The 144,179-nt window shown below is 47.1% G+C and overlaps 2 protein-coding genes across 9 annotated transcripts in view; both read right to left on the reverse strand.

Annotated features, from left to right (window-relative positions):
• Positions 1-10,582: 10,582 nt before the first annotated feature.
• Bcas1 (brain enriched myelin associated protein 1) lies at positions 10,583-84,156 on the reverse strand. 8 transcript variants are annotated; one of them, XM_050153038.1, is made up of 13 exons: positions 84,034-84,156; positions 77,901-77,977; positions 76,050-76,128; positions 61,933-62,507; positions 47,139-47,294; positions 46,476-46,520; positions 43,568-43,702; positions 39,531-39,743; positions 32,522-32,563; positions 28,628-28,795; positions 18,878-18,943; positions 14,189-14,467; positions 10,583-11,724 (listed from the first exon to the last, which is right to left on the reverse strand). In XM_050153038.1, the coding sequence occupies exons 2-13, from the start codon at positions 77,970-77,972 to the stop codon at positions 11,650-11,652; spliced, it is 1,905 nt and encodes a 634-aa protein (XP_050008995.1). In that variant the 5' UTR covers positions 77,973-77,977; positions 84,034-84,156; the 3' UTR covers positions 10,583-11,649. The 8 variants fall into 8 exon arrangements, with proteins under 8 accessions (XP_050008995.1, XP_050008997.1, XP_050008998.1 ...); XM_050153040.1 differs by lacking the exon at positions 43,568-43,702; XM_050153041.1 differs by lacking the exon at positions 28,628-28,795.
• A 52,905-nt stretch (positions 84,157-137,061) lies between these two features.
• Positions 137,062-144,179, reverse strand: part of Cyp24a1 (cytochrome P450 family 24 subfamily A member 1) — a 16,727-nt gene continuing 9,609 nt past the window's right edge. The window contains exons 7-12 of the mRNA XM_050152861.1: positions 144,175-144,179; positions 141,344-141,510; positions 140,357-140,435; positions 139,560-139,757; positions 139,342-139,461; positions 137,062-138,389 (exon numbers count right to left, since the gene is read on the reverse strand). The exon at positions 144,175-144,179 is cut by the window's right edge and continues 141 nt beyond it. Of these exons, the coding sequence (XP_050008818.1) occupies positions 139,351-139,461; positions 139,560-139,757; positions 140,357-140,435; positions 141,344-141,510; positions 144,175-144,179 (560 nt within the window). The 3' untranslated portion in view covers positions 137,062-138,389; positions 139,342-139,350. The remainder of the gene's footprint in view (positions 138,390-139,341; positions 139,462-139,559; positions 139,758-140,356; positions 140,436-141,343; positions 141,511-144,174) is intronic.

The following is a 144,179-nucleotide window of genomic DNA, read 5'->3' on the forward strand; positions in this document are numbered from 1 at the left end:
CCACCACCACCTGGTTTCTTCTTCTTCCTCCTCCTTCTCCTCCTCCTCCTTCTCCTTCTTCTCCTCTTCCTCCTCCTCCTCCTCCTTCTTCTTCCTTGCCTTATTTTAAAAATAAATGTGTGTGTATGAGGGAGTGGAGTCTGTGCATACAAATGGAGATGTCTTGACCACACCCCCTTTTTGGATACAGAGCCTCCCTATATAGCCTAGGCTGGCCTCCAATGCCAAATCCTCTGTCTTAGCCAAGTGTTTGGGTTGCAAGTGAGGGCTGCTGTACTCAGCACAGTCCCCTTTTGTTCTTCTCTTGCTTCTTAAGTTAAGGAGATCTTTGTTATCTTTTTTTTTTTTGTGTGTGTGTGTATGTGTGTTTTTAGATCACTCCATGTCTTCTTTTATCTTGCTATTGTTACATTCTCTTGTTTTTCTTATTGCCTCATGGACTGTGGTGATTATCCCTGATCATCAGAAATAAATAAAATCAGTGCACTTACTTTCCTAGATCATGCAACGGGAGAGCGCATTTCATTCCTTTCTTGTCTTTCCTATCCTGCAGGCTATGGCTGCCGTGCATTAAAACTGTACGTATTGCCTGGAGGTGGTGGCGCACGCCTTTAATCCCAGCACTCAGGAGGCAGAGGCAGGTTGAGGCCAGCCTGGTCTACAAGAGCTAGTTCCAGGACCGGCTCTGTAGCTACTGAGAAACCCTGTCTTGAAAAACCAAAGCTAAAACAACAACAACAACAACAACAACAAAAAATCTGTAAATATCTTTTGACGTCCATGAGACATTAATTATCTCTAACCCAATTAGTTTAACTTAAATTCAGCAATGCTTTAATCCTGTTGCTCTTTATCTTTCCTGCATTTATAGTCATTTCTCCAAGATCATTTCTTCCTCTGAGAGAACTTACACGCACATGCACACACACACACACACACACATAAACACATACACGAACATACATACACCACACACACACACACATGCACCTTTGTTGGTAGTATGTTAATTTTGTTTTTGTTTTTCTGAAAGCCTAGAAGGCTGCTTTCTTAGGCAACAGCTTCCCAGAACTGTCATGCAAAGCTCTTCCGCTGCAGACAGAGTAAATAAAGCTGCCCCCACACTCTAGATGTCCCGTATTGTGGTTGACTTCAACCACGCCACCGCTGGCTCAGCTCTTTCTCATCAAGTCTCCTGTTTGGCTCAAGAGGCCATACGTTTGCAAAGCACGCCATTAAACAATTCTGAGACCTTGGCACGGGACCTGGTTTTTTTCAAGGCCCTAATTTAGGGAAACTAAAGAAATCTGTCCCTCAGAAGGATTTTGTACTTTAGGTTTTCAGCCCTGACTGGGCTGAGGGCCTAATGTCCTGTTTTGGTCTTCTCAGAATCACTGCATACTTGTGAGGACTGGCCAGCAAAGCTACCTAGGCAGGGTGGCCAAGCAGGTGGGGCGTGTGAAGGTGGACTCCCAGAGCGTGACTGTGGGCCAAGCTGAGGAGCAGAGTGCTCGAGCTCCAGCTCGGGCCTAACTTCTGAAAAGGAGATGTTTTCATAAGAATTTGAAGGAAAGGTCTGGAGGCAGATCCTAGACGAGTAGTAAACAGGAGAAAAGAGACATTTTAGCGGGTTAGTATGTATGTGTGAATTTGGGTGCATGCGTGTGTATGTAGTACACACGCATGTGTGGCGGTCAGAGGTGAACATTGAGTGTCAGCCTCAACTGGGGCAAGGCCTCTCATTGAACCTCAAGTTCACCTCTTTGGTTAGACTGGGTGGCCAGCAAGTCCCAGGGGTGTGTCTCTGCCTGTCCAGCTCTGGGGTTATAGGTGGGTGCCCCTACATCTGAATTTTTATGTGTATGCTGGTCATCAAACTGCGGTCCTGGTCCTTAACGCTTGAACCGCAGGCGCTTTCCCCACTGAGTTTTCCTCCCACCCAGGCAGGGATTTCAGGGCCTGACCCACCCTTTCACTTCCGTTTTCATTCCCCTTCCAGACAGCCGACTTTTGTCGCCAGTGTCTCCATGGGAACGAACACTTAGTAGGCGCCAATCCACACTTAATAGTTCCACAATCACTCATCTCCTGCTAAGCATCGCCAAATCTCCATCACTGTTTGGTGAGGGGACTTTGCCCATCCCCTCCGTGGTGTGAAAGCAAGGCTTGAAGACCTTAAGCAGTTTGCTCAAGATCACATGGCTAGGGAGTAGCAGAACTCAGTTCCGGCAGAGGCTCTGTGCACTCGGGGCCTGGGCTCTGACCGTAACCATCATTCTGTTCTTCGTCTTTATTTTTAATGTGTTTATTTAATCTTTAAAATTAACTTTAAGTTAGTGTACAAAATAACGGGGTTCATCCTGACGCTCTCATACCCTGCCCGCTGCCCTTCCTCCCTCCTCTCCTTATCTCACTCGTTCCCATAATAGACCCCCTTTGGCTTTCACAGCCACCTCTTCCCCTTTCCCTTTAGATCCTCCCCCCACAGTTCGTCTTCCCAAGTCCCACACAATCACTTATTACAATGATCTCCAGTCCCGGCCATTTTCTTGAAAATGTCATAATCCCATTTTTCTTTACCGACGAATATTATGTATATACAGCAATCTTCTTTATACATCCACCTGTCGATGGGCATCTCTGCCGCTTCCGTAGCTTGGCTCTTGTGAATAACGCAGCAAGAAGCATGGGTGCCCAGACGTCTCTGTGGCGTGCTGACGTGGATGGCCGGGGCATGATCTCAACACTAACTTTGTTTGTTCTGAAGATAACACGACGGGCATCCATTGTGACCATTTCACACCGCCATTTACTTAGACCCACATAAGGGCTGGGACCCTCACTCCAGTGGCAACCAGGTCTCCGACCATGCTGTGGTGTCTCTCCAGTCCTCTTTCCAACCTCCTGTTCAAACTGCTTCTCCCAGGTTTTATTCCCGACAGCTTTTGGGTCTGTTGTGTGTGTGTGTGTGTGTGTGTGTGTGTGTGTGTGTGTGTGTGTGCTTTCCAGGGCACCCTGGCTCCAGCTGTCCTCACCAACCTCCAAACACTCTTTCCCATAGGCACCCACACTGATACTTCCTCTACCTTCTTTCTCTGAACCTCTCTGCTGCAGGCTAGCCTTCTCTCAACCCTTCAGCACATCAAAACCACTGCCCATACCCAGTTCTTGCCGCTGAACTATGGGCATGGTCGCAGCCTTCCTGAGACGCCCAATATAGACACAGCCCCTGCCACAGAGTGGAGATGCTAGCGGTTTACTTGCAAAGTGATGGGTGGCAAAGCGGAGCCACGAGCACGCCACTCACTGCTGTGGCTGCCCACTAAGGATTCTGCAGGAATGTGGAGAGGACCCCTCAAAGCTGCTCCACAGAGAGACAGGAGGTTTATATGCCATCTGGGGACAAATTCGCAGAGATTTCCAGAACACTCTGAAGCTAGGTTGACCAAGCTCTGACTGCATCTGCAGAAGACCACCAAGAAGAGGAGCAGAGAATGGGGAACTTCTGAGGTGGGAACCATTGGTACTTCCTGGGAACTCTGAGGTGGGCTGAAGACGGGGCATCTGCAGAATCTGTTGTCATGGAAACCTTATATTGTTGCAACCAAGGAAAGTCAAAGGCAGATGGATTTCTTCTCCCCAGAAAAACGGATGTACTTCAGAATGGGACGTGAACCCAGAGCTCCCCCGCCTTCTCTAATGAGCCAGTAAGGGGACAGGATGGGACAAGGCATCCCAAAGACCAAATGCCTGCACACTAGAGGACACCCGTGCGCTCCCCAGGCTAGATGCTATCTGCGATCAGGAACTCTTGCTGTGCACTGGTACTTGGCCACTGAGCTTGTAAGCCTCGGAGGCTTCTTGCTTGCTCTGCTCTCAACCTCCCAACCATTACCACGCAGGCTCAACAGAACAAATGGTCTCTGCCTTGCTCAAGCTCTCTGAGCCCTGCAATGTGGCTATGGATCACCTGGGTGGATGGCTGGGCCCGAGTCCAGTCAACACTGACACTTAGAAGTGAATGTTTCAGTGGGTGTCTTTCTAACGGCTAAAGCCATTGATAGGTTTTATCTAAGTGGACATTTTTTTTAAATATTTATTTATTTATTATATATATACAATATTCTGTCTGTGATTATGTATACAATATTCTGTCTTTGTGCATGTCTGCAGCCAGAAGAGGGCACCAGACCTCTTTACAGATGGTTGTGAGCCACCATGTGGTTGCCGGGAATTGAACTCAGGACCTTTGGAAGAGCAGGCAATGCTCTTAACCTCTGAGCCATCTCTCCAGCCCTAAGTGGACATTTTTTATATAAAAAGATTTTATTTTTAATTATGTGTATATGTATGTGTTTGTATCTGTGTATGGGAGTGCAGTGTCCCTAGAGAACAGAAGGGGGTGTTCAGTGCCTTGGAGCTGTAGTTACAGGCATTTGTGATCCACCCCGTGTGGGTGCTGAAAACCAAACTCCTGTCCTCTGCAAGAACAGTAGGTTCATTACTCTTAACCGCTGAGCCATCTCTCTAGCTCCTAAGTGGATATTTCTTATAGTCATCACCTAAGCTTAAAAAGAAATGATACATTTTGTAATTAATATCTGACGGATAGTCAGTCACATGGTAAATGCTGGCTGAATTGTTTGTATTAGGCCCTACTGGAAACCAAAATGAAGACATTTTAACTATGTCACCCCTCCAACTCATTTCTCTTGTATGGCTGTTGAGAGAGAGAGAGAGAGAGAGAGAGAGAGAGAGAGAGAGAGAGAGAGAGAGAGAGAGAATATGCATGCCAGGGGGATTAGAGTCCTGTTCACGCTCAGTACATTGTCTTCCACAGGAACTATCCTCCCAGCTTATGGATAGCTTCAGATCCTTATAGCGGGCTCCTACACATTCTGAAAGATCAGTTCTGTGCTGCTTCCTGGCCTCTGGCCTCTCCAAGGCATGATATCCAGCCAGCCGGCCAGCTGTAGTGAACTACTTACGTTCGCTCTGGGGAGTCTACAGTCCGGCACCTCCTCTTCTTCTTGGAACCCTTGGCCAAGCCTTCTTCATTCTTCTTGAATTAGCTCAACTGTCCCCTCTGTAAAAGGCCACACTCCATTTAAGTGTCCTTGTAGCCGTGTTTTCTCTCTGTCTCACAATGTCACATCCTCAGACCATCATCACTATCCTTGTCCTTCCCAAGGCTTCTGCAGGCCTGCAAGAGCTGGTGCTGGCCACGCCGGGGTGGGGGCTCAGTTAGTGGAGGGCTCTCCTGCCACGCACAAAGTCCCATGTTTGATCCTCAGTACCACATGAACTAGGTGCAGTGGTGTACACTTGTCAGTCCAGCATCAGAAGGCAGAGCCCGGAACAGCAGAAGTTTAAACCCATTCTTGGCTACATAATGAGTTCAAGGGCAGCCCAGCACACATGAGAACCTGTCTCTAAAACATACAAATAATACTTTAGGTTGGGTTTCAGCCTTGGGCAACATGGCTTTTACTCTGTGTAGACTCAGAGAGGTTTTTTTGGGGGGAGTAAACAAGACCCTTGGCATGCTGCACACTAGCTGGCATCAAGTGAAGTTCAGAGCTGGCTTTTATAACCTGCATCTTCAGGGCCGGTCTTCAGACCACGTACTCAGAGAGGGGACTTCAGGACGTGGTCCCTCTCTATGGTTTTCAGATTTTCTTTACACTGGAACTGTCTGAAGGCTGCATGAGGGCATGGGTTGGCTGGTCCTCCTCTGGGAAGCTTTGGTCAGAGTGTCTGGATTAGCACGTGAAGACCCTATATCCCCGTTAAGCTCTCAATCAATGCTGCGGCCACTGGTCCAGGGCCGTCCACTGAGAGCCACTGAGCCGGTCATCTGGCAGGTAGATATGATCAGAACAAGCCAACATTTGGAGCTAAGTGAAGCTCACTCTAGAGCATATGGTGAGCTGTTCTCAGGGCTGGTGGCTGTGGAGTAGCTGTCCATCAATCTAGCCATCCAAGTGACATTTACTGAGTATCTGCTATTCCCAGGTATTGTACTAGGCTGCCTGACAGTGTCCATGAGAGACTAAAAAGTCCTGATCTGGGGAAGCCCACAACCCAGTGACTACATTTGGGGCACTAAGCTTCCACCCACACTGGCCCTGTGGCTAGCGGAGACTTTATAGGGGTGGTTGGTTTGAGGATGGCTCTTAACTACTGCAGCCTTTGTAGCCGCCTTCTGAGGCCGAGTTCACTCAAACGCTCAGGTGAAACTGATTATAATGATACCATAATCCCCTTGCCTACAGTAGCCCTATCACCTGTCCCTAGTTTTAGTCCAAAGTTAACCCATAGAACAAGGCAGAGCAAAGCCTCTTGGGACCCAAGCCAAGCTGTGGCACACCTGTTATATGTAAGGGTGTATTTCATTATCGGCCGGAAGTCTCCAAGAACCAAAGCGAAGGCCGTCACATAACACTGTGTGTGCAATGATAAATATCTGTATTGCTAGTATTAGTAGCTGATGTGAGTTGTGGGGGGAGGGAGCTTCTGTTACTTACCACTAACGGGTGCCTATGCTGGAATGGCTGTTGTTTACTGAGTATTAATTGTGGGTTAGCCCCTGCCCTGTTAGCTGTGACCACTGTAATCCTCACCTTTATTGCTGGAGGAAGTAGAGATGGGAATTCATTTGATCTCCAATTGAGTGTGTTCGGGAGGGGAGTCAGGGAGAGGAACGGTCAGGCCGTGGAACATGGTAGAAGCAGCAAGGTTGCTTGGACGCTTGGCAGTCCCATATTTTCCCCAAAAGCTTTCTGCAGGGTGAACAAAAAGGGACAGAAGACCTACCCAGCTCATCTTTGCTCAGAGGGCTGTGGGGATCATAGACAGTAACTGGTCAGTTTGTCTTAATTCTTCCAGTTCTCCTAATGAAATCCGACTGTAGTCTAGAAGTTAACAGCAGACTCTTAAAAAGTCTCTTTCTTGGGTCCGTAGAAGAAAGGCCATAGAAGAAAGCGCCTTGGTCAGTCTGCAGAACTCAGGTCCTGGAGCGCACCCACGTGGTCGGATTAGGCAAAAGGCGTTTTTTTTTTTTTTGCCTAATGACAGACTCTCCAAAGAGCTCGCCTCAAAGGGCAACCGTTGCCAGATGTGCAGCTGGGGCCATTTTGTCAGGAAGCACCCATTTGGAAATCTGAAACAAACCCATACAGGTTCCCGCCGATCGGTTCCTAAGAAAACGTAGTAATGAAACAGTTAAATTTAGTGGGGGGTGGGGGAGCGGGGGTTGGAGTCGGGCGGACACAGCTGTACGTTAGAGACTGCTTTAGGAAGGCTGGGTGTGAGATCCAGTCAAGCAGCAGGGGCCGCTACCCCTGTTTCTGTTAAATCACGTGGTTCGCTTCTGCCACGCAAGTTAGAGGCTCCAGGGTGCAGAGGAGCCAGGGGTAGCTTTATGGATGGCGCTGCTGAGGCCAAAAAAACGTCCAACTTCCTGAGAGGCAATTTCTAGCCCTGGCCCGTGAGTCTGCCGTCACAAAGACCCCAGTGATTAATGTCTGCAAGTTGTTTGTTGTCGTTTTGTTTTCCTCTTCTTGCTAACGGGCAGTCATTTGCTGCTCTGTTTTCAACAGAGCCAACACAGGGAAGAACCCGACTCTGTTCGCTGTGCCAAACTGCTTCCTTAAAGAGCTCTGAAGAAGACATGGAGAGGGTGGGTAGAGTGAGCCCTGACAGTGCCCATCGCTAATCTCAGGGTTTGCACCGTGGGAAAGTGGGTAACTGGTGCCCTTTCCCTTTCCTTATACTTGGTTAATTACCATGTCACTACCCCCTCCCCCCCCAACACGGAGAATGGACCACGAGGCCTCCTTTGCGCTGGACCAGTACTGTACCACTGAGCTGCACCCCAGCCTCTGATTTGATTGCTTCAGGCCCAAGACTAGTTTGGGACTATGGGACAAAGAGACCACGCCTGCAGGTCCTGGAGGAAGAGACCTAGCCTTCCTCTGTATCTTCCAGGAGGGGGCAGAGGGGTCCATTCTGGACTTGGTAAATTTAATGAGATCCCCACTGCCCAGTTTATCTGGACTGTTTGCACAGTGCTGGGGTGGGGGTGGGAAGAGAGAGATCTGTGTTTAAAGAGCAAAGAGCTACCACCCACAATACCCTTTCTCTTCACTCCTATTTTTGGCAGCTCCTTAGGTTTGTGGCTCTTTCGACAAGAGGATGAATCCAAGGGCGGCCTCGGGCTGCTGGGAATCACTTGAGTGGATTCTTTTATCCATATCAGTCAAAAAGTTTCTGTTATCAGGAACTGGAAGGCGTCGTTGAGAGTGTGCGTGCATTGTGTGTACACACGAGTGTGTGTGAGTGTGTGTGTGTGTATTGTGTGGTGTGTGTATATACACTTGCACGCACAGTGGTGGCCATTTCATCTCACTAGCTCCATTCTTGGAAAAGCCACGTCTTCTTGGCAAGGGAGAGGAGACACTTCCCTGTGCACCTACAAACAAATCAGTAAATCGTTAAATGACTCATCGCGACAAACCCGGCACCTTTGTCCCCTCTCCTCCCGAGAACGTCTTAATTTTGTTGTCTTTGGGGGAAGAGTATTCTGGAACATTTGCTGCCTGTCAGGTTTGCCTCCCACTCCACCTGCCCTAGCTTGGCTTGGCTTCGTGGGGTCGAGTTTGCGGCCCCTCAGCCCTCTGACTCCCGTGGGTTTTCTGTGCGCTTTTGTGGGGTGCCTGCTCCTTTGTGGGGTGCCTGCTCTTTTTCACACTCCAGTAGCGCAAGGCGTGGCAGTTAGTGCCGACTGTGAATTCATCAGAAATGGGATTACACCCCAAAACACACAACTTTCACACGGAACACCAAACTTCCTTCTTCAGCTACTGGGGTTTAGGGTCCAGGCAGTAAAATCATTGTTTGAGTTTGTGGCTTAAATTTCTTGACCTTCATAAAAACAAAACAAAAAAACCCCACAATTTCATTTAAGAGTTCCCTCTTCTTTGGCCGAGAAGGGAGGGACCAGGGATAAAAGCCAGGGAGGGGCTCTGCAAGGCTTCGCGACAGAGAGCCCCTCCCCCACCGCAGCTTGGGTTTGGTTTCCAGGAAGTGGGAGGGTGCTGTAGCCGGGTGGCCCGAGTCACTCTTCCCTGCTTCTGAACCTCCCTATCCTGCCTGGAAACCGCTCTCCTTTGAGCCCAAAGCGCTAGTGCCCTGTAAGGTGAAGTGGGCCGGCCGAGAGATGGTCACCTTCCTCTGTGGGCTGCTCTACCCCAGAGGCTGGCCCAAGGTCACAGCAGGCAACGCCCCCAGGGCTTTGCAGACAAAGGAGCAGAGAGCTGGTTGGTTTCATTGATGGCCACTTGGAGGGACTGGGTGGTGTAGCCACTTTCTCCCCTCTTCCAACTTTCCCAAGGTATTGTAGTAGCCCCCACCCCCATCCCCAACCCGTCCAGGAACTGACAGGATTTCTAACCCAGGTCAGGAGGACCCAGGAAGCACTTTAGCTTCCAGAAAACCACTGCTGGACCATATGTGAAACCCAGAATCCAGTCAGTCTGTTAGCAGCCTGCAGGCCATGCTGCCTGGCCTGCCATTACTCTCTACAACTGGGGGCTTACAGATGTGGCTCTTCTTGGGAGCACCTACCAATTTCCTAGTCTGCTTTATTATGGCCCCTGTGCTCTCATCCTTGCCAGGACAGGATATTCTGTGCTGACTTCTGATTCCTGTGGTTTGTGTGAGCCAGTGTGTGGATATGAGTGTGTGTGTGTGTGAAACCTGTGTGGCAGAAATGAATATATCTAGAGGGACACCTGTGGCTTTTTTGAAAAAAATTAAAATTCCCCCCCCCCCAAGTCCCCAGATGGGAAAGGAAAAGGCTGAAGCCCCAGGGCTGCCAGAGGAGGTGTTTGTTTACTGGGGAAAGTGTTACAGCTTGTGGGGCAGATTTGTTGCTGAGATAATGACGGCCTGGGAGGCCCAGGAGGACTGGAAGGCTTGGTTATGCCGTTTATCTTATATTTAAACCTTACCCTCTTGTCAGGACTCTGAAGATGGGCGGCAGGGGTGGGAGAGGCTACTGGATCTCTATCCCTCTTCCCAGTGTGGCCACATGGAACAAATCTCCCTTTTCTGGTTTTCATTACTAATTTGGCTCTTTGTATTGGCGTACGGAGGACTGGTGACAGAACCCGGTTTGCTGGGGCAACGGCTGCAACTTTAGGTCCAGTCACACATGTGCACCAGTCTAGTTCTGGATTTATCAGCTTTTCTAAATAGGTTTATTTATTTCACATGAGTGCTCTACCTGGATGTATGACTTTATGCCAGAAGAGGACGTCAGATCCCGCCAGAGATGGCTGTGAGAGCCATCATCTGGTTGCTGGGAATTGAACTCAGGACCTATGGAAGAACAGTCAGTGCTCTTAACCACTGAGCCATCTCTCCAGCCCTGCATCTATCAGTCTGTGCAAAGGTGTGTGGGAAGGGATCTCTGAATATGTATGTGGGCATTGTTTATCGTCTGCTTAAGAAGACTCGGCTCTTGTAGAGAGCACTAGAGAGCTGCATTTAACATTTAGAATAAGAAGATTTTCTAAAATCCAATAGATTTTTTTTATTAAATCAGAAAAGATTTAAGAGAAAATAAAAAGAAAGGTACAATATACATGAGCATCAGTCAGTCATAGGCTACATAGCATTCCACCTCAATGGAGTCATGCTCCAACTTAGTTCTCTATACAAGAATTAAAAAAAACACCTCGAATATTTAAATAATCTTCTGTAAATTTTTATTAACCAGGTTAGGGGAAGGTTTTTTAATCAGAACATCCTGAACACATTAGGAAATTACAGACAGGCGTGAGATAAGCGTCAGATGGAAAAGATGAAGCAAGCCCCTCCACCATCTGAGAAACATTAATAACGAAATATTGCAGACAGTCTTTGTTAGGGGTACCAGCTGCAAAGGGAAAAGTGGAGGTCTTGGCGCCCATTTGTGTGGCAAAACAACCTGCAACTTAATTTCCTTCTACTCTTGGGTTTTCTTTTGGAGTTGGTAATCCATGCCCTTGTCCCTACACTTCAGAAATAATTGTTCTCCCAAATCATTGCAATCCCTCTCCAGTTAATCACTTCCCTTCACCGATAACTTTCAAGGACCCTATTTGAAAACCAACTCTTACCCATTCCTCTTCACTCCCCACATGGTCTATTCCAGAAAGCTGGCAGATGCCCAAGGCAGAGCCTGCCTAGAGTCCTCCTTCCTCCCAGTGTGAATCGAAACAAAGGGATCTTCCCTTTCCCTTTGAAGCTTAGGGGACGAGTCAGCATTTACTATAATGCAGAATGTTCTTTTTCCTCATTTCTGTATTTTTTCCTCTACTCACTGGTTACTGCTATCTTTTCATCACCTAACACAGATGCCTTTATCTACCTCCTCCATCCCACACCTGGCACCCCCCAGCTCTCCTGAACTACCTAGTTAACCTGCTAACCCATCTTTACAGCTACATTGCCAGGAAAGACCAGACCAGAGACGTAAATAATACACCTCGATCTACAATTTAGGTTGAAGTTGTGGCCAGGAGAAAAACAGATATATACACAGAGTGAGTCTGGACGGGAGGTGGAGTGGGAAGAGGACCCGGTGAGAACGGAGTGATTTGTTTACTTGGATTTTCCAACTGGTCCGATGGATACAGGGTCTGTCTGCACTTGAGCATCCAACATCCGCTTTGGTCCCTGGAGAAAAACATGAAGCAGTCGGTAAAAAACCAACAGCAGCAAGGACCACATACTTATTCTGAGCCAGGTAGCGTGTTAAGTCAATATGTCCTATTCACAAGTAGGTGTCCAGCTTCAACACCTAGTGACACTGCTTTCTGGTTTTGTGAAATCTTAGACACATTATGATTTGATTTCTTTGCCTTTAAGATGAGAATGTTCAAACATCTCAGAGGATTGTTCCCGAGATGAAGTGGGCTTATACTGTTATACACTTGGAGTTGTCCTAGGGTGGGGAACTTCCTCTTCTAGCTCATTCTAGACACCTCATGCCATTGTCAAGCAACTCATCCTTCCACTGCCTCACAAAGTGGTGCTCTGACTTATCCCTCGTCACTAATTGAAGGGACCTCACTACCTTTTATCTGGCATTTTCCTCCTCTGTGGATTCTGTCTGCTGCATCCTCAGGGCCATGCATGTGGCTGGCGTGTGGAGGCTGTACTTTACTGCTGTCCCGGTGTGGCAGGTGGATGTGTGCAGGTGTGCAGGTGGTTATTATTGTACTTTCTGTCAGTATAACTTAGACACGGTCAAACTAGCCCTTTCTGCGTAGTTCTATGAGCTCGGATTAATAGAAACACGGTCATGTTAGAGCGCCACCTAAATCAAAATATATACACCTCCCTTGTCTCTGCCCATCTCCCAACTAACAGGCCCACTTTATAGACCCTTACAACGTCAGGCCTCTCCCCGTTCTACAGTTTTTCTTTTTCTAAGATCCTTCTTTTTGGTTTTATTTTCCAGATAGCACCTCACTGGGTAGCCCAGGCTGATCTATAACTCACTATTTAGCCCAAGCTAGCCCAGCTCTCACAGCAATCCTCCTGAGAGTTAGGATTATAGGCGTGCACCATTATGCTTGTTTTCCAGGATGTCATGCCAAGAAATGATAGAATTCTTAGCCTTTGAGTGTTGTAATGAGGAGTGGTGGGCTGCATCCCCGCCACCCGGCTAGTTTATACCCAAAATAATGATACCAAATTGTATTAATTAAATTACTGCCTGGCCCATTATTTTTAGCCTCTTATCGGCTAACTCTCACATCTTGATTCAACCCATTTCTAATAATCTGTATGTCACCTGGGGTCATGGCTTACTGGGAAAGATTCAGCATGTCTGACATGGCGGCTGGCTCCATGGCGGCTCTCCCTTCCTGCCTTCTTGCTCCCAGAATTCTGTTCTGTCTACTCCACCCACCTATGGGCTGCCCTATCAAATGGCCAAGGCAGCTTCTTTATTCTTTCCTCGTAAGTCACTGCCTCGTGTGATGGGGAACTTCAGCCAATCACATTCCGTTTAGGGTGTGTCCCCCTGGGGCCACACAAAATAAATAAAAACATCCAGGTGTGCTTGCTTCTTCCTCTTTGCCCCCTGCGCTCCTGGATCCCTGGAACCCTGGTTTGTAAGTTTTTTCTTCTGTTTATTAAAGATGAATATTATTTTAAGTTGGTCTGGTTAATTACAACTTCTGATCGACCACGCCCATCAATTGGCACCTGAACAGGGGGGCTGGAGAGATGGCTCAGAGGTTAAAAGCATTGCCTGCTCTTCCAAAGGTCCTGAGTTCAATTCCCAGCAACCACATGAGATCTGGTGCCCTCTCTGAGGAATCAAGATGTGAGAGTTAGCCAATAAGAGGCTAGAAATAATGGGCCATACAGTAATTTAATTAAAACAATTCTGTGTGGTTATTTCGGGTATTAGATAGCCAGGTGGTGGGGATGCAGCCCGCAGCTCCTACTACTACATTTGAGCAGTTTCTTTCCTGGTGCACGTGAGCTGAGATTTATACATGTCACATGGATTGGAGGCGGTTACCAGTGGCTCTTTCTTCAGTGTAAAGTAGAACCTTACAACACAGGATTGTGCACAGAGCACAGTTTAGCACTAAAGTGTAGTAAGTCATGGGAAGAGTGTGATAAACCATACACAACATAGGATGCCCCGATTTCCCTCCATGGTGGAAAAAAACCCTGTCCTCCCATGTTGCTTTAGGTCACAGTGTTTATCACAGCAACAGAAAGCAAACCGAGATAGAACTACAACTGTTACCATGACCTAGATTTTACAAACGGAGAAACTGAGGCACTGAAGGGTTGTCTCAGCCAAGGACACACAGCTAGGAGGCAGGCAGAGCAGGACTGCAGACAAGCAGGGTAGAGAGGCTTGGGAGCGTAGGCTTTCGGTCTCACTCCCGCCTACCATCCCCTATGCTACTTAGATCTTCCCATCCCCACCACCTGGCATCCTCATCCTTCCTGCCCCTAACCTCAAACTTGTCTGTTATTCTCTGTACCTAGTGCAGTGCCTGACACCCAGTAGGTACACAGAATCTTTTTTTTTTTCTTTTTGCCAGCTTTCTAGCCAGCCCCCACTTTGGAGATTAATAAAAAAACGAGAAAGAAGACTTCATCTACTTACTAGCCCCTTCAGAAAGCCCCCGAGGGACTGTCGCCGCTTCTCGGACTTCTTTGGGGTCTTGTCCCCATTCTGCAGTGCGTTGGCCTCCACCACAGGAGGTTGCACGCACTGCGCAGGTTCTCTGGCTTCCTGTTTGCTGTTCTTCTGCTTGTTGGTCTCGGCCACGGGCTTCTTGTCCACTGATTTCTTGTCCTTTGAGGAGTTCTCCTTGCTTTTCTGGGCTGTTCCTGCAGGCTCTGGCTCTGGGGGTGAGGGTGTCTTCTCTGTGGAGTTTGATGTCTACATAATTTCAAACAAAGCCTCTGTTTAGTGTCTGAAAGTCCATTCTTAACAGCAGGGGGTAAATATGTTAAAGCAGTGATGTTCAGATGTTGGAAAAGAGTTTGGATAAAATGGGGAGGGATCATCAAGGTGTGTGTAGCAGGGGGCATTTATTTATGTGTTTATCTTTTTTAAAAGATTTATTTATTATGTATACAGTATTCTGCCTGCATGTACATCTGCACACCAGAAGAGGGCACCAGATTTTATCATAACCATGTATGTGGTTGCTGGGAATTGAACTCAGGGCCTCTGGAAGAGCAGCCAGTGCTCTTAACCTCTGAGCCATCTCTTCAGCCCTGTGTTTATCTTTGTAATAATCCATTACTCACTTATGCTTTCCCTGCAAGTACCCTTTCTCCATTCTTTGTTAAACTACATAAATGACTTTGACCGAGCCACTTAACTCCCCAGGGCCGCAATTTCCCCACCTGTAAACTGGGGTAGCAATAACAGTTACCCCTATGAAATCTAGGCAATTCTAGATTCTACCCCTGGATGTGGCATGTTGCCCAGACCTGGCCAGTTACAGCAGTGTATGTGATGGGGCATATACAGCTCTGATTGGTTCAGGATAATCTAGAGACAACTCTGATTGGTTCAGGATACTCTAAAGACAGCTCTGATTGGTTCACGATAACTGAAGACAGCTCTGATTGGTTTAGGATAGCTGAAGACAGAAGCTGATCTGATATTAAAGCTTTGCTAAAATAATCAAGAGGTCTGATTTTATTCCACTGGATTTGAAGCTATGAAAATATAAGCCTGGACCTTCGGGAGTTCATTTCAGGAGAAAAAATATGACCCGATAGGAAGTCAACACAGTAAAAAAGCAGAGCCGAGAACACTCGAAAGAAACCAGTATGGATGTCAGTATGTGTGACCTCGGATCCAGGTCCTTCCTGGAAGCCCTTGCATGCGTAGGCCAGTGTTGAGAGGGTGTCCCATAATTAGCCTGTGGCTTATTTCTTGAGGGTGCTCATTTTGAAATTCATAATTATAATGCCTTATAGTTTTATGTGAAACTGTCCTTTTATTTTATGACATGGCAGTGAAAAAAAAAACTGATGGTTATTTTTAATTTTGAATGGACATCTTTCAGTACCAAAATGAGACATTCTACATGGCACCTATAATGTAGAGGCTTGTCAAAACTCCAGTCCTATAAGATTCTGGGAAAACTGTAGCTACACATAGCAAAATAAATAAATAAATAAACAAACAAACAAATAAATAAATAAAAAGATAAATAAATAAAAAGATAAAAAATAAAATAAAGTCTGGCAGAAAGTTGAAGTCTTTTTCTTATCATATTTTGACCTAAACTGACTACCAGTACAGACAAAATAAAAGCAGAACAGAGGGAGACCAAATAACCCCAGAGAAATCTTACTCCCCAGCAGTAAGCAACCAGAGGCCCAAGCAAGCTCTTACAGACTTGCATGGGTCTCAGCAACTCTGGCTTTGGTGCAGCAGAGGTAAAATGGGAGTGCCAAGAGAAGTTTGATGAACTCAATGTCACACACACCATCTCATGGACTGGTGACTGCTCAGATCCTAGCTGGGAGACATCATGTTTTTACATGCCAACACGGGCCTCAAACGTGTGATCCTCCTGCCTCTGCCTCCCAAGTGCTGGTGGTCCCATGCCTCCACACGAGGCTTCTGGGACCTTGACAATGAACTCTTGTGAAACGCCATCAGTACTAGCTTTAAAAACAGCAGCTTTGAAAATCACAGCAAACAATATAAGTTTAACTACTATCCCATGGGGCCACATTTGACCCCTTAATTCAGGTCTTCAAACTCTGGTTCATGAAGTCCTGCCATGTACCCAGGAAGGAAGTCTCACGGCAGAATTGCAGTGTTGACGGAGAATAAAAGCTGACATTGTTCATCAGTGAACCCCGCACAGCTCTGAGGAAAAAGCCAGAAGACAAGCGGACCTGCCACTCTGAGCCTGAGCTCCTAAGGACTGCAGCTCTCCAGGAAGTAGATGCCCTTGGGGGATAGCCAACACCCTTCAAATTATCCTGCAGCCCTGTGTTCCTAATCCTGTCCTAGCAACCAAAGCTGTGGCAGGGACTAAGACATGGAGGAGAATCCCTGAGTAGCATAGGAAGCCAGAGCAACTGTCGCCTTGGGATGAAGGGGCCTCCCACCATGGTGGTCCTTGGGAAGGCCAGGACCCTGCAATGCTGTGCAAACCCCTGAACTTCCACAAATTGTGTGGAAGAAGCCAGCATCTGGCAGTGACTCAAAACCTCCCAGTGGGTCAGGGACCTAGCTCGAGGACAGTTCTATCATGTCCTTGCTGCTGTGTGACCAGGCATTGAGAGTCCCTTCATGTCCCCATCTGTGCAATGTCGCCTGAGGGTCAAATGACCACATCCGGCCCATGTGGAATGCCAAATCCACGGCAGAGAGCATCTTGGTTTTCCTTGGAGGAAGGTGGCTCTGGGGCACAGAACTGTCAGCCTGACGTTCAAGGAAGTCCCCAGCTGACAGGCTAACAGAAATGCAGTCCCCCTCTTAATTTTGCCTGCAGTTCCTCTTTTTATGAAACCGCGAGGCTCTGAGTGCACCGTGCAGATGAGGCGCTGGGAAACAGTGATGCGGGGTGACACACTAGTGGCCCACCACTCACACTGCCCAGCTGCAGGGACTCCCCCTTTCTTCTCCGGAGAAACTCCATCTGGGCGCTGGGATTCTCCTTGTTCCTCCTGCCCATATATACAGAAGTTTCCTAATTATTACTAGAAGTAGACACTTTACACTCTATTCTGAACTATGCTGTAGATTCACATGATATGAATATAGGATGGTCATTCCCTACCAGCGGTTTAATGGAAATGATTCCTTTTGGGGCTTGTATTTGGAGTAAAGTAATAATCCAATGTTAAATGAGGCCTTACTGATGGGGCTCTGATTCCCAAGGTCTAGCATCCTTATAGGAAGAGACACTGGGGGACATTCTTCTACCCTCGCCACCCACGCCCCAGCCAAACCAGAAGCAAGGGAGAGAGCCTCACTAGAGATTGAACCATGTCAACACTTTGAGTTTAGCCTTTCCAGCAACAGAAGTGTGGGAGGAGAAACCTCTGTGGTTTAAGCCACTCAGTGTATGGTGTTTTGTTATGGCAGCCTATGCTGATAGTGAATCACATAGTGAGCCTTCCGTGCCAGGAATATTCTCAATGCTTTCTCGGTACTGATTCATCCAGGCAGGACTTCCCCTACATCCTCCCAAGTGTGGAAACTGAGGCACTAGGAGATTGGCGATCTGTCAAAACACTCACAGCAAAAAAAAAAAAAAAAAAAAAAAAAAAAAAATCCACAAAAAAACAAACAAAAGGGCTGGAGAGATGGCTCAGAGGATAAGAGCACTGGCTGCTCTCCCAGAGGTCCTGAGTTCTATTCCCAGCAACCACATGGTGGCTCACAACCATCTGTAATAAGATCTATCACCCTCTTCTGGAGTGCAGGCATACAAAAGGAGGCAGAATGTTGTATAAATAATAAATAAATCTTAAAAAAAAAAAAAAGACCTTGGCTAATCCAGGATCGGATCCAGGCCTTTTGAGTCTAAAATCCAGGCTTTAGAGCACTTCTTCATATTATTAAAATCAATACAAGAATAGCTGATGTTTTTATAGAGGTATCTAGTTATATTAAAAAGAAGTGCCAGATTATAAACTAGGGGGTTATTAGATGGTGTCGAACACCTATTTTTCTTCCGTCTGGCTCCCAAGTGTTGGGACTGCAGGCACGCGCTACCGTGCTTGGTCTTCCGCGGTGCTGGGATGGAATCCAGGAGTTTGAGGGTGTGAGGCAAGCTTTCTGCTAAGCAAATTATATCCCCAGCCCAGTGATCCCATTTTTAGAAGAACGATCCCAGGTGGATATAAAACACTCTGTTTGTTAAGAATAAAGTCACTGAGGAAATGAGTTCTAGGATAGTTCCTACTGTGCGCCGGGCCCCACACGCGGTGAGAGGAAAACGGAAACACCTGCTTGCTCCCCGATGTTCCCGGCATGGGCGAGAAGCGTCAGGAGACAGGCAGGAGAGTCAACACAGCCACAAGTGAGCAAGCAAGATGGCGGAGATGCCCGAAGGGCCTAGGACCTCTTTTGAGGAGGTGACATTTCTGCTAAAGCTTGAAGGCTGGAAAGGAATTTTCCACACGAAGAGAGAAGAGGTGCGACACAGCTGAAGACTATACACCATGTCTGCAGAGCCCAACAGCGTGGGGGTATACAGTGGGTGCTGAATCAGGAAACACAAATGGCTGAGAATTCCACAGGAAATGAGTCGGGTGAGAAGGCACCGGCCAAACCCGCCACCAGACTGAGTTCAAGGTCACTTACTTGGCAACTGGAGTCTTTCCCAGTACTCTCTTCCGAGCGGGTGGTCCCTCCATCCCCTTTCACTGACTACAACAACAAAGAGACAGTGGCCTCTCAGTGACCGCAACACAGCGATGAAGGACAGATGCAACCGCGCTTCCGAAACTGATGACCCCCGCCATCCGTTCTTGAGATTTAGGATCAAGACACTAGAAGAACAACCAGGAAGGGGTACCTCACAGAGATTTGGACCTTTGTGATCATCGCAGTCCGACGGAATTCAAGTGTCAGCTTCCCAAAGGAGCAGCAGAAGTCCCAAGCCCCCTAGGATTGTATAATTCTGGGATGAACAGTCGTGAGCCAAGTGCCAGTGTTGAGGCTGGCTCTGGCGGACACACCTGCTGATGCAGAATGCGGTCCCCTGGGCATAACAGCCGCTGTTAGGGAACAGCAGTGACAGACACAAGAGACCCTCCAAATCAGCCTGCTGACTGTCCCTCACAGAAAGGGGGGGGGGTCGTTGGACTCTCACCTGAGATTCCGGCCACTCTTTCCTGCTCACCTTTCCCAGCTGTATGGAATTCTGCTCTAGCGTTTGTGGTCTCAGGAGTACTAGGACACACAGAAGGCTAATTGGGGGACAAGGGTGTGGCTCCATCTAGCTAGTTATGAGGAAGTCATTGTCCAGGCTGGGGTAAGACCTTCCAGTGCCGCAGCTGCTTTGGGGTCACCCGAGCTTCTATAAGTCACCCATCACTCACGCCCTGGAAGTGAGCCCAATAAACTCATTGGTTTACCATGTATGACCTCGGGGGAGTTGGTACTCTGCTCAGTCACTGGCTCCCTGTCTGGGGTGAATAGATATTTGCTCCTGTCTCCCCAGGAAAATACATGTAATCAGCACTTATGGGCTGAGGCAGCAGGACCACAAGATAGCCTGGGCTCAGTGAGATCCTTTTTTAGAAGGGAAGGAGGAGGTGATTCGATGTGAATGGATGAAAGAACGAACAGCTGGGCTCTGTAGCCTTCACTGGCATCACCTGCCTGCTAACTCTTTTTGCTATTTTCACCCAGTGGAGCATTGAGGGTTAGTGGGTATTCCATTCTTATCCTTTAGCGCCCCCTAGAGCCAGTGGCTTCCTTGACGCGGCTGAATCTGCATCTTTGATTTCTTCAACCAAGTGAGCTGAGCTAGTGGTTCCAATTGTGTGGCCACAGGCACAGAGGCCTCGGACTCACCTGGGGACCTGTTAGAGAGATGCAAATTCTTCACACCTGCTTAGATGCAGAGCCACTGACTCAAAGTCTGGGGGCTAGGGTTTGGCCAACTGTGCTTAACAAGTCCCTCGGGGGTACTGAGCGCATTAATGCTCCAACTGGCCACAGACACACTCAGACTGACCTTGAGCTCGGCAGCTTTAACTGCGCACACAGTAATGCCCCGTGCTTGACGCAATCAAATACTCACTGGATGGGATGAGCGCTCAGGTCTCATCGACGACACCAACTCAGGTCCAATCTCTTGAACAGCTTAGTTATTAGTTCCCATCATCCCTCCCAGCTGTTCAAGGGGCGGGGCAGAAGCAGCGTGAGCTGAAGAGGAGACCCCCACCTGCACTGTGTCAGCTGGGCTATTTTCTTAGCAGGCAGCATGCGCTCATAACGCATAGCCAGGAACAGTTAATCCTAAGAACACTAGGGCAGGCAGGCAGGGAGCTGGCTCCGCACCTTCTGTGAAAGCAGTCAGCAGGTGTGAGGACAGAGTTTAGACCCCAGGAAGCTGGGTGGGCATGAGGACCATTTGTAATCCCAGAGGAAGAAACAGGATTCCTGGAGAATCGAGCTAGCTAAGATTGTCCTGACAGCACCTGGTTCAACCAAGAGACTCTGCCTTAACATAAGACTCCCAATACCAGCCTCAGGCAGGCACACATGCACACATGTGCATGTATACCCCCACACATGTGTACCCATGTACAGCAAACATGCATATAAGCACACATACCATAACCACATGGAAAAGAAAACCGTGCGGGCCATGTATTTTGACCGGTTAGTGATACCTGCTTCAGCTGTCTGAGACACGATGGATGCTCAAGGCACTGGAGATGAGCGCGAGGCTAACTGAGGTGGTTCAGCTGAGTGCAGGCGCTGTGCTAAAGGAGAAACACGTGCACGATTTGTCCGCCACAGCAGAACCTCAGCAGAGGGGAACCGGCATTTTTACCATTTTAAGAGCAAAGGAAATGAAAGCTCAGAGATATGAGGCTGGGCTGTGAACCTAGCTGGTTAGAGACCCACATGGTAACAGCAGGCAGTGAGTCCAGGCTCCATACTCTAAGCCACCTCTGCCTGCCCAACGAGGAGCAGGCACCACTCAGTCAACTAGCGATGGTTGAACGTTTACTTGAAGTTAGATGATCTGATTTAGATAAATTGAAATTAGATTAAGCAAAATAATGTGGGCTCGGAGAAGATAGAGGCTGATGAACCTCAAGTACAGATGTTTGTGGGACACGCCCATTCTCAAGGTGGACCCTGAACTTCTTCAATATTACCTGGTGTTGCTCTCTAAACTACAGAAGCTACAGAAGCACTGACTAGGACCATCAATGGTTTGAACCTTTCCTTTCCTTTTTTTTTTTTTTTTTTTTTTTTTTGAGACAGAATCTGCTACATTGTCCCAGCAGGCCTTGAACCTGTCATCTTTCCGCCCCGGTCTCCTGAGTATTTACCAGCATGCACCACTGTGGTGGTTTGGATGAGAATGACCCCGGTAGGCTCATATTTGAATGCTTACTCCATAGGGAGTGGACCTGTTTGAGAAAGATTAGAAGGTCTGGGGGTGTGGCTTTGTTGGAGGAAGTGTGTGTCACTGGGGATGGCTTTGAGGTGTCAAAACCAAGCTAGGCCCAATGTCTGTCAGTCTGTCTGTCTGTCTCTCTCTCTCTGCTGCCTGTGGATCAGAATGTAACTCTCAGCTCCTTCTCCAGTACCATGCCTGCCAGCGTGCCACCATGCTCCCCACCATGATGAGCTTAGAACCTGACTAAAACAGCCACTGTTCCTGGCTTCCATGCACTTTTCTCAGAGAACTCATTGTTGTGGGATTCACCAAGGATCAGTGTGTCCATGACATGGAATTTAGATGCTGGGTCATGGAGAGGGCTCTTCCTTCCTCCGGGTCTCCTGAACTGTTCAAAGAGGCTAAACCTTGCCTAAGCGTGTTGAGAAAGGGGAATCGACTCCTTTGGTTATTGTGGCCAGTTCTCCTACCACCTGCTGAAGTTTCGACACTTCAGGTTCTCACTCAGACCCCCAGCTTCAGTAGAAAGAGCCCCTTCTGCTGATTTGCACTCCAGGGTGCCCTGCAGAATGTGGCTTCTGGCCACATCGGTTAGCCTCTGCCGGACTGTGTATGATTGTCTGTGTGGGTGAGTGGGGAGGTGTTCTTGTGTGGCCATGTGTGTGCGCATGGGGAGACCACAGGCCAACACTGAATGACATTCCTCTGGAATGGACATTCATCTGTTATTGTTGAAGCCGAGTCTCTCACTAAAGAGGCTGACCAGAGAATCCCAGAGAGCTACCTGCTTCTGTTTCCGTGGTCCTGGGATTACAAGCATGTGCTACCATACGTGGCCTTTGAACTATGGGATCTGGGGGTGAAATTTAGGTTCCCACACATGGAAACCAAACAGTTTATCAAAGGAGCCACCCATTCCCCTTCCAGGGAAAGGTTGAGCTGCAAAATACAAACACATGTGTGGTGGGTTGAATAAGAATGCTCCCTATAGACTCTGGCATTTGAGCACTTGTTCCCAGCTGGTGACACTGAGGAGGCTTGGGAAGTGTGGGCTTGTGGGAGGAAGTGCGTCATTTCAGGCAGGCTTTGAAGGTTTAAAGACTCTCACCATTGCTATTTCCCTGCTTTCTCCTTTCTGTTCAAGACACGAACTCTCAGCTTCCAGCTCCAACCATCATAACCCCTCCCCCGCCGCTTTTGTAAGTTGCCATGGTCATAGTGTTTTATCCCAGCAATAGAAAAGGAACCAATATAACATGCATGTACAAGATAGCTTTCAAACAAAAACAAACAACCAACAACCAAAACAATGGTCCTTCCACAACTTCTTGACAATCAAGTTTTTTTTTTTTTTGTGTTCCAAGAGAGTGCTGTTGAACTTGATTTTCCTTGTTTCAAGTTGGCATTCCATGGATGCCTTTTCAGGTCTAGGGTTGGATTTGCTTTCTTTCTCTCTGTCTCTGGGATAGTCCTGGAGGAGAACTGGGTCAGATCAGTACCATGCTGTGTTGGCAGTGGGAGAGCAGACCTCCAGGACCTCAGGAAGACGGCAGCCAACCCATCCTTTTAAAGGAAAACTGGAAGACAGGCCCTTAACCCTTCCCATGGCTTTTCTCTGTTCACTGTAGGCACAAGCAGCTGTGTGTATGTCAAGCTAACTGACTTCTGGCGTCAGACAACAATGTCATTAAGTTCATCTGAGGCCACTTCCTTAATCATCCCTATCATGTGTGACAACGTCTCCCACCTCCCTCCCTCAGAACCTAACTCCGCAGAGTCCTCTTTCAGCGACAGCTCAGATAATCCATGCTGGGCTTTGCTGTCCAAACAATCCTAACTACTGAGGCTTTATTTTCTCCAGCTGTCAAAGATAACAAAGTTACGGTTTGAGGATACTGAGATTCTTTCAGAAACGATTTAGGAAAGATTAGAGGCTCGGAAGCAATTTTGGAGATTTTCCTACTCTCTGTCGAGTAACTTGTCTCATCCATGGTTTTATTCATAAGATTTAAGGTGAAGCATCTCGGGACTCCAGCCTGCAGTTTAGAGACAGAATCTAGTTGTGGTGTCTGAGCCTTGCCTGTTAACGATGATGGTTTTTACTGCTTGCACGGTGCCATGCATTTTGGTAACTTGATACTCTGAGGAATGTTCCAATGTTGGAGATGCTTCTGACATGGGTTGCTCAGATGGCCAACATTTGAGCAGAAACATTTGGTGGTCAGTTCACATTTTGTTTGGAAAGGAATGCGAATGGATTTTGACTCTTCAGCTAAAACTGGCAGTTAAAAGACATGGGATGGGTATGGTGGCTCAAGGCTTTAATCCCAGCACCGGGGAGACGAGGGAATGGTGGATGTTCTCAGGAGTAACAGAATTTATAGATTGACTCTCTCTCTCTCTCTCTCTCTCTCTCTCTCTCTCTCTCTCTCTCTCTCATCTATCTCTGTTTATCTATCTATCTATCTATCTATCTATCTATCTATCTATCTATCTATCTTCTACAGAATCTATCTATCTAATCTCTCTATCTCTGTCTGTCTGTCTGTCTGTCTATCTATGACTTTATTGGAATCACAGGCTGCAGCTCAACTAATCCAACAATGGCTGGCTGGAAACAGAAAATCCAAGAATCTGGTAGTTTCTTAGTCCACAAGGCTGGATTTCTCAGCTGGTCTTCAGTAAACATTGGAATCCTAAAGAAGTAGGCTCTAATGCCAGTAAAGGCATGAATGTGATGGCAAGGCGAGGGCAGGCAGGCAAAGAGCAAAAGCTTCCTTCTTCCATGTCCTCACACAGACTTCCAGCAGAAGGTGTGGCCCAGATTAAAGCTGTGTCTTCTTCCCCGAACTCTAGATCAAAACCACGCATCTTCCTACCTCAGAGATCTGGACTAGGAGTGGATGCACCCAAGCAAAAATAATCTCCCGCAGGTGTGGTCTCCATTTCTATATCATAGTTCATTCAAGATGTAGCCAAGTTGACAACCAAGAATAGACATCATAGCAGATCTCTGTGAGTTCAAAGCCAGCCTGATCTACATAGTGAGTTCCAGAACAACCTACATGGAGAATACCCTATGTCAAAAAACTAACAAACAAATAAATAAAACACCACCTCCAAGCCAAAAAAGAAGTAGGATGATTATTCATTAATATTTATTTATTTATTTGTTTGTTTGTTTGTTTGTTTGGGGTACAGGGTCTGGTGTAGCCTAGGTTGGGCTTGAACTTAATATGTACCCAAGGGTGGCCTTGAACTTCTGATCCTCCTGCCTCTCTGTCCTGATGTTGCGATTACAGATGTGGGTTACCACTCTCAGTTTGGAGGTAAATTTTAATACAGATTGAGAGAGTATTAGCAATAATGTTTCCTGACTCAGATGGATTAACTTACATCCAAGGAAATGGATCTTCATTAAATGTGCAGGTCCACAGAGGTAATGCATCCCAGAGTTTGCTTCACTGAGATGTTCATTTGAAGTAAGACTGGGCTATCATGTAAATGATCTACCTGAAATGACTTTCATTGTAAGAACAAAGATACTCAAGGACCCTATCCCCAAGCTCAACATAAGCCAAAGACCCTATCCCCAAGCTCAACATAAGCCAAGCATTCATTTTCCTCTTTTGCCTTGTAAGATTAAATAGACAGTAGCCCCACATCTAAAGACAATGTTTGCAGAGAACCCCAGATGGGGCTCAGCATTATACTGTCTCCACAAACTCCAGAAACCAACCGCTGCACAGGAAGCAGCAGTAACAGCCGGGTCAAAGGGCGGCTTCAGAAACAACAAAAACAGCATACACTTGACTTGGAACTCCAAGTCTGCTCCAGGGCTGGAGTGAATTGCTCAGACCCGTTCCAGGCTCCGAATCCCGATGCTCACTTAGAAGAAGGAAGAGCGCATGTGTGCGCGCATGTGTGTAGGTGTGTGTGTGTGTGTGTGTGTGTGCATGTGTGTAGGTATCCACAGAAGCCAGAAGAAGGCATTAGAGCCGCTGGGACATGAGCTGCTTGACATTCGTGCTGGAAATCAACCTGATGTCGTAGTACTCTGAACCACTGAGCCATATCTTCACCACCCCGTTATTAGTATTTTAATACCCGAAGGGAATTTGAGATCCAGAACTTTGGCCTAAAGACCTCTGTATTTTGTTTTATAATTCCCCTTTCAAACCATCTTCCTTTCCTCGGCAAACAGCAATTTTTGAGGTTTCATTAGCCCATTAGATTGAACGTGACTGACAGAGAACTAGATTTCTTGGCTGTCTCCGCATTTGGGCCTTTAGCCGGCCCACTATTAAGCCCCAAAGTCTTTCCCTCAGCCTGAGGATGTCACACGGGCCAGAGAAGGACTAAATGGGATAATACATTTAAAACTAATGTGGAGGAAAAGTGGGGTTTCCAAAAGCAGGGAGTTAACATCCTGACAGATTAGAAACCTGAAATCTCCATATTTCTATCTCCCACCTTCCTACCTGGTGATTAGGTACAGGAACACAGCCTTCTGCCTACTCATGGTATAAAAATACACTAGCATTTCAGTGAGTTTCCTGACACCAGCTATTAGTACAAGAATCTGTTTCTCTTTTCTGACAGGCTAATGTTTTAGGCATGTCTTGCGATTATTTTGGAGTCCTGTTGGAGCCTGTGGGACTTTGGCGGTTTAGTCCAGCTATGTGTGTCGAATGGTGTCTTAGGATTTATATTACTGATTTTATTACTCTGCTTTCTTTGACCTGAAATATAATTACACTAGAAATGAAACTCTTCCAATCTGCGAGAGGTTGATGTCTGGAAAGAAAATGGTTTCTTAAGAAATGAACTTGGCCAAGTGGGGTGCGGAGGCACACATCTGTAATCCCAGCACTTGGTCAGGTGAGACAGGAGGATTGCCGTGAGTTTGAGGCCAGGTTGGGCCACATCGAGAATTTCAAGCATTATAGTAAAAAGTCTGTCTCAAAAAGCCAAAGAAACAAGATTTTTAAAAACAATGAAATAAGCAGATCAGTGCATTCCTTTGAAAAAAAATTTCACAAAGAATTCCTTTGCCACAAACAGTAAGATGTGCCATCAGGAAGGAGACATGAGATGGAGGCTGGCGGTCAACTCACAGGCTGCTGGAGTAGGATACAGACAAGAGGCTTTGCTACTGGGCTTTCCATTAAATCAATTATTTTAAACAACATTATAATTTTCTAATTATATGAATGCGTTTGAGGCATTCAGCTATTTGGCTTTAAAAGGTTGCCCTAAACCTTTAGAGGAGGTTGCATGGTCTATTTTCAATCCCTTAGGGTGGGCTCCCTGCCTTGATCCCATGTGCAAATTCAAAGATTTTAAGTCAACTTAGAGGCCATGAATACACTACCAAAACCAAAAATGTTTCCTGAAAGAAATCATGGGGCCACCTTCCAGGAGTCTCCCCAGCAGGGACGTTAATACGCACACATAAAAATGAGTGTGAAGTCCAGGACATGGCTCAGTGGGTAAGGTGCCTGCTGCTCGGTTTGAAAGCAGGCTCCCTCATGCAATGGCACACATGTGGAGGCTAGAGGACAAATTCAGTCCTCTCCTTCCACCGTGTGGTTTTGGGAGATGAAACTCCGGCTGCCAAGTTTGATAGCTGGTGCCCCGACTTGCTGAGCCATCCTCACTGGCCTATAAATCTCAAATCTTCACCCCAGTTTTAGAGCAAATGGGTGATGAGAGGAGTGGGGTTCAGCTTCAGCCTGCCCACCGCTTCTACACCCTCCATACCAGGAACCAACGAGCAGAGCACGGCCCCTGCGGATCCCGCCTAAGTCTCGGTCCCACCTGCAACAGTTTGGCTGCCTTGTATTTTGTCTGCGCTTTCGTTAACAGGCTTCTGAAATTCAGGAGTTCTTTTCCCAAATGGATTAGACTCCCAGATATGAAAATAGAGCCTCCCAAGGGTGAAATTCTTATTCTTCATTAAAAGAGAGTTAAACCGATGACCTTTCTCTCGGGCTTTGCCACTGTCACCTGGCTGACTTTAGTTTCCTTGTCGTCACAGGGACCCAAAGGTGTCAGCCCTTTCTTTCTGTCCCACACAGATTAGGAGAGTGGCAAATTCACCAACCAAGCTACGCAGCCATACAGATTCACTGTAAGAATATCAGGCAACCATTAGTGCATTTGAATGGCCTAGGCTATTCATATCTCATGTGTTACCTTCAGAACTTATAGACTTCAATCCATAGCTTTGGCCTTTTTTGTTTTGCAGACTGAGTTTCATAGTGTAGCACAGTTTTGAACTTGGAATCCACTCCAGCCTCCTGAGTGTTAGGATTATAGGTGTAAACCTCTATGCCTGGCTATTATTATTTTTAAAATGTGTATGTGCTTGTGTGCTTGTTTTGTATGTGCACCCTATGTGTGCAGTACCGCAAGAGGCCAGAGAGGGCACTGGACCTCTTGGAGCTGGAGTGACAGATAGATCGCTTTGAGTCACTTGATGTGGGCACTGGGAACAGAATCCCAGTCCTCCACAAGAGCAGCATGGGCTCTTAGTCAGCAAGCCACGGCTCCAGCCCCACCTTTACATATTCTTATGCTCATTATGTAAGCAATTCATTTGAATAAAAGGAACGTTCACCCCAAGGCCATAATGAGAAAGCTGTATCATAGACCAACAACTGAAGCAAACATCAAACACACAAGGCAAAGCCAGCAATGAAATTACTTCTGGGTGGACACTGCTGTCAACATTTACAACCAAAAGTCTCTTACTTTACTAAAGGGAATTAGCTGAGGTTAAAGAACAGTAGCAGGAAGCAGGCCTTAGAACCTAAGGAGGGTGAGGGTCCTACTCACTGAGCCCATCCATAGCGCCCATGTCTCACCACAGCTCACACCAGGGTAGGACCCACCCCCAATTGCGAGAAGATGAGCTGCAGGTCTGCCCTGTACAGACGGATGGAGGATGGAAGGTGGCTTACCATCTGTCTGAGAAACGCCATCAGAGGGGTCCTCCGGGGTTTGTTTTCTTCTTTAACCTTTACATCTGTGGGTTCGGGCTGGGCCTCTTCTTCATTGAGATGCACGGTTTGTAAGGTGGACTCTACTTCCTCAAGCCTTACAGTCTCTACCGGTGGCTCACACACTGCCTGGATTGTTTTGCCAGGTAATAAGAAAGTAAAACAAAACAAAACAACCCTCCCCCTCCCCCGCCTAAATATTCCCCCAAGAAATGTTTTAAGAAGGAATCTTGGTTCTCCCAACCACAGAGTAGCTGTGGGTTTGAACCTGTGACTAGTTCCTGTGTAGGCAAGTCTTCAAGGGGCAATATTCAGGATGAATTTAATGAGCTCACAGACAGATGATTGCTGATCACTGGACAGACAGAGACAGGTAGACAGACAGACAGATAGGAGTTGTGTTGGCAAGTTGCTTTCCCATGAAGGTGTGAGTCTCTTCTACCTTTCTATTCTAGTAATTCTCTTTGGTCTGCCCCCAGAAAAATCACACCCAGCCTGTGTAGAGAGCCTGTGTTGGTTTGAATGAGAATGGCCCCAGAGGCTCAGATGTTTGAATGCTTAGCCCCCAGTTGGTAAAATTACTTGAGAAGGATTAGGAGGCATGGCCTTATTGGAGGAGGTGTTTCACTGGGGGTGGGCTTTGAGGCACCCCATTCTAGCTAGCTCTCTCTGTGTTTCTCTGCGAGCTTGTGGATCGGATGTGGGCGCTTAGCTACTGCTCCGCCATCATGCCTGCCTGCCTGCTGCCACGCTTCCCACCATGATGGTCATGTCCTAATCCGCTGAAAGGATAGACTAGCCCACAGTCAACGCTTTCTTTCGTAAGTCGCCTTGGCCATGGTGTTGTGTCACAGCAGTAGAACAGTGACTAAGACAGATCAGTCATAATCAGGCAAGAGATGCAAGTCCTTCAGCCTACCAATGACCCTGAGCATCCAACGGCCTCCGGGTCCATTCAGAGATGGTTATATCAGTTACTACTTCTTTGCACACCTGTTGTACAAGGCTCTTCTTATCTATGACCTTGGGTGCGGTTTTTTGTTTTTCGGGTTTTTTTTTTTTTTTTTTTTGGTATTTTTCTTCCCTTACTGAGAAGTATCTGTAGCACTGATTTTACACATTGTTAGTAGGGAAGATTAGCTTCATCATTTCTAGCAATTTAATCAAGCAAGGCCAAAACATTTTTGTGTTACACCTGAGCTAGTCCGTAACTGCTATAGTCAAGGCAGATTTTTTTTTTCAACTTTCTTTTCTTTTTTGGGCCAGGGTTTAGAGTACTGGGCCCTGCAGCAAGGGTTTGGAGTACTGGGCCCTGCAGCAAGGGTTTGGAGTACTGGGCCCTGCAGCAAGGGTTTGGAGTACTGGGCCCTGCAGCGAGGGTTTGGAGTACTGGGCCCTGCAGCGAGGGTTTGGAGTACTGGGCCCTGCAGCGAGGGTTTGGAGTACTGGGCCCTGCCTCGACTAATGCTGCTGCTTCTCCTGGGACGATGAAAAGAACTGCTCTGCATGCTCCTGCACTCCCCCTGGATGCCCCGTTAGCTGGAAAAGCATAATCTCCCGGGGAACTGCCACACTGAGAGCAGGACCAGCACTCACTATGCCCCCTGCCACTCACCAGCAGTGGCTACTGGGGGCACCCAGCTTTCCCTGCCAAGGGTGTTACCTGTCTTGGTCCACTAGGCAAAGCATCCAGAGACAATGCAAAGAGGGGCATGTGACCGAATTCTAACAAAACTTTGTCAACACTGACATTCAAATTTACACGATTTCCATATGTCACGATATTATTTTTCTTCCATTCTTTTCAGCCATTTAAAAATACAGAAACCACTTTTGACTCGTGGACCAGATCAAAAGTAGATAGGGGGCTGAATTTGGTCTGTGAACCGCAGTTTACTGATGCCTGAATTATCTTATCACTTAATTGTCACCAGAGCCACAAACTGGCTCCGTCGGCACCCCCATGGAACAGACAAGCAAACTGAAGTTGGGGTAAATTGTGACCTGGAGATAATGGTGCCTGGGTCATAGCTGTTTATGCTCACTCTCGCCAAGTGACGGGAAGCTAGATGGCAAATGTGGAGCCTTAAATTGGAAACGTAAGAAAGAAAAAAAAAGCAATATATAAACCGTTTCTTTATTTCATTAAAGATGTCTTACTTTCCTTTACACCCCTGCTAGCTTTGTGTTCTTTTTAAAACTAGGAATGTGTCTATTAATTCAGCCATATTCCTGTTTGAGGCATATGGTCAAAGTGAAATGTACCTGGCCGGTTCAGATCAACTCCAGATTTTGACCCCTGAGCTGCAGGGAATACAGGGATCCTAGGATAAATGGAAACACTGTTTATCCCCCCCCTACAAAAAAAAATTCTTTAGGGAATTCAGAATCTCCAAGCTGATTTAAGCTTTTCAGGTTGACAAGAGAGAAGATTCTTAGAAAACATTGGGTAAATTCACAAGAACTTTCTAGAATCAAGAGAGCCCTGAGCTTTTCTGCGCTATTAACTTTAAGTCAAGAAATAAAAGAAGAAAGGCTAGAGAGAAAGAGTGAAGGAATGGACGGAAGAATGCACGAAGGAACAGAGGGAACAATAAAGAACAAAACCCACAGACTGTCAAGATGTTTCTCCTAATAAGAGTAACAGCACACCTAGAGGAACAATGGGAACTAACGGGACAGGGGATGGGAAGAAAGAGGAGGGACAGGAGTATGGGGGTAGCAATATCAAAGTATGACATATACTTGTATGAAAATGTCCTTATGTAGTTGAATACCATGTAAAATGAATATATGCCGATGAAAATAAAAAAAAAATACACACAAGGACTCATATACAGCCATTCCAGTGTTCACCCCTTATCATGACTAACATTTTATGGAAAAATGGATTTCCAACATCCATTTGTTTCCGTAACTAAAGAAAAATGAAAGCATACACACTGTTCATGGTACAGTTCATGGTGAACGGGAGACCCCAGAGGGTCCAAGCACATTTTGTTTTGGCAAAGTGATCACATCCTTTTGTCATCCTAAGAAGCTACGCATTCACTTATTCCAATCACATAAATGTCCAAAGTCAGTACTGCTTTCAGCATTGAGAGCTGCTGTCTTAGTCCTGAAGCTATCAAACTCCAATTTATTAATCTCTCAGGAGGAGATTTTCACAAGATACATTGTGTGTGTGTGTGTATGGAGAGAGAGAGAGAGAGAGAGAGAGAGAGAGAGAGAGAGAGAGAGAGAGAGATATCTCATATAACACCATCCCTTTGGACATGAGTAAACTGTTTTAAGATTTTTGACTATATCTAGAAGATTAAAGGCCAGAAATGCAGAAATATTTGGCTATCATTCTACCAGGTGCAGACCTCTATGATCAGCTCTCTGTGGAGACACCAGTCTGGATTATTGCCGTAAGACATTCTCATGGCTGATACAAATGGCTGGACCTGAGTACCACTCAAAGTTAGTGAGAATCTGATAACCATGGAAACAAAGGTGAAGGGGCAATCAAGGCAGAATGAAGCAGAAGATGCAGCCCCATCCCTTAAGGATGTGCAAAGCCATTACTATGTGTAGTAGACTCGTTCAGCCCCTAAAGGATGACAAGATAAGGGAATGCTCTGGTTTTGGATCTACTTTTACAGAGATGCAATGGGAATGGTAAAGAATCGATTCAGCGTTGGCCCCCCACCTTGGTCCGTGATCATGGGAAGGGATGAACGAGTCTACAGAGTCTACAGTGGATGCATAACACAGGACATGCAAAACAAGGGATCCCCGAGCTGAACACCCGATGGCCCGATGCCCCGAAGATGACAGTGGAATGATTTAAGAGGGCACCAAGTCACTTACATTCTCCTCTGCACCTGTGGAAAGCGAATCCTCTTTAACTGACTAGAGGAAGATAAAAACAAAAACAAGAGTCAAGATGTTACCAAAATAAGTCACGTGAAATCAAAGGGCTATCTGGTTGACCAGCCCAGAAGGGTAGTCCTCAGATACTAAATTGCTAATGTGGGTGGGCCTTGTTCAAGCAAGAGTTTGAAGGAGGCTTCCACAAAGGCAAACAGTAGAGTAAGATAATTCAAGTTCTGTATTTCAAAATGCAGCGAACCAAGAATAGAAACAGTCACAAGTAGAGTATGTGTGGAATAGGAATGGTTGTCACAGAAAACACAAAGTCAGGGTGCTGGCTGCGGGAAAGAACATTGCCTTTACATTTTCTCGTAGCCAATAAAAACAGAACAGTAATAACAACTATATAATATTATATGACAATAGTAAAATTAGTATATAACAAAAGTTATTATTATTATTATTATTATTATTGCTGAATATCATGAATTTCCAGCTAGCTTTGGATTTACTCTATAGTCATAGATGACTCCTGTGTCCACTTTCTTTTTTATTTATTTATTTTTTTAAATTTTTCCCCCCTGTGTCCACTTTCCCAGGACTGTGATTCCCAGTGTGCACCTGGCACGCGCACTACTCACTCATGTGGCGCCCGGGAGCAGACCCAGGGCTTCCTGCAAGCTGGACAAACACCCTACTAACTAAGCTACGTTCCTAGCCCATGGGGGAAATAGTAGCGCATCAACGCACAGCTGCTGTTAGGCAAACACAGGTATTTTCCCGGAGAAATTCTAGAAGAGAACCAGAGAAATGCACCCCGTGTCTCTACGGAGAAAGCAGGCACCCCCATCTCATAAGAGGATCCCCAGCCTTATCTGATTGCAGTCCTTGGTCAGCACTGGGGGCTGCTCCCTACACTGGCCCTCAGTCTGGGCCGACTCCGTTCTGCTCAAGTTCAACCTGGACGGAAGAGTCCATGGAAGGCCAGGGCCTGGGTTCCACACTAATCCAGACACTGTTTTACCCCCTGGGGTCACCTGGCTCTAGAGTCCGGTCCCAAACAAGAGGGGGTATCCCATGTTTTCCAAAGGCCGATGCTATGCTATCTTGATATCTTTCCTTTAGCGATTCTTAAACCTTGGCGTGTGGGTGTTTATGGACACAGACCACCTTGAGAACTTCCCAGAAACAAAATCCTCTGCAAATGATACCAGGACACACACAGACCTTCTATGTCTTTTTCCCTATACACATTTTAATCCTGCTTAGTAACAGGGAGGAGAAGGGACGTTTGCTTCTGCATCTCTCAGGAGCCTGCCAGGCCTTATCTCCTTTAACATGTCTCAAACAAGCATGTGACTACCATTAATAGTATAGGACATGACACAGAGAGGCCAAGACACTTGCTCAGGTTAAATCCTCGAGAGCAGAGGATACTGTTCTGAAAGTTAAGTCCCTTGTTTGGTGACAGCGAGCTTACTATCTTCCTAGCTAAGATCGGACGGTCTGTTTCTGCTCATCTAATTTTCATATCAGCAGCACCCCAACATTCCTGAAAGCTTCTGTTGATGAGGAAATGATGCCGCCCTCAGAACAGTTTACAAGGGCTGCTGCTTTCCTGGGGTGTGTGCAAGTTGGGGTTCTGTTGCGGCTTTTCATATGCATTTTTAATAAAATTTGCCTGAGGATCAGAAAAGTAAAACAGCCCCACTGGCCAGCCTTCACAGACCAGGCAGCAGTAACACACACCTTTAATCCCAGTACCCACAATGACACACACCTTTAATCCCCGTAGCCACATTAGCTTGCCATAGAAACCAGGTAGTAGTGGTGTACGCCTTTAATCCCAGCACTAGAGAGGATTATAAAACAGAAGGAGACAGCTCTCAGGCACAGTCTCATTCTGAGATTCCTGGAGGCAGGATCGCCATTTCGGACTGAGGCAGAGGTAAGAGAAAGTGACTGGCTGTTTTGCTTTCCTGACCTACAGGCTGAACCCCAATTTCTGTCTCCGGGTGTTTATTAATCATGCTTCAGGGTTCGTCAACTTGACAAAAGCCTAGGCACTGTCTGGGAAGAGGGGATTTTATCTAGGAGAACGCCTCAACTCAGACTAGCTCAGCTGCCCTTAAATCACCTGTGTTCTATGGAGGGCAGAGTCTTCGTGGGTGCTGAGGATAAACCGTATTAAATGATGCACTCAGGAGTCCAAGAAGTGACTTTGAATTTCACCCCTTCCCCCCAGAGCCGAGTCAGGTAGGCAACTTCCTCCCTGGTACACCACAAGTGTCAGATAAACCATGCTGGGGTCCAAGAGCTGGGACAGGCGGAGCGAGTGACCTGGGTCTCCCTCTCAATGACTTTGGTGACAGCTCTCTGGTTCAGGTGATCCTAGAGAGATAGAGAAGCCCGGAACAATTGACAATCACCTGCCTTAGCTTCCTAGAGCCTCACAGACAGGTCAAGTGGGGGCGGGGCATGGCTGCCAATGGGGACTGATGCAGCATACGTAAACCATTTCCATAGTGAGGAGTCAATGATGGACAGGACCGCATCTTGACCAACACAGCCCAGCTATGCATACCTTATGCTCTTTATGTAGCCAGGGTTCCAAAGATAGAGTCGGAGGTCAGTGGGACTCTTATTTGTTCCTTTTCCAAATGTGGCCATATTAAATACCCCTTTTCACTATTGATCGATTGAGGAAGAGTGGCTGAGCCTAGCTTTTAAGAGTCACCAGGGCCCAGGCTCTGACCCTACAAACTCCAGTAACAAAGAGACATTGTAAACACTGCTTCAATTACACTGGCTCCACAGCTGGAACGGGGGTAGGCCGGGTGTGACGTGAAGCTCCCTTAAAATCTTAATGGCTCATTCTCTGTAGCCAAGGGGCACGCTGACTTTTGTCTAACACAGTTCTAGGTCAGATCAACCCTCAGCTTGTTGTGCCAGTTCCTTGAGGTCTTTACTGCCCATTGATCGATTGCATTAATGAACTCCACGCAGCTGGTGAGTTTGATGAGTGTGCTCTGACGTCATCGCACTCCTCTTACTGATAAACAAATAAAGTAAACAAGACTGAGACCAGATTCTAGAGATGGTTTGCATTTCTCCACTGTATTCAAACACACGAGAAGCAGTTACAGAGCTCAAAATAAACAAAACCACTTCTGATGAAGACCAAAACTGTGGTAACAACCCACACCGCTGGGGCTGCCCAGCAGGTTGTTAAGCACTTCCCTTATCTGCATCCATTTGTCAAAGTCTAAGCATTGGTTTCACCATCGCCAACTTCGTTGTTACACAAAAGCCTGTCTTTCTATGGAGGGGTGGAATGTGTCTCTGCTCTTCTCTGGAACATGGCATTGCCCATGACGAACGCAGTCTAGATCTTGTGTTTCATCTGCATTTGCCCCTGGCCTGGTTTCCCAGCTCGGTACACAGGGCAGATGAGAGCCTCAGGCAGCCCTCTCCCCTCTTCTCTATCCTTAGCAGAAGTCTATGGCAGGAGACGGGGAGGACCAGACTGCAGTTTGGTGCCTTCCACAGCCAATGAGCAGATGTGTCAGGTAACATGGGAAGACGGCAGAGAAGGCTTGACTGCTCAGTTTGGCAATGCGTTCCGTGAGCGCATTGCAGAGGCAAGAGGAAACCTGGGCCGAGTGGCGGAGAAAGAGGCTCACTTGGGAGCAAATGAAGAGTGTGCAGTGTTTTGAAGGAGAGGCTCAAGACTGTCCGACTGAAAACGGAATAGACAGGACTGAGACCAGACTCCACAGGCTTCCCAAAAAGGAATAGCCTAGTGATTTAATGCCCCACTAAAACTGAATTTCAGATCAGCAGCTAGTAATCTTACTAGCATAAGTCCGTCCCAAAGATTGCACGGAACACACTTAACCTATAATAAAACGACCTCTTTTTATTAATAATTTGTAATAAAGTGTGGGTGTTTTTCAGTTTTTCAATCTCTTTTTGATAGTCAGGGAATGTCTAGTAGGAGAAAATCATTCAGACCTCAAAAACAGAATCACAGCGTCTCCTCCAGGAGCACTTGGCTCTTAATTGGCTAATCTAAAGAACAGCCTGGCCCTGTTAACCACAGTAAGCACTCTGGTGAAAACACTGGTGGGATCCCATTGAAGATTTGTCTGTTGCTAAGAGCAAGCAGCTACAAGCCAGAGCAAATTCCAGCATGGACAGGAAGTCCCACCCCTAACCAGGTTGCTGTGGGCAACCGACAGATACTGGGAGAGTGAGAGTCGGTTTTCTCTACAAGAGCAGCTCCTGGTAAACCGGCCACACTCTGGTGGAAGGCACCCACGTGAGAATAAATGGGCTGCACAAAAAAAAAAAAAAAAAAAAAAAAGAGAGGAGGACATACTGTTGGGTGGCAAGGGGAGGGAGCGAATCTGGGATGAGCTGGGGCCAGATGACATGACCAAACACATCACACGGGATTCTCAGAGACCTAATAAAAACATAAAGAGCTGCATAGAGTGTAACTTACCCATGTCAGCTCCATCTTCAAAGAATGTGGACAACTCTTGAAAGAGACTTTTCCTTTATTAAGATCAGAGATGGCCCATTTTGACCATGGGATAGCTGGTCTGAGCGCTCAGATGTCACATGTCACGGGACATCACAGATGGCAGACCCTTTCCACAGATCCTGGACTTTTCATTTCATCTCCAGCTCTCTGGAAGGTCCCCACACGGAGAAAGAAAAGCCTGACAGCAAGTCCAAGAGCCCAGATGGCTTCAGCATGAGACGTCTTGGAGGTGCGGCAGGCTTACTGTGGGGACCAGGTCCACCTGTCACCCCTTCAGTACTGTGCTTTCCCTGAGGACTCTGTCGCTGGCAGAACATGGAGGGGTCCTGGGTCATGGTCTCCTGTGCCGTGTGGGCTCTCACCATGAGCAATCTTGTGCTGTAGCAATATCCCTCTGCTTCTGCCAGCACCACCTACAAGCCAACCTCTTCTTGCCTTCCTCCTCCTCCTCCTCCTCTCTCTCTGTCTCCGCCGACACAGCCTACAACAACCTCTCACTGTGGCCTCGGCACTGATTTCCAGCCTTCTGCCATTCACAGGAATCCCCCTGCCCCAAACACTCACACATCACTTCTGTTTGGTGTGTGCTTCTTGGAGAAATCAAATTCGCCATCACACCAGGACCACTTTTTATGGAGCGTGTTCCCTTTTCACTGGATTCCTTTCTAAACTCAGCGCACTTGGCCTCACCTTCAGCAATAAATCTACTTTCAAAAAACTTTTATTTAGCCAGCGGGGGTGGTGGCATGCGCCTTTAATCCCAGGACTCGGGAGGCAGAGGTAGGCGGATCTCTATGAGTTCGAGGCCAGCCTGGTCTATAAGAGCCAGTTCCAGGACAAGCTCCAAAGTTATAGAGAAACCCTGTCTTGAAAAATCAAAACAAAACAAAAAATTTATTTGTGTGTGCGTGTGTGTGTGCGCGCGCGCACGCGCACATGCCCACAGAAGCTAGAGGTATCAGATTCCCTGGAATTGGAGTTTCAGGCAGTTGTGAGCCCCCTAGTGTGGGCACTGCAACTGGACCCAGCTGCTTCACAAGAACAGTTCTTGCCCTGAACCACTGAGCCATCTCCCTAGCCTGCAAAAGTCTGCGTTGACCTCAAGTTGAATGTGTCAATAAGCTTTGAAGATATGTACAGTTCTGGTTTGTTTTTGTTTGTTTGTTTTTGAGACCAGGTCTCTCTATTTATCCTGCTGCCCTGGAAATCGCTGTGTAGACCAGGCTGGCCTCGAAATCATAGAGATCCTCTTGCCTCTGCCTCATGAACGGCTGAATTAAAGACATGTACCACCAAGCCTGCCTGTGATATATATATATATCACATATATACATATGTTATATATGTATAACTATCATGTGTATTTGTTTATATGGTATACAGCTATACAGATTATAAATATGTATACATAATACATGTAAGTCTCATACACATAAGAATATATGGTCATTCTTAAATGTGAATATTCAAATATGGGTCACTGAAGTCTTTTCCTGTGCCACTAATATGTGCACATAAATCATTTGGAAATTGTTCCCTATATTATACTGCTGGCAAAGAGTTCTAAATTAGTATGTAGGCAGGAAGAGGATTAAAATAGTATCAGTTGACAAGTTCCAGTGCGTCCTGAATGATTAGAAACAGTGCCCTGGAAAAAAATCTAGAAGAAAAACTTTCTGTACAACAAGAAATAGACCAGAAAGCGGCTCAGAGGTCCAGCTGGAATCTCAGCAAGAGCGTGTGACTGGCGAGGCGTGTGCCGCTGTTCTGTGCCGCGTGCCACATGGCAGGGGTTTGGAGGAAGCCGCTGAGATCGTACTTCCAGCTGTGTGAATCCAGCTTGTTTTAGAGGAATTTAAACCAGGTCAGCGTGCTGAGCATGCATCCAGTGGGGTTTGCTCTGTCCTGACAAGGGAAGCCTCACTCTCGACCACCTCAGCCCAGCCTCGATTCCTGTGCATGCTGCACCTTGGCCACCTTTGTTGTAGACCACAGGCCACGCCCCACTGCTGGCGATCTGGTGGACACCCTTATTTTCTAAGCTAGGGATGAAGAATCAGCTCACCAGAGCTGCATCTGGACGTGGAGAGGTGAAGACAAAGAGGAGGAGGTCCTCTCCCCAGAGAGGGTGTGTGCAGAGAAAGCTTAGGGTTATCGACCTCTGCAGAGGGACAATACAGTCATACACTCTACAGCCCTCTGTCATTAACCTAGTCATCCAAAGAACAACTCTTACTTGTTCACAGCCTTTTCCCTCCACAGAGCACCCGTGTATAGAGAGCACGGCCAGCATTTCATTCTGCCCAGGCGTGCATTAGGACGTCATCACGCAATGGCAAACTAATCACGAAGCAGGACAATAACCTCAGAATCATCAGCATCCACCGGCCCACTGGAGATCATTCCTGAGTCATCTCTGTCCCCAGGACCCAGCAAAGGCCTCACGACCAGACTCACCTTCTTCCAAAAGAGCTTTCCCAGAGGCAGTGAGGTGGGCCCCGACTTCTCCTTGCCACCTTCTTTTATTGTGTCGCTGGCTGTGGCAGGTGGCACGTGACTTGGTGGGCTGCAGCCTTTTGAACTCTTGGTCGCCCCTTGGGTCTCCTGGGGTGTGAAATTGGCTTTCTCTGACGAGAGACTGGCTGAAGTAGTGGGTGTATTTTCAGTATCCTATAAGGTTTTGTTTGCAAAAAGAAAAGTGAAAAATTCAAAGTAATTTCACCGTTTCAAAAGTAAAAGTTTCTCTGTTAAAATAAGCAAGGGGCTGGGGTCATGCTTGATGTTAATTTTTTTTCCTTTCTAATTTTCTGTTTTATGCAAATATTTACTGTGAATATAGCTTTGTGTTTATATAATTTTCCTTTTGAGAAAGATAAAGGGGGAGACTTGTTAGTAGTGATGTTCATGTAAGTAACTTAGTGTGGGTAGGTTTGGGGTGTGTTATTAGAAGGTGGAGTTCTGGGCTCTCTCTTGGCTCAGCGGGTAAAGGAACTTGCTTCAAGCCTGATGACCTGAGTTCAATCCCTGAAACCCACATAGTGGAAGGAGAGAATTTCTTCCTGCAAGTTGTTCTGTGACCTGCACATGTGTGTTGTGGCTCACGTGTGTCTATACGTACATGTGTGCACACAAACACACACACACAAGCACAACCAATGTAAAAAAGAAGAAAGGAAGGAAGGGAAGAAAAAAGGAAAGAAGACAGAGAAAAAGAGGGATTTTGTTTGTTTGTTTTTTATCAAGGCCCTTTGTTTTCAAGTAGTTTTGGCCAGGCTCCCATCCATGGAACTATCCTGAACATGCACATACAATCGTACACAACGACTCCTGTTTATTTTATGAGCACGATTACTTTACCAAGCCAAACTGGAGATTAAGGAAGGGTGGTGATAAATATGACGGTCATAGGAGTTCTGAAACTTTTCTCCCACATCCCACTTTGGAGAAGGCAGAGCGGAGGCTGTAAAGTGATAGAGATCTACAGACCTCATTCCCATACTTCAGATGCAACCGCCACACTCCACACATAACCTCTTTCTGCTCCCCGCTTCCTTCCTGTTTTTCCCTCCCACCCCTTCTCACCTCCCCCCAACAACAGGCTGTGCTGAAGTCCAGATCCAGGGTATCTGATGTTTCTTACCTCTCCCCCCCACCCGCCACATTCCTTTCTTTCCTCTTTTCTTTCCCCCCTATTTTTTCTCTTTCCCCATCCCCCAAAGGGCCTTATGTAGCCCAGGCTGGCCTCAGCTCCCTTTGCAGCCAAGGTTGTCCTTGAACTCCTGATCATCCTGCTTCTACCCACTCTACCCACGCCCTCTCTTGCACACAGGTGTGCACCAACCCACTTACTTCAGAACATCATTTACTTATTCAGTGAGTTCCTGTTAGCTTCTACTCTCTGCCTTCCCCGAGCCACCGGATAAAGACTTGTGAGCCCCAAATATGTCTAGGCAAGCGTGAATATGGACCTTAAAGTTTAAACATCAGGCTCTTCCAACCTGACTTCATTAGCGTAAGCATCTTCATTTTATGACTTTTCCTCTCTGAACTTAATGACACAATCCCTTTAAACTCCCAGACAATGATTTCTGCCCAAAAGGAAAAAAACAAACAACAACAACAACAAAAAAAAACCAAAAAACTAGACAATAAAAATGGGATTTAGACTAAAATATTAAAAACATGTATTTAGGATTTTAAAATAGTTTTGGTTATGGAGTCTGTATGGTTGCTGGTTTGTTTGAAGAGGCCTCCGACAGTAGTTCTGGCCCAGCCTCCAGAGTCCTGGGATTACAGGTGTACACCATGACACTGTAGATGATCAGAATCTTAAGGCCGTCTTTCCAAAGTTTACCTTTTCAGATAAGGAAATTTGGGCCTGAGAGCTGTCTACCCCTAAACTGAGAGGGGGTGGAGACAGAGCGAGAGAGGAGGAGGGACCAAATCCCACCATGGCTAGTTCCATCCACCCGGACTTCTGGGACAGACTCCAGCAAAGCCTCATTTGCACTTTCCTCCCCTGCCGACTCACCTCAGTTCCCAGAGAAAGTCCCCCCCCCCCCAAATGATATTCTCCTACCACTAGATAACCTAATATCCTTCCTCTGGGCTCTGTAGGAGACAGTAAAGATCCATCCCCACCCAGAGCCGAGCTGCTATCAGACACAGCAATGGCGAAAGGATGGTTCCATGGTTAGGGAAGTGACACGGACCTCGGCCGGGCCATCATGGTGGGCGGAACCGCTACAGAGGTGACACATGAAATGAATATCATAAAGAAGGACAGACACGGTGTGCAGGGAGTCACACCCTTCATTCAAGGACACCCCCTCCTCATGCAATTCCCAAAGTGGGAGTTAAACCCAATTCCTTTGCATAAAGGTCTATGGTATGTCTCCTTAGCTGTTACCAAACTGTGCTTCATAGACCCAAGTGGCCATACACTTATTATTTATGTATTTATTGGTCTTTTTGGAGCCTGGGCCTTGTGAACCCCTGCCTATCCCAGAACTTGATAAATAGTTCAGGATATTTCAAACTTGGGTTAACCCTTCTGACTCTGCTTTTTAGGTTCTGGGGTTATAGGCATACACTGTGTTCACCTGCCTGTACCACTTTTCAAAAAATTATTTTATAAAATGTGTGTGTGTGTGTGCAAGCACATGTGAGTGCAGTGCCTTCCAAGATCAGAAGAGGGTGTTGGATCCCCTGGAGCTGGGGCTGCAGGCACCTGTGAGCTCTCCCACATCAGTGCTGGGAACTGAACTCAGGTCCTCTGCAAGAGCCGCAGGTGCTCACAACCACTGAGCCACCTCTCCAGTCCCCCGAGACCACCTTCCTTCTTCTTCCTTTCCTTTCCTTTCCTTCTTACTGCAGTATCTATAATCCTCTCTTTACAGAGCAAAATGAGCCTTCTTGGAAACTGAAGGTGACCTCATGTGATTTGCAGCTGCTACTTGAGTGTGCTGTGGGAGCTTCCATTTGTACACACAATCCTAGGACTAGAGAATGGAGCTGGGAACTTTCTTTTTTAAACAGGCTCGCTAAATTTGGAGGACAATGGTTAATAACTAAAAAGGACATTCCAAGTATTTGACCCAACTCAGAGATCCCTGGAATTGGTGGTTTCAGGTGTGCACTGGTTTTCCTTCATGCGTGAAGAGTCTGTCTCCAAAGCTGAGCTCATGTTACCCAGTGTGATTGGCTCTGCCAATCCTCACTGCTTTCTTCTGCTTGGCATCTATGTGGGCGCAGGATGAACTCAGTCAACAGAGGGAACCGGGGAGGCAGATGACAGCAAGATAGTATTGTTATTCTGAGGTTAGAAGAGAATTTTCCAAGGAGTAGGTGGCATACTACAACTTTACAATCAGGATACGAAACAAAACTCAAATAGCATTCTTTTCCTTTTCTAACTCTTGAGTCATTTAACAGCATTCTGTGGAAAAGTCCGTCTGTGCTGGGAGGGCTTTATCAGTCTCCGCCACCAGCCAATTCCTTCCTAAGAAAAGGCTGAAGGACACTGGATTCTAAACTCTACAGAAATAAGCAAGGACTTTACTTTTAATTAGCCACATACACGGTCATTTCCCTGTTAGGAAAAATGATTCTGGTTTCCACGTATGATGGAATGTGAAGGCATTTTTGAAAGGCACATTTAAATAGGAACAGTCAATTCTAGTATAAAAATATCAAATGATTAATAGTACATTTAAGTCAAGTGGTAAAGGTGTATGCCAACGACTGACATTTGGGAAAAAGTGGGTGAGGATTTCAGAACCCTGCTCTACACTTGGAAGGAACCAATCTGAGATTTTATAGCTATCAGGACTTAAATGCCTGAAGTTCAGGCCTCAGTGCCTCCAAATCCCCATCAATGACCACAGTCACCCAGGGCTCGGGATTCCCCGACTTGGGGCTGGTAAATACTGGATCCTAAGCATCAGAGGTGAAGAGCAGGGTTCTTTATCCTCCTAGTTGGAGGAGATACAGACCTTATGCCTAAAGAACTTTCTAAAGGCCAGTGCTAGCCTGGGGCTGTCCAGGCGTTTCTTCTTGCTCTTAGCCTGCATCTCCAATGTCTTCTGGCCAGCGTGTCCATCGCAGACACTGTCTGCCTTGGTTGCCTTCTGGACAACAGCGGGCATAGCTTAGATGTTTCCTTTTACACAAACCCACTTGCTCTTCTCTGTTTCAGAGTATACTCAGACACTGTGACAATTAACTACTGGTGTGTCACTCAATCTCCCAACCACAAAGCACCCTGGGAATACTTACCTTCTCAAAGTTCTCAAGAATGAGCCACTAAACAGGATGTTCACACACTGGTTTTTAACAGAGTCACCTATGCAAATGACCCAAATCAACACATCCCAGAATCCCACTCCAATACAACCCAAACAACTCTCCTCGTCCCTATTTTCTTAAGACAGTGACAGGCCATTTAAGCTGTGACTATGTGACCTAAAACATCAAATGAAACACAACCAAATCCAAAAACATAATGCTACAATCTTGACTATCAGCATTAAATATGTAAATGCCGCTGTCACCTGGGAAAGGAAAATGATAAACCACCTGCTGACAAGCGATGTTCTGTGTCTTGATTTTAATCCATGGCTAAATGTTACCACCAAATGACTTCCACCCTCAAACCAATTTCCTTTGACTCTGGAGTGGAACCTTCACGGAAAGACTATCACTCACAGCGGTTCCAGTGACTTCTACCTGGGCAGATTTCCCAGGCAAAGGAAGTGTCTGGGGTGAACCAATTCACTGAGCCAAAATGGGAGGAGACAGGAATCAAAATAACTCAGCTCCAATCGCTACCAACTGTTGGCTCAGGTCACAAATGCTGTGGGGTTGTCATGAGGCACGGAGGGCATGTAGCATGATGCATGTAGCAATCGTCTAGGGGCTAGAGAGGTGGCTCAGCAGTTAAGAGCACTGTCAGCTCTTCTAGAGGGCCAGAGTTCAGTTCCTAGCACTTACTCATGTTCCAGAGGATCAGATGACCTCGTCTGACTTCCATGGGCACTGCACACATATGGTGCTTTTACATACATGTAGACAAAGCACCCATAAACATAAAACAAACACATAAAAGTAAGGAAATGAAGGTATATATAAAAAAAGACTCAGGGTTGGGGACTGGAGAGATGGCTCAGTGGTTAAGAGCATTGGTTGATCTTTCAGAGGTCCTGAGTTCAATTCCCAGCAACCATATGAGGGCTCACAACCATCTGTAATGAGATCTAGTGTTCTCTTCTGGCCGGCAGGCAGGGCAGACATACAGGCAGAACACGATACATTAAAAAAAAAAAGTATTCAGGGTCAAGTGTGACAGAGATGGAGACTTTTCAAAAGCACCTTGGGAACTTCAGAAGAAAAAGACGCCCCAAAGACAAATATAGAAGAAGCCACGTCAGCTCCTGGGCATCCCAAACAGTCTGTATTCATAATCCCTCATCTAAAATACTGGTTCCCAATAGGGACTTCTCAGCCCACTGGATGGAACAATGAGATTTTATCAACAAGGTATGCCCAGTGGGGACCACATCCGCACTGTGGATGGGTTTTGGTACATGGGCCAGCTGAATAGAAAGAGCGAATCGGGTCATTTGGGAAGCCACCCAACACACCCACACTCTCGACTGTTGACAGCCCAGTATGCTGAGACTGAAAAGCACAGAAATGAACATCTCGACCCAACCATTCATTGAATTTGACCTTAGCTGCCTTGTAGCAAACAAGTCATTTTAAGAAATCCGTTTTTCAATGGGAGGAGAAATTTCTAGAGGAATCGATTGGTCCACTACGTGTTTGTAGAAATAAGGGTGACTACATTCAAACAGAGCTTTACAGTTTGCAAGGCACGGCAGCCCCTTCCCTCAACTCTGGGCCAGTTTTACGGATGTGGAGACGAGGTGAGGATCACATGGCCCCTACATCAGTGACCTGGAGCTCAAACACAAGCTCTCTGGGATGAAATAAAGGGGACTCCCCACCGCTGCTACAGCGGCAGATGAATGGGTCTGGGTGAGCCATCTATTGTCCCCCATCCCCGCCGAAACTCTTCCAGCGGACACTTATCTCTCTCCAGCTTAAACTGTCTCACGGGTTCCATGAAATTTAAACCATGTGTTCCATTACAGGCTGTCTGCCCGGTCACATGGAAGGAAAAACATCTGTAAGACGGTGGCTACTTCACCCCAAGTTTACTTGGGGAAGAATTGTCTCCACTTCCAGCCTGTAAACCTCCAGGCTCAGCAGGGTCCACACCCTACCTAGCCTTTCACCGGGCAGGTGTCCCGTGGCAGCTATTTTAATTCAACATTGCTGTGCAGAAGATATCTGCTTTTCAAATGATATGAAAATAGAAAACATATTAACACGCCCAGAGCTGCAGCTTCTGCCTTCTACTTCAGAGGAAGTCTTTAAAAAACAAAACAGAACAAAACGAAACAAAACAATTGCTTCATTTTCTACACACAATGAAAAAAATAGATATTGATGGTGTAGTTATTATTAATTTGTATCCGCTGTATATTTAGCGCCTGGGCACGGTGACATTCTTTAGCCAGAGCTACTCTATCACCTTCCAAGCGTTCCACTGAAATGTTTATTAAAATACCGTTAACCAGGGCAGAGGACTGTAGCTAAGGTAGAGGGATTGCCTTCCAGGCAAGAGGCCCTGGATCTAATGCTGAGCACTGCAGAATCCAAACAAACAGAACCACAATCTTAAGCTAAACCAAATACAGCACCGTTAAGTTTCTATGTAGATTCATATATGCGCATCATAGAATATTCATGATATGTACATCACCCAAGACACATATGCAAATCTTAAACCCAATTCTTTGCATCAAGTCAGACATACGTGCATGTCAGGACACCTACCGTGTCTTCTGGGTCCCTTCTGGTTTCCGTTTTGTTAGGCGAAACCTGGAAAGTGGGAGAAACACAAATGTTAGGACTCCGCTCTAGAGGCTGACAGAGCTCAGAGAGACAACTCTCACCAAAAACTGAGAAACAAAAACACCCTTGACCCAGGGGAGACACGAGCAGCTCTAGGTAATAAACAGTTTACAAAAACCAATATTTCATTCTGAAATGTATTAGATCTTACACATCCACCAAGGGTTCAATCTCATTCAAAAATCATCTCCCCGAAGGCCATCAGGTGTCCCCTCGATTCTCTGATCACTAGTTGAGACACAGTACCTGTGATACATCCTGTTGATTTTTTTTTTCTTCATTTTACCTGGTGAAGTCAGACTGATACTGGCATACAACTCAAACACATTTGGGACCGGCTACTGCTGGATTCTATATAGCACCGCAGCTCATGTCCCACAGTTAAGACACCCCCCCCCATTGTTATTATGACTTCCTGTCCTAAAGCTTTGTCACTGAAGGCCAGGCCAGCACAGTGTCCTGAGAAGGAACATTTACATTGCCCTGATGCTAATTTTGATACTACAACATTCAAGCATCCCTGATTTCTAGAATTAGACACGGGGACAATGACATTAAGGAAGCAAACCAGAGATGTCTACTTACAAGGGTCTTGAAGAAGCTCATAATGGAGTTGATATTCTCTATGGTTTCTGCCTCCTGGGGGTCCTCCTTCTTGGTCCCCAGCGCCTCTGGATCCCCAGGGACAGAGTAACTCAGAGTGTCAACTTCGCGTTCTCTCCCCTCACCGTCAACTATGTCCTGGGAACAAAGCAGAGTTTTCACAGTTGCAGCCCCTTGGATGCGGACTCTCAGAGTCTTCCTTTGATTCCACACCCCTCTCTTCCTCATCCCCTAATTCCTGCCATAGCTCTGCTGCCCACGGCCCTGCAGGACAATCGCTAGTTTATGAGAGTCCTTCTTGCCTCCCCTCCCCCTCCTGCTAACACATGGTAGGAGGGACATTGTTTGGGGCCAGAGGGTAACAAACTGAGCGGTGCATATCACACCCCAAACAAAACCCCTTTTCTCTCAAGTCTGCAAGGAGGTGATCAGAGAAGTTAAGGTTTCCATCTCTGCATCTAATGGTCTGTGTGTTAGGCTAGAGATGTCCCTGTGGGATTTCCCACAATTCCCAGAGCCAAATCATATCAATAGCAAAAACAATAACAACTCTTTCCCCAATAGCTACTTTGGGAGTCTGTTGGTAACCGGGATATGGTTTGGGAACTGATTCCTTTCCTTGTCCTGTTTTTTTTTACCATGATCCTGAGCCAAGACACTGTCACCGCTTCACTCCAAGACAGTCATAACTCTTGCCCTGTTTACTCGTGTCCTGGCAGCCTCCCTCACTCCACAGATTTATGCCTCATATCTTACCAGCTTCCAGTGCCCTCTCACGGCTTTGGAGTCAGGCCCACACTCTGACACTGCTTCCTCAGGGTCATTCTTTCTGAGAGAGAGGTGTGGCTCTCTCCGCAGTCTCTCACCTCTCTCTGATTCCTCTCTCTCTGTTCTTTCTGGTCTGATTTCTTGGAGTTTCTCAAACACTCTATACTACAAATTATTTCTAACTCCATGGCTCTGGAATCTTCTGCCCCTCTGGTGAAGATCCTCCACATCTTCTTTTAGGGTGTTTGAAAAATTAGGGTGGTGGTGGTGTGCGTATGTGTGTGTGTGTGCGCGGGCGCATGTGTGTCTGTGTCTGTTTGTGTGTGTGTGTGTGTGCGCGCGCGCGCGCACGCGTGTGAGTGCAGTTGCCCATGGAGGTCAGAAGAGGGTGTCAGATCACCTGGAGCTGGAGTTACACAGGTGGTTGTGAACGGCCTGATGCTGACTTCTGGCAACCCAGCTGGGGGCTGCTCTAAGCACAGTAAGAGCTGCTAAGGTCCTAGTCCTCACTCCAGCCCCCACCCTACATCTTACATGGTGCCTTTTCCAGGAGGCCATTTCCAAAACTCCAGCTAAAGCTCTCCTCCCACACCTCTGTCTTTCTACCTGTAGTGTCCCAACACCTTCACTAACCTCATCCATCTCAGACTTTGTCCTTACCTGCCCATAGACCAGCATCTCCACAAAGACAGAAGCTGTGTTTATTTTTTCCAAAACTGTTTCTTATGTATCAAGGGTAGTGTCTTAATTATGGTTTCTATTGCTGTGAAGAGACACTATGGCTATGGCAACTCTTATAAACATTTTACTGTGGCGGCTTACAGTTCAGAGGTTCAGTTCATTATCACTACAGTAGGACATGCTGGCATGCAGGCGTATATGGTGGCGGAGAGGTGTCTACATCGTGTGTAGGCAACAGGAAGTAGTCTGAGACACTGGGTGGTACCTTGAGCATATATAAAACTACTAAGCCCACCTCCACAGTGACACATTTCCTCCAACAAGACTATATCTACTATAATAAGGCCACATAACCTAATAGTGCCACTCCCTTTGGGGACCATTTTCTTTCAAGCAACCCCAGGCAGTGAGACCACAAAAGACATCTAATAACTCTTTACTGTTTAAATGCTTAGCAGATGAATAGAGGAATTAAAAGCTTCAAATAGGAGCTGGAGAGAAAGATCAATATCAAAAATGCTTATTGATCTGGCAAAGGACCTTGGTTCAGTTCCCAGCACATACATCAGGTGTCTCACAACAGCCTTTAACTCTAGTTCCAGGGGATCCAACACCCTTTTTCTGTGGGCACCTACATGCATGCAGTATACATAAACACACAGCATCATATACATACATCTAAATAAATCTTTTTTGAAAACTTGATGTAAGTGAGTCAAGGATGTCTGTCTTAACTAGCTTTTCTTACATAAGAAGAGGACAGAGTTGGTTCCCCATACCCAAGCAGCTAGACCCTGCCATCTGTGTGCCTCTCATGATACTTATTCTGTTTCCAATGGATTTATTTATTGTGCACTATCTTTACTTATGGGTAACTATGTTTGTGGTTTTACATTTTGTCCATTATAAGCATCTCATAGCTTTACTTTAGAGTGTGTGTGGTGTGTGGGGATGGTGTATGTTCATGCATGTGCCTCAGTGTGCATGTGGAGGTCAGAGGACAACTCTCAGGGGTTGGTCTTCACATTCCACCTTGTCTTTGAGGCAGAGTCTCTCTCGCTGCTACTGTGGCTGCATACCCCAGGCTAGTTGGCCTAGAACTTCTGTGCCACTCTCTTGTCCACCTTTCTTATTTCACATAGAATGTACGATTACAGATGCATGCTACAAAATTCAGCTTTTACATGGATCCAGGAATCGAGTTCAGGTCGTTAGGAGCCTGTGAAAAGCACTCCCCCCCCCCCCCCCCCCCCCCCCCCCCCCCCCCCCCCCCCCCCCCCCCCCCCCCCCCCCCCCCGAGTTATCTCCTCGGCCCATACTGAATTAAGCCCTCACATGTTGCTCCATTTCCTTTGGCAAATTAACAGGATGAAATTTATAGGTCAAGAGTTAAGCAAATTTTATAAATGGATATTCCTGCCGGACAGCAGGGGTGACAGCAGGTTCCCTGCAGTTCTGACCATACAGGCAGCTCTGTGTTTCTGCCGAGTAGGTTGGTAGAGCAGGCAACACCTGTAACATGCCCTGGACGGGTAGGGGAAGAGGATGTGACCAGGGACTGACAGACAGAAGCTTCAGGTGTGGAAGCAGAAGAGGATAAGTCTGGCTCCACGCTTTCCTGACACTTCGTCACCACACACACACACACACACACACACACACACACACACACAGTCTTTTCCTTCATCTCAAGGGTTAGGGGTCATTCTTGAACTCCCCAGCTGTTCTTCCATTGCTGCCAACTCCCCAGGGGAAGGATGGGAGGGATGGCAGGGAGTCCTTTTCCCTTTCTCACACGGCCCACCCAGGGCGTGAGCTTCCAGGAGCCCACAGAGACTCTGCATTTCTAACTATTTTGATCACTTCCCCCAACAGAGGAGGGTGAAATACAACAACCTTGCTCTTAGGTCAGATTTTTGGCCTTCTTCCCTTGGTAGTTTCTGGAAACCTAGGACAAACTAATCTTGATCTGAATGTCTCAAACTAGAAAAGCATTTCAGTTAGAGGAATGGAATGATTTCTGATTTTTGTGAGCTATTATAACTCAGACAAGATTATTACAGTCATAATATATCACTATTCATTATAGAAATAATAAAATGGCCAGTTTTTTAAAAAGATCTATTTATATGTATGAGTGTTTCTTCTGCATGTATTCATGTGTACTACATGCCTGATGGTAAGGGAGGTCAGAAGAGGGGGTCAGATCCCCTGGGACTGGAGTTACAAACAGCTGTGGGCTGCCATGTGGGTGCTGGGAACTGAACCCTCATCTTCTGGAAAAACAAGGGCTCTTAAGCACTGAGCCCCTCAAGGTTAGTTTTGAACGTCAACTAGACATAACCTAGAGTCACATGGGAAAGAGAGTGTCAGATGAGAGACTGTCTAGATTAGCTTGGCCTGGGGTCATGTCTGTGCGGACTACCTTATTAGTGGAAGGCCTGCCCATGTGGGTGGCACCATTCCCTGGGTATGGGATCCTTGATTGTATAAAGGGGGAGAGTGCAAGCTGGGCCTAAGTATGCATGCACGTTTAATTCATGCTAATTTACTTCACTGCTTTCTTCCCTTAACTGCGGCTATAATTAGACCAGTTCCTGATGATGTCATCTCCACAGTGCTGACGTCATCTCCACAGTGCTGACGTCATCTCCACAGTGACCAGCTGCAACCCGGCTATGTGACCTGTTATAGGAGGCTGCTTGTTTCTTCCCCAGCCACCCGGGAAGCTCAGACTCAAAATAACCACAAAGAAACTGTATTAATTAAATCACTGCTTGGCCCATTAGCTCTAATGGCAACAAACCACGAGTCTCTTGGTAAAATAATAAATACCACAAGTGGATTAATTTAAAATGTATGAGTTAGTTAATAAGAAGTCTGAGCTAAAAGGCCAAAAAGTGTTATAATTTACATAGTTTCTGTATGATTATTTGGGTCTGGGCAGCTGGGAAAATAAAGTGTAGTCTCCTTTTACAATATGGGGGATGAGGTTACCGGTCCAGAGTTATACAGATGTCAGGACTTCACCACCTTTGACATTACAGACCTTCATCACGATCAGCTCAGCTCAACTGAGCAGTAAAATTCAGCACCATGTAAATGAAACTTGGGGTCTGAGAAGCCAATAGCTTCATAAGGCATGTCCATATGCATATACTCAATTCCAAAATCCTCCAACACCTTCTACAGCTTAAATCCTTAAGCCCTGCCCTGGGAATTTGCCTAAGCCACATCACTTTTATTTCTTGGACACGCCTGTGTAATGGTGTATATAGTGTGTCTCAGTTATCAGGACTTTCCCAAACCCTCCATCTCAGTCTCGCAGAAATGGTCGAAAGCATTTTACAGGAGAGGAAACTGAGGCCCAAGAAGCCACTTCGTGTTTGAGGCCACACGGTGTCCAAGTATTCTCAATAGCCCATTTCGTCTGTCCAGGCTTCACGCCTCCTTCTGATGAAGAGTCCCAAATACCCGTCATGCATCCTGTCCTCAGTTCTCTTCTGCCCCTTCTGTGTTTGAATATTTTCCCTTTAAGAGTCTCGATTGCAGCCTTAGCAGTCTTTCTGAAGTTCCTGGAACGCATTGGGCAGGTTCCTGTCCCAGGTTGTTGCATGAGCTCTTGCCAGGGAATACTATTCTGTCTTACTTCCTTCAAGTCTTTGCCAACCGTTACATTTTTCACTGAACTCTTTTCTTACCACCCCACTTTCGATCGCTACAACTCCCCCAGTCCAGCCTGCGTTCTTCTAGGGCATTTCACCCTGACACTGGGCCTCCTCCCCCCACCAGGGACCTGGGGTAGTGATTGCTGAGATAGTCTTGATTTTCACGACGGAGGGTCCCACTGACATCTGGTAGGCAGACTCCGGGAATACTGCCACGCAGATCCTGCAATACACAGGGCGGAGAATTTTCCAGCCTGGGCATCAAGCGAGAGCAAGGAGCTGGAGAAATCCCTCGTTGTATGAAAAAAATCACCCATTCATTCCTTTGTGCCTCTTTTCCCCCTAGAATGGGAAGCTTTGTTCTTCACCAGTGTCCACCACTTACACCTGGACTCGTGCCCATAGCAGATGCTCCGAAAGAAGGGAAGAATGAACAAATGAATGATTCGATCCAAGTGAGACTGGCGTCATTCATTTTTATTAAGGAGTGTGCTGATGAGTTTCCAAAATCACAGCCTATACATTAGCTTCTCCAAATTTAAAAGAGCTCACCTTCGTTTCTTTTCCTGTACCTGTGATAAATGCTCTGACCTGGAGCAACTGAAGGGAACAGGACCCCCTTGGTTCCTGGCCAGAGTTCATCACAGCAGGGCAGTCAAGGCACCAGGAGTCTGCAGAGGCTGATCCCATTAAATATGAAGTCAGAAGAAGGGAGCAACGAATGCATACGTGCTGGAGCTCACCTGGCTCACCAGCTTAGGGAATGGTGTTGCCCACACTGGGCAGGTCTTCCTACATCAGTTAAAATAATGAAGGTTTTTCCTATCAGGCGTGCCCAGAGGCTGATCTCCCAAGTGCTTCTTACTTGTGTTACCTTAACAACGCTTTCTTAGCCATTGTTCTTTTGCTGTGAAGAGACACACAACCACATCAACTCATAAAAGGACACATTTAACTGGGGCTCACTTACAGCTTCAGGGGTTAGTCCATTATCATCACGGTAGGGAGCATGGCAGTGGGCAGGCAGACACAGTATTGGAGACTGAGCTTAGAGTTCTGCATCCAGATCCACAGGCAGCAGAAAGGGAGAGAATGACTGGGCCTGGCATGGGCTTTTGAAACCTCAAAGCCTACCTGTAGCAGGGTTTTTCTTTTGGGCCACCAACCAGCTCCCAAATCCTGACACAGAGACTTATTGTTAGTTATAAATGCTCAGTCTTAGCTTAGGCTTGCCCCACCAGCTCTTATAACTTAGATTAACCTGTTTCTCTTCATCGCTGTTTGGTCTCAGGGCTTTTTTCCCTTTCTGTATGTCCTACTTTCATTACTTCACCTGTGTCTGTCTGTCTGGCAGCAGCTACCTGGCAGACCCCAGGCATTGCCCTCTTTTGCTCCCTTGTTCTCTCCCCCTTTCTCTTCTAGAGTCCTGTGAAGTACCTTGAATATATAATAAACTCAACACCATTAAGATCTATGGCTGCTCTTCCAGGGGACCTGGATTTGATTCCCAGCACCCACATGATGGGTCACAACCATTTTTAACTCCAGTTCCAGAGGATTTGATGTGTTCTTCTGTCCTCTGAGGCAAAACTTTCACTTGCATAGAATAAAAATAATGAGTCAAACAGAGCTGCTTCGGCAGGTGAAAGCACTTACTGCTGAGCCTGATGCCATAAGTTCAAGTTCGATCCCTGGGATCCACACGGTAGAAGGAGAGAAGTGACTCCCACAAGCTGTCCTCCGACCTCCACATACATGTGTGTGAGCACACGCATACTCATATATAAGTGCAGCTTTAAAACAATACCTTTTATTTATTCTTTGACAGCTTCATACATCCATACAGAGTATTTGCAATATACCCAGCCCAGGGCTCCGCTCACCCCACACCCCCAATCCAGGTCCCTTCCACCTTCATGCCCTTTCTTTTTATTTTGGAATCCACGTAGTCCAGCCGCCCACTGGGGTAGTCACCCATCACGTTGGCTTGAAGTCCTGAAGGTCCGCTGCAAGTGATCAGAGCTTCAGCGAGCTTGTGCCGGTGAGAGTCGTGTTGTGTCCAGAGCACAGCCTGCCACAACTCTCCCGCCATCCTCCAGCTCTCTCTTTCTCTCTGTCCCTCTTCTCCAGCGTTCTCCATGACTTGGGGCGGGGGTGATATAAATGCCATGTTAGGGTTAATCTCTCCACAGTCGCTCTCAGCGTTTGGCTCAGTTGTGAGTCTCCACGTTGACCTCTACTGTTCCAGGAGCCACTAACTAAACACACTGGTCTGGCTCTATGCTACTACACTGGTTCTCATGAGGATTGATGAGGGAGAGTCTGCTTACAATTCCAATTTTGCAGATGAAGAAATTGATGTATGAAAAGAATAAACACTTGCCTACGGTCAAAGAGCAGAGTCGAGATTGAACCCTGACCTCTGCGATTCCATAGCGAAAGGATTGCATGTACCAACCACCCTGCCTTCATTGGCTCATCTCCACCCTCCTGGTTTGCTCAAATGCCCACCCAGCAATGGATTTGATCTTAAGTGCACTCCTCCCTATCCTTCTTCACTGATGGATATTTTCCCACGTTCCCAAAAGCTATGTGATCTCTTTGATCCTAAAGATGTGCAGGGCTCTAGTCTAAGATGGGAATGATACACAAGCCAAGGAAGGCGAAGGAGGACATCCTGAGGAAATGCGTAGGGACAAACAACGGTCAACTGAGAGGTGTGTGTGTGTGTGTGTGTGTGTGTGTATGTGTGTGTGTGTGTGTGTGTGTGTGTGTGTGTGAGACATTTAGTTTGCTGTCATAGCCCCGCCTCAGCTCAGGGGAATGATCCAGATGGGTAAAGGCTCTACTAAAAGAAAACACGAGGGAAATTGTACAGTTCTAGACTTGAAGGTTTTTGTGTCTAGGACAGAGAAAGAGTGCAAAGCCAAGAATCCGAATGTCTGTACAAAACCTTCATCCGGCAGGCATGCTAGCAGGCGCCCAGGCGTGGCTGGTCAAAGCAGAAATTAAGTCAGTCTGGGTAGAGGGCAAGTTTGGGGAATTTTTAGTAAATACTTGGTAATTTATGGTAAGCGCTTGCCAAATATTAAAAAAAATGCCTAGCAATTCCATTTCTAAGAGTTTATTCTAAACCTAAGATCACATGGGCTAAATGAGAGAAGGAAAGAGTTGTTTGCTGTAGGGAGGTTGACGAAAAAAGTTGGGGAGACAGGAAAGACCGTGAATAGGACATGGCTAAAGACATGATGGCATGTCTGTCTATTTGTAGACTACTTCTTAGGCATGAGGAATGAGGAAGTCTCTATGTGAAGACCAGGAAAACACGACCTGAGCAAACAGCGTGGAGCAGATAGCGGGTAATTCTAGATTACCATGTCTGGGAAGGGAAGAAATAACAAAGCAGATGTTATTTCTGTCCAAAGAAATGATAGAAAGATACACTAACATACAAAGGATGTTCAGTCAGGGACATGGTAGACACATGTATCGACTGTAATTTCTTGTTTTGAGCCAGGAGAGTGCATTCCCGTGTTGGCTTTAAGTTTTAGGGACAGGCCCGGATGTGATTTCCTGCCTTCTCCCTCCGAGGAAAGCTATGTCTTGGGAACATGACCACGGTGGCTGAAAGCTGGGCAGCAGTGACTTCACTGGAATCTTTACACCAGGAACCTGGCAAAAGCACAGGAGCTCCAATGGAAGGAAGAGGAGGGGAGGCACGAAAGGGACTTCGGCTCATGTTCATGCCTTGACTCCCTTAGAAATTGGAGCTGTGCGGGGTGCTGCCTGGGATCAAAGGAAAGCAAGGAACCCTGCTCTCCTCTCCCCTGGGATGTCAGGACAGCAGCGAGGGTTTCTTCGTCTCGGAGCAAAGGCACCTCGATGGAGCCATTAAGAGTCCAGGGAGAAAAAGATGCTAATTTGCCTAAAAAGGAAGTAAATCAGCCACTGAGAAGAAGATACCAAAAGCATTTTGAGTGGCTTCATTAGGGAATTGTGATTCTTCCAAACACAATATATGTCCCCCCCCCCCCACGAAGCTCACAGTTACTGAAGAAAATCAAAGATGTATTATCAGTGTAGGGAAATGTTGCTTTTATTTTTCTCACAATTCCTATTCTGATTTTCATTGACTAATAAAAATGCGTTCTCATGCTTTAAGCGCAGGGCCAGACAGGGAAAGAATGCAATTGAAGCAACCTAGGAACTGTCCATCAGGAAAGGGCATTTCTACTGCCACTGTCAGACAGTGCTGAAGACAGGTTTCTTTGAAACGCCAGCGTTGTTTCAGAGCAAGGAATTGCCACCCACGGCCGGGATCGCCGAGTTTGGGAAGTGAGGAGATCTCTGGGCAGCCTGTGACCAGCGAGGCAGGGATCCAGATGTCCAGTGTGACTTGGGATGGGCCAGCCTCATAGTGCCACCTACTGGAAGAACCGGGGAAATGCTGGGTTGTGGGTTTTGGTTTGTATTTTGTTTGCTTGGGGGATTCACTCCATGGCTCATTTTGGGAAACAGACAAACCAGGCTTCCTAACTCCTGCTTGTAATCCCAGTACTCGAGAGGCTGAAGCAGGAGGATTGCCTCGAGCTTGGGGCTAATTTAGGCTATATTACAATACTCTGTCTCAATACCCCTCCACAAATTAAAAACAACCTAAAAATAATGGAAAATATAGAGAAACAAATAGGAAAACTGCATTCATTAAGCCGTCATGGGAAAGAAGTCACTACTAATAATTTCAGTATTTTTCATTCTCTTTTTCTCCGTGGAAGAGTTGGTGCACGCGGAGGCTGGCGGAGAGTTAAGATATAGTGGAGTCTTTCTCACTCTGAACGGTTTTCTTGCAAAGGACCCTAGAACTGAAAAAAAAAAAATCCCTGTACTGGGGTTGAGCCCTCATTGGAAGAGTGTTTGTCCAGCATCCACAAAGCCCTGGTTCCATCCCCAGCACTGCGATAAATGCCTCAGAAAATAAATTTAACTATAAAGTGGGCCATTTGAATGGTGAGTGTGCTTGGAAAAAATAGTTTAAATGTGTGTTGTCACCGTACAGGATTGAAACAAGACACACAGAGATCCACGTAGACCAGACTTTGAATGGGAATAAAATAAACCTGAAAATATAAAAATCTAAGGGCTGGAGAGCTGGCTCTGCAGTTAGGAGCATTTGTTGCTCTTAGGGTGGGTGGTGGGTATAGCACCCACCCTAACTCCCGCTCCAGGGGTTCTAACACCCCCTTCTGGCCACTGAGGACACTGCATGCATGTGGCGCACAGCAGGCAACATACATATGTAAAATGGAATATATATATTTCCATGTCCTCTGCCATGCTTTCTGAAAGAGATCTACGAATTCTTACTTTCCCACTTCCTTCTTCTTTGGGGGAAGAAAGAGGCAATTCTGACAACTTTATTTGCTTTTTCTAATTGAGCCCAGTAACTGAGGCATTGTGGAGGCGCCACACTGAACATGACCGCCCATCTTTGTTCCTCTGCAGACAAACCTTAGCGTGTGTAAAGCTCATCTGTGTCTCCCCAGAGGAGAGCAAGGGCTCCAGACACTGGATTTACATCACCCAAAGCCATGGGCTCGCTGGGGAACGCAATTCTTCCATTAACCATGCTGATTGTTTGGGACTGGTGATGGAGGGGTAGAAAAAGCATCAAAGAAGGCCAATGGTTCCCCTTGCTTCCTGTACCAAGAGTCTCCTTCCTCCTCCCTCCCTCCCTTCCTTCCTGTGTCTCAGTGGCTCTTCTTGACCCGAAGGCTTGCTGTTTTTCAGCTTGATCCCCATCAGCACAGACAGGTGAATAGAGATTTTTAGTTTAATGGAATGTTCTTGTTTGTGTCTTTGTTTTGGAACAGGGTCTCATGCAGTCCAGGCTGGACTCAAACTCACTATATAGCTGAGGATAACTGTGAATTCTGGATCCTTCTGCCTTCCATCTTCCTGATGCTGGGGTTCCCTGCTTGAGCCACTATGCCTAGTTTATGCAATGCTGGGACTGGAACCCAGGGTCTCGGGCACACTAGACAGACACTGGCAGCTGAGTTACACCCCTAGCTTTCGGCTTTTGTTTTAGGCATTAGTAACTACTTTGGGGCTGCACCTGGGGACACAGACAGGAGCTCACTCTTACTTGGGCATGAAATGGAATATGAGTTTTGCGGCTGGCAAGGTGTGGAGGGGAAAGGTGGAGGGGAGAGGTGGAGTGGAGAGGTCAACGAGGGCTTGCAGGGGGCACCTCTGTCACCTGCATCCTTCTAGACTGATAACTGAATTCACAGTTATTAGAGGGGGAAAACCTCAGCATTAATAACTGCCTCAGACTAACACAAACTCGTAACCCACTGTTCATAACAGATAGGTTGTGGGCTTAACAAACTTTCCCAACAGTGTGAAGGGTTTTTAGTGCTGCGGAAACAGGGCAGTAGACTCTCTAAGTACTGCTTGGTGTTGTGGAAAGAAAGAAAGAAAGAAAGAAAGAAAGAAAGAAAGAAAGAAAGAAAGAACACACGCACGTACGCGCCCACACACGCACACCCCCCCATACACTCTTTTCCTTGTCATTTTAGATAACACTTTCAGCATAGCCCTCCCATCCATTTTAAAGGCCAGTCTCCTATTCCCAACCCCAATCCACCTACAGCTTAGACACTCAGGAGCCGATTGCTCACTCATTCGCGGTTTCCTTTGTGGTTGTTTGTTTGTTTTGCTCTTTTGAGACAGGATCCTGTGCAGCTGAGGCTGGCCTCTTGCTCACTGAGTAGCAGAGGATAACCTTGAACATCCTAGTCTTCTGCCTCGGCCTCTCAAGTGCTGGGATTACAGACAGGTATCATCACATCTAGCTTTTTCCTCATTTTAGAGCTTGGTGAGCACTTCTGAAGGCACTGCTGGACGAAAGGAGAGCAGGAAGCAGAAACAGCAAGCTCGGCTCGCTCTTCAGATGTGGGGCCCCGAGTGACTCAAGCCATCCCTTAAGAAAATCTACAAGGACCGAGGAGATGGCTCAGCGAGTGAAGGTGTTTGCTGCCAAACCACTTTCTCTTGTACAAGGTTCGTGTTTAAATAATCAGCGCAGAACTTGAATACATTTATAAGCAAAGAGAAGCATTTTGAAATCTTAAGGTCTCGCCCCTGGCACCCACCCCCAACCACAAAGATAGCCCTGGAAGAACCACGGGGGAAACAGAAACCCAGTGTTTCCTTTTACAGCCAGGAAGGCCTGATTTCCATCATAGGATCATTTTGTGCACGTGCGTGCGAGGAAATCTATTAAATGTTTATCTTGGAAGCTCGGTTCAGCTGGGGAGAGAGAGGGGAAGAAAGCCGCGTCCCTGCCAGCCAGTTGGTCTGTGTGAATCACAGCTCAGTCAGACTTTCAGGTCTATAATTTATCTTTTCTTTGGCCTCTGGGGTAAATGCTCCATTTGTGCGTGAATTCTGGCCTTGTTTTAATTATGCTATGGTCTGAATGTAGTTTTATAAGGCACACAAATGAGATTGTTATTCTGAAAACACAGATTTGTGTGTTCCCCCTCCCCTCCCCCAGGATGAGATGGGGGCCGGTTATCTCGGCCCTAATTCAGGACTCGGTGGGTCAGTGGCTGGAATTCCAAACCCAGCATGCGGTAACAGTGGGGGGTGGAGGCACAGAACTGTGGGGGGGATGGGAGCCGGGGAGGGAAAGCTGACGTGGCAGAACCCAGCGCCTAATTCACCCTAAGAATTCCGAATCCAGTGTTTAACTTTACGCTGTGGCGGTACTAGCTGCAAGAATGGTATTAATTGAGATGTTATATTCATGTTATTTTCTGAGGGCTGTATTTTCTCACTATACTTTAAAAAAATTGGTTTTCCTCTAAACACAGAAATAGGCCACAGGGACCAGATAAGAAACCTGTACAAATCAGAAGGCTATGGATTTTTTTTTTTTGCTGTTCAATTTTTAAAAAACTTCGCACATATACGCATCTGAATATCCATGCACTTGTGGGCTGAAGGAGAAATGGTTATCTTATACTTTGCAAAAAAAAATATTTTACATGAACATAGTACACAATGGACACTCAATATTTCCAATTTCAGAGACATCGCCAACCAAAAAAGTACAAATTTGAAGTGTAACACAATTAGTCACACACATTTCCCAGGCAAATATAAGTAGGAGAGGTCTTTTCTCCAGGAAAGAAAACATGCTTATAATTGGGGGAGGGCTTTCTCCGGAAGATGATTTCAACCTCAAACCCCTGGGCCGGACTCCTCCATACTTGCTGTGATCACATCTCGAAGCCAATCTCACCTGGGAACCACACCTAAGTTCAGGTGCCGTCTGGGAGGGTGTCCCTCGTCCCAGCCCAACAGAGGAGGCCGACTTCACAAAGCAAACCTCAAAACCGTTGGCCCCCATGAGAGTCAGGGTGGACTGAGTATGCCTGGGGTTTGTGACTGAACACCTTCAAGATCTAGCTGACGGATGCTGGTCTGACTTGTTTAAGGATGATTTGGTTGAATCACTAGGCCACCAGGCACAATGGGTAGAGCACAGTTCTTCACTATCTCTGTACAAATAGCTTGATTTTTTTTCCCTCACTCAGGCGATGGCCTGGCTTCAGATCCCTACCCCTTATAAACCTATGGCTGTTCCAAAGCCATCACCCCTGAGTGGCTCTCGGAGACCATGAGCGGCGGTGCAAACCCAGCCAGAGCTTCTCTACCCGGACCATGGGTATCAACAGTTGTCCTCAACTGTGAATCACGAATATGGGTGACCAGCTCATAGCCCTCAGAGGAGCAGCTCCGGGCTCTTGGCTTGTGCACACGGCAAGGCGCTTTCTGCAGCAAGGCTGACCCGCAGTGAGTCCAGACCCCTCCCGCATGCTGCTCATTGAACTGTCAAACTAGTACAGTTGTTTGGGAATGGACGCGTGAAAGGACATTTGAAATTAAACCCTGAGTCCAAATTTGTGGGCGTAGTGCGAATGTTGATAGCAAGAGGCATCAGTGTGTTGGTCTAATTTTTTTTTTTTTTTCAACTTCAACTGCCTAGAAATTTTGTCTGGAATCTTATAGTCATGGCATAATTCATTCTTTGGGGTTTGTTTGTTTGTTTTTTGTTTTTGAGACACGGTCTTATGTGTCTCAGGCTGGCTTTAAGTAGCTAAGGATGACCTTGAATTTCAGATTTTCTTGCTCCCACCTCCCAAGTGATGGGATTAAGAGCTCTCGTCTCCTCCATACCTGGTGTATCCAGGACTGGGGATCAAATCCAGGGCTTCAAATACGCTAGGCTAGGCGAGCACTCACACGGGGATGCAGAGCATCCCCAGCCTGGTACGTAAGTCATTTCCGTTGCTCTAGTGCCTTTCTGTCTGGGCTCATAAACATGGCCCTGTACCCCCAGCCTTGGAGAAGGAGGCTAGGTTTATCTCTGCAGACGTCACCTACCACCATAAAAAAGTGGTTCCAGATACTTAGCTCTTTGGATGTTCTGCCTACACAAACACGGAGGAGAAGCTAAACTTACCTTGTCTAGGACCTCGGAGACTATTAGGGTGACATGCGCAGTAGCCTCACGCGGTCAGTGTCCCCCCCCCCCCCCCACAGAAGCACCCATTGGAGAGGAAGTAGGTAAGCTTTCATATACTTACCTCCCCAGCAAGGACACCATGGGGATTCCCGGGCAAAGCAGGAGTCTCTGCGGCCTGGTTTTGGTCCCTCACCTCCTTGGCTTCTTCAGGCTGGCTGTCGACTGGGATACTTTCTCTTCCCCTATCCAGTTTAAACAATCGGTCGAAAAAACCGAAGTCTTTGGGCTTGGAGGGGCTTTCTGCCTGGGACTCAGGTGGTGAAGGTGCGGGCGGGCAGGTGGCAGGGAAGGCCTGCTGCTTGGCCTCAGTGCACCCTGGCCTTTTATCCGCAGCCGGCCCGGGTGCAGCTGCCACCGGAAGTGCTCCGTGCTCACTTGGGTCTTTGTTCGCAGGCGCTGTGCCGGGGCTGACATCAAGCCTGCCCGATGCAGCCGATGAATCCGTGCCTTGGTCCCCGGGACGTCCTGGTACAGGCCGAGAGAGTGTCAAGAAAAAACGCGATCTAGCAGCTGGTGCCGCGGGCTTGGCTTCTCTCCCAAGATTCTTTCCGCTGGCATCGGCCACAGCTTGGGCCTCCATTGTCTTGGGGAAAGAAGCAGCCGCATTATCCTTGGAGATGCTTATTCCCAAATCAACTGTAAACACAAACATAAACAGTGGTCATTCATCGAGCCAGGAAATTCAGGGGTGAATGATGGACTCCAGCTTTTAATAAACAAAGGCTTCTCTGCAGACAGAAGGCCTTGTCCTCCGCGGCTAGCCCGATGGGCATCTTCTGACCCTGCTCTTCCTAGGAGAGAGACCCCTGAGGCTGATGAGGTAGAAAAGCCGCTGCCTGGGAAGTCACTGCCTGCCGGGGACCATATGAGTGAGACCCAAAGTCTGCTGTCCCCGTTTATCTCCCTGGAACCCAGAGAAGTGTTAAGATTGTCCAGTAGGAAATCACAGCCGGTTAGAGTTTGGGCTCAGGAGCCGGGAGGTTGGTCCTTCAACCCCTCCACACTCTAGACATCTGGGCCTGAGCCTTTCTGTATCATGGGATCCTGTCCTGTGTATTTGCCTCTCAGTTCCATTGGTCCCAGCCCCTTAAATGCCTCCCACACCCCATTGCTATGGTAATGAAACATGTCTTATAAATGTCCCTTCACACTTGAGGCCTGCCTCTAGCAGGGAGCCCCTTAGTCCCAGGATTATGGAGGCAGATGCAGGCAGATGTCCGTGATTCCCAGGCCGATCAGAGCAACACAGTGAGACCTTGTCTAGAAAACAAACAACTAAACAAAAAAATCTTTTTGACTCCCAGCCCTTAAATTTTCTCTGCTTTACTCTCTGGTAAAGATGAAGAAACAGTAGCCTGCCCTCACCGCTGTCTTAGGAAATGACACTAGTTAATATGTTTAAAGTGTACAGAAGCATGGCTGGGATACGCTCACTGCTCAGTACATGACATGAACCGTGGCTGCTGTCACTGTTGGTGAGGGACAGCACTGCTACCCTGCTGAAGGGACCGCCCCTCTAGTCCCTGGTGACAGAGCTCAAGCCACCTTCCCTCCCGACTCCAGCGAGAGCGGAAACCAACTCCTGAGTTCGTGTTCTCTCTGTCTCAATGTAAGCCATCTATTAGCGTAGACTCTGGGGATAGATTAAACAGTAGTGCTCAGAAGTCGACACTTTGCAGTCACAAAGAGCAGGTGCATCCAGGAAAGTCGGGGCAGCCACCAGTGTGGCGAGCTCACGCATTCTGTGTGTATAGGAGGCAGCTTTCCAAAACTCCTGGAAGCTGAACCCCTAAACAGCCGCCCTTCCTGCCTTGAACCAACTGAATTGCCTTATTTTCAAGGCCCCTCGGTAAGAAAGCAGTGGGGAAGAATTTTGGAATCTTATTTGATTCTGAAGATCTTTTTCTACAAGCTTTGAGATTCTGGGAAAATCCCTAACCAACTTGAATTTTCCTTATTTATGAAATGTTGATGTTGGCCTGGGGAGATGATTCATTCAGTCAAGGACTTGTCTCACAAACATTAGGACCTGAGGACCTGTCTCTGGCAGTGTGTGGTGTCCCCGCTGCCACAACCCAGGTAGAAAAAGCTGGGTGTGGTATTCCAACCCTGGGGAGGTGGAGACAGGGAATCCCCGGGACACACGGGGCAGCCAGTCTAGCCTGAGTTCCAGGCTGATTAGACAGTGAAAAACCCTGTCTCAGAACAAAAGAGGATGTGTACAGCCCCTGAAGAGCAATGCTTGAGGTTGTCCGCTGGCCTCTACCTCACACATCCACGTGTACACATGCACCCGAACCCATATGAACACTGCACACACAAGCATGTGAGTGCACACACATACACACAGGAAATAGGATAAAATAAATAAAGCAAGTGGGATCGTGGGTAGCTCCCTGGAACGCCCGTTATGATGCTTGTGGGGAAGCTCATCTCATCCCAGTCCAGGCTGCTGCCCCTCACCCCCAGCAGGGACCTAATGACTGCAGATTCTATGATAAGGATGCTGTTGAAGGCATCTCTCCATCCTTGCCAGCACTGCATTCTCTTCAGTATACACTTAGACACACAAGTCCTGGTATGTTTGCAAGAAGCCAAGGAGCAGGATGAAGGGGTGGTGGGGGAGACGATCGGAGAGTTCTTCATTATATTTCCATTACGCGTTAGCATGGGATGATAAACACATGCCCATACACGCACGCATTCGTTCACAGCGGCTCTGCCAGACTCTGGCATCTTACAGTGTCTGGAGTCAGGAGGCTGAGGAGAGAGTCTTCTTTCTGCGTGACTCAGTGACCTCTTACTAACACAGAAGACAGAGAAGTGGCATAAGACAGGGCAGTGACAGACTGAGGGAGGTTCATGAGGAGGTCCCCTGTCAATCAATGCCTTAGCTAACCCGGCGAGCTCTTTTTCAATTTTCTCCTGTTCTCCAGGCACTCCAGGTACTGGAGGAGAAGGCACTGCAGGAGGGAGGGAAAGAGAGAGGGAGAGGAGAGAGAAGCAAGCAGAGCAGGGACCAAAGGAGCAAGGAGGCCTTTAACTTGTCAGAAGGAACAAAATGGATTGTGGGTCTGGTCTGGAGGGAGAGGAAACTGTTCACAAAAAGGAGAGCCTGGGACTGAAGGCAAGGTGAGGCTTTTGCAAACTCCTGAGAGCATGGACTGGTTTCCCTGCTTCATGCCCTGGCTGGGAACCAAAGGAGCCAAAAGGTGAAAACAGCACAAGACAACATTCTCCATGGCAAAATAATAATAGTAATAATAATAATAATGCCAGTATTTTGCTTTGAAAGGCTCAGTACCAAATAGGACACAACACATTACATGAAGAGTCAACAGCCAAAAGAAACAAGAGCCCTTGTCAGAGATCAGGTAAAGCTACTCTGTGGCTTGGTCGAACTTGGAGAGCTCTGATTGGCTCCCTTCATGACAGCTGAAGCTCTGTGCTGTAGGCTGGGTAGTTCCTACTGTTAGTGGAGTATTAGGGAGAGCTTGGGCTCTGGAAGCCCTGACAAGCGGGGCTTGAACACCCATCTCAACAGGTGGATGAAAAGTCCACAGATATCAAAAAGCAGAGAAAGGAGATGTAGTCAACATGTCACACTGGGAAGAAGAACAAATAAAGAGGTCCAGTGACCCCAAGTCCATCTTAGGAGTCCAGTGACCCCCACCCATCCCCAAGTCCATTTTAGGGGTTCAACCTCTTATGATCACTAATGTTTGTTTTATGAAATTGGTGCATGTATATTATATCTTCTTGGTGAATTGACTTGTCTCTTTACTAATATGTAGTGGTCTTTTAAAACCTCTTCTGACTATGTTTGGTTTAGAGTACTATTTAACAGATACCAGGTAATCGATGGTTGTTCATTTGTCTGGTCCCCATTTGCTGTATAGATTGTTTTTCATCCTTTGCCTCTCAGCCCGTGGGAGCCCTTTGCTAGCACAGTGTCTTTCTTTTTCCTTCCTATAATGGCACTAACGTGGACAACTCCATCCACATAAAACCTGAGAAAGCTTGGGAAGTAATTCTAGACAAAAAAGAACAGAGTTAAGCATGGCTTCTTGATAGCAGCATTTTTCTCAGGAGGGCTCTGTTTGCTAGAGGCAAGCACATGTTATTTAAGATAGGCTTCCTGACTCAGTTTTAGCAGCAAAAACCTTGCAGCTCTTTCAAGAGGACCCACCAGCAAACACTTAAATGGTGTTTATGAATAGCCGACAGCATGCTTCTTGGTGGTGGTAGGGAAGTACTGTGGGACCATGGTCTTGTATGCTTTAATGAATTGTCACTTGTATTAGTTTAATAAAATGCTGATTGGCCAGTAGCCAGGCAGGAAATATAGGTGGGGTGACCAGAACAAAAGAATTCTGGGAAGGGGAAAGGCTAAGTCTGCAGTCATTACCCAGACCAAGAGGAAGATGTGATGCCTCACTGATAAAAGGTACCAAGCCACGTGGCTAACACAGATAAGAATTATGGGCTAATTTAAGTTGTGAGAAAGAGTTAATAGGAAGCCCAAGCTAGTAGGTCTACCAGTTTATAATTAATGTAGGCCTCTGTGTGTTTTTGGGGGGGGACTGAACAGCGGCAGGACTGAAATTTCAGTTACTTTCCTTCTTTCCTTCCTTCCTTTTGTTTTTTTGAGACAGGGTGTCTTTTCATAGCCCTGACTGTCCTGGAACTTTCTCTGTAGACTAGGCTGACCTGGAACATACAGAGATCCACCTGTCTCTACCTCTGCTTTCCAAGTGCTGGGATTAAAGGTGTGTTCCCCCACTGTCTAGCTGTACAATGTCTTTCTTGGTGACAACACAGTTGGTTCTAGCTGTGTAACCCAGCCTGTCTCTTTCTGGACAGAGACCATTTACACTTAAGGTGATCACTAACCTTATTCTCTACCTCTGCATTTCTTTCTTCTGCTTGGTGGAATCTATTGAGCATTCTTTCCACTGTGTGTGGGTATTTATTTATTTTCTTAAATACGATCCATCAATTTTTTTTACTTCTATTTATTTTTTTAAAGTCTCACCTCCTTTGCTGCTGTTTTCCTATCTGCTGGCTTTTACACTCATATTGCTGGTTTTCTCGTCCATTTTGCTAACTGTCCCTCTGTGTAGTTGACTTCCCTCTCCTGGTCCTTGATTGAATTCAGTGGCTTCTTTGTGTGCTGTTTCAGGTCATGAATCATTTTAAAGGAAAGCTTTTGAAATCTTCCTGGCATTATACCCGAGTCAGTGTCTTGAGCTTGGGAGTTGGAAGTTCTGGCATTTGTAGAAGTTCTCTTGCTTTTCTTTTCTTCTTTTCTTTTCTTTTCTTTCTTTTTAAACAGTGTTTTGTATTTCTGTGTCACAGTTTGTACATCTGTTGGTTTGGATTTTTCTTCTGGTTTAGGAGGCCCCTACTTATTTATTATGCATGTGGGGATAGGGCCAAGTGCTATGACATATGTGTAGAGGTCAGAGGATGACCCGAAGGACTCTCCTTCCATTGCGTGGGATTGAGGCTTTGAACTTAGGTCATCAGCGTGGTGACAAGCGCTTTTACCTGCTCTGCCATCTTGCTGAACTGAAACCACCACCTTAGGCGTATATGGATTTAAAAAAAACAACTTAGTATGTCCCAAACTTAGTACTGTCAAGTGTTTTAGGGAACCACTGGGATAGGGGTCCTAGAGTATGTCCCCCGTGAAACAAGAGAACTATTGAAATTCCTCTCCCTACTGTTTGTGAGCCCCAGGTGAACAGTCTTAGGATGTCTAATTACAGTCCCAGGTGTCTTTAGGAATGCCCAGTAGTAGGGCTAAGTCAGAGTTGAGCCCTGGGTGAAGCCTTGCATACTCTCAGAGGAAGAAGCTGATGGCTGCAGCAGAACAGCCACCCTGTAACGAGCTGCTGGGGACAGGCTCCTCTTATTCTGAGATTTATTGTCCTAGTTCTAGAAGTTTTCCAAGGGAAAGCTGAGGCTACTCATCTTTGCTCTCCCAATGAAGCGTTCATTTCTGAATTCCTATTCTGTTGATTCATGTGCTAGTTCTTCCCCCAGAACCTCATTTTTGTGTATGTGGTGTGTGTACAAGTGTGTGCAAGGGCACATGTGCAGGGGGTACATACACATGTGTGTGCACCTGCATATGGAGGCCAGAGGTCAACTTTGATTGACTTCCTCAATCACTCCACCTCATTTTCTTACTGTCTGAGGCAGGTCTGTCACTGAACCTGGTGCAGACTGGTTTGGCTGGACTGATGGCTCCCCAAGTCGCAGAGATCCTCCTGTCTCAATCACTGGGATTCTAGATGTGCGGCTGGGCTTTTTTGTTTGCTTGTGTTCTGTGATGTAAGCACTGGGGGTCTAAACACGGGTCCTCCTGTTCTCAAGGCAAGCACTTCACTATCTCTGCCGCTCCTCCAACATCACGTCCTACGCAACCCTGTCTCACACACTGATATCCTGATCTCTCAGGCTAAGTTGCAGAGTGGACATAGGATGCCCAGTAATCTCGAAGGGGCGCCGTTACAAATCCTGCAGCTGCTGTGGGAGTTTGTAGAATTATGGGCCAACATGGGTAAAACACATTGATCAGACAGAGCTATTGTTGGGTCAGGATCCAAATGCAGACACAGGGCGAAGCAGTTCCTTGCAGAGGGAGGGAAGGAGCTGCTGATTTCTTCAAAAGAGAATTCTATTTAAATATCAAAGGGCTATGGGAAGCCCTTGGGGGGAAGAAAAGCGCTGGTGAAGACCTCTGAGAGTCTGCGAAAATGACCCTCTGCGGGGTCGCGTTGCAAGAGTCAAATGACACTTCAAACAACTGTGGTTTTCAGTCCCAGGCAGATGCGTTTGTTGTTCAGAAGTGTCAGAGTCAGGCTTCGTGGGACAGATGCTTATGGCTTGGAGGAAGATGGTAGATTTGGAAATTTCACTAACGATCATATTTCAGGCTTTTCATCTCAGTTCTGAAGAGCCAGGATGTCTTGGCAGGAAATCCTAGCACAAATAACAGAGAGGGCTTTTTGACTTGGGAATGGAGTCTTGATTATCAGCTTGATTTGCCTGGACCGTGAGTGACGTCATGGATCTGAAAGCACTGTTAACCCCGTGCTGCCCAGAGGACATTTTCAAGAGTGACTTTCAGTTTCTGAGGAAGAGACAGCAGCGAGACCACTTTTCACTCTTGTCTTTCTCCGGCGTCTTCCAATGCTCATATGCTTTGCGAAAATGTGGAATATGCAGGGTTACTTCAGATGCAAAGCCAACTGTTCCAACAGGAGCAAATGCAGCGGATGTTTGAGCTGGACTTGTGGGGCTTTGTTTGGTTTTCCTTCTTAAATCAGTGATAGTATGCATCCTTTTTGCCTCCAATCCCTGCAGCCTGAATGTGTCTCCTCAAGAATTCTGCATGTTTGTATATGGTGGTTGCATTTCTCATTGTGAGTGGGTATGGAGGTCAGAAGAAGACAATGTCAGGTATTGTTCCCCTGGCTAGTGAGCCACAGGGACCTTGCCGTTTCTGTCTCCAGCATGCTAGGATTACAAACATGCCACTACTCCCAGATTTGGTTTGCTTTTGAAGACAGGGTCTCACTGTTTAGCTCTGGCGAGCCTAGAACTGGCTGTGTAGACCAGGCTGGCCTTGAACTCAAAGAGATCTATATGCCTCTGGCTCTTGAGTGCTGGGGTTAAAGTGATACACCACCACACCCAACGTTCTTTTTTTTAATTAAGTCTTCTGGGTGTCAAACCCAGATGCTAATGCTCTTGCTTGCAATGCAGCTGCTTTACAACTGAGCTATCTTTCCAACCCTATATTAGACATATTTTTATTTAATGATTTGTATATAAAAATGTTGTCCCTCATAGCCAAAATATCCAAATCTGTCTTCTCTCTCTTTTAGACATCACATAATATTTCTTAATATAGATGCTGCCAAAGCTGTGTAAGCCATTGTCTGTTCTATGAACATTCCGGTGGTTTCCATATTGTTTCTTTCATCTCCCCTACTAACAATTCCAGTGTAAACATCCGTGTTTAACAATCCTAAGCCAATGTTTTTTTTTTCTTCTGTAAACTGCAAGAACAAATGGAGAGCTGCTGCCCCCAAACTAATGAATATGCAATCAAAAAAAAAAAAAAAAAAGATGCTGCCAGATTGCTTTCCAGAAACAGCCTGGAGATTCAGAGCAGCAGGTGAACCAGAAATGTTGTCCTCACTAACTGGAGATGTCCCCCCTCACCCGTCGTTGAGGGAAGCTGATCAGGTGCTATGTTAAGCATGTTTAACTGCTAAGTAGCTTGATAAAGAAGGTGGCACCTGGCTCTCTTGTGCACACAGCTGTTAGGGTGGGCTCTGGAGAAGTTCTTGGCACACAGGAAACTGCTGAAGGCTAACTGTTGTTAATCTGGGATCTTAGGAAAATCACTGAGCAGATAGTAGGAGGCAAGATTCCCAGGGGAGCAGGAGGCAGAAAAGCCACCAGGTTAGGAGGGCAGCACTGTTCCAAATAGAGATAAACAAACAGTCACTGGGGACACCCGAAGATGCTTAGTGTCATTGTCACTGAGGGAAAGCATGGCTTTGCTCCACAGGTAGCCAGCAGTCTGTGCTGGTGAGAATGCTGAGCAACTGGAATCTGTGTACATTACTGGGCGGTTGCTTTGGAAAGCAGTTACGAAGTCCTCAGAAGGGTGGACATTGAGCCTGCCTATGACCCACAGTTCTGTTCCTAGATAGACATGTCCAAGAGAATCAAAATCTGTATCCACTCAAAACTGAGCTCATAAATGCACAGGGATATGCTATCTATAAGCACTGGAGCTTAAACAATCACCACCAGAACATCCGTTTATGTGTGAGTGAATCAAGAAAAGAGGCCTTTGTGCAGTGGAACACCATTGACCTTAAAGGAGAACGATGCAGTACAGATGCACCATGACCTAGGTGAACTCTGAAGATGGTCTGTGACCAGGCACTTTGAAGAGGGGATTTGGGATGGGGTCCAATAATCCATGAAGTTAGAATGGAGACATCATCTCCCAGCACAACCTTGACCTTGTTACGTACACTGTTTGAAATGTCTACCGTGTCTATGAACACTAGAGTCACTAACTGAATACCACTAAAATGTACAGAGAGGGCTCGGGATTCAAAGGGCTTGACTGCAAGCAGGAGGACTTGATGCAGGCCCTGAGAACCCATGTAAGTGCTGGGTGAGCATGGCAGCCTGCCGTTAACCCAGTCCTAGCCTTCCATGGTAGAGACTGGGGGCCTCCAGAGGAAGCTGGCTAACCGTGCTAGCCATATGGGTGAGGTCAGGGTTTGAGAGGCCCTGCCTTGAAGAATAACATGGAAGAGACATGAAGGACGATTGCTGACATCAACCCTGAGCCTCCACATGCATGTGTGCACACACACACGTGCCAACATACATGAAACCATGTATGTTACATATACATGAAAAGAAGAAAAAGCAAAAAAAATGTACAGGTAATGAAAAAGAAAAAGTGAAAGAAAAAGAGGGGTATAGAAAAGAGATACAGGACTCAAAGCAGAAGAAAGAAATATTGATAATGGTGATTCTGATGGTTTGATGTTGGCTGATAATGGTGATGATGATGATAATGATGGTTGATGATGACGGTGGCTGCCGCTGGTAATGGTGATGACGGTTGATGATTATATGATGATAATGGTCATAACTAGGATGAGTGTTACAATTTTTCGAAAGCGATCTTCTGAGAAGTTTGAAGTAGTGAGTCAAATGGGATGACGGGGTCTACTGTGTAGTGTGTTTGGTCAGAACGCTGTTGCAGACGTCCTGAGTTGGGGGGATCCTAAATGAAAACCCTAATCTCAGGCTGACTCTGGAGCACCACAAATCTCTTACTGACCTCCTCCCAGAGTCACATGTGGAGCTGTGAAGACAGGGGCTCATTTCTAGCTCCTTGCAACTTCTGTGCCTCACAGAGCCTCAAACTGCTCCTTAGCCATCCTCACATTCCCACAGCTTCGGAATCTCCCAGAAGGTTGGAGAAAGCTGTGCTGGTCTAGGCCTTGAGTATGTTGTGTGTGCTGAGCTCTGGTATGTTATACCAAATGACAAGAAACCCTTTGCTTTCAGGAGCTTAATTTAAAAAAATTTAAATTAATTGATTAATTCTGTGTGTATTCTCACGTGTATCCAGGTGTATGTGAGGTGGTGCATACATGTATACGGGTGTGCAGTGCGTGCACGTATATGGGTGTGCAGTGCATGCAAATTAGAGGATAGCCTGGGGTATCGTTTCCCTAGCATTATCTATCTTGCTATTTTGAGACAAGATCTCCCTTGCTAAGTAGGCTTGGCTGACTGGCCAGTGAGCCCCAGGGATCTGTCTCTCTACCTCCCCAATGCTGGGATTATAAACATATGACACCATGCCAGCCTTAAAAAATAGGCAAACAAACAAAAAAGAAAGACAAACGTGGATTCTGGGGATCAACTCAGGTCCCTGTACTTTACTGACTGAGCCCCAATCCCCTACCAGACTTTTATCCAACTCATTCAAGCATTTTTAAAATTATAGTAGTAGCTTGGCACTGTGTTAAAGCCTATAACCCCAGCTACTGTAGGGTGACACAGAGGGGTTGTGACCTCAAGGTCAGAATGAGCCGCAACAACAGCAAAACCCAAAGCAAACACAAACAGAGCAGTTGGAAATGGCGGCTGCCAAGGGCATACATGGATTAGCTTCTGCCCAGGCCCCATCATTTTTCCACTGCCAGGCGGCTGTGATTTGGGGCATTGTCTGGGGAGAATTCCTCAAGGATGAAAACTGGCAGATTCTCACTCATTATCTTACCAGCAGAAACCTTTCTCACTTGAGTCAGGATTTTTCCCTTCACTAAATCGATCCCACCCATGTGTGTATTTTAAAGATACAAAATTAGACAGTTCCTCCTTTAAGGACAATTGACGAGGGATGGAAAGGAAGATATTAATTCTAAGACATGTCTTAGCCGTGTGTGACAGAGACAGGTATCAGCTTCCGAGAAATGACACGCTCTGGCCGATCAGTCACGTGCCGGGATCTGCCATCCCTCAGCTGTGAGAACAGACACTCTTAAAGAGAATAAATTTCCTCTTAAAGAGAATAAATTTGCTAGAACAGATTCAAAGACAGAAAGAAATGGGGGCATTTTTATTTCCCCCAAAGATCTGTGAAGTTTTGAGAATAAATACCTAAGAGGGAAGACCTGCTCAGGTAAGACTGATTCATCCAGGCTGGAGAGATGGCTCAGCGGTTAAGAGCACTGGCTACTCTTTCAGAGGACTCGGGTTCAATTCCCAGCAACTTACACCTGTCTGTAATTCCAGTTCCAGGGGATCTGACACCCTCATACCAATGCATATAAAAGTAAATATTTTTTTTTTAAAAAGATAGACTCATCAGGGGTAGCCAGTGACAAAGGTTGGCACTGCAGACTGCATTGCTTGTAGTTGGCCTCCCCTCCTCCATCTCAAGTTCATCCTTCATAGCTGCCATCCTTACGGTCCCCTTACGGCCGGAGAGAATGGCATGACTCCTGTCTTACAGGACAATCGTGGACAGTGCCAATTCCACCCACCGTTATACAGCTAGCACGCCGCAGAGCTGACACCCCAGGCCCCAAGTCAAGTTAGTTCGACTGCAGTGCTTGCATTCACTGGGGCACCAAATGGCCAAAGAGTCTGGGCCTTAACACAACACAGGTATCTTACAGTTCAGAAGGTCACACGTTAAAAGTGGGCCAGCGTCTAGACATTTTCAAACCTGTTCTGAGGCTGTTTACTGCTTAGCGTATGGCCTCCTTCTCCACAGTCAAATCTACCAGCACCCATCTTTAAGTCTCTCTCTCCCTCTCTCTTTCTGCCTCTTTCCTTCCTCTCCCCTCCTCTCCCTCCCTTTAGCATCTGCTCCCAATGTCACGTCTTCTTTTCCAGCTCTGTCCCTCTTGCTTCTTTCTTTATAATGGCCATCAGATGGCTTAGACCTCTCCGAATGTCAGGAGCCATTTCCCCACTAACAATCATTACAGGAACCATCACCCTGGGGAGTCTGCAGAATGCCCCTCACCCAATTAGCAGCAATCTCTTAGTGGAACCCGCCTCACATTCCAGCTATCCAGGAAACCAGGTGTGGCCACTTGACTTCCTAGCCTACCTCCTGGCCTACGTGACCTGGAACACGCGGCAAGAATCCAGTTACCATATATAAACTGTAACCCGTCCCTAATAAACGGAGGCTTTGACAAAACTGCTTGGCCTCCTTCTTCTGTCTTAGCTCATTCCCTTCCAGGTAGTGCCCCTCCGAGACCCTGGAGTAACTCGATTGCGGGGTGGGTTACTAACCCCTAGACTGAGTAGCCCACCCAACGCAATCCACATCCGAATAGCTCAGGACCACAGTTTCCATGTCACCCACTCAGCAAGCCTGCTTTTGCTCACCCATAGCTAAGGCACCATGCTCCCAGGGGGCAGGGTGACACCATCTGGGAGAGGTAGAATGCTGACGTGCGCCTTACTGGCCCTCACCTGCAATGCTCCGTGGCTTCCCAAGTACACACCTTGCAGATATACATTGCACCCCAGTGCATGCCTTCTTAATGAGGATGCTGTGGTCCCAGGTGAGGGGATAAAACCCTTTATTCTTTCCACACGAACCCAGACACAAATCACACACTCGTCTGAGTCAACCTCCCTAGGATATGACAACACAGAAGACGGGTTCCTGTGCGTCCGGTACATCCTCCCCACCCACCCTACTCCTTTATTGTCCCTGGTGCTCACTCCCTGCCTCCTTTGGCTTCTGCCCCAAACTTCAAGCCTGTTTCAGTGTGAAGGTGACTCGGGCGCCTCTCTGGAGAACAGATGTGTCTTTTTAAAGCACGTTTTTGTCATTAAGGAACAAAATGTTAACTAAACTGCAGCAGCATTCTCTCCGCTCATACAGTGTGGCGTTCTGTGAATCCCTGCCTTACAGTCCCCGAGGGCACATGTGCCCTGGCCTTTGCAAAAACAAAACAAAACAAAGGCAAGCCAATTATCATCCACAATGGTTAAAGCCCCTTTGACAAACCCAGAGAGCAATTATCTTCCGCAACGGTTAAAAGCCTCCGTGACTTTCCTTCCTGGGATCTCTGGGCTTAAGCGCCATCTCATCTTTCTTGCTTTTAGTGACAAGGTAAGCTGGGAGCTGACTTCCTCTCGCCTTACTAGGTGGGAAGGACTGTCAGATATCAGTGGGACTGTGGTATTTCTGTAGCCAACAACCTATGAAGCGGAAAGTACAATACTTCATCTTTTTTAATGTGTATGTGTGTGTCTGTGTGAGCGTGTACACTACAGGCATGCCGGAGCCCGTGGAGGCCAGAGAAGGCATCGGAATCTTAGAACTAGCATTTTAGGTGGCTGTGAACCACCATGTGAGTGTTGGACAGCGAACTCATATCCTATGAAAGGACAGCAGGTGTTCTTAAGCACTGAGCCATCTCTCTAGCCCCAGAACAGCTCATTTTCCTATAAGGACTATCGATTCGGTCAGTCTGGAAGTGTGTGGGAGGGTGTAGGTTCATCCCCTACACTCCTCTGGAGTGTCTGAGGTTTCTTGTCTTCCAGTTCTCCGAAGTCAGCCCTGTCTGTGGCAGGGGTGAGGCCAGATCAGCCATCAGATGGTCATAAACCGCAGTAGATTCACACCTTGCTGTACCACGTGGCACAGCCAATGAGCTGCCAAGTGGGGCTTCTAAGTCAAGTATGCTGACCCCAAAGCCAGACCCTTGGGACTCCCACTCTATCACGTGTTCTAATCTGCTGGAAAGCTGTGCCCAGCTGCCACGTGTATCCACGTGTATTTAGAGATGTTGTGGTGATCCAGGGAGGAGCCAGCCAACCTTGAGTCAGAACGGCCTGAATTAGGTCCTCTCCAGGACTCAGAGGACAACAGACTGATGATAACTAGATTCTGGCTCTAACACCCTCAGGCAGGCAGTTTCCCATGGGTAAGCACCCAGTGTGGGCCCAGGGTTCTGTCACCCCAGGAAATGAGCATGTGAGCTTTCGAGGCGAAGCTGTGGTTCCACCCTTGTTCTGTCCACTGTAAACAGGACCGGAGGTGACCTCACACCCCGGCGGAGCCATTTCCCACACAGCACTGACCTTCATCATAGTGTTGGGTTACATGGGTGGACACCATCACCGGGTTCCCATTCTGAACACACTCATTGTCCGAAATCACCTGCAACAGAAGAGTTGGTTTTGGTGGTGAGGTCTTGGAAGGCCGAAACTCACGGAAGACCCTCAAAGCTACAGGAGCACCTTCCAACGTCAAACTCAAAGGCCGCGTTTGTAGAAGCTGCCAGCCTTCTATCCAGCCTTGGAGCAGCAAAAAGACTCAGGCTGGATTCCTGTCATCGGAAGAGCACCCTGGGTTTAGGCTTCACCTCATCAGTCTCACGCAGGACGGCAAGCCCCACAGCACATGTGGGGTGCCTAGGCCCCAAAGACACTGTCTAAAAAGGAACCAAGCAAGAATCTATGGTGATTCAGCGACCGGCAGGCTAAATTCACTGTCTGTGTGTGTATGTTTATGAGTGTATGTAGATGCACATGTGCGTGTGTGCACGTGTATGTGTGTGCATGCTTGTGGACAGGACAGCTTCAGGTGTTGTTGCTCTGGTCACACCCACTGTTTTGAGACAGTGGCTTAGTGACTTGGAGCTCACCGAGTCATCTACATGAGCAGGCCCTCAAGTCCCATGGATCTGCCTGTCTCCATCTCCTCAGAATTGCTATGTACAAATGTACAAGTCTGCCTTTTTATTTTATCTTATTTTATTTTTAATATGGGCTCTAGGAATCAAACTCAAGTCCTTGTGTTTGTAAGGTAAACACGTGACCAACTGATCTAACTCCCTAGCGCTTTGGCCTCAGCTCTTGACAGGCATCTTTTAAGAGAGAGCCCTAACTATTCAGTACTGTGTGTGCCATTGTCAAGGAGCATTGAAAGTACTCCCATCCTCTCTGGTTTCCACAGAATTTCCATTAAATCATTCTATGGAGGAAGTCAGATGCTGTGATTTTAGGCGTTTTTTAGAGATCAGTCTTGAACCACTAAAATATAGCCAGGGTTGCCAAAATTAGCACTGTGGGCATTTGGGCTAGGTAACTCTTAAGTGTGTGTGTGTCCTGTGCACTGTAGGACAGTTGGTGGCAATTGTGGCCTGTATGCATATGCATATGCACCACATGTCAGAAACAACCTCTTCCTGAGTTGACTATTAAAACCATCTTCAGGGGCTGGGGAGATGACTCAGCAGTTAAGAGCATTGCCTGCTCTTTCAAAGGTCTCGAGTTCAATTCCCAGCAACCACATGGTGGCTCATAACCATTTGTAAAGAGGTCTAGTGCCCTCTTCTGGCCTGCAGGCAAACACAAAGACAGAATATTGTATACATAATAAATAAATATTATAAAAAATTAAAATTACCTTCAGATACTGTCCCGTGTCCCTAGGAGGACACTGAGAAAAAAATCTGCTTTTGTAAGCCAACCGACCTTGAAGTAGCTACTAACTTGGCTCGCTGGCCTTCACCTGTGGAGGTCACTGAAGGCACCAGTGTCATAGATGACCATTTCTTCAAATTGCTTGTTTTATATAGAGTTTCAGAGTCTGTGTTTTGTGGTGGATGTGTGCTCATACATGTGTGTGTGTTGTGTGTGTGTGTGTGTGTGTGTGTGTGTAGGTCAGAAATCACACTGGGACCCTCATATCTCTGTGCTGACACACCATGGGTACCGGGGGTCAGAACTCAGGGTCTCATGCTTGCAACCTCTCCAGAGCCCTACACACTGGACCTGAAATTTTCCCCAGCTCCTTGGTAGATTCTAGGACCAACAGTGACAGCAGGGCCCTCACACCTCATCTCCTCAGTGAGCCCTGGGAAGGCAGAGTAGAGTCCTTTGGACTCTGCTTTCTGGTACCTATGTGCCAGTGACTGAGATTGTTACCTTGTAAGTGTCTGTTTCCGGTTCCTCCTCCTGGACGTCTGTTTTCAGCGGGACACTCATTTGGTTGCCCATTGTTCCTTCAACAGACAAAAAAGAGAAAAGAAAATCAAAACAGAAACTTAAGTCTGAACACTTGCTTCCGAAGCCAAGCTGCAGAGACAAGCCCCCTTTACGGACTGCAGTCTGGCACCAGGCTTCAGCCTTTTTCTCCACAATGAAATTCTTGGGTGAAAAAAAATCCTCATTTCTTGGGTACCATTTTAAAAATTGTTTTTTAAAGAAAGGTTTATTAATTTTTATTTTATGTGTATGGCTGTGTTTTCCTGCACACACGATGTCTGTGTGTTGTGTGCAAGCAGTGTCCTCAGGGGCCAGAAGAGGGCTCAGGATCCCCTAGAATGGGGGTTACAGAGTTGGGAGCCACCCTGTAATATGGAATCAAACCCAGGTCCCTTGAAAGAGCAAGGGAGGAGCCTAGTGTCTCCAGAGCATCATCATTGCTGGCACGGCAGGGTAGAGCTCAGGCAAGCACAGTCATGAAAAAATGCTGACAGGGGCAGCATTTGCTGAGGGCGGTCCCTGTAGAGACCCCATCTAGAAGCTTTGCTCCGAGGAAAACTCATTGACCCCTTGCAACATATCAGCAGGACCGTGAGAATATTGTCCTGAATTTGCAGATGAGGAAACTGAGGCATGTGGGTTGAATATCTTGTAAAAGGTCATACATAAACATACACACACAAAGATACATTGACACACAGGACATATATAATGGCTCTATCCAAATTCCAAATTTAGCGTTGTACAAGCTTAAACACTGTTATTTAACAATCCAACAATGGGGTTTGTAGACTTGTCAGCTCAATTGATCAATCCAAGCTAGAGCTTACTTAGCAGCTACTGTGGGGCCTTGTGAACGTATGTGCACCTGTTTGTGTATGTGTGCACCTGTCTGTGTGTGCGTGTGTGTCGAAGGTCAGAGGTTCACATCTGGGTGACTTTCTCAATTGTCTCCACCTCATTTTTGAGACAGAGTCTGAACTGAACCTGGACTCCCCAGATCAGCTGGACTGGAGAACAGGCCTCAGCAATCTTTCTGCAGTTATCACCCAGTCATGGGATGTGTTCATATGGGACTTTTTGCTTGGGTGTGAGAATCTGAACTCAAATCCTCACACTTGTATGAGAGCACTTGGCCAATGAGCCATCTCCCCAGCCCCTTGGCAACTGCTTTCAGTACACGCTTAAGGTTAGGGACTATCTTGGCTGGGAGATGGTGATCCCCACAATCAGGGGACATGCCTTTTCATCTCACAGAGCTGAGGTCCCTTGACCCTTCCATTTCATACTCTAGTCTTTCTGCAACTTCAGGGTCATGAGGAGCAAACAGTGGGAAATGCAGGACTTTTTACTGAGATCACCTGGAATCAGACAACACGGTTTTTCTCCAGCAATCAGAATGTTCCCATCTAAAGCTGTCCTAGCCTGTCCTTCAACTGTTTTCTACAGCAGCATTTAAATCAAACCAAAACAAAAGGTTTACTGCCACCTACTGGCAGACATAAGTACAACAGAAACAAAGACCTGAAGGTTGAAGGGAGCCTTTGGATGGTTGGAAATAACATCTACTAACAGCTGGCAGGAGGGTGATGTTTTTGTTTTTGCAGACTGAGCAGACTAAAGGGTTTGTGGGTGGCTCTGGAGGTGAACTGCTTGCAACACAAGCATGAGGCCTGTGTTCAGTCTCCAGTAATTCCACATGTAGCTGGCTGCAGTGATGTGCACCCCTAATGCCAGCACTGAGGAGGGGAAGACAGACATATACCTGGGCATATATCCCAACACTGAGTATGGGAAGAAATACACACACTCACACACGCACACACTCACACATGCGCGCGCACACACACACACACATACACACACACACACACACACATATTTGGGCTTACTAGTCAGCCTATCTAGCCTGCTGTGTGAACTCCAGACCAGCAAGAGACCCTGTCTCAAAAAGCGCTCTTGCAGATTGGTTCAATACTCAGCACTCATATGGTGGTTCACAACTGTCTGTAACTCCAATCCCAGGGGATCTGATGCCCTTTTCTAGTCTCTGTGGGCACCAGACACATATGGTATACAGGTATAAATAAGAACCAAAAACAAAAAAACAGGATAGTTAGCATCTAAAGAATGACTCTTGAGATTGGCCTCTGGTATTCACACACACACACACACACAAACTCATAAAGTCTCCATGTGGGTCTTGACCTCCATGGGACTTGGGTGCATAAATAAAGTAGTCAGTTATTAGCAATGTCATGAACATTACTGAAGCAAGCAGTTATCACGAATAATCTCTATTTCTCGTCATAATGCCTCGAGCTCAGTGGCTCTGGGTTCTGATCATGGAACGTGCCACTTTGAGTATTGCTAAGGAAACCTCTTGATTGACAGCCATGGCTGTACCCTTGCTCCTCATTTCAGCTGTTCATTAGCAGTGATTCCCGCTCCTGAGATGGGGATAAAGGTCCACACCCCTCAAGTCTGCCATAGCAAAAGAGTGTTTCTGAGAACCTCCTCCCAGGAGGCAGCTAAATGGCTGTGGGTGCAAGGGGAGGGCCTGGAAGGGTGGAATGGTGGCAGAATTAGTCACCCTGCAAACAGGAAACACCTTTGATCAATGCACTGGAATGCAGACAAACCACAAGCCACCCGCCACTCCGCTGAGAGTGGGGCCAACATGGCCAGGCTGGCATTCTGGGCAGCGTTAGCCTCTTTCCCAGTCCCCAAAGCAAGGTCAGTATGGCTGGTGAGCCATGAGAGTGGACCCTCCGTGTTCAGCCCCTCATCTAGATCCACCTTCCTGGGTGCCTGGCACAATGCTGGGGTTCGGCCGCTACCTTCAGGGGGCTGTGCACAGTGGTGCAGGTTGCTTCTTGTGTGTGGCTCAGGATAGACTTGCTCCCTCTCTGAATTCCTCACCCCCGGCCCTGCGTGGGATGCCTGGAGTCCAGGGGAGGGGCTTCTTGCTGGGTGTCTAGGAATGTTCCGTGACACAGGTACTGCTTCTGGGACACACCACTGCTTCTGCGTATACAGCGACTGCTTCTAGAAGGTGGACAGCTTCCTGGTCTTTTCTTCTGTTCTATCTCTCTCTTCTTAGTACTGGAGATTGAAGCCGGGGGCCTCAAGCATATTAGGCAAGCCCTCTATCACTGAACTACACCCCAGTCCCCAGTTTGTTTTTAGAGAGAGAGAGAATCTCACTAGGTTGCCTAGGTTACTCTTGGGATTACTCTGTAACCCAGGCAGGCCTTGAACTTGCACCCCCTGCTTTAGACATCCCAGAGTAGCTGAGAGAACAGGTCTGTACCTATGCTACTATGAGGTCCAGATTTGATTATTTGATTATTCTTGTTCTGAGGACTGACCCAAACATCTTTAAGTGAAGGATGGGGCGGTACCATGAACTGGAAGCATTTGGTGCACTCTGCAGGGCCAGCACTAGCCTACCTGGACACCCAGGCTTGCAGCTGTCCTTCTTAGAGCCTGGGCAGCCACAACGTGAGTGCAGAAGGGAGTGGCACCCTGCAGTTCACTGCAGGTTCTGCTAACCTCACATAGCCTGCCCCCAATTCCAGATGTTTGCTTCCCTTCCAAAAGCGCTGGTTCCCTGTTCTGTAGAGAAGAAACCAAGGCTTGGTCCTATATGCAGCCCCTCCTCATAAGCAGTGATCACTAAGAAGACTGCACCTTGTCTGTCCTTCCTGCATCCTTCCTTCCTGCATCCATCCTGCTTGTTGGTTAAATGGAGAAGGAAGAAGAAGGCTACAGAGAGACAGAGACTGGGTTTGAACCTAGGTCTGTGAGAACTCAGCAGACTTCAGTCACTTGTCTGCACAGGGTTGGGTTGAAGTACAGAAGCCACTGCCACTGCCAGGCACTGTGTAGGACACCAGCAAGAGAGGTGGTCCTCCTGAGAGCTGTCTATCTGTCCCCCTGCAGCAAGCATCAGCCTTGGCATCCCCACTGCTGCCTAGAACACATACCCTCTTCCCTAAAGAGAACACTTAACCAGGACGCCTGACTCCGTGGTGTAGGTGTGTAAACATAGCATTCAGGAAGCTATGGCAGGAGGAGTCTGAGTTTGGAACCAGCCTGGGCTTCAGGTGAGACTGTCAAAACACTCAAACCAAACCAGAAATGCTCCTGGGGGTCTCGGAGTTCTTTCAGAAAAATAAAGTATAAAAGAAGTTTCTGTAGCTCAGAGCTGGGCTCTTCCTTCCACTCCACCTGGGTTGAAACCAGTACCGTGTACACACCTTCTCTTGTTAGGGAAGTAAAATACACGCCCCAGGGCTGAGGGCAGCTGGCTCAGATCACAGCGGGGCTGGAACCAGGGTGAGCCAGTGAAGTGGCTTCAGGTGTGGTGACAGGCAGGAACTACAGGCATCAGGATGAACCAGGGTTCCCAAGCATCCGGAAGAACCTGGGTTTTCAGGCATCGGGAAGAACCAGGGTTCCCAGGCACCAGGAAGAACCAGGGTTCCCAGGCGTCCGGATGAACCAGGGTTAACAGTTTTCTTTCCTTTTCTGAGAAAGTATCTCCTGCTACAATGCAGGCTGGAATACACTGTGTGACTCAGCCTATTTCCAGCTCACTGCAATCTGCCTGCCTCAGCCTCCCAAGTGTTAGGTCACAGGTGAGAGCCTTCTGGGTTTTTTTGTTTTGTTTTGTTTTGTTTTGCTGTAGCGCTGACAATGGAACCCAGGGCCTCATGTTTGCTAGGTAAGTTTTCTACCACTGAGTTATATCCCAACACCTTCAACACAATTTTTAAAATCAAGATTAATGCTGTCACTGAGCTTATCTGTACTGAGTGACTTGAGATTTTGTTAATCAAGGATGTCTTGGATTAATTTTCACTTTGAGAATTTTGTCTTAAAATGTAATTGATCTTTTTATAGGTTTCAATTTTTTTAAAAAAAGTATTTTTATTTTATGTGTATGTTTGCCTGTGTGTGTGCTCACAGAGGCCAGAAGAAGAATGATACCGTGATTGTGAGCTGTCAGCTGGGTGCTGTGAACAGAACCCAGGTCCTCTGTAAGTATTCTGAACTGCTGAGCCACCTCTCCAGCCCATCTTCGTCTATTTATAACAAGGTCTCACCATATTCTATTAGTTGGCCTAGCACTTGCCATAGAGACCAGGCTGGCCTCAAACTTGTGGTGGTCCTCCTGCCTCTACCTCCCAAACACCACAGCTCCTGGATTTAGCTCATCTTGATGGCTGAGTCTTTCAATACCCCCTGTGAACAGTTTCCCTCCTTCTGGCTGTCACTGGGATCCGCAGCATCGTCCCTATGGCTTAGGAGGACCAGCTCCCGCCTCTCTCCACTGTCTGTCCTTCTCTCCCTTGGGAAGCAGACATGATGCTAACACCAAGAGCAGACCCATGGCTGAGGCTAGCTATGGGTGTTCATGTACATTTATCCTCTGAGTTCAGAGTTGTAGTGATACCCATTTTACAGAGAAGGAAACTGAGGCCCACAAGGCTGAAGGAACCTGCTCTCAGGGCACCTGGCCAGCTTGTGATAGGGTTGAGAACACCCTCTGAGCATCATGCTTCTTCGGGGTAGGGGAGTGGTTCAGAGGGTGACACAAATACCCAGGGATTTGAATCCAGTACCCACTCAGTGTGTGTCACCATGAATGTCATAGACAGAGTCAAATTCACATACAACACTTAGAGAGTCCCTTTCCCTGTCTTCTCAGGTCCTCAGACACTGTCCTTAGCCATAGATTTGAAGTCTGCTTGGCTGTGAGATTCTTGCTCTGACCCTGGTCCCCAATATTCGATGACCCTCCAGGGTCCTACAGACAGGAGTGACTTATGTCGCTCCCTATCCAACACAGCCCACTTGGCCACAGAAGCTTTTAGGAAGCACAATCTCTAAGCCCATTTTCCAGATTGTGAAACCAAAGGTCTTGCAAACCAAGACAGCACAGCAAGTGAGAGAGAGATGGGGGTGGGCGGCTCAGATTCAACCCTCGGGTCCCCAGCCTCTATCTCACCCCCAGCACAAGCAACAGACACCCCAGCAAAGCTTCAAGACCCTGGAAGGTGGTTACCTGCTGAGCTGCTGCTGGGAGTATCTTGGGTCCCCTGCTGTTTCCAGCAGTTGTTTCTGTTCAGGGTCCTGCGTCTCCAGCTGCTGCTGCCCAGTACCAGACTAAGTGCCAGAGCCTGGCCCCCTGCCCTTTGCTTCCTTGTTGGGCCTGCTGGCTGAATACACAGAGCAGGGCAAACACGCGCCTGGGAGGAGTCCTCCCCTCCCCTGCCTGCCCCATGGAAAGCGTCTCTTCCTGGATCCAGTTGCCTCTCCTCCCAGTAAAAAAAAACAGTGCCTAAATTCTCTTACATTCATGCCTCCCGGGCACTTCGAGCATCTCATGCAGTGCCCTTGACCCCGTGATCTGGGATGCAGCAACTCTTTGTGACAAGTGTACATCGCAGTAAGAGCAGGGAGAGGATGCTCTGTGAGGGTCTGCAGCTCTGTGTTCTTTTACCAGCACTGGTTCCAGGGTGCCATTTCCCCCATAATCTGACCACCTCACTAGGGGATGCCCTCTTCCTACACACACACACACACACACACCCTGCACACACACACACACTGTACCCACACCACACACATACCGCACACACACCACACACATACACACGCTGTGCACACACACCACACACACACACCACACACACTGCACACATACAACACACATACACACCACACACAAACACACACCGCATACACATATACACTGCACACACCACACACACACACACACACCATACATACATACACCACACACACACCACACACATACTGCACACACACATCGCACACACTGCACACACACCACACATACACACACTACACACATACACATGCCACACACACACAAACACACACACTGCACACACATACACTGCACACACACACCGCACACACCACACACACTGCACAATACCTAGTTCTGTGAAAGATCTGAACACCAGAAGCCACTTAGACAGAGTGGCTTATTGCTGTAACAATGTGACATTACTGGCCAGAAGGTCACGACAGGAATTTTTATTTGTTTGTTTGCTTGTTTGAGACAGGGTCTTGTTCACTTTAAGGACATCATTTGATCCTCCTGCCTCTTCTTCCTCAGTGCTAGGACTCCAGGTATGTACACGCACCTCCACATCCAAATTACGGGACTCAAGAGATGGAACTCAGGGCTTTGTGCAAGCCAGACAAGCCGCTCTACCAATGAGTTTCATCCTCAGGCCTAGACAGCTAGAGTGTGCGCCGAGTTAAAGGGTCTCGCCAGGATGTACGCCATAAACGTGGGAGCAGGAGTGAGGAGGATACACAGGGATGAGGAGGGACACAAGATGTAAGTGTATGTGTTATTTACAGACTTGCTGAGGAGCCCTGCAGTCACGACTCTGAGCTTCCTGATGGCCAGGGCAAGAGGGAATGTGTTAAGGACACTCCTGGGAAAACATTCAAGAGAAATGCAAGCCAGTAATTACCGCAGCTTCAGTCAATAACACAGTCATGCAGGCTGTGTTTGCCCAGCATCAGGGGATTATACATATATATATATATATATATATATATATATATACACACACACACACACACACACACACACACATAGGCTGGTGGGTGGGGCTCCTCGCCTACCTGGGCTTATTGTTACCTGACACAGAATCCTAACAACATAAACACTAAACTCACAGGACACGAGTTTTGCTGGCTAAGAACAGTCGCAGCCTTTGAGTGCTGAAGTCAGAGCCAGAAAGCAGCAGAAATGTCACACAGGATTGATGTAAACTCAATTTCCAATCGGGAGCACTCAGCTCGGGACTATGCCCCAGGCATACAAGAAACTCCCTGCAGAGTGGCCCTCAGGGCACATTGTGCCATGCAAGCCTCTACCCTGGTGCTGGCTCAGACCTCAATTCTTCCGAAGTGAGTCACCAACTCCCCGAATGTTCTCCTGGCTGTGAGAGCCCCACATTCCTTTTGAATCTGACTTCATAGTCCACTGGAAAGTGCAGGCGATGAAGGAGACTCCAAGGGCAAGGTTCCAGAGCTGAGAGCTACCCGACTCTGGCTGAGGATGCTCACTGAGGCTCGCCTCTCAGGGCCAGCAGGTGGTAGGCTGGCACTCAGTGCTCAGTGCTTCAGTCAGCAGCTGTGGTGCAGGCTCCTGGTGTGTTACCAGCCCCATGTCCCTACAGCAAAATGCCAGAGGGGGTTGCTTATTGAGAGAAAATGTTCAGTATGGACCATGACTTGGGTCCAGTTCATGATCAAATGGCCCCAGTGCTTCGAGAAGCATGTCATAGTGGGATGGAGTGGCTGAGGAGGGCAGGAAGTGAAGAGCAAGAGGAAGAGACAAGGAGGGAACCCATAATCCCCCTTGCAGATGGGTTCCCAAAGATTAAAGGGCTAGTAAGCCTGCCATACTCCCCTCTGCTCCCTCGTAAGACCCTACTTCCTCAAGGCCATGGCACTTCCGGTAGCCCCAGAATGGGGGAACAAGCTTGTACTTTGGGGCGCTTTCTAGGGGTCCCTTATCCCAACCATAGCTGCTGGCTATGGAGTTTGTAGTGTGAAGAGAAAACAAGGCAGGCTTGTTCCCAAAGCAGGGAGAAGCACCGCAGAAGGAGCGAGAACAGGATTTCCCCTTCCTCTTACATCCTCTACTGCACTATCCATGAGTAACATCGGTTGCTCAAGTCGCTGCAAGTTAAGACGGAGTCAGAAGTTTAAGCCGTGAGAAAGGATCCTCCCTTCTCCTTTACACTGTGCAGATGGCTTGAAATACAAGGACCTCTGGCGTGGAACCCCAGAAACCTCCCAGCGGCTCTCTCAGCAGCTTGTGTGTGTAGCACCATGCTTGTCTGTTCCATGTGAGCGGGGCTACAAGTGTGGAGCACCATGCTCGGCTGTTCCACATGGACTCCTGGGATTGGATTCACTTTACCAACTGAATTATCTCTCCAGCCCACATTTGTGGTTCTTAGAACCTATTCTCCTCCCCTCCCGCACCCCTGTGTTTGGCATCATACTGACTTGCCTACAAGCAGGCTAACTGCCAGGCTTGCTCAACACCCCCATGTGGATAGTGACACCCTGAGTGGTTTGTGTGGAAGGGTGGTAAGAGCAGCCACTGTGCATACACCCCACACACAAGTTATACACCATCAGCTTTACTTATACAACCTCAGTTCATAGATTACACTATTAAGAATATCAAGGGGGTGCCAGGAAAGATGGCTCAGTGATTAAGCACGCTTGGGACTCTTCCAAAGGATTCAAGTTCAGTTTCTATCACCCTTGTTAGGAGGTTCAACACTGCCTGTGACTCCAGCTCCGGAGGATCTGACCCCGTCTTCAACCTTTCTAGATACCTGTACTCAGGTGCACAGAACCACACAAACAAAAACATATACACATAATCAAAAATAAAATAATAGCTTAAAAGAAAGAAGACTTTCAAGGGGTCTAGGGAGGTGGTGCAGCCATGCAAAGGTGAGGACTGAGGTTGAGATCCCCACAACACTTGTGAAAGCCAGGCAGGTATGGCGGCCCACCAGCAATCCTAGTGTGTGGGGCCAGAAGTAATGAGTACCCAGAGCAAGCTGGGAGTCAGACCAGACTGAAACAGTGAACTCTGGGTGCAAATGAGAGACTCTGTCTCAATGTACAAAGTGGAGAGGGACCAAGGAAGATGCCTAGGGTCAGCCGTGGACCTTGTCTCAGGGTCACTATTGCTGCGATGAACTCCATGACGAAAGCAAGTTGGGGAGGAAAGGGTTTATTGGGCTTACACTGCCACATCGTAGTCCATCACCCAGGGAAGTCATGACAGGAATGCAAATAAGGCAGGAGCTGAGGCAGAGGCCATGGACGGGTGCTGCTTACTGGCTTGCTCCCCATGACTTTCTCAGCCTGTTTTCTTACAGAATCCAGGCTCCCCAGCCCAGGGATGGCACCGCAGTGGGCCAGGCACTCCTCCATTAATTACTGAAGGGTTGTCTACAGCCAACCTTATGGTGGCCTACTCTCAATTGAAGCTCCCTCCTTTCACATGACTAGAGCTTGTGACATACTGATGTAAATCTCGTCAGCACAGACCTCCACATGCATGCACACACATGCACGCATGCCCCTATGTGTGTGTGCCCATATACATGTGATACTCAAATGTACACGTGTACACAGAACCCACACACACATACGGAAAGAAAGGAATTTCAGGATGGTGACCATGGATGGTAAGCAGAGTAGAACACCCTGGGTGGAGACAGCAGTGAGCCTCCAGAGCGCGGACTTCCTGGCGAAGACAAGCCGGACACTGAGCAGAGCCACTTGGCATACAGACTTGAGGTGCTCACAACACACCCCCGAGGTGATTCACCTCTTAATCTTCTCTCCCTAGGATCTCCACCCATCTTCAAATATTGACCGACCCACTCTATTGTCAGCTCCTGTGTCCAGAATCTGGATGGAGCTGGTTGCAGAAAAACTGCCAGAAATCCAGCATATCCTAGCTAGCACCGTTCTCCAAGGTAGTTGCTAGCAGCCCAGCACACAGGCCATTCTCCTCTGTGTAGAGCTTTGCCTGTGCTCACCGAGCCGCTGTCAGCTCTCTCTCTCTCTCTCTCTCTCTCTCTCTCTCTCTCTCTCTCTCTCTCTCTCTCTCTCTCTCTCTCTCTGTCTCTCTCTCTCTCTCTCTCTCTCTCTCTCTCTCTCTCTCTCTCTCTCTCTCTGTGTGTGTACAGGCCAGAGACCAACCTTGATACAGGTCCTCAGGTATCACTCACCATCTTTTGTTGCTGTTGAGTGGTGTGGGAGGTGATGTATGTATGCTACAAATATGTTTTATTGCCATTGGTTAATAAAGACGTTGCTTTCGGTCAATGGCTTAATAGAGTAAAGCTGGAGTGAAAGAGATAAATAGAGAGAGTAGGTGGAGTCAGGGAGAAGACATGTAGCTCGGCAGGAGACTGACGCAGGATGCCAGATGGAACTTTACAGGGTAAGCCACAGTCACATGGTAAGACACAGATTAATGGAGATAGGTTAGTTTAGTGATGGAGGAGGGTCATCTGTCTATGTGTTACTTTCATTGGTTAATAAAGAAACTGCCTTGGTCCTTTGATAGGACAGAAAATTAGGTAGGCGGAGTAAACAGAACAGAATGCTGGGAAGAAGGGAAGTGAGGCAGATGCCATGATTTTTTGACCCAAGACAGATTTAGGCTAGAATCTTTCCCGGTAAGCCACCACTTCATGGTGCTACACAAATTATTAGAAATGGGTTAATCAAGATGTGAGAATTAGCCAATAAGAGGCTAGAGTTAATGGCCCAAGCAGTGATTAAAAGAATACAGTTTCCGTGTAATTATTTTGGGTAAAGCTAGCCGGCGGCCAGGAGCCGGGTGGCGGGAAGCGGCCCGCCACTCCTACTACAGTTTAGGATATAAGAGCTAGTTAAAAATAGGCTTAAGCTAGTGGCCAAACAGTATTGCAAATAATGTAGTTTCTGCATGATTATTTTGAGTCAGTGGACAAATGATAGACAAGGTGAAAGGTGGAGCAGAGATAGAGAAATGCAAAGGTACTCAGGCAGCAAAATTCCTCTGCCCTGCTAAACCAAAACAGAACAAACCAACTTATTTTAAAAAACTCATAAAGGGAATTCAGAAACATTTATTCAATCAATGGTTAAATATAAGAGTTACATGTGCTTCAATGTGCTGGCCAATGTGTCATGTGTGTCCCTAAGGGCTCTTTGCAATCTGTCATCTCCATGTTTTTGTCTTTGTTAGCTTTAGCTTGACAACTTGACACATGCCTAGAATCACCTAGGAAAAGGGAACCTCAGCTGAAGAATTGCCTACACTATACTGACCTGGGGCCATGTCTGTGAGACCTTTTATTTTCTTCATTGCTAATTGATATCAGGGTCCAGCCCACTGTGGGTGGTGTCATCCCTTAAGCTGGTGGTTCTGGGCTGTCTAAGAAAGCTGGGTGAGCAAGTCAAAAAGAGCAAGCTAGTAAACAGTACCCCTTCATGATTTCTGCTTTCTATTACTGCCCTGCACTCCTGCCCTGGCTTCTCTCAACCATGGACTACAAACTATAAGATAAAATATCTCTCCCTTAAGTTGCTTTTGGTCTTGGTGTTGGACCACAGCAGCAGAAAGGCAGCAGGAGCAATCTTAGGATGTTACGATAAAGACCTAAGTGAGACCTGCGGCCATGCTATAAAGTGAATGCACGGGGATGTAACTACTCCCATCTCTTTCAAAGGTGGTGTGTGTGTGTGTGTGTGTGTGTGTGTGTGTGTGTACAGAAATATAAATGTGGAAGATGATAGAATCTTTAAACTTCATAACCGGCTTGAAGACACACAATATGTATTTAGAGTTTTCACTCCACCTATGTTCACGCCTGTTGGATACTGGATCGACAGCACACACGTCTTATGTGTTTAAAATACCATTATGAAGTCTTAAGATATAATTGATTCCAAGATTTTACAAACAAAATTGTCATAAAAAGTCACGAAGTTAAAGAAGACACAAAGGAACTATTGATATAACTAAAATGACACCCCAGGTCTTACGGCACGCCCTCCTCACCAGCTGTTCTGTCTTCACAGCTGCTGCTTACAGGCTGCCAGGTCAGAGCTGCCATGGGCACACCCACCGCCACCTCCCACCCCCGCCTCCTCTTATCCTCTCACCAGCCTTTTTTACATCCTGTTAGGGTTCTCAGGGCTCTAGCAGGCTCTCTTTTGGGCCACCAACCAGCTCCCAAATCATGACACAGAGACTTATTGTTAGTTCTGAATGCTCAGTCTTAGCTTCTGCTTGTCCCACCAGCTCTTATAACTTAGATTAACCTGTTTCTTTCCATCTACGTTTTGCCTCAGGGCCTTTTACCTTTTTCTCCTTTTGTATGTTGTACTCTGTGTGACTGGTAGCTGCCTGGCTGGCTGGCTCTACTCTGTCCTCTCTAGCCTAGATTTCTCCTCCTACACATTCTCTCTGCCTTTAGCCCTGCCTATCCCTCTGCTGCCTAGCTATTGGCCGGTCAACTTTTTACTAAACCAATCAGGTGGTTTAGGTGGGCAAAGCAACACATCTTTACATCATTAGACAAATGCAGCATAAACAAATGTAACACATCTTTGTCTAGTTAGAGTACTATTCTGCAACACCTGGCCCCCCAGACTTTGTCCTACTGTTGGGGCTTTGTTGCTCCTCCTCCTTTTTTGGCTCCTTTCTTTCTGGGTTCCCAGACTTTCTGGGATTTCTGTTCCCTCTTCCATTCTCCAGGACCCCTGCTCACTGTGACAAGATTTCCAGTACTGAGTTAAGGGACCCAGCAGCTGTTGCTACTTAACTTCATTTTTACACTCACGCCTTTGAGCTATGTTCAGCAGCACCGACACTCTTTCTTACACCGCGTTCCTTCGGAAAGTTTGAAAAGCAATCAGAAACCCACGTTCCTGTGAGAATGCAAAAGAGTGTTTGTAAAGGAGGTATTTTGTGTGTTTCACATTTTATATTTGAGATAGTAACTATACAGTTTAGACTAGACATAGTAACATGAAGTAAAGTTACCAAGACTGTTATGTTTAGAATAGCAAGCATGAGTTTTTCCCCATCCAGTGCTTAGATATTATGATTACTTTATTTATTTATTTTTGGTTTTTCGAGACAGGGTTTCTCTGTGGTTTTGGAGCCTGTCCTGAAACTAGCTCTTGTAGACCAGACTGGTCTCGAACTCACAGAGATCCGCCTGCCTCTGCCTCCCGAGTGCTGGGATTAAAGGCGTGCGCCACCACCGCCTGGTTTATGATTACTTTAAAGTAAACTTTAGAATGTGCTGAGGTAAGCAGGCCTTTCAAGCCAGAGACTCTGTGTGCAGGTATTGGTCATAGGCCTGACTGACTTCTCTGTCTGAATGTGTGCATGCCTATATGTATGGGTGTGTGCAGGCCAGAGGTCACCCTCAGGTGTTATCCTCAGGATGCTGTCTCCTTGGTTTTTAAAACAGAGTCTCTCCCTGGGCTACAGCTTGCTAACTAGGGGAGCTTAGACAAGTGAGCTCCAGGGACCTATCTCTGCCTCCCCACAGCTGGAATGGAGGAACTTTGTCTCCACAGCCGGGTTTGTGCTTTTTTTTTTTTTTTTTGTCCTCATGAGTTCTTGGACTCTCAGGACCTCATACTTGTACAAGCATTCTGATGGAACCATCTTCACCTCCCGGGCACTTATCTTTCTGACTCCCAGGGCCATTTGAGCTAGCTATCATCTGCCCATCTGCCTCCCTGGTGCACGTTGGGCAGTGTTTCAAGCTGAACATTTTGAGTCACGGATCTTTCCCTTCTTTGCCATATCAGGGTCGTCTTTGTCTCTCCAGGGCTATCACTAGGAACTTGAGATGTCACCCCCTGAGGAGCAATAAATGACTGCTCAGGCCACTGAAGCAGAAGCTAAGGAAATGCAGGGAAGATTGTCTGCGGGGCTGTGCGGACGCCAATGATGCAGCTGTGTCTGTGTTCCTTTCCTCTTACTGCCGTCCCCAAACTTGAATTCTCCACAGTCTCCATCCTGTCCCTCACCTCCTATGCCATTACACATTTCCTGGGAAGGGATTCGCAATTTACCATGTGAATCTGAACTAGAAATCGGGGCAGCGAGATGGCTCAGCAGGTACAGGTTCGTTGCCTCCGAAGCTGACAACCGAGTTCAAGCCTCAGGACTCATACGGTGGAAAGAGAATCGGCTCCTGCAAGTTGTCCTCTGACCTCCACGCATGCACCGTGGCCGACACATACCCCAGACATTGGTGGCTGCCACAAGTAGAAGGCAACGAGTGTCTTTAATAAATAAAAAAATTATTCTAAAAGCTAAAGGTATGATCGAGGTTTGAAAATATCTTATAATCCGGTCAAATTTTGTTGCCTACATTGACGGTTCATCGTGACTGAGATCCATCCAGGAGTTGAGGAAGTGTGGCTCTGCATGTATTGAAGGGCATCTCCAGCCAGGCCTCACTAAGGGATGAGCTAGTTAATCCACTCATTTCCCTGGCCAAGTACCCAACAAAAGCATCTGAAGGAAGAAAGCGTTCATTTGGTTCCCAGTTTGAGGGTGCGGTTGACCATGGTGGGAAGTACTGTTGGTAGGAGCAGGAGGCAGGGGCCACATTGCATCTTTTAGATAGAAGTGGAACGGACGGCTATTGGTTCTCAGCTTGCTTTCTCCTTCTTTCTGATCTGATCCCAGCCCATGGGGTGGTGGTGTGCACCTTCAGGGTTTATGGGAATTTGAATGTAACTGGCCCCCATAATCTCATAGAGAGTAGCACTATTAGGAGGTGTGGCTTTGTTGGAATGAGTATGACCTTGTTCGAGGAAGCATGTCACTGTGGGGTGGGTTCTGAGGTTTGCTATGCTCAGGGTATCACCCAGTATCTCAGTCGACTTCCTGTTGCCTGCAAGATGTAGGACTCTCAGCTACTTCTCCAGCACCTTGTCTGCCTGCATGCTGCTATGCTCCCCACCATGATGATAATGGACTGAACCTCTGAAACTGTAAGTGAATCCCCTCCCACAATTAAATGTTTTCTTTATAAGAGTTGCTGTGGTCTTGTGTCTCTTCACAGCAATAGAAACCCTAACTAAGCCAGGGTTGTTCTTTCATCTTCTGCTAAGCCTTTCTGGAAGCACGCTCAGAGACACAGCTGGAGGTACCCACATCTCTGGTGAATCTAAGTCTTGTTAAGTTGGCAATGAAGATTAACCACCATGGGGGATGACTTGCCCCAGTAATGTGAGCACTGCCCTCCATATGCTGAGGGTCTCCAGAATGCATAAAAGGTGAAGAAAGGGGGAGTTTGGGAATACAGGCTTCCCCTCCTCTCCTATTCCTTCCTGGCTGCCATGATTTTATTAACCATTGTGCTCTGCCCACCATGATGGAATAAACCATACTGAAATAGTGAGTTAAGGGAAATCTCTTTTCTCTGAGATATTTATCACCATGAGTCTGGCTGAGCCACCTGCTTAAGATCTACATCTAGGAGGAGCTCCCTGAGAAATCCTGGCATCAAACCAAGGCTTTGACCTGGGTGCAGCTGGAAGTGCCAGCGGGCAGCTGAAAGGAAATAGCAAAGGGAGACCCTTCCTGTCTTTCTCCTGGGTGCCTCAGTGTCATTTAAGATAAACTTTACATAAAACCTCTTCACTGCTGCTGGCGAGTACCCCAGGGTTTGTGGAATGCTGGCGATGTTGCTAGCCATCATTGTTAATAGGATTGAAAACATTTTAGTGACTATTTGATGATTAACCTACCAGCTACCATGTCCATGTTTTACTGGTGTATCAATTACTATACCACTTTATTTTTTCCCCTTAATACAATTGCAATAATTATTTTACTATTTAAAAATTAAGATTTATTCATTTTATTTTATGGATATGAGTTTTTACCTACATGTATGTATAAATTTCCCAAGGAGGCCAGAGGAGGGCATCAGATCCCTTGGAACTAGAGTTACAGATGTTTATAAACAACCGTGTGGGTGCTTTGAACTGAACCCAGGTCCTCTAGAAGAGCAGCCTGTAGCACAAATAATAAAAACCCAAAGACAGATATTGGGGCTCAACCAGAAAAGCAGAGTAGCCAAGCCACTAGAGAAGTCTGACCTCTCCCAAGGCTGGGCGACTGCAGACTGAGCAGCCAGAGCCTCTCTCTCCTCTCATTTCATAGTCCCTCTAGTGCTGGGATTAAGGGCGTGACTCCCTAGTGCTGGGATTAAAGGTGTAGGGCACCCCCCCCCCAGATTTGTTTCTACATTGATCTTTCACAGCCCAGGGTGGCCTTGAACTCACAGAGATCCATCTGCCTCAGTCTTTCAAATCTGGGATTAAAGGTGTGTGCCACCACTGCCTGACCTCGAGTGGCTTTAGCTTTGCCTCTGGTCGTCAGGTAAGAATTATTTATCAAAATACAAATAATATACCACTCCAGCAGCCAGTACTCTAGACCACTGAGCAATCTGTCCAACCTCTATATTACTATTTTAAAACGTCTCCATTTTTAAATAAAAAGCCTAGGCTTAGAGAGCTAAGAAACCCCATTTCCTAACTGGTGACAGAGTAGCTTCTGTGTGGTGCACTAAGGAACACTGTCTAGAGAGGTGTGTGTAGGAACTGGGAATGTTCGAAGACTAACCAAGGGAAAGACGGAGTCTGAGAAGAGATGCTCTGCCCCAGCTTGGGGTAGTCGAAAACACTTTGTAAAATGAGAGTCGTATTTCAAACATACTGGCGGGCACTGGTCGTGTGAAACACGCAGGGAGTGAGGGACGGAGAGTCCATGCCTAGCACACGGAGCATCTGTGCAAATGATACTTCTAGTGGTCCAGCGTCCGCGTCCGACAGGGGCCTTGGCATCAGGTCCTGAGGGGACTGCCTCAGTCCTTGATCAGTCCTCCTGGGTATTCAGATTCCTTTGGCCTTTTCCTGCCCAAGAAGTTGGATTTTCATTTGTGTTTGCGTTCCAATGTTGGCTGGGTCGGCGTCAATATTGGCCAAGTTTGACTGGCACCAGCATCAAATGCCAGACACTCCCTTGGAGTAAGTAACCTTTAGTGTTCATCTCAGAGTCTAGAACAAGGGGCCAGGCTCTCCTCCGGCTCAAGTCTGCAGTTCAGAGTTGCTGAGTTAGTTTGTCCACCAAGGGAGTGGCAGTTTTAGCACAAGTCTGAGGTTAGACCAGGGCAGGGTTGCTTTGTGAATTTTCTTGGTGTTCCCCAGGAGGCCACTATCAACTCTCACATATTTTTACGGTGTGGCTGATGGCTGAGAGCCAGTATCTAGTTATTCAGTCTTTGGAAAGTCACAGTGTGACAGCGTGGTGCCAGTCTTCATTCCTATCAACAGTGCTGTAGGCGGATTCAGTCTTGTCTGTCTTCAAACGCTGTGACCCGGATGTCAATCTGGGCAAAGCTGGGCTTGGATTAGAAAGGCTGTGCAACCTTGGGATATTTCTTAATGTCTCTGGCCCTGAATATTCTGTTTGTAATTTTGGGCAATGCTAACTGTCACAATATTGGAAATTTTTATGAAGAGTGTAGAATTAATATTTAAAGTGTCCAGAACAGTACGTTTTTTTTTTTTTTTTTGCATAAAGAAAAAAGGATAGGAAGGTTTGTCGAAACACCACACACACAGAACAGGGACTAAGTACAGGGCAGTGGTTAAGAGTGACTGTATGGGAACCAGGTAGAAATGGGGCATCCGTTTCTGCTTCCCCCTGCCTGTGCACCCTTGGGGGAATTAATAACATCTGTGAGACTCCATCTGCTCTCTCTAAAGGAGCAGGGGCACAGATTGAGGAGATGGCTCAGTCTGAAAAGTGTTTGCTGCATAAGCATGAATCCCCAGCACCCAGGTAAAAAGCCAGCACAATGCTGCATGCCTGCAACTCTGACGATGAGGGAGGGGGGCAAAGACAGGTGGGTCCTTGAAGCTCATTGCCAGTTGGTCCAACCAAGTCCATGGGCTCTGGGTCCAGTGAGAGACAGTGCCTCAAAAAAAAGTAAGGTAGACATTGGCGCGCGCACGCGCACACACATACACACACACACACACACACAGACCACATGAATCAACATCTACATGAGCATGCATGCACACATATACCACACACTCAATAAAAAAGTAAGTAAGGGGTCCTCGTGGTTCTCTTTCCCCAGGAATCGTGTGAAGTGGAGACAAGCTGCCCTGAGCCCTGCTCTGGTTCTTTGTTTCATTCATGGTTATTATTCTTCAACTTCTGCTCCAGTTGAGGTGGCAAAAAAATACATAAAATTATATAACCAGGGGCTGGAGAAAAGGCCCGAGTTAGGAGAACTTGTTGCTCTTGCAGAGGACCTGGATTTGGTTTCCCAGCACCCACATGGGGGCTCACAGTCGTCTGCGACTCCAATTTTAGGAGATCCAATGTCCTCCTCTGGCTTCCAGGGACACTGTACCCACATAGTCCACACAAATAGATGTAAGCAAACACTCATACCCCATACAATAAAAATACATCTTAAAAAAGAGTTATATAACCAGATACGCAAGGGAAAAGGGAAGCCCCGCACCCTGGCAATTCCCCGCTTCCTGAAAATTCTTGAATGTTCATTAAGTGTTGGGAACACCAAGGGGAAAGGGCATCCAGTTAATGCTGGTAACAGACCTGTAGTGAAGGTAGCATTTGCTTTATTTGACCAGTGTGGGATGCCACCTCATGACCTACCCAAGGTAATGCAGATGCAAAAGGGGCAGAGACAGTAATTTAGATTCTTTTCTTTATTTTTGAGAATTTCATGCTTGTATACAATGAAATCTGATCATTTTTACTCCCATCTCCCTAACTCACCCCATATCTTCTCTAACATGTTCTACATTCAACCTCAGGCCTTTTAAAAATAGACTTCCCATTTGTACATGAGGATTCAACCAGCAACCACATCTTCAAAAATTTAATCATCTTCTGCCCTCTCAGCACTGATCATTTTCCAGTTGCTCCTTGGTAAGGGTGGGAGTGGGGGGGTCCTGGAGATGATTTACCCATGCTGTGCCAGGATTCTGGCTGGCTTGATTGTGTGCAAGGACCCACAGGTGTCAGAGGTTCACTAACACAATAGCCCTGCTGTGTCCGGATCACATTTCACAGCATCCCTCCCCACCCTCCAGCTTTTACCCCCCACACCCAGAAGTTTCCTGAGCTTTGGCGATGCTGGAGTTGTAGACAGAAGCTTCTGTCCCACCTGCTCTTGCATCTGCTCAGTCCCAAAGAAACACACATTGGACACCAAACGTAGCAAAATTAATAAAAAACCCAGAAACAGATATTGGGATTCAACCTAAAGACCAGAAAAGCAAAGCATCCAGTCACTGGCTCTTACCTCTACCTCAGTCTGAAAATGGAGATCCTTCCTCCAGAAATCCTCAGAATGAGACTGAGCCTGAAACCTAGCTCCTCCTGTCTAATGTTCCTCCCTAGTGCAGGGATTAAAGGTGTGCACCACTATTGCCCAGTTTCTATGACAAACTAGTGTGGCTACTGGGATTAAATGTGTGTGCCATCACTGCCTGGTCTGTAAGGCTGATCAGTGAGGCTGTTTTACTCTCTGAACTTCAGGCAAGCTTTATTTATTAAAATACAAATGAAACATCACTCCATGGAGTCGATCAACGGGTCCTCTGTGGAGCTGAACACCAGTCTCCTGCTCGGCACTTTGACAATTACGAATCTGCACTGACTGTTGCCCACTCTCTGGCCAAGGCAGAGACTATCCCAGGGCTATGGGTATAAGAATAAATACTTAGAGGGCAATTTGGCAGCATATCCTTTAGCGAGGCAACATCAGCAGGTTCTGCCCTAGGCTTATGACCTCTCGAGCCACAGGTTTTTGCTCAGGATTACAGTATCAGGCGTGACAATCGCTCCGGTGGAGTAGACATCAAATCCAGTCAGCAAGTGGTTAGCTACTCCACAACAGTCGCGCTACTGTTATACCAGGGGTCATCTCTGTTAGGTCGGTATTACCGCGTGTGTGGTCTAATGCTGGCTAAGATCATCAGTGGCCTTTCTCCCTAGGCAACTTGCACAATGCCTTCCTGCCCTAGGAAAGCTTGCCAGCGTCAGCGGAGTCTTCCTGTTGGTTTGGTGCCACGGACCATCCCTCTGGGAGACTGCTATCCACGGGAGAACAGGGATGAAGGCTATAGGATAGTCAGGATACGACGCAAGGGAATGACAGACAGACACACTGTGTAGTGAAAATCTGCTGTGATTTTACTAAAATCATGCTTTCATTATATAGTATTTAAACAAAGAATAAGTCAGAAAGTCATGTATCATTAGTTGGCACAGTATGAAAACTTCTTTTAGCAATGTTTAAAAAGTATATTATCAGGAACAGGTGTTAGACACAAAGCATCCTTAGAAGAGGAACTCTTGTCCTTGGCAGTTTGGCATCGATTTCTCTATGACAAGGATGGTATTGGACCTCTGGGCACTTCCTTTTCCCATATCAGAGCAGGTTTGGAGCCATAGATCTCCTGCTTGCTGTCTGGGTAATGGATTGCGAGTCATTTACCCCTCCCCCTGCCTCCCAAAGTGCAGCAGGACCCGGCCCGGCCCACGGTAGGTGCTTTGTTAGCGTCTGTGGGTCTTTGCCCCCTTTACTTTTTTTTTTTTTTTAACCATTCATAGGCTCTGGCATGACACATTTTCAACGTCCCCTCCTTTAGGCTTCTGCAAAAAAGATTTCTAACAAGCAGAAGCTGACGGTTCTTGACCTTGCCATCCTCCATAATGACACATTTATGACTGCTGACTTCCCGGGAACTCTGTGTTTTTCTTGTCCGAGTTACAGTGTGCAAACTTTCTAGAGCGCCTGGCCCGTGGAAACAGCTGTCCGGGTACATGTGTGGTAAGGAGTTTTGCAAACAACAGCACGCCCTCATTGCCAAGTTTGCTTCCTGAGGCGGGTGGCTTTGGATTCCTAACACCTACTGCTAAAAGGAATGCATCTCAGTAGCTGCTTCGCCCCGCCCACACAGTTCCTCCTATGAGTCATAACCACAAGTTACCCAGAGATCCTGGGAGCCATCCACGGCAAGGGTTGAAAGGAAATAGGTGTCGTGTTTCAATAAGCAGATGATCCAAGCAAGGGCCATCTCCAGAGAGACCCATTGCAGTGAGTGGGTATGGCGGGACAGGCCAGCATGGAAACCCATGGGGAGCAGTCATGTCCCGAGGAGGGAGGGTAGGCTGGAGTTGGTTACTTTAAGAACAGTAACTTTGTTTTTGAAACCTGCTCTCACAGGGCAGCACAGGCTAGACTGCATCTCGCTATGTAGCCTGGGTTTGGCTGGAAATCTCAGTTTTCTGGCCTCCTGAGTTCTGAACCAGAGGCATGAGCTGTATGCCCAGGATAAGAGCAATAACTTTTTTGTTGAAGGATGCATCAACTGGAGGTCCCCGCCCTCACTCCCCTGTCTCTAGTTTCTTGCTTGGCATCTACCTCAGCCAAAGCAGCTAGGAGCCCAAGGGTGCAGAAGCTCATCACTGGGTGTGAATACAGTTCATCTGGGGTGGCCACAGGAGGCAGGAGCAGGGAGATGGTAGAGAAAAAACCCAGATGGACAAACTGACTTATACAGACAGCAGGAGGGCCAAGACCAATGAGCTGCCTGGACTAGATGGTCCCAGAGATGCTGGTTCTGCTATCAGCCCCATGGTGGATCAACAGCCCTGTCCAGTGAGCAGCTAAACCAGCAGGCAGAGCTGAGCAAAGTCTCAAGCCAACATGAGTATCGCGCTGCCCCGTGATCTCAGAGACAAGGTGTTTGTGAAGAAGTCAATTACAGAGGCCAGCGAAGCGAAGGACTGGCTAAAGTTAAATAGAACTTGTCACTCATGTTTGTGATAGAGCCATTTCCTCATTCACTCTGTCAATAAGCAAGTCTTTTGTTTGGGGACAGTGGCCTGTAAAATGCCCAGGCTACCCCTGGCAGATGACAGCATCTGGGGATGTGAGTTCTGGACTTCTTTGTCCTCATCTACTGAATTTTGTGTGTGTGTGTGTGTGTGTGTGTGTGTATCAGAATGAGGTTGTTTTGTTTTAGGCTTGCTTACAAACCTGAAGCACTTGCGAGGAGCCATATAAAATATGACCTCAAAAAAAAAAAAAAAAAAAAAAAAAAAAGGCCTTGGAATGCATCAGGTGCATCTCAGTTCCCACGTTTCCCAAAAGCCTTTGCTGCGCTCAAAGCCACTGAAAAAGGCTGTGCATTCTTTGGAAGTTTTGAAGCATTCCTCAGACAAACCCCTTGGCTCGCTATCCAAACCCTTCAAATCAGAAAGAGTTGGTTTGGGGATATGCTTGTTGAGGGCCACGACTAAATAAGCAAACCATCCGAGACAGAGAGTATGACGTGTTTTGGGGGGGTGGCTGGAGTTAGCAGAGCTTGCTGCAAGTTCAGTGCCCCATTTTGGACATTGGTGGCTCCCAAAGGCCCATAAAGTCAGTGAATCTGTCGCCCTCTGCTGGCCACCATGTGCAACTGTACTCAATGCACAGACAAAAAAAATGAAAAATCTTCACAAAAATGTATTTCTAAATCCATATAGACAGGGCCCTGAGTTCTGTTCATTTCTTATTTTAATCATTTCTTCTTCTTTTTTTGGCAAATCTATGCATTTTTAGGGAATTCTTTTGGCTCCAAGTAGCAGAATGCCAGAACACGGGGGTTCTAATGGTAACCCCCCTTATTTAGTTCCTAAAAAGTCCACAGATTAGCAGCCCAGGGCGATGCAGTGGCTTGTTATCTTTCCATCTCTCCATGGACTCATGTTCTGAGCACAGGCTTTTGCTCCCAGTCCTGTCATAACCCATGGTGACCACCGACCTAGATGTCACACGGACACTGGAAGAGGAAGGTTGGCAAAGAAGGGTCTCCCCGATGTGGCCTATCTGGATGTGAGCAGGGAGCTATTCTTAGAAACCCTAACCAGGTTTTCTTCTTGCTCAGGTCATGTCTGAGCCAATGGAATTACCTGTTCACCCGGAGACAGCTCGCTGGCAGCTGTCCCCTCGCTGTGCCTCTATATGCTAGAGTTGACTTGAAGCAAACTCCATTGTTCCTCCATGAAGCACTGCCTGGGAAAATGAGCAGGGCTCTGCCTACAAAGAGGGAGAGAATCAAATTCTGCTGCCACACGATCTTTGCCTCAGGGAGGACACGCATGGAGGGACTCGCTTTTAATGTACGAATTCTGAATTAAGATCCCTCTCTCACAAGAGCATCTGGGTTCTCTGTGTCTAGAGTTCGCCCTTCCCTGGATAAAGTTTTACATCTCAAGACCCCAAAGAGAAGTTTCTGGATATCCCAAAGACAACACGGCCGCTTTTGACGGAGGCAGAGGTGTCTTTGACTCCATAGTTCACAATGCGTGCTGTGTGGAGCAGGGAGCCATCCTCCCAGGGATTCAAATCTGGGCAGTCATACTTCATGTTACCTAAAGTTGGCTGGAACTTTCTGTGTGTGTCCAAGGCTGAAAGTCTCTGAAAGAAGGGGCCTTATCGGTTCTTCCGGCTTCCTCTGCTAGCTAGTTCCGGGATGAGATTGCAAAGCAGGCTAGCTAATCTGCTGCGGGCAGGTGTTAGCCAAAGTTAGATGATGTGCACAAACAGGACACTGGGCGTGTTACTAGAGCAAACACGGTGTAAACCACCGCGTGCCTTCAAACGCTGTACTGTGTCTCCCTCCCTCAACCGGCTCGTGGGTGCATAACTCCGTGGTGTAGATAGCCAAAGAGAAAAACACAAAATGCCATTTCTAGATACGATCTGGACTCTTTGTGCCTTCTCTGCTCCACCGTTCCAGGAGGAACAATGCCCCATTGAGGAAATTTGTGGCTTGAACATGAGCTGGTTTTAATAACCCCTGCGTTCTGTTTGTGCGTAATTATTTAAACATCCTGGGCTCATGAAGCCTGCCTTGAAATTAAGGCTTGCCTTCTCAAACCCATGGCATTAAAAGCCCAGAGAATTTATCCACATTGGAATCCCTCCCTTGACTTCCAAATCGAAAGCCCTCCCTCAAACAGATGGAGAAATTACGAATTCTAAGCAGTTTCTTTTTATGAACAGTGTATTCTCGGAGTCAGGTGACTACCCTTCATGAACGATGGAGAACCCATCTTCAGGAGGGATGGCCACTCTTTAGGAAGCAGCCTTGGGAGGTCACAGCCTGTTGTCCTTTGACACAGAAGAAAATATTCCCTTCCCAGAATTGGCTCCTCATTCAGGTAAAAATTGGAGTAAACATCACTGCCTGATTTTTAGGTGTGGTGCAATGTTATAGCTTGGAGCTTTGCAAAGAAATGGGACAGAAAAAGTTTGCATGTTAAAATATCTTTTAGAGGGCTGGAGAGATGGCTCAGAGGTTAGGAGCACTGCCTGTTCTTCCGAAGGTCCTGAGTTCAATTCCCAGCAACTACATGGTGGCTCACAACCATCTGTAATGAGACCTGGTGCAGAATACAGTATATATAATAAATAAATAAATCTTTAAAAAAATCTTTTAGAGCTAATTACATAAGAAATTATTTAGGGGTATTTTTACTGCTACTTTTTTTTTTTTTTTTGGAAGGTTGAACAGCAGGGAGATTTAGAGCAGGATCTCTGTCCTCTCCACTTTTTGCTATGTTACTTTAAAGAAGTTACTTGGGTTTCCTGTGCCCAGATTCCCCAATGGAAGCAGGGAGCAGTGGTGTCAAATGTCCCCGCAGAGATGCCTGGTGCGTCGCAGGTATAGACAGTATCGGTTGGTGACAACGGGCCAGGCACCACTAGGAGTGAATCAGGAAGCTGGCTTATTGGTTTATGTATGTATTATTTATTTCAGTGCGTGCGTGCATGTGCGTGCGTGCCTGTGTGTGCCTGTGTGTGCCTGTGTGTGCCTGTGTGCACCCGCCACGGTATGGGTTGGGAGGTCAGAGGGCAGCTTGTGGGAATCAGTTCTCTCCCTCCACCATGTGGGTTCCCAGGATCAAACTCAGGTATGTAGGCAAGCGCCTTACCCACTGATCCATGTCACTGGCTCAACAAAATGATTTTTTTTTCAAGACAGGGTTTCTCTGTAGCTATGGAGCCAGTTCTGGAACTAGCTCTTGTAGACCAGGCTGGCCTTGAACTCACAAGAGATCCTCCTGCCTCTGCCTCCTGAGTGCTGGGATTAAAGGCGTGCCCCACTACCGCCCGGCTCAACAAGCTGATTTTTTTAAAACTACTCAGTAATTTCCTCAGGGAATACAAGTGAGCAGCCTGGCGGTGTCCAACGTGGTCCTGTGTTTGCCCAGGTATTAACTTACCTCAGTCATTCTAAAACAGTAACCAGACGCCACATGTACTTTCTGACATTGCCAGCAGGTGGCGTAGTTAGATCACAGTTTTAGGCGGCCCTATCTGGGGAGTCCTGCCCTGGGGTTAATTAACAAAAGCAAATTCCGGTGAGCCTCTGGGATAAACAGATGTGCATTTGTCAGTTAAAGAGACAGAAACAGACGAAGGAACTGTCTTGGCTACTGCCCTGGTTCTAAGATGTCAGTGTCCTGCATCTTTAGCCCCACTTTAGCCCCAACTTCACATTTAAGATAACAATGAACCTTCCAATAGTTTAAGGTTCTGGGAGTCGAACGTTCTGCTAAATGGCTGCCAGGGTCGGTGATGGCAAAGCTGTGTTTTGTTATCGTGGTTAAGAAGAGCAGGGTAATAGCTAACTCCTGGCCTGAGCTTAAAGAGTCTGCTTTCCTGATGCCTCAGCTGTCTTAGCAAGCTTGCCTTCTGTCTGCACAAGGATGTGGACTTCTGGCAGGCTACACCCCCTGAGTGCAGGGGCGAGGGGTGGGGAGTGCTGCTGGGGTGGACAGAAGCTAGATAGCAAGGGTTACAAGACAGAGCCATGTCCTGTGGCAAACTGTGAGCTGCTCAGAATGTCTTGTGCCTCCCAAGTCTGAGGGGGCTCCTGAAAAGCAAAGCTCATGAGGCTGGAGAAATGTCCCAGTCCATAATGTGCCTACATTGCCAGTGTGAGCACTTGACTTCGGATCCCCAGGATTCATGTGGAAAGTTGTGTGAGGCACTGAGTGCCTATAATCCCAGGGCTGCAAGAAAGGAAGGGCAGATAAGGGGCTCCCTGGACGTCCATGGGCCAGATAGCCTGGGTTGGCTGTTCAGTTCCAGGCCAATGGGAGGCCATTTGTCAAACAAAAGGTAGAAGGACCAACACAAGAGCTTGTTAGCTGACTTGGACATGCTCACCTGCACATCTTACCCCTCCCTGTGTGCACCTCCACATACCCTCCCCTTGGCAAAGTATGGGCCAAGAAGACCTTTCCCTGACTGACTGTGGCACACGCCTTTAATCCCAGCACTTGGGAGGTAGAGGCAGATGGATCTCTGAGTTTGAAGCCAGCCTGGTCTACAGAGTGAGTTCCAGGACAGCCTGGGATACCACAGAGACACCCTGCCTTAAATAACTATTATGATGCAGGGCGGTTGAAGCACAAATAATAAAAACTCAGAGAGAGAGAGAAATTGGGGGTCAACCTGAAGATCTGAAAAGCAAAGCAGCCAACCATTGGCTCTTTCCTCGACCTCAGTACGAAATGGTCCCCCAAAGCAAAGCTATGGTGTGGAGCAATCTTTGTGTACACTGTGAACATGAATTACTCTCATTGGTTAATGAGGAGCTGACTGGCCAACAGCCAGGCAGGTAGAGCGTAGGCAGGACTTGAGGACAAACAGAGAGCTCTGAGAGGAAGGAGGGCAGAGTCGCCAGGAGACAGGGAAAGAAGCAAGATGAACAGGCTGTGTTGAAAAAAGGTCCCGCCATATGGTCAAGCATAGATAAGAAATATGGCTTAATTTAAGTTGTAAGAGCTAGTTAGAAATAAGCCTAAGCTATCAGCCAAACATTTGTAATTGATATTATGTCTCTGTGTGGTTATTGGGGAGTCGGCGATCCTGACAAAAAACTCTGTGTACAAAGCTACTTCTGGCCTTGCCAAGCTCTCTCTGAGAGCTCATTTCAACCTTGAACTTGCTAGGAATGAAAAAGAGAGGAGAGTCTGATGTGCCATTAGACTTCCCTTCCCCCAGTTACCTTGAGAAGTGGTCCAGCCCAGCACAGGTGAAAAGAGCAATATATATTCGGAGGACTGTACGGCACACTTCATCTCATAGACTTCTTAAACTATCACCCCTTCCCGTAGGAAGGACAAGGACTGAGACACTGAGCCTTGGGTCTTTCAGCAAAGAAGAGATAGCCATGGAGCTTGATGGCCTGGTCTGGAAAAACCATCTTCATATATGACATCCACCTAGCGACCATCGCTCTGCACAGGAAGCAGCTTCCAGGCAAGGGCAGCGTGGAGCACAGAGGACTGGAATGAATTTGTGTGGCCAGGGCCAGGAAAAGCAAAGTGGTCCATGGAGTAGGTTGAAGAGAAGATGCAGGTTGAAGGTGATGGGGTCAGTGAGAAGGTCCCCTTCCATCGTCCACTGTCAGTGTTTGGTCAGGACTTTCACCATCTTTCTGGTGCTGGGCCCACTTGGGGTGTATGGGGAAGGGCACCTTGATGAGTCAAAACAACCCTGCATACCTGGCCAATCATCAAGTCATTGCAAATCTCCTCCCCTCCCCACCCCTCTCCTCTCTCCCTCCCCCTTTCTTTCCTTTCCCTTTGTATCACAGATCTTTAAGTTTCTCCCTCCCAGGAGTGTGTGGTGCTTGCGCGAATTAAACTATCTGGGGTCCTTTGAATGAGAACGGCCTCCGTAGGTTCATAGGTTTCAATACTTGGTTCCAGTTGGTGGAGCCCTTTGGGTAGGATTAGGAGGTGTGGTCTTGTTGGAAGAGGTGTGTCACTGGGGGTGGGTTGTGAGTTTTTGAAAGTCCACGTCATTCTCAGATAGCGCTCTCACTCTGATGCATGGTTGTTGTCTCGAGATGGCTTTCAATTACTACTCCAGCTCCGTGCCTGCCTGCCTACAGCCATGCTCCCTGCTGTGACAATCATGGATTCACCCTTTGAAACTATAAGCTCCTAATGAACTTCCCTGTGTTTCCTGGACCACGAGACATTTTCTCGGTAATTGAAAAGTAACTAAAACAAGTTTCACAGGAGGAGTGTGACCATACAGTATGTCACTGTTTGTGGGGGTGGTGTGAGGGTGGGGACTATGGAAAAATGTTGAAGTTCAAAGAGATGTTTTGAAATGATGGATTTTGTATTATGCTGAGGGGCTTCCTGACTGGCTGGATTCCTGAGCCTTCCATCGTCTTCTCCAGGGATGTAATGTTTCAGTCTGATGGGAGTCGCCACACAACATCCTGCACACACAACATGTACAAACACACGGGCCATGATTCCATGGCTTGCACTGTGGTGATCCCTTCACAGTGGTCACCACTCTCTTCTTGGAAAGACCTTGATCCACATCTGGCTCTCCAGGGGCACATCTCTGGACCCCCACTTATTAGCTAGGTCCTCTTGTCAATGTACTGAGTTCCCTGAGCAAAATGACCAAGATACTTGAGCTGTCTGAGACCATGTGAGCATTAACCGTGTAGAATACATCCTAGCACAAAGGCCCATTGGTATTGTGACCCAGTGAAGGATCTCACACCTCAGCTCTTATCTTGTGGAAGGAAAGAATTCAGCCAAGAGACACAGTGTATTTATGTAAAGCTTATTTAGTAAAGAAGAGAGAGAGAGAGAGAGAGAGAGAGAGAGAGAGAGAGAGAGAGAGCCTGAGCACCCAGAAGGTAGTCCACAGGGCTGGGTTCTTCATGGCAGATTTTTTAAATGTTTTATTGACTATTTATGAGGTCGGTGCCATATTCATGAGAGTAAGGGGACCCCTTCTCCCTCCTAATCCATGATGGTGCAGAACCCGCCCCCCATATTTTAGGGTATTTCTCCCTATGATTCCTTTACAAGCCTAGAAGGAGCACTGGGGAGAACTCTAAGGTGAATGATGGATGATACTGAGAGAAGACGTTTTTAGCTTGTGAGTCACAGAAACTGAAAACGTGTCCTCCATTTTATTTTTTATTTTATTTATTTATTTGATTTTCGAGACAAGGTTTTTCTGTAGCTTTTGGTTTATGTCCTGGAACTAGCTCTTGTAGACTAGGCTGGCCTCGAACTCACAGGGATCTGCCTGCCTCTGCCTCCCGAGTGCTGGGATTAAAGGCGTGCACCACCACTGCCCGGCTTGTTTTGGTTTTTGAACACATGTTTTTTTCTGTCCTAGAAATCCCAGTGTGGCCTCAAACTCACAGACACTCATTTGCCTCGGCTTAGCAAGTGCTGGGATTAAAGACGTGTTCCCCTATGGCTTGGCTACATCTTTCTTTTGATATCATGGGGTCCACACAGCTGCAGCATCAGGGACAATTAGCTGTAAAGGGGTGTCCTCATGTTCAGGAGACACATGGACTGGGGCTGAGCTGAGCCTCTCCATTTCCTTATGTTTAACTCCCTGCATGTGTGGTCTCAGTCCCACTCAGTAAATATCATCCCCCTTTGTGTCACCCCCACCAATTTCCTTCTCATTGCAGTGGTAGCAAGGCCCCATCACAGACCTTAGGGACTGTACAGTGGATGAGATGAATATTCCCGTGAGACGAATGTGTCACATCTGTGCTGACCTTCAATTGAGTTAATCGAATACAAATGGGACCAGTGATACAGGGTGGTTTTCATCTTTGAGTGCAATCCAGAGACTGGGTGAGCAGATGCCATTGAAATTCTAGGTGGTGATTCTGAAGAAATAGCACTTGACCTTTGACCTGCAGCAACAGTGTGTGTTCCCTGGGCGGGCACACTGCCAAGAGTCAGCATGGGATTATCAGTCATGGGTGTGCCTCAGTGGGGAGCATGGGGCATCCCTGGGCAGGGTCACTGAGGTTTTGGGGATGGTTGTTTTCTCCAGGTCATTGCGGTCACTGAGTGTGGAAAGTGTCCCCGCCTGTGACTAGGATAGACTGATGATACTACAAAGTTCCCTTGTGAGTGTCTGAGTGCTGTGGGGACAATGCCAGGTGTCAGGGCACTGAGTGCAAAGCCAGGAGGAGACGCTAGGCAGGCAAGGGTCATCAGGTCCACACAAAGAGAAGCAAATCTGCTTACTGAGGACCAAGTGTGCAGGCCAAACATGGTGTCAGGGATGTCATTGCCAAGTGAGGAAACTGAGTCATAGGGATTCTGTAGCACACCCCAGGACAAACCACCATGGTAGAAAAACACCCAGATGTAAGACCAGAACTCTTTCTGTTTATGAGATAAGGCCTCATGTAGCCCATGTTGACCTCAACTGTCTCATGTAGCATGACTTTCATTTTCTGAACCCCATCTCTACCTTTCAAGTTCTGAAATTACGAATGTAGCCATCAAGCCCGGTTTCATGCAGGACCAGGGACCAAAGCCAGGCTTTCACACATGGTAGCCAAGTACTTGACAGACAGAGGGCCATGCCCAGTCCAAACCTTCAGAATGAGTGTGTGAATGGAACGGACAGCCAGGCTTAGGCTCTGGTGCTGCAATGTCACAGAGTGACCATGGGGAGCTGGACTTAAGAGCCCAGAGAAACAGACGAGGAGTGATCATTCAAAAATCCAAACTGAACTTCACAATGACCCAGGAAGAGAGAGCACAGGGAAGTGACAACAGAGATGGAGTCACCACAGGAGAGGGTGGAAGATGAGGGTTTGGGGAGTTTCCCATAAAGGTCCTGGGAGCTAGAATCCTGAAGGAGAAAGAGAGGAGTTCAAAGCAAGCCCTGTGAGCACACAGTGGGGAAGAGCCTGCGAGAAACCTTGAAGTACAAAGATCTACGAATATACACAATTAATTATTATTTTATGGATATGGGTGCTTTGTTTCGATGATGTCTGTGCACTGTGTGTTCCTGGTGTCTGTGGAGGCCGGAAGATGGCACTGGATCCCCTGGAACTTGAGTTTAGATGGTTGTGAGCTGCCATGCTCTGGGAAACAAACCCTGTCAGCTGAGAGAGCAGCAGGTGCTGTTAACCACATGAAATTATATCTAGTGAAGGATTTCTCACCTCGTTTTTATCATCTGGAATGAAAGGATTCAGTCAAGAGACATAGAGAGTTTAAAAAGAAGTTTACCTAGTACAGCAAAGGAAAAGAAAAAAGCAGACAGACTGATGGAGAGATCATGGAATATTAGTTTCAGATGTGTTACATTCATTAATGCTGTGGAACATATTTTCAATGATGCAAAGATGTGTTACATTTGTTTAACGCTCTGAAGCTGTTACATTGCCTGCCTAAAGCACCTGATTGGTCTGATAAGGAGCTGTATAGCCAATAGCTAGGCAGGAGAGGGATAGTTAGGTCTGCCGGACAGAGAGAATAAATGGAAGAAGAGAGGCGAGTGGGAGGAGGAAGAGAATGAGAAGGGAGAGAACACCCAGGGCCTTGTGCCCAGCTGCCCAGCCAGCTATGGAGTAACATTTTAAAAAAAAATATAGAGTAGAGAAAGGTAAAAACCAAGAAGTTAAGGGTATATGGGAAAATTTAAATGAAGAAAAGCTGTCTAGAAACAAGGCTGGGTATTCATAACTAGGAACAAGACTTCTTGTGTTTATTTGGGGGTTGACTGGCAGGCCCCTGAAGTGCAAAAAGTAAGAGTGAAAAACAACCCACTACAGAGAAAGAGAGAGAGAGAGAGAGAGAGAGAGAGAGAGAGAGAGAGAGAGAGAGAGAAGCAGACAATGAGTGAATCTCACAGAGACACAGACAGCGACAGAGAGGGCACAGTATCTTTATGTTTTCAATGTGGATTTCTTTTTAGGAATTTCAGTGAATAATAATGAGTTGGGTAGCACATCATGGAGGGGTCGAAGATGACCCTTTCCTGCTCCTAAATTGTGATGGAGCAAATTTCACTTTTGGGTATTTCTCTCCAAAATTCAGTGAAAAGTGTACAGAGGGCATTGTGCGAAAGTACAAGGCAAACACCATCCCAAGGGAACACACACTCACAGACAGCGCACCATGGCAACTGGGAAAATGCCCTGCATCTTTCTTTAGATATCGTGGGGTCTACACAGCTGCAGCATCAGGGACAATTAGCTGTAGAGGGGTGTCCTCATGTTCAGGAGACACATGGACTGGGGCTGAGCTGAGCCTCTCCATTTCCCTCATGTTTAACTCCCTGCATACGTGGTCTCAGTCCCACTCAGTAAATATCATCCCCCTTGGTGTCACCCCCACCAATTTCCTTCTCGTTGAAATGGAAGCAAACCTTAGAGACTGTAAAATCGATGAAAAGAGCAGTCCCATGAGCTAAATGTGTCACATCCGTGCTGACGTTCAACTGAGAGAATCGAGGACAAACGGGACCAGTCATCTAGGGGTCTTCATCGTTGACTGCAGCCCACAGACTGGGTGAGCAGATGACACTGAATATCCTAGTAGGCCACTTTGAAGAAGTACTTTGACCTTTGACTTATAACAACAGAGTAAGCTCCCTGAGCAGGCACATTGCCAAAGAGTCAGCTAGGGTTAATCAGTCATGGGTGTGTCTCAGTGGGGAGGAGGCAGTATCCCCGAACAGGGTCACTGAGGTTTTGGGGACGGTTGTTTTCTCCAGGTCATTGCGGTCACTGAGTGAGAGGGTCCCCGCCTGTGACTGGGATAGACAGATAGTGCCACAAAGTTCTCTTATCAGTGCCTGAGTGACATGGGATAAATGCCAGGTGTCAGGGCACTGAGTGCAAAGCCAGGAGGAGACGCTAGGCAGGCAAGGGTCATCAGGTCCACACGAAGAGAAGCAAATCTGCTTATTGTGTGTGCAGGCCAACCACGATGTCAGGGATATCATTGCCAGGTGAGGAAACTGAGTCATGGAGATTCTGCAGCACACTCCAGGACAAACCATAGTGATAAATAAATACCAAGATGTAAAACCACAACCCTTTCTGTTTATGATAGACAGGGTCTCAAGTAGCTCATGCTCACCTCAACTGTCTCATGTAGGATGACTTTGATTTTCTGCTCTCTACCTTTCCAGTCCTGAAATTACGAATGTAGCCATTAAGCCTGGTTTCATGCAGGACTAGGGACCAAAGCCAGGCTTTTACACATGGCAACCAAGTATTTGACAAACAGAACTCCATGGCCAGGTCAAACCTGCCTTGCTGAATGAGTGTAATGTCAGGCAGTGAGTTCATTTAAGAGGGATCAGCAGGTACACAAGGTGAGGTGTAAGTTTGCTTCCTGAAGACCAAGTGTGCAGGCCAAACATGGTGTCAAGGATGTCTTTGCCAAGTGAGGAAACTGAGCCATAGGGGTTCTATAGCACACCCCAAGACACACCATCATGATAGAGAAATATCAAGAATTCTTTCCATTTTTTGAGACAGGGTCTCATGTAGCTCAAGCTGACCTCAAACTTCCTGGGTAATGTAAGATGCTTTTTAACTTCTGACCTTTCTGCTTTATATTCATAGTGCTAGGATTTCTTTGTATCCTACACATGTTCAGTTTGTATGTTCCATGGGATGGAGTCCATAGCTTAGCATGCTTGCTGAGAAATCACTGTTCCAACTGAACCACATTGTAGATACTGAGATGCTAAGTCCCCCAGAATACTGATGGGGACATCAGATGCTGTGACCCTAATGGAGAACCATTTGGTTTGCTCTTACAAAGGCCTGTATGCCTGTGACCTTCAGTTCCCCAATGACCTGGTAACATACTCACAGGCATGCATGAGGAATATATATGACAACACCATGAGACATGGAAGCTCAGCTTTCATGATTGGTAGCCAAGTCCTTCACAGACAGAACTCCATGCCCAGTCCAAACCTGCCTTGTCGAATGAGGGTGTGAAGGGAAAAGACTGCCAGGTTTAGGCTCTGATGCTGTAATGTCACAGAATGACCACAGGAGCTGGACTTAAGAGCCCAGAGAAACAGTCAAGGAATGACCATGGAAAAAAAACAATCTGAGCTTCACAATGACCCAGGAAGAGAGAGCACACCGGGAAGTGACAGCAGAGCTGGAGTCACAACAGGAGAGGGTGGAAGATGAGGGTTTCCGGAGTTTTCCATAAAGGTCCAGAAAGTTGGAGCTAGAATCCTGAAGAAGAAAGAGAAAAGTTTAAAGCAAGACCTGTGAGCACACAGTGAGGGAAGAGCCTGTGAGAACCCTTGAAGTCAAAGATCTCTGAATATACATACTTAATTTATTATTCTCTGGAGATGGCTGTTTTGTATGCATAGTGTCTGTGTACTGTGTGTTTCTGGTGTCCATGGGCGCCAGAAGACAGCATCAGATCATTTGGAACTCAAGTTTCAGATGTTTGTGAGCTGTCATGTGGCGTTGGGAAATAAACCCTGTCAGTTGCAAGAGCAGCAGGTGCTGTTAACCACGTAAAAGTTTTTCTAGTGAAGGATTTCTCACCTCAGTTCTTACCTTATAGAAGGGGAGAATTCAGCCAAGAGACGTAGACAATTTAATATAAGTTTACCTATCAATACAAAGGGAGAGAGGGAGGGAGGGAGGGAGAGAGAGAGAGAGAGAGAGAGAGAGAGAGAGAGAGAGAGAGAGAGAAAGAGAGAGAGATTGTGGAATACTATGATAAGACTAGTTACATTTGTTTATGCTGTGTAATACCTGTTTCATGATGGAAATATGTGTTGCATTCTTTTATGTTACATTTGTTTAACTTGGCAAAGCTGTGTTACCTTGCCTGCCTAAAACACCTGATTGGTCTGATAAGGAGCTGAATGGTCAATAGCTAGGAAGGAGAGACATAGGCAGGGCTGCCAGACAGAGAATAAAATAGAAACAAGAGAAGCAAGAGGAGGAGCAAGAAAAGTAGAAAAAAGAGGACACCTGGGTCAGGCACGCAGGCACACAGCCAGCTATGGAGTAAGAAGAAAGGTATATAGAATAGAGAAAGGTAAAAATTAAAAGGCAAAATGTAGATGGTAAAATTGAAGTTAAGAAAAACTGGCTACAAACAAGTCAAGCTAAGGCTGGGCATTCAAAAGTATGGACTGGGGCTAAGCCTCTTCATTTCCCTTATGTTTAACTACACTGCATGTAGTTCAATAAGTGTCTTCAATAAATGTCACCCCCACGAATTTCCTTCTCATGGTAGTGGTAGCAAAGCCCCATCACAGATTTTAGGGACTGTACAGTTGATGAGATAAATATCCTGTGAGCCAAGTTTGTCACATTCACACTGACCTTCAACTGAATTAATCAAGAACAAATGGGACCAGTGATAGAGGGGGTCTTCATCTTTGTGTACAATCAACAGATGGTGTAGCAGATGTCATTGAATATTCTAGCTGGTGACTTAAAGAAGGAGCACTTGTCCTTTGACCTGCAGAAACACTGTGTGTTCCCTGGAAGGCATGCTGCCTGGTGTCAGGTAGGGTTTATCAATCATGGGTGTGCCTCAGTGGGGAGCATGAGGCATCCTCAGGCAGGGTCACTGAGGTTTTGGGGATGGTTGTTTACTCCAGGTCATTGCGGTCACTGAGTGTGGAGAGCGTCCCCGCCTGTGACTGGGATAGATTGATTATGCCACAAAGTTCCCTTGTCAGTGCCTGGGTGCTGTGGGGACAATGCCAGGTGTCAGGGCATTGAGTGCAAAGCCAGGAGGAGACGCTAGGCAGGCAAGGGTCATCAGGTCCACACGAAGAGAAACAAATCTGCTTACTGAGGACCAAGTCTTTTCCAGGTGAGGAAACTGAGTCATGGAGATTCTGTAGCACACCCCAGGACAAACCACCATGGTAGAAAAAAACACCCAGATGTAAGACCAGAACTCTTTCTGTTTATGAGATAAGGCCTCATGTAGCCCATGTTGACCTCAACTGTCTCATGTAGCATGACTTTCATTTTCTGAACCCCATCTCTACCTTTCAAGTTCTGAAATTACGAATGTAGCCATCAAGCCCGGTTTCATGCAGGACCAGGGACCAAAGCCAGGCTTTCACACATGGTAGCCAAGTACTTGACAGACAGAGGGCCATGCCCAGTCCAAACCTTCAGAATGAGTGTGTGAATGGAACGGACAGCCAGGCTTAGGCTCTGGTGCTGCAATGTCACAGAGTGACCATGGGGAGCTGGACTTAAGAGCCCAGAGAAACAGACGAGGAGTGATCATTCAAAAATCCAAACTGAACTTCACAATGACCCAGGAAGAGAGAGCACAGGGAAGTGACAACAGAGATGGAGTCACCACAGGAGAGGGTGGAAGATGAGGGTTTGGGGAGTTTCCCATAAAGGTCCTGGGAGCTAGAATCCTGAAGGAGAAAGAGAGGAGTTCAAAGCAAGCCCTGTGAGCACACAGTGGGGAAGAGCCTGCGAGAAACCTTGAAGTACAAAGATCTACGAATGTACACAATTAATTATTATTTTATGGATATGGGTGCTTTGTTTCGATGATGTCTGTGCACTGTGTGTGTTCCTGGTGTCTGTGGAGGCCGGAAGATGGCACTGGATCCCCTGGAACTTGAGTTTAGATGGTTGTGAGCTGCCATGCTCTGGGAAACAAACCCTGTCAGCTGTTAACCATATGAAATTTCATCTAGTGAAGGATTTCTCACCTCAGTTTAAAAAGAAGTTCACCTAGTACAGCAAAGGAAAAGAGAAAAACAGAAGACTGATGGAGAGACCATGAAATATTAGTTTAAGATGTGTTACATTCCTTAATGCTGTGGATCATTTTTTTTTAATGATGCAAAGATGTGTTACATTTGTTTAACTCTCTGAAGCTGTTACATTGCCTGCCTAAAGCACCTGATTATCTGATAAGGAGCTGCATGGTCAATAGCTAGGCAGGAGAGGGATAGTTAGGTCTGCCAGACAGAGAGAAGAAATAGGAAGAGTGGGAGGAGCAAGAAAGGGAGCAGGGAGAGCACACCTAAACCAGGTACCTAAATTGTGATGGAGCAAATCTCACTTTTGGGTATTTCTCTCCAAAATTCAGTGAAAAGTGTACAGAGGGCATTGTGCGAAAGTACAAGGTGAACACCATCCCAAGGGAACACACACTCACAGACTGCACACCATGGCAACTGGGAAAATGCCCTGCATCTTCTTTTGATATCATGGGGTCCACACAGCTGCAGCATCAGGGACAATTAGCTGTTAGGGGTGTCCTCATCCTCAGGAGACACATGGACTGGGGCTGAGCTGAGCCTCTTCATTTCCTTATGTTTAACTCCCTGCATGTGTGGTCTCAGTCCCACTCAGTAAATATCATCCCCCTTTGTGTCACCCCCACCAATTTCCTTCTCATTGCAGTGGTAGCAAGGCCCCATCACAGACCTTAGGGACTGTACAGTGGGTGAGATGAATATTCCCGTGAGACGAATGTGTCACATCTGTGCTGACCTTCAACTGAGTTAATCGAATACAAATGGGACCAGTGATACAGGGTGGTTTTCATCTTTGAGTGCAATCCACAGACTGGGTGAGCAGATGTCATTGACTATTCTAGTAGGCCACTCTGAAGAAGTAGCTCTTGACCTTTGACCTGCAGCAACAGTGTGCGTTCCCTGGGCGGGCACACTGCCAAGAGTCAGCCTGGGTCTATCAGTCCTGGGTGTGTCTCAGTGGGGACCATGGGGCATCTCCGGGCAGGGTCACTGAGGTTTTGGAGAAGGTTGTTTTCTCCAGGTCACTGTGGTCACTGAGTGTGGAGAGCGTCCCCGCCTGTCACTGGGATAGATCGATAGTGCTACAAAGTTCCCTTTATAGTCAGTTTGTGTTTGCTGGGGGGAAAGTGCCAGGTGTCAGAGCAATGAGGGCAAAGCCATCAGAGGGTTCAAGCAGACAAGGGTCACCAGGTACACAGGTTGTGAAGTAAGTCTGTTTATCAGTGACCAAGTGTGCAGGCCAAACACGGTGTCAGGGATGTCTTTGCCAAGTCAGGAAACTAAGTCATCGGGGTTCTGAAGCACACCCCAGGACACACCATCATGACAGAGAAACACTAAGATGTAAGAGCAGAACTCTCTTCATTTTGAGACAGGGTCTCATATAGCCCAAGCTGACATCAAACTTCCTGGTAAATGTAGGATTCCTCTAAACTTCTGAACTTCCTGCCTTACCTTCCTGGTGCTGGGATTCCAGGTATGTCCCACCCATGCTCGGTTTGTATGTTCCATGGAGTGGAGTCCGTAGCTTAGCATGCTTGCTAAGAAAGCACTGTTCCAACTGAACCACGCTGTGGATACTGAGATGCAGAGCCCTAGAATACTGATGGGGACTTCAGATGTTGTGACCCTGATGATGACCCATCTGGTCACTTTTACAAAGGCCCTGTATGCCTGTGACCTGCAGTTCCCTAATGACCTGATAAGGTACTCACAGGCATGCATGAGGTGCATGGACATCTCATACATACATACATACATACATACATACATACACATACACACATATGTATACACACACAATAAGACAATATGAGATAGAAAACGGAAACAAGCTGAACATTCAGCACCAAGATAATGGTTAAGTGAGTGAGTAAGTCATGCAGTTGATATTATGTTCAAATTAAAATCAAATGATTCTCAGGGACATATCAGCGAGGTAACATTGCTAAAGCAAGATGCTGAATTTGAAAGCAAAAGAAGACAGGCCAAATGAAGCCCACAGACCCCGCCAGGTACTGGTGAAGTCCTGAGCTCATGGATTTGCAGAAGTGTGAAGAAGGCTCTGAAGCTAAACACCACAGTCTGGGATTGGGATGGGTGTGGCCTCTGGGAGAGAGACAGGGGAGGGGCTTGCCTTATGGAAAGATGCGAGCTCTGACCACATCTGGTGTATTGTATTTCTTGTTGACGTGCTGAAGTGTGAAAGTCCAAATAAGGCAGATGACCACTTCTTTCTGTATGCTGAACATGTTTCTTATTTTTAAACAATCCTGTTTTATGACTGGCTTTTGCTGTCTTTTTTTATGTGTAATGGGGCGGGCAGGGGAGTGCATGCCCTTGGAGATGAGCAACAGGGAATGGGGTCTTCTGGAGTTCCTTGGAGCTCCAAGTGGCCGCGAGCCTCCTACTACAGGTCCTGCACCCACACTCAGTCCTCTGGAAGGGCAGTAGATGCTCTCAACCAACTCCCCAGTCACTCCCTTTTCAGTGTGTGTGTGTGTGTGTGTGTGTGTGTGTGTGTGTGTGTTTGGAAAAGATTCATTTTGTGGCTGGAGAGACGGCTCAACAGTTAAGCATTGATTCCTCTTCCAGAGGACCTGTGTTTAATTCCCAGCATCCACACAGCAGCTCACAACTGTCTGTGGCTCCAGTTCCAGGGGATCCCATGCCCTCACGCAGACTCACATGTAGGTAAAACACATGGTGCCTAAAATAAATAATTAGAAAACAGATTTTCATTTTATGTGTGCGCATGTGCGCATGTATGAGGGGCTCCAGAAGAGGATGCCCATGGTGGTCTCTCTCCACTGGCTGTTTGAGATAGGATCTGAGTCATCCTCCTGTCTCCACCCTCCCCAGACCTGAGACTTCAGGTGTGCAGGGGACACCAGGATCAGTGGGTGCTGAGATATGAACTCTGGTCCTTGTGATTGCCTAGAAGCTCTCTTAACTTATGGGCCATGACTCCAGACCCTTGTTTTGTGTGGCTTGTTTTGAGACAGGGTGTCTCTGTGCATCTCAGACAGGCCTTAGACACGCAGGAATCCTTCTGCTGTGGTCTGGGAGGCTCTGGAATTAAGACAGGAACTGCATTCCACTCCTCTTTACTGCTTCAGCACTCTTCTGTATCTTCTGGAGCATCCTGGGCACAGGTCTAAGCCTCTCACAAACTGTTTTGGTTTTACAGATTCCAGTTTGGAGGGCTGAGATTCAAATTCTGGGTTCAGAAGTGAGGGGGTGGCATGAGTTATCTCATCAGTTCCCATGTGGTCCTGTGTGTTTGGGAGCCCTTTTGCCAAATGACTCACACATTCAGAGCCCAGAGGAGCATGTGGGAGCAGAACTCAGAGGGCGGGCCCACAGCATTCCTGCTGCCAATCACTTGCCACTCCAGGGCATCCTACCGCCCTGCCCTCTTCAATGAATGAATCAACCGCCTATTCTAGTTCAGAGGAAGTGAAGTGTGTGCAGAGATCACTGACCTACTGAGAGAGGGGTCAGAGAGGCCAGGGAGGCCAGTGGCTTCCCAGTTAAAGTGTGACTTCAGCAGAGGAGGACACAAGGCATTGAGTTCACAGAGTTGTGTCAATGGAGCGATTCCCATGTGATGACTCACCGGTGTGTGCCTAAGCCATCCTGAGGCGGGCAGCTTCGGCTTGAGGACTGCACAATCTTTAGGCTCAGTGGGCTGTGAGGTGTTCACACACGGTCTTAGCAGGCAAAGACTCATGTTGGGTGCCCCTTACCACTGCGAGGGAGCCAGGAGGGATCAAACCAATTATTCCCTCTGATGGATTGGTGGTGATTAATTCATTCCATTTCGTTATTTTTATTTAAAGTTTTGTCTTACTGTAGTGAAAATGCTTACAGAATGATCAATGCTCTTGGCAGACTTGCTTGTTTGTCTTAAGACAGGGTCTTCCTGTGTAGCCCAGGCTTGCCTGGCGCTCTTTCTTCCTCTACCTTAGCCTCCTGAGTGCTGAGATTTTAGTTATGCGCTACCCACCCCACCCCTGACAGCCCTTTGAGTGCCATCGTCGCCTATAGGCACGGTGCACAGAAGGCAGAGGTTGCCAAGCTTCAGTGTGCCCAGCACTGCCTCTCTGGGAAGTCCATTCAGATGCAGAAGCCTGGCCCCGTGCCCCAGAGATGTACCTCATATGCACTTATTCTGGGGTCCATTAGTTACATTTTAAGATAATTAGAGGTGTGCGTGTCTGTGTGTATGTTTGTGTGTGCGCGCATGCCTGTGTGTGTGTGTGCATGTGCGCTCATGCTTATACAATGACTCCCAAAGATCTGCCTGCATCTGTTTCCCAAGTCCCAGACTGGACGGTGTGCACCGTGCCTGGAACCATCCATATATTAAAGTGCCACACCTACTTTGTAGAGACATCGGTGGGCAAGAAGCAGAGAGGTAAGATCCAGGATGTTCCAGGGAATCGTGGCTCTGTTTTGGTCACCAGTGTTTCCCAGTGATCAGTAAAGATCACTCTGTGTTTGTGGCGTGAATGGATACATGGTTGGATGGGAGAATGCAAAACTACATCCCTTCATGTATCTTCATGCCAAGTGCAGACATCCCCTTTCAGTGATGGCAAATTTGCGCTGAGCTATGATGGGACTGTGTTCCTCTGAATTAAGTCTCTTCTCTATTTCCTGACTGAGGTAGTCCACAGAGGAAGTCTGCACAATTCAGAAAGAAGCGGAAGAGCAAACATTGTAAAGCCCTCTGGAGGCCCACAGTGGAAGGACTTGCCTAGCTCTCACAGGCCGTGGCTGGGCCTGCCGGCTTCTTTCCTTGGCATTGGGGCAGTGACTGCTACAGCTCCAGACATCCGTGTGCCTCGCTGCCTTTTCTCATTTGAATCCTGTTCTGTGCAGATAGCTGTTTGACTTCACAGAGAGGGGCTGTCTTTCCTGCAGGTCACTCGCATCGGGATCCTTGAGAGATGGGGAGGAGGCACACGGTTTCGGGGCATCTTGGAGGTTTGGGGTTGTCCCCTGTCTCTCCTGCTTCATGCCCGTCTTCTCTGCTGCACATCCTGCTGACCTCAGGAGCCAGCTAGGATAGAAACATGTGTCTCAGCATCTCATAATTCACCCCCCCAGCAATGTCTTCCTACCCTGACAACGTTCCCCCCCCCTCTGCTCCCGAACACACCCTGAGCATAGTAACCAAATCGATGCACTTATTAATTCTGAAGTTTCTTGTGTTTTTCTATTCTAACGTTTTTAGAAAAATGTTAAAATAGTAAGGAAAAGTAACTCTTAAGCTCTTAGCTGTGCTGACACCAGTGAATCTCAGTAGTCATCAAGAAGAATGTTCTAGTGGGAGGGTCTCTCTCTCTCTCTCTCTCTCTCTCTCTCTCTCTCTCTCTCTCTCTCTCTCTCTCTCCCACTCAGGGTCTCACAAAGATGTTTGTGTTGTTTGCTTGCCCAAGAAGGATGCAAGGCAGCATCTCAGGTCTGGTTTTGCAATATGTGAACCCAGTGACTCCCGGATGAGCCCAGAAGGTGATGTGGTTCAGCAGGCAATCATTCACAGACCCGCTCCCTGCAGGGCTCAGCTTGGAGGCTGCTGCCTTGCACCGCCTTCCTGTGACTAAAGGTCAGACCCAGTTTGAAGCCAGGTGTAGCAGATTCTAATTATCTTGGATGAGTGAGAGAAAAAAAAATGGAGTTTCGGAGTCAAGCAGAAGCTTGCAGGTCAGATGCCTGTGTTTTCAAAGACAGGAAGAGTGGAACTCACGGACCGATGAGCAATAGGGGACGGGGGCAGCTTGCAGAGCTTAGACCTGTCCCATGGGAGCTCCAGGTCTGCCTCACCCATTCTCACATCCAGTCCTGGCACACACAAGGCAAGGGTTTGACCATTGACTTCCATAGGCAATGGGAGAACATAATGAATTAGTTGGCACTGGAAACTGAACGTAGCATTTCACATGCGCGAGGCAGTGCTCAGCCAGGGGATTCTCGGTCCTGTTATTCCTTCTGCTTTGAGACTGGGTCTCGCTAAATTGCTCAGGTTGACTTTGAGCTCTGTAGCTCAGGCAAGACTTGAGCTTGTAGTCTGCCTCCCCCCTGACTTGAGTCTCCTCAGTAGTGGGATTGCGTATTTAGAGACCAAAGAGCTCAGATCGGCAAATTCTAGGACCCCACAAACACCCAGATTGGCACTCTGATCTCTTTACCTTCTCCAGTTGTTATGGGGAGCCCATCAGATTGTTAAGAACCAACTGAAAGTCTTTACTCCAGCTGGCTGGGACTACACACAGGTATTCATGACTCAAGTGTAGCTCCCAGTGTTTACAGTAAAAAGGGTTTCTAAAGGCACAAATCCCAGCTTGGTATCTCACTAGGCAGCTACAGGGGGAGGTTTTGTGCAAGCAAGCAATTTAACAGGTGCTAAGATAAATTAGCTGGACCATCTTGACCTTGGCTTCCTAGAATAGAGCTGGGTAATAGAGTCTCCAGTTATAGTTAAACCTAAAATGGCCTCATCAAGGATACAAGATGGAGGAACCTTTGCACTGTCGTCTTGCCCTGTCAGATGGGAATGTCTTTTGAGACTGTGAGGGGAGAAGTGCAGAGGTCATTCTCAACTTTTTTTTTTTGTTTGTTCCTTTCTTCATTTCTGGGGTAAAAAAAGATGGTAAAAATAGTAACGAACTAACAAAACAAGACAAAAATGAAACATGATTAATAAAAACCCAGAGACAGACATTGGAGTTCAATCTGAAGACCAGAAAAACAAAACAGCCAGCCACTGGCTCTTACCTCAACCTCAACCAGAAAATGGAGATCCTGCCTCCAGGCATCCCCAGAATGAGACTGAGACTGAGAACTGTCTCCTCTCATTTAAAATTCCTCTCTAGTTCTGGGTAGTGTGCACCCAGATTCTACCACCTGGATTCTATGACAAACTAGTGTGGCTACTGGGATTAAGGTGTGTGTCATTGCTGCCTGGTCTATTAGGCTAGCCTGTGGGGTTGTTTTATTCTCTGATCCCCAGGCACACTTTATTTTTTTTAATTAATTAATTTATTTATTAAAGATTTCTGTCTCTTCCCCACCGCCGCCTCCCATTTCCCTCCCCCTCCCCCAATCAAGTCCCCCTCCCTCGTCAGCCCAAAGAGCAATCAGGGTTCCCTGCTCTGTGGGAAGTCCAAGGACCACCCACCTCCATCCAGGTCTAGTAAGGTGAGCATCCAAACCCAGGCACACTTTATTAAAATACAAACAAAATGCCACTACACAAAAACCCAACCTTCTCGTGACTTGTAGCATTTGCTGGCATCCGCAGTGTCCAGAGAGTCAGGGAAAAGAGTTGGAGAAGATTGACCAGCGGAGGACATGGGCGATATGAAACTGGGCAAGGAAGCTTTTGTTAGCCAGCAGTGAGCAGGAAGCGGGCTCACACCTACACAGACAGATAAAGTCTTGAATACACAATACAAAACTCAAATCTGAAGATGAAATTCCTGAGTTTCTAGGACTTCCTGATGAAGTGTAACACACGTCACATGAGCTAAGCAAATGATTTCTGAGGGCCACATGTGGCTGGGCACCTGTGTTAGTGACTGCTGTGGAAGAACCTTCTAGTGCCTCGCTCAGCTCCAAAACAGGGCGCACATGCTCTTCTTCCCTCCCCTCCCCACCCTCCCCTTCTCCCTCTCCCTCCCCTCCCCACCCTCCCCTTCTTGTCCTGTGCTGCCAGTGCCTCTGCTGTGCACACTTTCTTCACCCTGATTCAGGCCTTGGACAAAGGTAATGTTTCGCTTCTGTCTCCTTCCTGCCATTCACCAGCTTGTGTTTGTTCAGCCAGGAATTCAGGAGCTGTGAAGAACCAGAGAACATTTGAATTTTTTCATGCCAGCACTTTTTTTTTATTATTAAAGAACTTTCTTTTTATAGTAAACTAGACGGAGGATGTTCAGAGTCCAGGTTCAGAGAGTACGGAGGCTTTCTGCTCAGCAGAACCCAAAATAGATTAGAAAAAAAATACAGCTTGGCAAATCTTTAATCCCCCAGCACTATCCCTTCTCTCCACTGCCGTGGCCACTATGGTGCCTGCTCCCTCTGTACGGGGAATCCAGCGCTGACTTGGGGTGTGGAGGTCATTCCACTTTTCATGTCTAGTGTATTTTATGTCTTTTGACATTCGTTCATTCATTCATTCATTTAAACATCTTTAAAGCAGAGCCTATGCCCAGCCTGACTCTAAGTCTGCAGACTCAGGAACTCCAATTTCCAGAGCAGACAATTCATGTAAGACGGTTCCCCTAGGTGACAGCCCTCACCCCATTTAGTGAACACACATGCCCAAGTTACTAATTAAGTCACGTGTACAAGGCGTGTATATTTTGTTTACATAGAGCAAGGCATTTTTAGAATGATCATACTTCAACCTGTTCAGAATGGGAAAATTTATTGGAATACACATTAATAGTCTGGGGTTGTAATTCATTGTCGGAATACTTGTCTGACTTGCACGGGGCCCTGGCTTCATCCCCAGCATGGCAGAAACCAAGTGTCATGGTGCACACCTGTCACCCCGGCACTCTGGGTGGAGACAGAAGTAGCACATCGTCTCACACGCAAGATCCGGGTCCACCATCGAGTACTGCCGTTGTGAGAGAGGACACAGGGGCTGACAGGTGCCATGGCAACTGGGTAGCGATCTGAGTCACTTCTCTGCCTCTACACTCTGAGGCAGGGTCTCGAGTGTTGTTTCTGCGCAGCTGCACACCCATCTAGCGGGTCTATGAGCTTCCAGCCTAGTCTTGGGGTCTCTGTTCTCACCTCACCTTAGGAGCTAGGGATTACATATATGTCCTAAGGCACCCAGCTGGGCTCTGCTCCCATCTCACCCTAGGAACTCTGGGATTGGAAGTTCAGTGTGCCCAGCTGTTTTATGTGAGTCCTAGGGCTTGAACTTGGGTCTTCAAACTTGCCTAGTGCAGTTAGCAGCTGAGCCATAGCATTGATCTTGCTTGTACTTCTAATGACTTGGTATATTTTTAAAGATTTGTTTTATTGTTTTTATCGTGTGTGTGTGTGTGTGTGTGTGTGTGTGTAGGTAGGTATGTACACTTAAGTGTGGATGCTTGGGGAGCCCACACATCCCTGGAGCTGGAGTTATAGGCAGCTGGTTCATGATCTCCTCTTCACAGCTCACAACCGAGATAAATCATGTGACATTCCTGACAGAAGTATACTCTGCATTGTTAGGAAAAAAACCTAAGACAGCCGCTCCGCTGGCACACAAAAATCCAATTAAAACAGATTAAAACAAATTAAAAAGCCCATGATTTAATAAACGCAGCGCTCTCGGGTGGCCGAGAGCATGGCAAGGGAGATAGAAAACAGGGGAGAACATGCAAACCCATGAGCATGCGTTCCTCCTCTGGGAGCCCACTTAAATATCCTGTGGGAGTGGTCCTGAGGGAGGGGTCAGAACCTGGCATGCTGGGATTTGGAGTCCAGAGCAATGCAACTCCCAGGCCAGGGGGCTGGGAAGGATGCTCCCAACTTAACAGGCATGACACTGTGATAATTGGTGAACCTTGAACTCTGCCTTGTTAGCTGTTATTGTGTTGGCAAAGACCCATGTCATGTACTGCGCATGTCCTGATAAATGTATGTTCTCTATGAAATGGCTTGGCGTGGTGTATATACGTTTGGAATCTCAGAGGAAGAAATAATCCCCACCCCCAGAACTGTATTAAAGTACATTTAGTAGTCAAATAGTTGCCCTTGGATGTATGCATAAGACAAGCCCATGTGAAGGATGGGGCATCTTACCTCGTGTCCTGCTGGTGTGATGGCCAGCGAGCCAGCTCATCTCCGCATTGCTGCTTTCTCCACCTGGCTATGCTCCTTACCTGGAACCCCATTTCCCTTTACCATTTCTCATTCCAGCTGGGTACCACGAAACGTAGACACATCAGTCATTTTCTCTGTCTCCTTTCTGCCAGAGAGCATGCTATTATGGTCAGCACAAGAACTCTTGAGCTGGAGTATCCAGGTTGGATTTCTTGGTGTTCCGTTCATTGGTTGTTTGATATGGGTGTGGTGAGATTTGGATGGAGTGGTTTAAATGGATGGGTGACTGACCTTAGCAACTGGCAGATTATGAGCCTGGGAATCTCAACCATGAAGCCTCTCTTGAGAACACACACACACACATCCACATTTTGGTGATATTTCAAGGCCACACACCTCCTGACATGCATCCCGAGTACTCTTGTTAGGTCTTCTTGTCACCAGACAACTGGCAAGGGTCCATTTGTTGTTAATGCTGGCAGCACCCAGCCCTTGAAACTGCAAGGTGTAAGGGCTGGACAGACGGACCCAGATGCTTACAAGTGCAAAATCTAAGAGTCAGAGCCGTTACTAGAATCCAGACAGTCACAGCTCTGGGTAATTACGTTGGAGACTTACTGCTCTGGCCTCTAGCCACCAGCCGCTCCAGCTGTTATAATTCTCATCTTCCAAAAGCAGGGAGCTGCAGTGGGCTGCAGGCTATGTTGGATTGTGGTTTCTGGAGAGGCCTCGGGTGCTGGGACCCTCAGCTACTATCATAGCTCTCTGACCTTGAGTGTTGAGAATTTCAGTCCCCGATGACATCTGTCATGATAGCTCTTGGGCTTAAAATACTAAGGCTCCTCCCTGGCCCCTATGATTGGCTGCATGGCTGGAAGTTCTAGTTTTTTTTTTATGAGGAAGACTCCTTCATGTTAGTGACTTCTTTTTTTTTTTTTTTTTTCCTACAGGAGGAGAGAGAAGGAATTCTGAGAGAATTTATGCCTGACCATGCTGGCCTTGCCCAGTGGGGACAGCACAAAGGCTTCCTGTGTGTCCTAGAGTGTGCTGGAGAAGGGACTTCTGAGTCATTTGTGTCCAGACACATCCAAGGTCCCAGACAGTTCTGTACCTGTTTGTCTAGTGCCAAAGCCAGCAAAAGGAACCAACATGGCAGCCTCCCTCCTACTCACTGAGTGGAAGGGGAGTTGGCAGGGTAAAAAGGTTGGCTAGAACTAGTTTGCTCCACACGGGCAACATTCCTTTCTGTGAAGGCGAAATCATGTCGTCTCTTGCCAAATATGACCAGGTAATGAGATGATGTTGCTTTTTGTCTCTGTCTCCTGGTGCCAGAGCAAACCCAAGATAGCTTTGAAAATGTTGATGAGTCTTAATCCTTATGAAGAATGTGACCGTCACTCAACGGTATAGGCGGGCAGTAAATACCTGGGCACGGATTCAAACAAGCCACAGCTAATTAAATTAAATTAGCTCTGACAATTAATTAAAATATATTACTTAAAAGAAATATGGAAAAAATAAGTAGCCAAGATAAAAGGATGGCTTTGGGTTCCTTTTCAGAATAGTAGTTCAACACGTACATGTTTAAACCCTAGACGCTTTTGTTTCTCTCGAATTTCTTTTCTTTTCTTTTTTTTTTTTTTAAAAAAAGATTTTCTGTATTTTTAAGTAAGGGTATGGTGTGTCTATGTGGGTATGTGCACATGAGTGCAGTACCTACAGAGGCCAGAAGAGAGCGCCAGACCTCCTAAAGCTGGAGTTACAGGCCTTTGTAGAAGCCTGCTTAGGTGGGAGGAAACCAAACTACTCTTCTGCAAGAGCTACCAGTACTCTTTACCACAGCTGTCTCTCCAGCCCCCTGTTGAGTTGTTTTTGATGAGTTGTATACTCTATTTTTAGAGATAACGTGTAAGTCATTTTCACTCTTTTTGTCCTTTGTAAATCATCCAGAAATTTGGATCAAGGAAAGGAAGGATGTGTATCACATTTTTAAGAATTGCTAGTAAGAGCAGCTGAGCCAAGCTTCCAGCATCTGCAGCCTGCAAACGCTTAGTTTGAAGAAACAGTCTCCTGAGCTTTGTTCTGTAATCTAGGCTAGTCTTGAAATTGCCACCCCTGTACCCTAGCCTCAGGAGTCCTGGAGTTACAGGGGTGTACCACAAAGCCTGACCACATTTTCTCCTTACAAATGTGCAAAGTGTACTTTAGTGATGTGTATGATCACGTGGGGTTTTGCAAAGTTTTGCACTTGGAGAAGAGAGACTCAGGGGCTGGAGTTCAGGTTGCCACCATCTATTTCCTATGTCTCATCAGACACTGGTGGATATATGTTCATCTCTACTGCCAATGCTGTGTCTGAAGGAACACTCAGAGAGGAGAAGCAGTGGAAAACGCCTTCATGACACCCCCCTACTGGAAAGCGCCTTGCAGGTCACAGAGGTCCCGTTATATAGAAAGAGCTAATCTGCCCAGCCAAGGTCATTGAGTATTATTGATTCTTAAATTGTCTCAATGTCCACATGAAAAGAAGAACTCACTACTGCTTCAGCAATGGTTTTCAGAAGAATTTAAAGTCTTCATCACAGAGTCCAAATTGTTTCCCCTTCAAAGCGAGAGCTCATTTTCCTGGTTGACGCCTGGGGACCATTCTGCACGCAAAGGTCCTGCCGGCTACAGAGCTCCGATTCCCACACAGGGGAAGTCGCTTCCACACACTGTCAAGCCAGAGTCGCCCACCCACAGGCACTGTGCAGCATATCGTGGGGTGGAAAATCCTCATTATCCCTGGATTTGATCTTCAATGACTAAAACACCCACCTACGGAGTGTGCACAGCTTGTACCCCTATCATCAGGGTGAGGCTGCTGGGGGGTTAGTTGGCAATCATGTGATCATGTTAGATGCTGAGCACTCAGGATGGGGCGTGGAACAATGTATGATAGCAAAGTAATGAGAGATCATTCCTGTTTGAGCAGGATTCTCTTTGAAGCCCTCAGGGAAGGCTTCCCAGGTAACTGGTCACTGCTATGGAGTGCGGAAGGAGCCACGACCTGCTGCATAGCGGGTTCCTAACAGACTGGGATTCGGGGCAGGGGTAGGAGTATGAAGTTCCTTCCAACCGTATGTCCTTATATCCTTCCTCGTTAACAGACTACCATGCTATCCCCATTCAGGGTGAGGATTGTTCCACTGCGCCTGGCTGCTCTCCCAGGGCTGAGTCATGAACGGCTGTTTAAAATCCTGCTAGGCTAAAGGTGCCTCTGTTCGCACCGTGGCTGCTCTCCCAGGGTGGTCAGTTACACTCCACCTGGTGTTTCCTGTTGTCAGGACTTTGCCTTGTTTGTGTAAGCCCGGCTTCTAGAGCTTCCCCTGTTCTCGCATCTGCTCATTCACGGAGCCAGCCGTGGTGTATCTATGGCGATCTCTGTACGGATGGGGGCCATTGTATGCATTGGAGTAAGCAAAGTGAATAACCAAGACAGACTCCTCTGCCAAGAAGATTCACAACTGCACCCCCCCCCCCAGAAATTCAGGGGTATATGTGAGGTAGATGTAAAGCCATCAGGTTGTTATGGTTTTGTGTTCTGGGGTCCTAAGGAATGTTGGGTTCCCGGGCCAGGGGTATCATTCACGGAAAGGAGATGGATTTCCCCGGGATGGACAGAGGACAGGGAATAAGAGACAGACACAAGAGATGGAGGATGAGGGAGAAGGGGAAGGGAAGTAGAAAAAGAGAGCAGGGACATTTGTCCCAGAGGAGACTGACATGGCACATAGAACAGTGGTGGTTTATAAAGGCAAAGGGAACCCCCCTGTTAGGATGAGGTGTTCATTTTAATTGGGTATCTTAATTAGGTGAGCCAAAGCGGGCTTTTGATTGTTGGACTTCAATACATTGATAGCTGGACCTTAGTAGTCAGCCTCAGGAGGAGGAATTGGCCAAATAAGGGAATAGATCTTGGTGGCTGGCTTTAGGAATATAATCTAATAGTTTTCAGCAAGGCAGAGGGGATGGGGGAGAAGGGCAAGGCCTGCCAGTGCCGTGCTTGCCATGTTCAAGCTGGCCAGAGTCCCTTCGTTTACTATTTTGGTAACCGGTAGTATATCCAATTTCCTCATTTGTAAGAGGGAGAAACCCTCACTTTAGCCCATGAGAAAAGAAAGAGTAAAGAGGGAGAGTCCTGGGACCAGGGAGATGGCTCAGCAGGTGTGTGTGTGTGTGTGTGTGTGTGTGTGTGTGTGTGTGTGATAAGTTAGTTTTTTCCCAACTTAACACAAACCTAGACATATCCAAGGAGAAAAAAAACCTCAGTTGATGAATTGTCTCCACCAGGCTGGCCTATGGCTCTATCTGTGAGACATTTTCTTGCTTGCTAAAGGCCATAGGTGGGCCCAGCCCTGTGTGGGCAGTGTCTTCTCTGAGGGAGGCCTGGGCTGTGGAAGAGCATGAGTCTGGCAGCGAGTCACTTGCCAGTGTCCCACCTTGAAGCTCCATCCTTGGGCCTGTGACATATTTGTAAGTCTGAGGCTGATAATTTTCTATAAAATAAAGCCACTCATTTAAACTGACCCCCTAGACAAAGGAAACCTGGACAAAACAGCAGCCATGAGAGAATAGAAGTGGTTGCCAAACACCCACAGGGCCTGGACCAGGGCTGGCTAGCAAGCGGATGTGCTCCCAGGAGCTTTAGGTTGCATTCATTGCTCAGCCACTGCCATACTGAAATTCTTAATTTTTTTTTTTAAATTTAGAATCTCTCGTATTTATTTTGTTCTGGGCACTACACATTATTTTACAGGCAAGATTCAAGTTGTGTTTTAAGGCACAGATAATTTAAAGCCTTAAGAAAAGAAAAAAGTTACTGAATTTGTTTTTGACAAGGTTCAGTGTTACTGGTGTTCTTTGCAAACTTCCAAGGTTTCTTGGTAAAAGTCAGGTAGAAATCTGTGGGTAGGATGTAATTTCGTTGGACTTGCCAGGGTAGGAAGGACCTATGGAAGTATTATATTGACCTATACAGTGGATGTCCCCTCTTTCGGGGATGTTTAATGATTTTCTTCTGCTGCTTCCAACAAGGAAGATGCTGGGCAAGCTTTCTGTAGTTCGTGCTAGGGCAGTTGATGAGTTAACTATTTTAAGCTTTTCCGGAACTTGGAGACTTTTAAAGTCTTAATAGGAATTTTTTTCCAGGTCACTGGCTAGTGAACCACAAAAAGCTTTGGCAAGTTGACATGATGCTTGCCCAAAGGAGGATTCAGCAAGACTCTTCCGGAAGCTCTAAGAAAGTAGATTGAATCATAGTGTTAGGAACCTCACCAAGTGGTTTTCTGTAGCTATGGTCTAGCCAGCGCTGTTCCTCTAGTGCAAGGGTTGATTGTGGCGGATCACTGTGAGTTCAAGGCCAACTGGGTCTACAGAGTAAGGTTCTAGGACACCTTGGGCTGTTTCACAGAGAAACCCTGTCTTGAAAAACCAAAAGAAAAGAGAAAAAGAGAATTTCAGTTATTCATTTGAGTTAACAACCCGCTTAAGTTACTGAGTGAAAATCCACATCACTGCGACCTCAAAGTCCCGTGTCTCACCTTTTACCCACTTCTGTGCTTTCCTCCTTGCAAGGAGGCTTTGTAGACCAGATTTTCTGTTCTCTGTTTTGTCTTTTTGTTTTGTTGAGGTAGGGTCTCAATATGTAGCTCTGGTTGGCTTGGGACTTACTATATCTGGAAGTCAGGGGTGGAACTACACATTAGTAAGGTAAGGTGGGAACCACAGGTTCGAGGCCAGTCTGAGCTACATGGAGAGACCCAGTGGGCGCAGGATAATGGCCAGCTGTTACTTCATAGCTCCAGCTTTGATATCAAGAATACTAGATGAGCAAATAGAAAAACAGGCTGATTTCTTCTTCTGGTTCTGTTGGCAAACATTGCCTAGAACTTGGGAACCTCTATCCTGCCTTCTCACCTAATTCCAGAAGCTTCTCTGGGCTGTTTCACAGAGCTTCCACCAGCCAATTGGTGTTGGTGTTTGTGTGTGTGTATGTGAGACTTTCCTTATTGCTGTGCTAAAACACCAGACGAAACAACTTGAGGAAGGCAGGGTTTTTTTTGATCTCGCGACTGAGGATGATGCCATCCTGGTGGGGAAGGCATGGCTGGCACCAAGCATGTGATGGGAATGCTCACACTGTGTCCACAGTGGGGGAGCAGAGGGATGGATGCTGGTGCCCAGCTGGTCTTCTCTTTGTGTACTCCAGGACCCCAACGCACGAGATGGGGCCACACACATTCTCTACTCAGTCACACCCAACTAAAAACATACTGGAAGATATGCCCGAGGTGTGTTTCCATGTTTACTTGAAATCCCAGCAAGTGACTGAAGAAGCATTCACCATAAATGAACTGAAACGTAAATTAAAGTAAATTCTACTCATCGAAAGGAAAACAAATGCTTGATGAACATGCACGATGGAAATTGTAAAAGAGACAAATCTTTAAAAAGGGAAAAAGATGACGGATGCAGAAGGGTAAAACAAACCATCCATTTCTGGGCATGCAGAGAGAGCTCTTGGCTCCATATTAATCCATATTAATTCTTATGCCCTGGCCCCTTGGTCCCTCCATCCCCCAGGGTAACTCTGTCATCTCCTCACTTTGTTCCAGGTTTGCTAAGAGCATCACACACTGTTTTCTCTTGGGAAAAGAATGAATACATGGCAGGGAAAGGGTTCTTCTGGGCAAGTCTAAGCCATTTGACAGCGCTGGCTCTCGGCACAGATGCGCCCAGAAGGAGGTCTGGGGCTGAGATATTAGGGTGATCAGAGAGGTCTCCACACATCGAGTGCCCTGGATAAAGAAGATGAAAGAGGCCTGGTGCCAACAAAGGAGGGTGTTGTTCAGAACCAACGCGGGGTGGCAGTAAGTGGTTCTGCTACCGAGGTCAAAGTCCTATTCGGGAGATTAGAGACAAGTAACACTTTAGCTTGAATCTCAGAATCAGAGTCTTGGCTTTTAGCGGTCAGTTTATTCCCGATACCTGCCGATAGGCTCATTGACCTAGTTAGGTACTTCAAGGGCCACAGAGTAGGGGATAATGAGCAAGGGCTGTGGAGCCTCAGTGTGAACCCAAGGTTTCCTGCTCACTGTGGCTCTCTGAGCAAGAAGTTTAACTTCTCCACGCTGTTAACACAGGAAGCAGACTCCCAGCTTCTTGGAGAGGCTCCATGAGGATTAGTTGAGGCAAGGTAACGGAAGCTTCTAGAATGCTTAGAAAATGCTTAACAAATATCAGTTACCTTATTCAGATGTTTTAGCCTCTATTCCCACTCCTGCAGTGAAACACTTTGACAAAAATAAGGGGGAAAGGGTTTATTCTGACTTAGAGTTCAAGGCTCCAGGAGCTCGAAGCAGCTAGTCAACGTGATCTACAGCAGAAGAGGACAGTGGGTGCATGCCATGGCTTGTTTCCTTTTCCCCATTTTACAGTCCAGGATCCCACCCAGAAAATGGTGCCACCTCAAATGGTGGGTCTTCTCACCACAATTAGTGAATCAACATATTCCTCACAGGCCGACCTGGGGGCCCATCTCTCAGGTGATTCTGGGTTCTGCCAAACTGATCACGCTAGACATCACACTGGATATTAGGACAGTTTAGTTTGTTGGTGAAGTGCATAGAGAATAGAAACATCCGGGGAAACAGTCTGCAGGTATCTGAAGCCAGCCATGGCAGGCGACCTAGAGAGAAGGCTGAGCCAAGGCCAGATGCTTATGCCTCATCTGTGCAGGGCTCTGGTGATCATCAGTGGCGTGCAGGCTTTTTTTGTTTGTTTGTTTTTCTTTTGAGACAGGATCTGATGTACGCAGGCTAGCCTAAACTCCCTGCATAGTTGGGGATGACCTTGAGTTCTCGATCCTCCTGCAGCTACCTCCTGAATGCTGGCATTACAGGCAGGCATCCCCACTTGTGGTTTGCCTCGGGGTTTTTGAGTCATGCAGACTGGATCGGATTTCTGTGAAAGCCAGAAGCATGCAAAGATTCATCCTGTCTTTGAGCTGTTACACTTTAACGCAGGGATAAACCAGTCAACTCAACAGACCAGCAAAGAGCAGACAGACACTTGTCGTTCCTCAGAAGACAAAGGCAGCCTTCAAGGGTCTAGACATGTTATCTTTAGTTTAGTCTCTCAATAATGCTGTCAAGCACATTGTGATGTTTTTGAAGGTGGAAAAAATTCAAACCATGTGCCCAGCATCCCACAGTGGAGAACCTGGGATTCAGAGTGAAGCCACCCACTCTGCACTCAGCCCTGGCCTCCTTAGTGGAACCACTGATCCGTGTCACATTGTATCTGAGGTTGTTTTATATTGACAGGATATCAGAGAAGCTACAAGAACAATGCAAAAACTTCACACATACCATTCAACCAGACTTTGATTGTCTGTATTCTTATTCCTCCTCCTCCCTACTGGGATGTCTGTTTCCTCCCCCTCCCCCCTTCTCTACACACCTAAATCTGTGGTAGGAGGGGCTGCTTGTTGGTTCCTGGCTGCTCAGAGCCCCGAAATAATTACACAGAAACCGTATCATTTCAACCACTGCCTGGCCCATTAGCTCTAGCTTCTTATTGGCTAACTCTTACATATTAATTTAACCCATCTCCATTAATCTATGTATTGCCACCTGACAGTGGCTTACTGGCTAAGTTCTGTCTGGCATCTGTCTCCAGCGGGGGCTACATGGCTTCTCTCTGACTCCACCTCCTTTCTTCCAGCATTCTGTTTAATTTTCCCTGTCTACCTCTATTCTTTTGCCCTATAAGACCAAGCCAGTTTTCTTTATTAGTTAACCAATTGTATTCACAGCATACAAAGGGGAAACCTATGTCATAAATCTAAAGACTAAATGCCCAGAGTATCTAGATTACCACACCTAGGACCCAGGTCTTGGTGTCTGAAAGTTATTCTCTGCTGAAATGAACTTGGATTTTTTTTTTTTTTTTAAAGGGAGAGGCTTCCTGAGCTGGAACAGGCTACGTAGAAAAATGGATTGTGGTATCCTCTTGTTCCTGGTGATGAAAGGCTCAAAATGCAACACATTGAACACTCAGCGGGATTCACTGGTTAAGTAAGGGCAGCCTGAGTGTTACATGGAATGCCAGTGACAGATTACAGTCCATTTAACAATATATTCCTCCAGCAAGTTCACACTGATGGGCAGTTCTGACAGCGCCAGCTAAGGAAGCCAGAGGGATGGATGGGCTCAAAAATGTTGCTAGTACCCATCACTGAATCACATATTGTATGTCAAATTCAATGTGCATATTTTTAGTTTTTTTTAATATTTGGCATAAAATCTCATCCAGAACACTGGGATTAAAATGGAGATTATCTATTGTCTTGATAATTTTCCAGGAGAGTTAAGGTTATAATTGCCACCAAGTCTCTTAGATACTCTCTATTTGTAGAGAGAACTGGTTATGCTTGTATTCCCACATCTCCTTGCTTCCAGGGCTCAGGACATTTTGTCTGACACTCCCTACCCCTATAAAGGGATGTGTTTCATTTCCACATCTTTGAGTGAGAAATATGAGTTCTGATGCCATTCTTCCTCTGAGTCAAGCCCTGAGCAAAATACAAGCCCGTCCTTCTAAGCCTCATGAGAATACGGGGACCTGGATACCAAGGAATGGCTTCTCTGTGGCAGAAACCCAGGTGTAACCATCACTTCTGAAAGCCGAGTTTTCCCGCTTACGCCAGCTTGGACTTTGTAGGCCACAGAGCTCAAGGGTGTTTCTCTGGAGCAGAGGAACATGAGGGATTTGGGTTTGGGAATCAGCAGGCAGAGGCATGGCTCCTAAGGCTTACAGTAGCTCTCACACGCTGAGCCTGGAGCTTAGGATTTCACATCAACAGCGTTAGAGGGGGTTTCCGCTCCAAAAATGACATGATGTGATCCAGTCGGGTCAACGGTCCACATGTGTTCTGCAAGTAACACATGCCTGCATCCTGGAACCACATGGTAGGGCAAGGAGCTCCCACTTTGAGATGCACACCAGAAATGAGGCTGGAGTGTAGCCGAATCCATCTCCTGTCTACCGCTCTGCTTCCGCTGGGGCTTCTGGATCCGCATGAGCCTCTCTCCCAGTCAACCTTGTGCTCCAACTAGGACTGACTGATGGACCCTGGCTGAAGCTGGTTAAAAGGCCATTCCAGCCTACCTTTCCTCTGTCACCCGCTTGGCAGTTTCTCTACCAATCACTCTCTTCTACCCAGAGGAGCAGCTCAGAAACACTTGTCATGGCTCTAACCAGTTAGATCAGAGTAAATTCTAGGAGACATTCTCATGGAAAGGTAAGGGGCAGCAGGCACTGTCCTTGCTCCAGTTTGACCCTCTGCTGCTCTTTTCCCTTCTTTGGGCCTTCTCTGGTCTCCCCGCACTCCCGGTGGCTGGCATCTGTAATATTCCTTAAAGACAATTCTTGAGCTGGTCTTGCCCATTGGACCTGGAGACAGTGAGAGCTAAGTGTGACTAGGAGTACATCCCCATCATATGTCTGCATGATCTGAAGAGGGCAGTTTTGAAGGACTGGAAAAGAGGGACAGAAGGCTGTGTGGTCAGAGTCCAGAGGCACTGGTGATAGCTGACATGGGCTGAGCTAAGCTATCCAGCCGGCAGATCTATGCTTTAGGGGGCAGGGAAGGCCAGTTTGCAGAATTGGATCTTTATGTTGAAGGAGTGGAGAGCCAGTCACAAAGTAGGGATGAGACAGAGTTGAGATTGAGAAGAATTGGGCACGGTTGTACGTGGCTGTAATCCCAGCACTCAGGAGATGGAGGCAGGATTAATAGTTCAAGTTTGGCTTCAGAGCAAGTCTAAAGCCAGCCTGCATTACCTGAGGGCAGAGCAGAGCAAGAATGACAGAGACAGAAGGACAGAGAGACAGGGAGAGGCAGGCAGACGCGCGCGCGCGCGCGCACACACACACACACACACACACAAACGCATGCACACACGCACACGCACATGCACACGCATGCACACAGACACACACATATGGAAGACAAGAATTGATGGTGAGTTGCTAGAGCTATAACCGTGGTCAAGGGGAGAAACAGCAGAGGCTACAGCCGGCAGGATGGCGATGGTGGTTATACTATATTAATGTAAATATTAACAAACGTAAAATACCAGGTGTTCATGTGTTTGAACACTTGGTCCCCCGCTGGTGGGATCTAGCTGGAGGACCTCTAAGGGTTGTAGCCTGGTACCACTCCCTTCTGGTTTGCAGAGATGTGAGCCAGCCGCTTTCTGCTCCTCCTGCCCCAGCAGACACAGCCTGGCTCCTGCCTGCATACCTTCCCTGCCATGATGAACTGACTGTATCCTTGCACCGGGAGCCAGATAAGTCCACCTCCCTTACGCTGTCTCTTGTCAGGTCATGGTGACCACATAAACACTGACATTGTGGTAGGAAATATGGACAAGCGACTTGAAAAGCCAGGAAGAGCAGAAGCTGGAGTTTATTTTGTTATTAAGGGGCCCTCTTTCAGGCAAGGGGCTGTCAAAATCTGAACTTAATGACCACACAGTTTCTACTACTAAAATAACATTCAATGCTTGAAGAGCAGTTGTCTGAGGCATAACAAAGAGAGAAAAAAAAAATCTCTCTGGTATTTAAATTAAAAAAAATCATTCTTACTTTCAAAGAATTCAAAGATATAAAATATAAGGGCTGGCTAAAGGGCTCGGTGGTAAAGGTGCTTGCTGCTAAGCTTGAGGATGGGTTTGATCCTGAGCACATGCATGCTGAAAAGAGAGAACCACTCCCTAAGTTGTCTTTTGACCTTTCCAGTGTGATGTGGCAGGGGTTCCCTCCAATAAATGAATGAATGAGTAAATGGAATAATTTTTAGAAAGACAAACGTATAAAAACGAAATCTGACAACAAGGGTGTACTTGTTTATTTTACCTTTTATTTTCTGGCAGTCCTGGGCTTGAACCCAGGTCTCACATAGACTAGGCGGACACTCTTGCCATGGAATTACATCTTTAGTCTCTGGATCGATAACTCTAAAAATAATCTCACAAGAGAGAGAAGGGACAAACCTCTACTAGCCGTACACACATATTCATTCAAATGTACATATGGATGCATATTCCGAATTATCCTAAAACCATAACCTAAAAGGGAAATCTTTACCAAATATACAGACATAAACAGTAAACTTCTATAGAAAACAGTGCTGGTTAGAAAATGCACAAGTCACGCATAAACATGTCTAAGTTTGTGAGCCGTGCATAATTCCACATTTTGCGCTGATGACATCATGCTTTCCTGGGGGCCTCAAGTCACACTACATAAGCCGCACAGGTAGTCTCGAAGTACACATCTATTACCGTTATCACTTTGAATAGACAAAGAAATTAAGGCACGGAAAGCCCCATTCTTAGAGTTTTAATGAGTACCTTTGAGCGGTGACTAAATCTCAGGACACAGCCCCGCACTGTGGGTACCCTAAATTGGGTACCCTGTGTCATCTCTGTGAAAGCAGACTGAAGCCTAGAGCTCACAGTCAAACATACATGCACACTCACACACACGTGTCAGCACATGCACAGCTTAGAAACTGCTGATTTCATTCATCCACACTCCAAGACCGCGGAGGAAAGGGTACCGATGACATAAAAGTTACACAGTCCCCTGCATGAGCAAGGCATTCTCAAACAAGGAGCTGGCTTCACTAAAGAATTTCTCAAAATATTCAGTCTGTAATCTGGCAGAAACAGAGTTATAATAAATGGGCTGTCAGACCATCTCAGATCCCCAGACAATTAAGCCATAACAGGACTTTCTTTGTAAACTGGAAATGAGAATTAAGGATGCTTCTTTGGGCTTGAGAGCAGAAACGCTTAGCAACCTTTGCTAGAATGGCTGACTGTTGGCCTCCTAGTGATATCACAGAAGAGGGATGGGCAGCAGGTTCTTGATCAAGTCCACAGAAGGGAGGAGGGTTGTGATTGGCTGATGTAAACCAGTGGTGCAGTCTGGGGGTAGGGCTGGCATGCCCACACTTCATGGGCTTCCCTGAGCTGATGGGTCTCTGTAAACATCATTGAGTAGACAATAGCTTCTAGAATAGTTCTACAGAAGGCACTGTGCTCCATCCATGGCAGACTGTCCCATGATCAGGTTCTTGACGTTTGCCATCTAGGAACACCGAAGCCATAAGCACCGTTTTTGCAGAAAGGGAAAGATTGCTGGTCTTGATCTCGGTGGAAAAAAAAATCTGGAAAATCAAGTAGACACCCATCATAGGTCACACAGGATACTTCAATCATCCGAAAACAAAAAACTAAAACTAAAATTACCACATGTATCTGCCAAAAGTGTAGCTGACTGAGTGGAATGTGCCCTCCGGCCTTGCTGATGCCCGGGGCCTGTAATTAACACTCCTTCCGCACCACCACTTCTTGTGGCCTCTCAGAGTTTGACATGTTTTCTGTCACTTGCAGACACCATGGAAGTATTTCTGTATTTCTTGGGACCTCATTCAGAAGCTCCAACAATAACTGTGTTACTCTAAATAATCCACCCACCACCATGGCTTCCTCTCTTGACCTTAATCACATTGTCCAAGACAGAGCGAGAGAGGCTGGCTTCAAGCATGAACATGCGCCTGTCAGGCCACAGGCTGAGATATCACCATCCACATCAGACAACAAAGTGTCTCCATCTTCACTTCTGGCCACACTACTGGTTTTGAGCTCATTGTAATGTACACGAGGAGACCAACCAGACTGGCAAAGCTCGGGGTTTACTGCAGAAGCGATTTCTTAGCATAGGGCTTCAGTGACATACTCAGGCCCAAGTTAAAAGAAAGAAAACAGTTCAGTAGTTTAAAAAAGAACTAGTACATGGGGCTAGTGAGATGGCTTCATGGCCAAGGACACTTGTTGCACTTGCAGAGGACCTGAACTGGGCTCCCAGCACCCATGTCGGCTGGGCAGCTCACAGTCACTTGTAACTCCAGATCCAGGGCATCTGATGCCCTCTTCTGACTTAAGTGGGTATCCACACTCCTGTGGCATGCAAACGCACACAATCAAAATAAAAAAGGAATAAAGGAGGAGAAAGAGGGGGGAGGTAGGAAGAAATAAAGATAAGTCTAGATATCTTCAAGCTAGCCTCACTCCTGGCCAGGTAAGGCACCCGAGGGCATCAGGGACCCAGACACTCACCTTAGCATCCTACCGTGGACAGAATGCAATGGGCAGTTCCCGGTTGGGTACCAGGATGCCGAGATGCAGCATCTCGACAGGTTCATTGTCTGTAGCCACAATCTTATATTTTTGGATGATCTGTAACACACATTGAGATGAAAGCAGAATTAACTCTCTCTCTCCATGCCTTGTGGAATAGCCCAGAATGTGGTTCCAGAAACCCAGTGAACTTTTACCCAGCAAAGAGCCAAGTGGAGCTGCAGCTCAGCCAGTCGACGCCCGATGCACATCCTCTTCCCAAGGCCAAATGGGAGGTGGGCAAAGGGATTGATCTTTTTCTCCTTTTGAAGCCAGCGTTCAGGTTTAAACTGTTTGGAATCTTCAAAGTTGTCCTCACTGGAGCCCAGCACCTGGGTATTTAGCATTAACACTGTCTAAAAAACACACAGAAAGAGATGATACTTTCAAAAATCAGAAGCAAAAATAATCGACAGAAACACAATAATGATGGTTGTATTCCTTGACATATGTTAATGAGAGTATGATATATGTGTATATGTGCGGGGTAGCACATGTACCCATGTGCACACGCAGAGGCAAGAGGAGGGTACCTGACATCCTCCATCACACTTCACCTTAGTCCTTTGAGACAGGGTTTCTCCATGAACCTCGATTTAAGCCGGCAGTCAGCAAGGCCCACTGAACCTCTGCCTGCCCTGCACGATGCTGACCCAAACAACCACATCTGATTTTCTACACAGGTATTGGGGATTCAAACCCAGGTCCTCACACATGTACAGCATAATCTGACCTACTGAAACCCCTCCCCAGTCCCAGAGCTCCTCATGTTTGGGTTTCATGCTCATGATCACCTCCTCTCTCTCCATTTTCCGGATGAAGAGGAGGGTGAATCTTTCTATGGTCTCCAGAATGAATGCTCTCCTGGTGAAAAGTTTCAGGAAGATGGGATAAACACTTGGGAAATGTAACCTTGTCAAGTTTTGCTAAGGAACAGATATGTAAATATACTCACTCCTTTGGGCAAAGTGTATTCACCCAGAACCGTCGGCTTGTCGAGAGTCCGAGTTGTAAACGGCACACTTGGGGTAAGCCTGAAAAATCACAACCGGAGCTGTAAAGGTGGCCACAGACCACTCTCTGATGTGGCATTAGGAACAGAGACAGAATGAGAAGTGGAGGCGCTGTCAAAGTCCAGTCAGGGTGAGAACGAAACCCTGTCTCTTACCCTGAGGGGCTATTGGCCACTGACAGCTGCTGGGGAACTGAAGGAAGGCAAAGGATCTGCGTGGAGTTGGGGCAGGGGTGAATATGATCAAGATACAGTGTATGAGTCCACAAAGAATTCAGTTTTTATAAAAAAAACCAAATCCCTCATTTTCAATATGTTTGCCTCTTCTTTCTTATCACGTTAGTTAAATCCCTTTTACAAGGCTGGCTAGTGGCTCATCCACTATTCTGTTCCCTTCTACAAGGCTGGCTAGTGGCTCATCCATTATTCTGTTCCCTTCTACAAGGCTGGCTAGTGGCTCATCGATTATTCTGTTCCATTCAATCTGTGTGCATCTCATGTCTCACCCAAAGCCTGCATCCCTTCTATTCTGTTCTCCACAAAGGTGGTGCTGTTTCCTTCTGATCCGAAAGCTGGAAGTTTGCTTTCCAGGAAGAGCTAGAGGCTAGAAGACAAAGAGGTCTGTCTCTGTCTTCTTGCTCCACCTACATCTCCAACCCTACAGCCACAGCTGGCTCCCTCCTACTGACAGCGTCCATCACAGGCAGGCTGTAGAGCTGGCCCCTGAGGTCTGGAAAGTGATGAATATGAACCGAGGCCCTTCTCTCTAGCTCGATAGATGCCTATAATCAGCCAGGGGAGGTATCTTGAGAAGAGCCATCTAGAGGTGTCACTATTATGTTCTAAGAGAATTCTTTTCTAGTGACATAATGTATTGCCCAAAGCAAGAGAGATCCTTTCTCAAGTATTGACTCAGAGGCCTGTCCTTACCTCATGGACTCTTTTAGACAGGCCTTTAAGTAGGGCATATTCCTCACATCTTCCGCCCAGGGCGTCTGGTTCCCAGGCAACACGCTCTGGATTTCCAGAAGAAGCCTCTCTTGCACGTGGGGATTCCGGGATAGATTGTAGAGAACCCACATCAAGCTGTTGGCTGTCTGAAAGACAAACAGATTAGAGAGTCTGCCAATCAATCCGCCATCAGGTGAGCCAAAGGTCACACTTTGAACCACAGCGGAACTGCTTGAGCGCGAACAAATGCACGTACTACTGACAAGAGCTGGGTAATTTAAGGACTATTGGGGCTCATTTCAGACCTAAACGTGACTCCAGCATGACCTCAAAATAAAAATTGAAGTAAAACTTATTTAGTGGGCAAAACTTGATGTAAAACTGAGTCCAGAAAGGGCAGGAACACTCTAGTGGTGCCAATGAGAGGCTGTCTAAAGATATTTTCCCAGTGTGATTGAAGGCAAGGCGTTGCCTTTCTGGAATCTAACACAAGTTCTTCTGGCTACACCCTAAATGACCCACGGGCATGAAAAGGGTTCTAGCCACATGCAAAATGTCTTCATTTGAGAATGCAATACCCTGCCAAAAAAGGATGGGGGACAGGGAATAAATTCTAATATCGAATTGAGTATGCTAAGAAGCCACCAGAGGCTGTTTTTGGCAAAGGCTGGTGGCCTTTTAAGGGGATCTTTGGTGTCTTTCCTGGAGGTAATAAGGAGCAGTCACCATCGTCACCAGCAGAAGTGAGATGCACGTGGAGCTCCTCAGCTGACTTAAACCCAACAGTCTCCTAAACATGGCGGTCATGTCCTCCTTCTGCAGACACCAAGGCGCTGGGACTGACACCGTGGCCCACTCCCACACTAATGGGCAGAGCACAGGACGGGCCAGAGCCAGCTGGTATTTATTATTTTTGGAAGAACATGCCTCCCAGGCAGGCTTCTTCATGTCAGAGGGCCAGTGGCTTCGGTTGCAAATAAACCATGGATGGCATTATTACAGAGCAGGAAGAGGGTGGGGCCTCCACATTAAAGGCAATGGAGCCTCTCTGATCTGCTCAAGGTGGCTTTCAGAATAAAGGGGACTGGAAAGGAAATGGATCAGGTGTGTAACCATATCAGCGAGCGGCTCACCACAAGTGTCAAATAGGGCTCTGTGGGGCTGGGTAAGTTCAGTTTCACCACATCCAGGGGACACTGTCTGGGCCCCTCAGGAAGACGGCAGAGCTTAATTCCAGGGGAAGTGGGTAAGGAAACCTCAAGGGCTCAGCCTGTCCTGGCACCACCTGTCTCCTTAACTGACCTCTCTAGCAAATTCGCTCTCCACCCACCAGGAGTCCACTTGTCAAAGCCTAACCTGGCCAGCTTACTCCCTTGCTTAGAAAATGTTCCTTCATGGCGTATACCACTATCTGAAGTAGCCGTGTGTGTGTGTGTGTGTGTGTGTGTGTGTGTGCCTTCGCAGCCCTCCTCCTCCCCGCTGCCATCTAAGTTCTACAAGGAACAAGACCTTGCCTCTCATTCCTAGTGGTCTTTTAAGGGCGGGGCATATAGTAGGCGCTCTAGAGTTCTCGACCTCTTTTATTTGCTCAGTAAGCGTTCCTTGCCGGCCTTCTATATGCCATGTGCTCCTTTGTGTCCCTGGAATGATGCTGTAGACAAAGCAAGGCCAGAGCTTTCATGGAATTCACACTTCAAACAGAGGAACCATGGCCCTTGTTGCTGTGTGGAAAGGCCTGCCATTCAATCTCACAGGGAGATCAGATGGCTTACTGCTTCTGTCAGTCCCCTGCAGTGAGGGGGAGACAGGGGTGTGCTCCTGATACAGGAACCCTGCCTTTCTCCTTCCAGAAGCCATGAAAGGGGAAAATGCAAAGAAGTCGACAACCGGGGAGGTTTCTGCCTGGAGGCTTTAAGGGGCACAGAATGTAGGGTTTTGAGGAGTCTGAGTACCTGTCACACCAGTGACAGCTTAAGACAGGAACGGGAGGCGGCTGCATGGAGAATCTAGGAGAATCAGCTGGTGGATTGCACACGAGCTGCTGCATTTAAATCAAAACCAAGCCGCCCCAAGCTCATCTTGTTGGTACTTTGAAGCAGTAAATGTACTATTGATCTGGAGGACTGTATTCTGATTTTTATCTCATCTTATTTATAATATAATCAGCCACAGGTAGTCACCATGGGGGTAGTCTGAGTTATTACTGAAAGACATCCGTGTGTGTGTTCATGTTGGGGCACATGTATGTACACACATGTGGAGGTTGGAGGCTGACATCAGGCATCTTCCGTAACCACTCTCTACCTTATTCTTTGAGGCGGGGTCTCTCCCTGGACTAGCTACTCTGCCTGTCCCCTGCGGCCTCCTTTCTCCACATCCCCAGCCCTGGCATTACCCATCTGGGCCACCTCACCTGGCTTTTTTTTTTTTTTTTTTTTTTAAATCAGGTCCTCATGAAGGCACAGACAGTACTTTACCAACTGAACTATCTCTCCATCCCTCAAGCTTGAGAAACTTAAGTTATCTTGCCAGATCATGGGCTTCCAAATTCCCCGGTCAGTTCCAATATCCGCCACGGTGCTGGCCAGAGCCTACTCATGGCGCTCTCATTGGAGCACGTTGTTACACAAAGTACCTGCCAAGCCCTTAAGCACCGAGAGGCCAAGCTTTGCGTCCCCCACGGCGTTCACTATGGGATGCTTACTGCTGGTTTTGTGAGACTGTAGCTACTCGGGTAATTCTGGTGGAGAGAACGATTTCCGCAGCTGCTTAAAAACTCAGCGTTTAGCCGAGTCCCCGCCCACCCTCACCGTCT

The sequence above is a fragment of the Alexandromys fortis genome, unplaced genomic scaffold (assembly GCF_014885135.2).
Source record: "Alexandromys fortis isolate MF-2015 unplaced genomic scaffold, M_Fortis_MF-2015_v1.1 scaffold_81, whole genome shotgun sequence".
NCBI classification, from domain to species: Eukaryota; Metazoa; Chordata; class Mammalia; order Rodentia; family Cricetidae; genus Alexandromys; species Alexandromys fortis.

What these genes read in the sequence shown, in the direction of transcription:
- Bcas1 (XM_050153038.1), bottom strand. Translation starts at nt 77,972, where the DNA reads ATGGGCAACCAAATGAGTGTCCCGCTGAAAACAGACGTCCAGGAGGAG. An exon ending in TGGCGTTTCTCAGACAGATG is followed by an intron (nt 18,944 to 28,627) that starts GTAAGCCACCTT and finishes TTGTTGTTGTAG; the next exon opens with TCAGTGAAAGGGGATGGAGG. An exon ending in GGGGCTTTCTGAAGGGGCTA is followed by an intron (nt 11,725 to 14,188) that starts GTAAGTAGATGA and finishes GTTTTTCTCCAG; the next exon opens with GGACCAAAGCGGATGTTGGA.